At 37.6% G+C, this 144179-nt stretch overlaps 2 protein-coding genes and 1 non-coding gene across 5 annotated transcripts; all 3 read right to left on the bottom strand.

Moving 5' to 3' along the window:
- Nucleotides 1-34072: 34072 nt before the first annotated feature.
- On the bottom strand, nucleotides 34073-77672 carry Mtx2 (metaxin 2). 3 transcript variants are annotated; one of them, XM_048345193.1, is made up of 10 exons: nucleotides 77471-77672; nucleotides 61595-61642; nucleotides 60552-60598; nucleotides 50550-50622; nucleotides 46373-46449; nucleotides 45101-45193; nucleotides 44581-44619; nucleotides 43733-43858; nucleotides 42506-42582; nucleotides 34073-34506 (listed from the first exon to the last, which is right to left on the bottom strand). In XM_048345193.1, the coding sequence occupies exons 1-10, from the start codon at nucleotides 77508-77510 to the stop codon at nucleotides 34335-34337; spliced, it is 792 nt and encodes a 263-aa protein (XP_048201150.1). In that variant the 5' UTR covers nucleotides 77511-77672; the 3' UTR covers nucleotides 34073-34334. The 3 variants fall into 3 exon arrangements, with proteins under 3 accessions (XP_048201150.1, XP_048201151.1, XP_048201152.1); XM_048345194.1 differs by lacking the exon at nucleotides 77471-77672 and having other exon boundaries at nucleotides 60544-60598; XM_048345195.1 differs by lacking the exon at nucleotides 42506-42582 and having other exon boundaries at nucleotides 34363-34506.
- On the bottom strand, nucleotides 42279-42399 carry LOC125350930. The gene has a single exon (XR_007210839.1). It is a non-coding gene; the product is annotated as a small nucleolar RNA SNORA57 (small nucleolar RNA).
- A 59948-nt stretch (nucleotides 77673-137620) lies between the features above and the next one.
- On the bottom strand, nucleotides 137621-139703 carry Hoxd1 (homeobox D1). The gene is made up of 2 exons (XM_048344228.1): nucleotides 139055-139703; nucleotides 137621-138682 (listed from the first exon to the last, which is right to left on the bottom strand). The coding sequence occupies exons 1-2, from the start codon at nucleotides 139701-139703 to the stop codon at nucleotides 138348-138350; spliced, it is 984 nt and encodes a 327-aa protein (XP_048200185.1). The 3' UTR covers nucleotides 137621-138347.
- Nucleotides 139704-144179: the final 4476 nt, after the last annotated feature.

The following is a 144179-nucleotide window of genomic DNA, read 5'->3' on the forward strand; positions in this document are numbered from 1 at the left end:
CAACTGTAATATGCTTTTCGAAACAAAAAAAGAGATTGCTGTGTTGAGATTATTTAGACCTATGATTGAAAATTATCTCATAATGTACTCTTAATTAGGTTAAGTGTGCTTTAACATCCTAAATATTCTGTATTCTTCCTCTAAATCTGTTATTCACTGCTCTTTCCCAAGTGTTCATTCTTGTATCCAAAACAATGGACAGATGACCGCTAAGTACAAGATCCCCAATGTTCAGAGATTTCAAAAAAAAAATTCACTTCTCATGTTTTCCAGATGTTTAGCAGAATTCTTCAATGGTCTTTGTTTTATTTTTTTTTCCTGATAGTATTTCCCACGTGCTGTTCTGTCTCCAAACAGTGGCTCTCAGTGCATTTCAACTTGAACACATAAACATTTCGGTGGGACAGGAAACTGCACTTTATTCAAACAATAGATTAGGCATGAAATAGTGGTTTTAAGGTTGTTTTTGACATTTGAAAAGGGCTGAAGTATTTTTATACTTTTGCTGCCTGTGGTTTTGCAAGATAGCTAATAACTTTGAAAACATGATCCCAGCACATTATATACACTGAAACCCCTGTCCGATGCAAAGTGATATTTTTCTTTCTATTTTTCATTTCTGGATGCTGACTCCAGTCAACAATATAAACATTTTCTTTTATTGATTTTCTTATAAAATGTATCCTTGTTAGATTCATTGATGACTATCCATTACTGAGGCAGCTGATAGAATCTCATTGTGCTATTACCACTACACAGGAAATACTTTTTGCTGGATAAAAATAACTGCTCTTCAAAGGTATGATGAAACCAGGTTTGAGGGAGAATTCCAGAGAATGGCAGCCCCATTTGAAAACCAACCATCAAGAATTTCCACCACCAATCCATTCAGTGTTCTCTGCTGAGAAGATGAGCTTGATTCCCCTAGCTTGACCTCAGTTTACACATTAAAATGAGTTCTTTCATTTTAAACACTTAGAGCCTTAGATCTTCAAAGAATTCTGATTCTCTTATTATTGGCTTGTGTAGAACCCCTCCTAAATTCCTCCACATAATCTTTAGTGGCAGCCTGTACCTGATAACTTGTATTAATCTGGCCTAACAACTTAAGTCAAATAGTGACTTTGAATTTTGGCAGAGCTACAGGACTCAATTATTTTTCAATTTTATTAGAGAACCATAATCTCTTGTAATAGTACTGGGTCCTTTTTTACTGAGAAATACAGAGATGGTTTCGTTCATTTATAAGAGTGATAGGCTTCTGGGATCCTAAAGCGCCATGCTAATGAAAATAGCAAGGGACATCTTTTTTACAAGTTCATTGAAGGGACTTGTATTATTCCTAAAAAGCCCATCTATAAAAAAACAAAATGTAAGTACTGTCATTTAAAAATTGAATATGATAGTTTTAGTAGCTAATTTAGCTTATGCTTATATTTCATTTCAGCCAATACTGCTCCTAATGGGATAAACTCATAAAGATAGTTTGTAGTTTCTAAAAGTAAAATGAATGGCTGGAGGAGTGACTCAAATGTTGCAACATATATCTAGCAAGCACAAGGCCCTGAATTCAAACACTAGGAGGAAGGAAGGAGGAAGGGAGGGAGGGAGGGAGGGAGGGAGGAAGGAAGGAAGGAAGGAAGGAAGGAAGGAAGGAAGGAAGGAAGGAAGGAAGGAAGGAAGGAAGGAAGGAAGGAAGGAAAGAAGGAAGGAAGGAAGGAAGGAAGGAAGGAAGGAAGGAAGGAAGGAAGGAAGGAAGGAAAAAGTTTAATCACCAGTATTGCCAAAATAAATAAATCAAATGTTCTTTATAGTGGAAAATGGTTTTAAGAGCAATTTTAATTGCCTAAAATTAGAGTAATTGTTAATTTTGTAAAATAAAAGCATTCAGAGCCCCAGAAAGATTAGATAACAGCAAACGCAGAGGTAAAGCTGATTCTTCAAATTAGAATAGTTAAGAGCTAGCACTTTTTGCTTCATGAAAAATGACATACAATACTGCACTACTCCATAATTCAGTCTAATCTGAATTAGAGTACATATTAAATCAATGTAGTTTTATTTTCTTAAGCCACACATAACTCATACAGCTAGCAAGGCAGTGCTCACAAGAGATTATTTAGGGATCCAGTTAACAAATAGAGAAATAATTCATAATTAGCATGCCAATTACAGGACTGGCTGCTTCCCCAGACTTAAAGTAGCATGTACACTAAACTTTCCTCCTTGTGGATTGTTAATTTGTTTGGCAAACCCTTCTTCCACTCTAGAGGTAAAACTCCAGTTCTTATTAGAACTCTTCTAAGGTTTTACCTACACTTAGCTGGATTTTCAAATAATTACTACATTCCTGAATGCTACGTCTTATCAGCTTACAGTTGTATCGAGCCAGTTGTATCAGCAAGACTTCATCTCCAAACTTAGAAGTGTGTAGAAGGTATGTATAAGCTCAAGTTCAAGTGCATAAAAATAATTATTATCGTGATACCAAGCTGCGTATGGGTGTCTCATGCCTGTAATCCTAGCTAAGAACATGGTTCAAAGCCAGCCCAGGCAGGAAAGTCTGTGAGACTCTTATCTCCAATGAATTGCCAGAAATCCAGAAGTAGAGCTGTAGCTCAAGTGGTAAAACACTAGCTAGCCTTAAGCACAAAAGCTTGGGGACAGTGCCCAGGCCCCAAGTTCAAGATCCAACACACATGCACATGCGCACGCACACACACACACAGAATAATGTGATAATAACTTGAACCTAAAAGGAAAAAAATTAAAGAGAGAAATGTCCAGGCATAGAGGCCCTTTCTCCACGCATCGTTTTAAGGGTTTTCTAACTACCATAACATCTCCTTAGCCACTGTAAACAAAGCCATTCTTCCAGCCATTCTAAGAAATATGCACTTAGGGACTTATAAACAGCAGTTTTTAACTCATTAAATCATTTTTAAAATAGGCTATGAATGACAACTAAAAAGTGCTTAAGAAAATATTATTCATTCTACAAAAGAGTTACTGTGGCTCAGAATGCAAACTAGTCATTTGGGACTATTTTAAAACTACAAGCAGGAAGAGGCAGGGGTCACTGCCCTCCTCTCTCTTTGACTAAAACCCTTGCAGGCTTGGCTGATCCAGGCATAAGCCGTAAGCCGGGTTAGCCAGCCACTGGGGTGCTTGCCTGGACATGAGCAAGATTTTTTTTTTTACTTGAATGAGGCAGACAATCACAAAACTAAAAACAAATTTGCAGTAAAGAGCTCACTTTGTGATCCAGATTTTATTTTAAAACATTTATTCAAGCTTCTCTATGATTTCAAGCCCCACAGCCCAAAGGCATTAAACTGTATTGAAGCTTAATGGCCTGAAAAGTTTCTTTTTGAATTAAAGCACATCCAGTTACCAAAGTGATGGGGGAGGGGGCATCTGCAACTAATCTGAAAATTCCATTTCAGGTCCTGGAACTTTGAGGACATAAAAATAGTCAGCACAGTGCTTTTCAATCACATAGGGAAAAAGTACATTTCTTCAGTGCTTCAAAGTCCAGTTAAGGGACTTTTCCATTAGTGACGGATAACCTGCAGTACAGAGAGGTTTAGATGGGTGTTAAGAAAAAAAAACACAACTCCCATCAGCCTCTCCAGACCTGTTTTTCTCAACTGATTCAACCACTGTAGAGGCAAAGTCTAAAATGTTTCATTTTATAGAAAAAATGGGGCCTTCCCTTCCATACCAGTGGATCTCAACATAGGAATGTGTGATACACTTGAAAATTTAAAGGTACAAAAAATTAAAGTTGCTATGTACATCATTTTTAATTTTCTCTTTTACTTATGTAATGTACATGAGGACATTATCCATCCCTTAAATAAGTAAGTGTACTATGTTTGGAGTATTAAGTCATGGAATTTCAGAGACAATTTCTACAGACACTAACACTGAGGTTTAGCCTAGACTGACTGTGAGCTGGGGGATGGCTGCCGCTGAAGACTATTCTGCCTGTCAGTCCACAGGTATGGAGACTGCGCAGGTGCCGCCCTGTGGCCCAGAAACTGATGAGCAATAGCTCAACTCCTTTTCATTTTCTGCTCTTGCATCTTACTTTAGTTCTCTCATTAAAAGCCCAAAGCATACTATATATTAGCAATAGTGGGACTGTAGCAAAAGTACAAATGCCTAGAGCCTGTGCAAATATTAACTATCAACTTTCATTGTAAAATTGGTATAAATTTGTAAAAGGAAATGTAAAATTTTTGTGAAAGTACAAAATAGAGCAACTCTGGCCTGTTGCATTCCATTTGCTATATATTGATTATAGAGACATACATTATCTAATGTAGAGAGAAATAGAAATAATATCTGAGTGGGCAGGGTTCTTTTTGTTTGGAGGAGGTGTGTGTGTGTGTGTGTGTGTGTGCGCACGCACACACACCTGCCGGTCCCAGGGCTTAAACTCAGAGCCTGGACACTGTCCCTGTGCTTTCTTTGTTCAATGTGAGGACTCCACCACTTAAGGCATGGCTCCACTTGTGGCTTTTTGGTAGTCAATTGGACATGAGTTTCACAAACTTTCCTGCCCAGGCTGGCTTTGAACCACAGATCTCAGCCCCCTGGCTAGGATTATAGGCATGAATTTTAAGTGGGCATTTTTAATATCCACTATAAATCTACTGTTTTAATACCCATGCAAACAGGGTATCAAGCAAAATGTCTTCTTCTGTGGGAGGGGGTTCAGTGAAAGAAGCATGGTGTGCCCTCTGAGAAATACAGATGCTGTTTGTAAAAGAAAGAGTAGTGAGGGAAGGGGTGACATTATTCAAAAAGAAATGTACTCTTACTCAATAGAACAGTATTAAAATGTCCCCTATAATACATTTGCATAATTGAGTGAAGATGGGAATGTTATGTTATATTACGTTATGTTCCAAGGTACCAGCTGTAATAGAAGTATTTTGGAAATAAATATAAGTTAAAAAGAAAGAAATGGGGCTGGGAATATGGCCTAGTGGCAAGAATGCTTGCCTTGTATACTTGAAGCCCTGGGTTCGATTCCCCAGCACCACATATATAGAAAAGGCCAGAGGTGGTGCTGTGGCTCGAGTGGCAGAGTGCTAGCCTTGAGCGAAAAAAGAAGCCAGGGATAGTGCTCAGGCCCTGAGTTCAAGCCCCAGGACTGGCCAAAAAAAAAAAAAAAAAGAAAGAAATGTACTCTTTATATGACTTGTAAAACCATAACCCCTCTGTGCATCACCTTTAAAACAATGATAAATATTTTTAAAAGAAAGAGTAATAGCAACTACCATTTAAGGATTTGGAAAAGTTTTAAACTTATTTATTAGTGGTACCGTAGCTTGCACTCAGGACCTTGTGCTTGCTAGGCAGGCGATCTACTGCTGAGCTATACAATCCTTTGTTTAAAAAAAAAAACAGGTTATAGACTCAAACATTGCTCTTCTCTATCTCAGCATCCCAAGTATCTAGGATTACAGGAGTGAAGCAATGGTTTCTAGCTAAAAATCTTATTTTTAAACTTAACCTTTCAGAGCAAGGAAAAAAAATCTTCCACCACTACCCCTCACAAAAGAGGCAGATTCCTCAGTAATAAACTCCAGTAGCATATCTCTTATAGACCCTTGTCATATCTCTCTTTATCCATGAAACAAAATTATACATGATTCAAAAATCATATATGTGTTTGCATCAATATTTAGGATTAATTTAATAAGCATATTACACTATTTAATTAATTGGACCCTTGTGGCTTGAAACTGCCATAGATTGACTGTTTTACTTCCAAAATTACCTCACCAAAGCACTCCAAAACAATAAGCTAAACATAAAACAAATATAAGCTTTATCCTGATGACACCAGGAGTCATTCGAAACCCCCAGCTCTGACAAGTACAATGGAACACATAGGATAAATTGACTCCACTGAGTGGAAAAGTTGAAAAGCTGGGTGTGGCAGAGAGATATACTGAGAAGAAGCAATGCAGCGGAATCTAAAAGAAAAAATCCAGAAAACAGGAGAGTTTCAGAAATAGGGAACATCAGACAGCACAACAGTGGGGAATAAATACCAGGTGAACTCAGTAGAGGGCAGGGAAGAGATGGGCTTAATTGTCCATCTTCACACTAAACAAGAAGATGCTGTTCACCCACCTTCCTTCCACATACAAAACAATACATAAATATTGTTCACAAGAGACTCAAGCCCCTAAAGGGACAGCCTCAGAGAAAAGAAAACCAGATAGTTCTATTTGGCAATTTGCCAGTGAAAATGGCAGCTCATAATCTGGATTTTCTCCAGCAACTCTTATCAATTGGTAAACTTCCATATATACAGACCACATCACCATTCTAAATATATACCTCACTATTTCTCTCAGCAATTTTCCTTGTAAAAAATGTTCCCCAAGAGAATCATCAGACTAGTGGAAAAAATATATTCACAATGATGCCTACTGCAACGTGAGGGTTTTTTGTGGTTTTTTTGGTCAGTCATGGGGCTTGAACTCTGGGCCTGGGCACTGTCCCTCAGCTTTTCAGCTCAAGGCTAGCACTTTACCACTTGAGCCACAGAACCACTCCTGGTTTTCTGGTGGTGTATTGGAATAAGAGTCTCACAGACTTTACTGCCAGGTCTGGCTTTGAATCATGATCCTCAGATCTCAGCCTCCTGAGTTGCTAGGATTACAGGCATAAGCCACTGGCACACAGCACCAACATGACTTTTGATAGTGATAAATCAGAAATCTACATGTTTCTGGCAATAGATGATTGGTTAAATAAATAATGTAGCCACTAAAAAGGGTACCATATGTGTTGTACTAGTGACAGTTGGAAATGGCACATTTCAGACATGGTATGATATGAGTTCATATGTGTGTGTGTGTTTGTGTGTGTATGTGTTTATTCCATTAAAATATGGCCTTTTTTTTCTTTTTGGTGATATTAGGTGTTTGACCTTAGGGTCTTGCACTTGCTAGGCAGAAATAATACCTCTGAGCCATACCTCCAGCCCTGTTTTTCACTGGCTATTTTTAGGATGCGGTCCCATGCCCCTGCAGGATATGGGGTATACCTCAGCTGAGATCTGCCAACTTTCAGACTTCCTGTCTGTCTCTGGGATTATAGGCACTCCCACTGTGTCTAGCTTCCCTTTGTAGAGACAGTCACAACGACTGTTCTCCCTGGGCTGGCTTGGAACCTTCAGAGGAATAAATGAGAGGACTCCTCCTCATGAGTGAGTTTAACTTCCTTTTACTTTAAAAGTAGACTACTACGTAACTTGAGAGTAAGGATGGGAAGGGGGAACGTGGGGAAGGATGGAAGGGGTAGCATTGATCAAGAGCATTGTACGCAGAACCTGAATTATAGAATTGTAGTAAATAATATTTTTAAAGTAGATTAGTGTATCTTTCTAAACAGTTCATGTAACAAAGCAAAGATTCCTCTCACCCTTTCATCTCAGGTCTGCAGAGTCCTCTATGCCAGGATGAATGGGATCAAGTTAGACACTATTGGCCTGTATAAAATACAGGCTGTCTCCAACTTGCAAGAGCTCTTCTGAAGGAGTCACTTGGGCTTCTTGGGAGTAGTTTATTGGAGATAAGAATCTCACAAACCTTCCTGACTGAGCTGGCTTTGAACCGCGATCCTCAGATCTCAGCCTCCTGAGCAGCTAGGATTACAGGTGTGAGCCACCAGCGCCCAGCTAGTATCATGTTTTTATTCCCAGCCTAGCCCAGGAGAAATGGGTTAGACAATGACTCCACACTGGACTCTGGAAAATGGTCTCCTTGGTGGGATGGCCAGAGAGACAGAAAGGGAAATTATATGTAGGCCATTGTTGTGTTCAGAGCTTGCATGTTGGAAAGTGGGCTCACTGGTGCCTATTACTTTCTAAAGCTATACTGTATTAGTAAACAAATAAACAACAAAAAGAGGGCCAATTAGGACAGGGTATCATAAATCAAAAATTATCAGCCCATTTCTATGTACCTGAAGCCCAGTGGAGAAAAAAAAATTCACCCAGAATGCTATTTAATGGTACAGCAGATGGCACCTTTGCCCATATTCAGAAATTGCATGCAGCAAATATTTATTAAGTCTCTCCTTAGAGCAAGACACTGAGTGGGGGCTATGGTTACAGTAATTAAGAGAAGGAGAGCCCAAGGCCTGTGCATATCAGAGTACCTATTTGATATTTAAGAATTTAGAAATCAGATAAAACCATTTCAAAATGTTATCAAAACATATACAGAGTAGTATCCTTAAGCATACCATAAGCCATCCAACAAAAATGAAAGGGGACCGTAAAAATAAAGGAAAACCTGTTCATTTTATCTCAAGTTTTGGTGCTTGGTAAAAGCAGATGTGGTTATGAATATGGAGAGTTCCAGAAGTTCTGAGCAGGCTCTGAAGGGCCCCGACAAAGGGGTGCTTCAGAGCCTTAGAAAAGCTGCTGATGGGGTCCTTGCTACTGCTTTGAGACATGCTCGCTCGATAACCACCTTAACCTGTTAGTTAAGGCCAAATGCTCCAAAGACCAGATGTTCAAAGGCCCCAAATATAATAAGTATGTTGTACTAAGAAACTAAAATCTCTAAATGTTCCTAAAAGTATTTGTCCCATTATTGCTTATCTTCATCTCTTCCTCAGATATTTTTTTCCTAGAGTTTCTCTCTAGTTCTCAAGCATGGGTTGGTTTCTTTCATTCTAAAAATGACTCTCAGGCTGGCCGAGTGCAATGACTCACACTTATAATCCCAGCTACCAAAAACATATAGAGGGGGTTTAAAAAAAATCACAATTTCAGGCTAGCCTAGGCAAAGAAAGCTAGCAACACATCATCTCAACAAGTAAGTGTGGTGGTGTGCGCCTGTGGTCCCAATTGCATAGGAGGCATAGGTAGGTAGATCAGTGCCCAAGGCTAACTCTAGGTACAACATGTGAGATTCTATGTGAAAAATGACTAAAGCAAAAAGGGGTTGGTGGTGTGGCTCAAATGGTAGAACTCCCAATTAGCAAGCTTGAACTTCTGAATTCAAACATGAGCACCATAAATAAATTAATAAGTAAATAAATAAGGTTCCCAATGTCGTGGATACAAAACACATTTTAAAGCAGAGATATTTGGGTTCAACATGGTACCCTGCACTTCACAGATAACACCCACAGTCATCCCCCACACTCCTGAGTTCCCCTAGCCAGCAGGGATCTATTGCTGGATGGACCTAGTCCTGAAGCTCTTGGCATCACCAGGGCTGTGGGGTGGAAAAGATACTCGACCTGCAGTGGCATCTTTACCAGGGGCTGAGAAACACTGGCAGCTAGTTACCAAGCACACAGCTTTATTCTTGGTTTTCCAGAAGACTCAGCCCATCCACAGTATAGTCAAGATGGTTAGAGGGAAGGGTGGAGAACATCATTTCTCACTGAGGAGCCCCCTGACTCCATCAGCCTGTCCTAAGTATACTGCTCATGTTAGTGGATTGAACTCTCATTACAAACCTGTAAGATAGATACCAGGATTTCCACTGAAAGATGAAAGAGTAGAGATCAGACCGGTTGCAGAACTTCTCCAGCATCACATGGCTAAAAGTGATAGGTCAGGAATTTAACCCAAGGGGTCTTAAGACCTTCCTAATTATGACTCAAATTGATACTTTAAAGCTGGAGACAGAAAGCCTACTTTCTACCCTTCTAGTTCCCAAGGTCATTAATAAACTTCTTTTTTTTTCCTGTCAGAAGATATGAAGAATGTGGTTAAGAAAAGTTCTTGAGATGAACCAGAAGCTATCTTCATGGCCAAGGAGAAAGGGGACCGAGAGCAGGAGACTCTAGGAAGCATCTCTGGGAATGACATCTTCAGACGGAGAAGCTAGGACATCTGGCCAGGACAAGGCTGAGTTAGGATAATGCTGGCAGCCAACATGGGAGGAGGTGACCTCAAGTCTGGAGGCGGCTCTTAAGTAGGAAACCAGTCAGAAGTGCAGGGTAAAGACTGCCAGTCCGGGTAAGAGGCCACTCTGGTTATTCAGAGCCATTCAGAACAGAATGCAAGTGACTCTCCTCAGAGAAGCATGCAAACAGCATCGCAGACTTTGGCCTCTTTTCCTATTCCACTCAGCTAATACACACAAAAGGCAATCTAAGACAATAGTGTATAGCCACACGAAGTGCAGAGTATGAGATGGGTTTTCTCCTCTCCCTGGAGTGTTTCCATTTAACTGGATGGTGGGCTTGGTATTCATGAGAGGTACGCTCAGCCACCAGGGGGCTTTAGACCGTGGGCATCAGGACTTCTCAACTGAAGCAGAAATACATAATAAATAAGAAGGACTGGGTGCAGTGGTGGTCCATGCCTATAATCCTAGCTACTCACAATGTAGCAATCAGAAGGATCATGTTCAAAGAAAATGAGGACAAAACATTATCCAGACTCCATATTAACCAGCAAGTCAGACATGGTGGGTACCTGTGTGGCCGAAGCTAACAGCAGACATACCCCGAGCAAAAATTACAGAACCTATCTGGAAAAATAACCTAAAGCACACAGGGATAGAGGCACATCTCAATTGCAATGTGTAAGCCCATAAATTCAAATCCTAGTACTGCCATAAATAAATAAGCAAGCAAACAAATAAAAAGGAAAAGGTAGAAACACCAACCTTAGCAAGATAAAAGAAATTTACAAAAGGAAGGTCAGCCACGCTAAGAATAACTGTCCTGCAAAAAGGCCAAATATAACATCTCCTACTCCAGCCAACATCATCTGCCCTCTGACGTCTAGGTGATGGTCTGATATTTTTCTCTGTTTTATTCCCTGTAGGTTCTTCTAAGGTAGGCCATTCTTGGTGAAAGATATATGTGAGGCAAGTTTTATTTGACATCAGTTTGGAAACCCTCAAATTTGTGATGGTTATATTTAGGACAAAATATGGTTTTAGAAATAATGAGATGCCTCTATGTGATTCTGGCTAGATAGTGGCTAGTATTTTTATGAATATGCCTAAAAAGTTCAAGAAATAAGCAAGAACAATTGTGGTAATTTGTAGATTATTATAACGGGGTCAGTATTTTTTAATCCAGCAACACAGTGCATCTGTACCTCAGTTTCCCTCACGTGTATATGTTGCTATTGTTTGCATAAAGCAACTCCTCACCCCTCCCATCCCTAGGCTAGGAAGGGGGGTGTAATCATTTGGGTTTCCAAGAGTAGTGATGGATTTGCTCTAATCCGCCCTCACCTTTCTCCTGCTTCCACCCATGATGAATGGACACCATTACAAGATGGTGGCTAAGGTTAGGCAGGCAGCCTGGGGGGCTCACCCCACAGGGGAATCAAATGCTGAACCTTTTGTGTGATGCTTTAACCTACTGAACTAATCATCCACCAAAAAAATAGGTATGTTAATGTCTTGCCAAATTGAAGGGCTGTGAGAACATAAATATATATATATATATTATATACATAAATATATTATATATATTTATTTAGGGGGAGATATCAAAAACTTTGCTCTCATGGGGAAAAAAACCTGCTATTTAAATACTAGCATTATTATAAATCAGGAAGAGAGACAGTGGCAATAAATGCTGCATCTCTAAGTCAACAACTGGCTAGAGACTACATGTGTCTACAAAATGAGTTTCTGAAGATTATGCTTATTTTAGAAACATCAATACTAAAACAACAGAAACAGAGAGTGGTTTTCCCCTTAGTTTAAGCACTGCTTGGATATGCATTATATCCAGCCAAGCAATAACTGAACAAATTCCTCTCTTACATTTCCCCCAAGTTCAAGTATATGGCTCTGAGCACACCCCAAGCTTTATAAAACAGCCTAGCTGTAAGTATGCAATAATCGCTCATTTCCTGGCCATTAATTCAGACATCATGCAATCACTCAAAGACATCCATTTTCCTTTGCTGCTATTTTGGGGACTGCTGCCCTATTGTCATCTCTGCCTTAGACCCCTGACTTAGTCGTCTTTTAATTAGAGCCAGCGAGAAGGGCAGGCGGAGTCTGCCTGCTGCGGGTAATCCATCACCTAGCTCGCTTTGCTCTCTGGCCTCTTGGATGACTGTTTATAAACAGGACATCTTGGGTACCAAGATAGACGTTTAAAGGAAACAGAAGAACAAATGGTGACCATTTTGTAAGCTACTTCCCTGACATTATAAACTCTGGCCTAGGGCTATCTTTCTTGGCAATATTTAGGTTAAATGGCCAAATAAACTTTACTCATGATGATTTTTGGAAGATGTTTTATCTGAGCTTGTCCTCAAATAAACAGTTGCCATAATATAAGAGTTGCCTAAGATATTAATTGCTAAACTTACCATTAGCAATCAGACCTGTTTTTAATGTGTCTGCTCTTTAGCTAGATCTTTTCCACATTGTTCAACAATGTTATCCCCATTCTTGGAAAATGGGAAACGGAAAGTCACTCAATATTGGTAGGCTTCTTTTATTGTCATTAGAGAATGAACTAGAATATTGCTACTCAATATTATTAGTGAAATTGATTTATTCATGCTTAAATTTAAACCTCTTGTCCCAGTGAAGAGACATATAAGACCCAAAGTTTTATGAGCAATATTAGATTGTAATTTGAATCCACAGCTCTGTAACAAGCTGATGCCTGTGCTAGGCGGTGGGGTCACAGGCTCCAAACCCCTGCACCTCCGGCAACCATCTTGAGTTAGAGGCAAGGGCATTAAGGAAAGATTGACAGAGCTGGCAGGTGTTCTGCTGAAGATGCTCCCACTGGATCTAGGCCTCACCAGGCTCCTTTAGCTGACAGCTGTGCGACCATCGGCAGTTTACTTAAGCCATCTGCTGCTTGGTTCCATTACTATGGTGATGTGTATCTTTCCAGTTTTCCAGTTTTTTACAACTTTGTACGACAAAGTTGAAATAATGCTTTTGCATATTTATATCTTATTTTATAGACTTAAAAATGCATCAGAAACATCTTCCTGTAGTAATAGAGTCACAGCATACTATAATAGAATCCATAGCCACAAGTTCTATGTTGAAAATCCTCAGGAAAAAAAAACAACAAGCAAGTACAGACTTTTTTTCTTGTCATTAGTCTGTAAACAATACAGTAAAATAACTATTTACATATGACTCATGATGCATTATATATTAGAAGACTTAAAATGTGCTGGAGAATGTGTCTAGGCTATGTGAAAATACTACACTGTGTTAATGTGGGACTTGATCATCTATGATTTCAGTACCTGGGAGAGATTCTAGAACCAAGACTTTGGGAGATAACAATAGATGACTTGTACTGTGTTCATAACTATAAGAAAACATTGTATTGCTGTATGTCCAAAAGTTAATAAATATCCATATACTATATAGATGGATGGATATGTGCAGACATTGTATGTTTCCTCTTTTCATTATAACAAATTATGAACATTTTCCTGGTCTTACAAAAGCACTGGGTTGAAATATTCCTTTAAAGATTTTCAAATGGCCGAGTGCCAGTGACACACACCTTTAATCCTAGCTACTCAGGAGGCTGAGATCTGAGGATCATGGTTTGAAGCCTATGAGACTCTTATTTCCAATAAACCACCTAAGAGCCAGAAGTGGATCTGTAACTCAAGTAGTAGAGTGTTAGCCTTGAGTAAAAAAGCTCACTGACAGTGCCCAGGCCCCAAGTTCAAGCCCCTAAACCAGCACACACACGATTTTAAAGTGTCAGTAATAAAATTGTCTAAAATGCTATAGTTTAAAAGTCTTAATTCCCTAACATTTTTATCCTCCATGATCAAGTTTTATTCCCTTATTACAACAATGTAGATTTTACAAATACTGTTCAATAGGAATTAAATTCAATGCTGATCCATGGCTATTAATTGAGCTCCAAGCTTCACTGAATCTGAGCGCCAAATATGCAGTAGTGAACAAAATGGACAGGCTCATCCTTATGGAATTTGCCTTCTAACAGAAGAGATAGACAAAAGAGAACTGTACAAAATTGGAGAGCACATCTAAGATGAAGCATGCTTTAGAGATGTAAACAGCCTGAGAAGGAGCTAGAGAGTGTCTGCCAACATGGGAGAGGTGAATTTTTATAAGGTATTCAAGGAATAACTCACTGTAAAGATGATGAATGACAGAGATGGGAGGAAAAGAGGTAGAAAAATGATTGGTCCTGAGTGAGCAAATAAGACACCACTTAGAAGCTTGGTAGTCTGAAGTAGAGTAGGTGAGGGGAAGATGGCAGGCGATGTGCTTAGAGAGGTAGCAGGGGGCAGAGGACTAGGGTCTAACGGACTTTCATGAGGAGTTTGCATTAAATTGACATGCTTGTGAGGGTTTTATTTGGCTATTTGTTTGTTTGTTTGTTTGTTTGCGCTGGTACTGGGGCTTGAACTCAGCGATTCATGGTCTTGTTTGGCTTTTTGCTCAAGACTGACACTCTCCCATTTGAGCTACAACTCCACTTCCAGCATTTTACTGGTTAATTGGAGATAAGACTATTTCAGATTTGTCTACCCAGACTGGTTCCGTCTTAGTCCTCAGGTCCCAACTTCCTGAGTAGCTAGAATTACAGGTGTGAGCCACTAACACCTGCTAGACATGTGTTCTTTATGGATGTTTTCATACACATTCTGAAAGTATTTTTTCTTCCTAAGGTATGGCTCCTGAAATAAATATTTCAGGCAAGTGCCAATTCATAGTTTTCTATTCTTACCTCTCATTTCAATCTACCAAAAAATATATCTTCTTAATAACAGTTGCATCCAAATAGCCCCTAGTGAGGTGAAGAGCTCTGCTCTTAGAAGCCTGTTGTTTCACTCAGAAGAGAGATAAATGTGTAAAGTCTAAAATCCAAAGCAAATCAAAGTAAATATTTTCCTGGACTTCCAGGTTAGCATAGGATCATTTGGTGATTTTAAGTGTCTTACGAGAGAACTCAAGGAAAAGCTCCCTGATTACAGATGACCCAACATCTCCAAAATATGAAAGGCTGACAGAAACAAAACAGTAGAATGACCATATACCACACTGACTTGAAATAAAGTCAGGAAACGAGTGTCAGTCTTGAAGAACAGGTATGCAAAAGGTTCAGTGCAGCTCAGGATCTGCACTTACTGGTTTGTCTCTACAGACACAGCACCCACCACGTTCCTGCAATTAAGGAAGAAATGCCTAAATACTGGAGGGCACCAGAAAATGTAACAAATAAACATTATTTCATTCAGTAATATACAGAACACAGACCATGTTCTCAGCACTGAGCTTACTGTTGGAAATACAAAAGGGTAAGGCAGGAACGGAAGAAATCTGATGGGTTCTCTTCTCTGTATGACTGCATGGTACTATGTAGAAAAGAAACACATGCCCTCGATGAAAGGGCTCAGGTTAGCTGAGAAGAAGTAATGGGAATTAGCTAGATATGGATGAATTTGGTGTTCCAAAGGCAATTTATTTTCTTAAAATGCTGATAAGAGTCCATGGGGGTGTTTCAAGGCCATTCTGTATGGTCAGAACACAGATATGGAGAGACAAAAGTAGGAAAATGAGGCAGCCATTTGCTCTTTCCTTCTGGGAACCATGGAACATACCTGAGAATGGCCTGAAATTCTGATCCTCCAACTCAATATCCACTTATGCAAGGACTTTAGAGGAAAGGCAACTCAAATGACTTAGTTGGTGAAGTGGTCTTCTCAAAAAAGGCAAAAAAGGAAAACAAGTCAATGTCTATGAAATTCAGATAAGAAATGAACAGGCGTAGCCTTCCTCTTGAAACACCAGGGATTGAATTCTAGGTAAAATCCATCCGAACAGGATATTTAATATATTATCACTATCTGAAGTATAAATGTCTTCTAAACCTTCCAATCAAAGGATTTCCTGGGAGGGCTGTTAAAAACACAAAAAAATCTCCAGATTTCATTCCACTTGATCACCACCCTTTTTCACTCATCTACCTCACTCCTGATTCAGACACCCTGGGATTGCAACAAATAACCCAGATGATTCCTATGCCTTGGCAAATTGGTGAGCCATTATTCTAAAAGCATATGGCAGGAATTCCTAGGGTCAACCATATTCATTGCCAAACAGTATTCATTGCAAATGGGCCTTGTACATACCAATTGCAAGACCCATTTGCAATGACTATTGCAAACTGAGATAGCTCACATCCCTTGAAGACAGTTGCTGATAAAAAGCACATGTCCAAGGAGATAGGCTGTCCTTTGGTGACTGTGGCTAACCAGACCTCCCCAGCCTCACTAGCCACTAGAGACCAAAAATGTTCAAGAAACATTAATAGTTGACTGCCAGTTCTGCATGCCAAGAGCTCATGCAAAATTGCAGCCTCCTTCAAAATTGTCTCAGATTGTTTCCCCAGTTTTCGCTTCCAGAACAAGTTCATTCAAGATCTTTCTCTCAAGAATCATCATTGAGAGTCAGGTGTGATGAGTCAGGTGCATGCTTGTAACCCCATCCAGCACTCAGGAAACCAAGGCAGGAGGATGGAGAACTTGAGTTCAGCTGAGGCAACTTATTGGGACCCTGGCACAAAAGTTAAAGATAATACAGGTGGTAATGGGCAGAAAAGGTGGAGGAGATGGAGGAAATGGAAGAGGAGGAGGAGGGGAAGGAAGAAGAGGGAAAAGGAAGAAGAGGGAAGAGGGAGGAGGAGGAGGAGGAGGAGGAGGAGGAGGAGGAGGAGGAGGAGGAGGAGGAGGAGGAGGAGGAGGAGGAGGAGGAGGAGGAGGAGGAGGAGGAGGAGGAGGAGGAAAATTCACCACATAACTGTTCAAGGGAATTACCACATGATGTCAACAGCTCTTCTGCCCCAAGTTCTCCTACCCTCTCTCCAAATACCCTCCTCAATCCCCTATCCCTGCCTTTAGCTCTCATCCCTATAAACAGTCAGAGGAAAGGACTGAACTTGTACTACAACTCAGTCCTGTCTTGAAGTTTCTTAGGATTTTACTGTTACAAAGAACCACCCCCCACAATGATGTGGTTTTCACCTGCTTGTCAAATCATGGATTTTTCACATTCATGACTATCATTTTAGATAGTATTCCCCAAGCACATCAACCAGAGAATTTTTTTAAACCTGTCTAGAGTAGAAATTGCTTTGCTAAATTTCAGCTTGATGGCATTTGAAATACTTAAAGTCAGAATCAATAAAATTATGGGACTTCAGCATCTTAGGAACCACTAGGAGTTCCAGGAAGGAAAATGACTTTCCTGGGATTTGCATAAGTCCCCAGCATCTGGAAAACATATGCAGCTTAATGAAAATGGTTCATAGATGCTTCTATAGCACACTTGTATTTCAATAGTTCCTAATTAGTGGGTGTGTTCTAAGTAAGAGTTTATTTGACTAAAACAATTAAACACAACTTCTTTACAAAGCCCAATCCAAAACTCCAAAGGTTTAGGGTAAGGATAAGATTTTGAGTCTAATTGAATCCCTTGTTTTTTGTTCACCTCATTGTTAAACCCTTCAACAAAAGACAGAAGTAAAATCGCAAATCAATCAATGAATCAATCAATGACAGATGGTAATGTACTATACAGTGACATCCATTCTCTGAAATGTCTAAAAAGAGAAGTTCCCTTTCTGGATGATATAGAACGTCAAGAGAAAATTCTTCCATGGTGAAAAAGAAATCATATGTTAAACAAGTGCAACAATCGTAGAAATCATGTTTATAACTCCATAAAGCAACTTGGTCAAGACTAAAATCAGCTTCCCATAGCCAAGTGACTTAGAAAATTTTATGAGGTTCCTACAGAGAAAAGAAGTCATCACTCAACAGAGATGTTCCCATACAAACACACAGTGCCCTAACAATGGGTGTGTAGAGCTTCCATGATGGAAATTCTATCCAGATGTTTGCTCAGGAATGAGATGGGTTCACTCTGTGACTGTTTCCTCATATAATTAAGTGTTGTCCACTTGGAGATATAGATCCTCATTTGGCAAAAGGGATTGTTCTCTAGAGAAGACGCCAGCCCGATTCATAGATATCAAGCTCTTTTCATTATTCAACATTGTGTATTACAAGACCCTTTTCAAAATAAATTATGCACCAACGTATTTGTTCCTCTGGCATGTTTGTGGACTCTAGATACACATCAATGTTAGTTTCTTGTTTCTCCTTCAATCTACTGAATAATAGATCTTAGTGCTGAAATGCTTCTTTCAATTAAACTTGCACTAGATCTAAAGGTTTGGCTTGTCCGCTCATCACAATGGGACCAATATAGAAGAACAATACCGTTGCTGGTGGCCTGGGCTACCCAGACATAGGGGAGAATTCTTTATAACAAGTTTCAAATTGAATCTTTGTGGGAGTAGATTCAATTCCTATGAAGAAGACAGAATCAGACATCAAAATTCAATAAAAGGAACCTCCGAACATGAAAAATCAGTAGTTGTGAAATATTTAACAGAAGCCAAGTATTGAACTTGGACTCAGAGTTTTCTTCCTACTGTGACCTGTCAGAGGTAAAATGGAATATCTAGTCTCTTACTGAACAGATGACAGAAAGCAGCCGTGAGTCTAGCTTCATGTAGATTGGGGGCTCAGAGACGAAGATTCTGAGAGTATTTTCTGTTACATAATTATATTCTGAGGATATTTTATGTTACATAATTACCCTAAAGGTTTTAATGCTGAATAGATAAGACGTACCAATGCCTCACATCAGTTTTTTTCAGAGTGATGTCTATAAAAATAAACACATAAATTTGGACTTACTTTAGGTACACTTGTCTGCCAGCCTTTATCAGTATTTAAATATGAATATTGTAGAAAAAGAAAAACAAGAATAGTCTCTCCAAGGAGCTCAACAACTAATGTTGCCAGATACAACAGATAAAAACAAACAATTTTCAATCAGGCAGAAAGGATACAGGTTTTTGAGATTTGTTATACATGCAGCATGGTAACTCTACCTAATAACAACATCTGCTTCAAAACTGCAGAGTAGGGGGCTGGGGATATGGCCTAGTGGCAAGAGTGCTTGCCTCGTATACATGAGGCCCTGGGTTCGATTCCCCAGGACCATATATACAGACAACGGCCAGAAGTGGCGCTGTGGCTCAAGTGGCAGAGTGCTAGCTTTGAGCAAAAAGAAGCCAGGGACAGTGCTCAGGCCCTGAGTCCAAGCCCCAGGACTGGCAAAAAAAAACCCAAAAAAACTGCAGAGTAGGGGCTGGGAATATGGCCTAGTGGCAAGAGTGCTTGCCTCATACATGAAGCCGTGGGTTCAATTCCCCAGCACCATATATATAGAAAAAAGCCAGAAGTGGCACTTAAGTGGCAGAGTGCTAGCTTTGAGCAAAAGAAGCCAGGGACAGTGCTCAGGCCCTGAGTCCAAGGCCCAGGACTGGCAAAAAAAAAAAAAAAAGCAAAACCAAAAAACTGCAGAGTGATCTCATAAAAATTAAATATTTGAGGTTATAGGATATGTTAATTAGCTTGATGTAATCATTCTACTTTGCATATTATCAGATTATTTTTATCCCATCAATGTAATCATTATCACTCATCATTTTACAATAAAATTTTTGAAAGAAAAAACTATAGCAAAGAATGCATAACTGCAATGCACAATATCCTCAATTTAAGGCAGAAACATGATTACCATTATGGTTGTTCCTCTATACCTACCAGGTCCATTCTGCCTTACGTAATCAGTCAGGATCTGCAGGTTTCAGTGGGCAGGTAAATTATACCAAGTTTAGGTTCTTACCTGTGAACTCACATGTATATTCCTTTTGTAGTAATGAAGTGATAGGGTTATTAGGTTGTAAGATGGCCAACTAAATTTAAATTTCAGATAAAGAATGAATAGATTTTAATACAAGTATGTCCAAGGTATTACATGGCCTATACTTGTACCAAAAATTATTTATGTGAAGTTCTTATTTAACTGATTCTTATTGATGTCATTTCCAAATATTTCGGACATCTTTGAAAAGAAGGAAATTAGTTGGCCATCTCTCTCTATTTCCTGGGTATTTCCCACTGTGCATTATGAAAGCAGAATGTGTTTCTAAGAAAATCTCAAACTGAACTTCTTTCTTACACACATAAGTCTTAAAATGGCTTGAGCACAAGTTTCACCTGGTTTAGTTTTTGTCCATTGTGGGGCTTTAACTCAGCCTGGGTGCTGTCCTTGAGCTCTTTTGCTCAAGGCTAGTGTTCTACCACTTTGAGCCACAGTGTTGCTTCTGGTTTTCTAGTTGTTAATTGAAGATAAGAGTCTCACGGGGACTTTCCTTCCCCAGGCTGGCTTTGAACTTTGAGCCTCAGATCTCAGACTCATGAGTCGCTAGGATTACGGGCATGAGCCATCGGCACCAGCTTGAATTATTTCTTATGTTCATAGCCAGCAGTGCTGATGCCCAATAGGTGCCCACAATAATTCCAATGAAGTTTCTTTCGGAAAGAATTTACGTATCATGTAGAATACTAACAAGTGGCCTTGTTAAACTGCTGTTTAGCTTGGATTTCATCAGACCAAACATTTGAGGCACTTTTTTTTTTTTTACTCTCTAGAGTTGGAATCTAAGAAAACACCCTCTAGTACTGAACGGAGCTCTAGTGCTTGAAGATCTGCTGTTGTGCTGGACTTCTCTGCCCCTAGGGAAAGTCCAGTGCATCTGTAATAGAAGAACCACAAATATTCCCAAATCCATTCAAATCTCCAAGCCAACTCTCCCAACAAAGAAGACTTCCTGCCCTCTACTTTCACTGGATCTTGTTTCTAGCTCCATTCTACCAAAGATATAGACTCATTGTTTTCTTGCAACATTCTAATTCTAAAAAGATTGAGACATAAATGTAAGTTTCACCAACACGGTGCCGAGATCACAGCTGTGACTCCTGAATAGGTGTGTTGACACACTACAGAGAAAGGCAATATTGATGTCTTAGTAAGAGACAAGGTTGACCAAGGAGAGACTACTGTGTAATGTATACTTAACCAGCTCAGCTTATAAGGTAAATATTGATGTGCTCATTTTGCAAATGAGGAAATTGACCTTCCCAAGGTCACATGACTGCAAAGCAGTGGTGCTGATATTTAAACCCAGATGGAATTAATCCAAGGGCTGAGCTTTTACTGAGGAATCATGATTCTCACAGTACCACCCACTCCTCCCACTACACCAAGTGCAGATGACTTACAGCAGGCTATTGCTGCCAGTGGTTAGATATTCAGTGTATGTATCTGGCTAAGATTGGACCAGGAGAAGACCATCCTGTCCTTTTATGTGATGAGAAATGCCAATGTTGGGTCAAATCAACTCTCTCTAAAAACTGCAAAGGAGCACAAATCAGATTTCTATAAAAAGAAGGAAGATTATTATAATTTCCTTCACTGTAATTTTTGAATTTCTGTTCTCTACATTTCTCTTATTAGCTTGTTAAAATATCAAGGTGAGTGTCTCAATGAGGTTCCAAATCCCCAAACAACCTCTATCCCAACTACCCTCCATGCAACACCTGCTTCAGGAAATTAACCTTCAAAGTGCTCCTAAATGCAATTTTCTCTCTAGGTCTTTTCCTTCAGATAACTACTTCCTATTCATTTTCTTCTTACACCTACCATTAAATACTACTGAGTCAAGCACTGTAGAGGTTAGCATTAAAACAATATTTGACAATCCCATTCCATCAATAGAAATGTATAAGCCTGAAATCAGAAGAAGAAAGCCTGTGAACTATGAAGAAGCATGCACCCAACTAGAGCAGAGGGCAGGAATGGGGTTCTTCCCCTGGAAGGAAGACTTAGCAAGGAATAATAGAATGATGTGGAGGATCTGAAAGCAGGGAAAAGGCAGTGAAGGAAGATGAGGGCATAAATATTAATCAAAAAAACATAAGAACACTTGATAGTACTTGACGATACTGAGGTGATGAAGAACAAAGAACCAAAGGTGAATCAACTCAACTCTTCAGTTCAGTTCAATTCAATAAATATTTATTTTGCATCTGTGTGGGCCTGCCATGGTAGTCAAAGACCTCAAAGTCTACTTGCATAAATTACACATTAACTATAATGTGTGTTACAACTGAAATTAGCCTAAAAATTGTAAGAGAATATAATGGAGCTAAGCAGATGATAATATATTTGTGTCGGGAAAAGAGTGTAAGAACGGCAGTTTAGAAAGGATGTGTAAAATTTGAAGTTCTATGAAACATCCACTTACATAGAATATACTATCAGCATATAGGCAGAAACCTCCAAATAAGTGGATTGGTTAACCTGACTGGAAGGCAGTTTTGAAATCTATCTTTTATATTTGGTCTTATAAATATAGTATTTGATTTTCTTGACCTCTTCATCAAATTTAAATTTTTTAGTCATCTAAATTTTTCCCGATTGCTAAATAAAGAATATTCTAATTCAATACTATTATAAAGATTTTCTGAAATCATCTGAACTTGATGTCAAATACCTTGGTGTACCATTTAAGTAAGATAGATTAAAACAATTTATAGCAAATACTTGTCTCAGTGCACTTATCAGTATGGTTATAATATAACATGGTGATGATGACTACCTTCTATAAAAATAAATATTATTTCAGAGATAGAAATGTAATCAAACTTTGTTCTAAGGGCCATGTAATGAGAGGAGGCAGATGCAGCTCTTTCTGTTGACACAACTGAGTACAAGTAACTTTGCCAAATAAAACAAGTCATATTTCTCTTGAAATTCTTGTACTCAATTTCTGAATGCCCTATTTTTGAATTTATTATAGTTTTCTTGAAAACTCTGAGAAATGGAGCCAGTCTCTAAAGTCCATTTATCAATTGGTCAAAATATATGCATTAGAGCAATGACTCAGAAGCATTTACAGCATTTGCTATGTATGGTTAAACTGTAAAACACAGTTTTCAACATCAATTGGCATCAAACGCTCAATAAGTAAAGCCTGCCATATGGCATTAGGCTTACACGATAGAAGCAGGGACAGCACCGTCTGCTACTTAATCACCATTTACCATCATTTTCTTGGGTGGAGAAAGAAATCTAGTAACACCATATATAAAATTTAAAGGTGTCCACGAGATAGCATTGCAGATTTGTATACTCAGTTTTTAACTTTACTAGAAAACAACACATAGGAAATACCCTTATTATGGACCATTGTCAACCTTATACTTCTGTGGTTCTGCATAGTGAGAAAATTAACATTCTCAGAAATAACCACTACCTTTGGAAAATGAAGTGAAGTTGAATGATAGGCTGGAGGAAGATTTTCACTTAATAAATGCCTCACAGAGGTAGAGAATGGAAGGCTACCTGAAGATCCCCATCCCGAAGAATGTGTGCTTTTGTTTTATCTCAGCAATGTACATGATACAGTACATGACTAACCATAATCCAGTATGATTTGTGTTGGGGTGCTTCTCCAAAGAACAAATCTGTAAAATTACACCATGTGAAAGCTTAACACAGTGATATAAAATGGCAGTGGCATGGTTCATATCTTAAACTGACAGACTGATGGTGATTATTGCAAGGACAATGCCCTGCATATGTCAAACGATTTGCAAATAATTTATGTCACCTTCCCCTCCATTATTGTTTTTGCAGAGGACATAAACTGTGTCACCAATATTAAACTGTCTGCAAAAAAGAGCCGAGCTCAGCTTTCTCCTCCCTGAGAACGCAGAGCCATCTGCACCCAGACAAACATGCATATGGCCATCATTTGTCCAACATCTTACACAGTGTGAAGGTTTTTTACTTGAAATGCCAACCTGGGTGGCAGATGATGTATGTGTTTCCTCAGTCCTGTGATTACCAGGCCCGCGCCGCTGTGCAGCGCTCTCACCTCATCAGTTCCACAAGCCGCACTCCAAGGTGTGTGAAGCATTTGCAGCAATATGGCATCTGACACACAGGGAGGTGGAGGCAGTCCAATGTGAATATCTGACTCCAGATTTTGTTCCAATCAGGGTCAAAGTCTGACCTACCGAAATTAGTGTGGGGAGAGATTTAGGACTCCAAAACCAGCAATTTGAAAACTGGAATGGATGTATTTCGATAAAGGGGAAAGCAAAGGGCAGGCTTGCTTGTCCCTGCTTGACTGCTGTGCCAAATGCCTTAGAAATGACCTGCATTTGGTTCCTTTGGATGAGAATGTAGTGCAAGGCATATTTGTTATCACCAGTTGTAAACAGAAGAGGTTACAACTACAGCTAGCAGGTGTGATTCAAGTTAGGGGTTTGCTATTACTACAGACCGGGGAAGGGTCATCCTGCAATGTCCAATGGCAAAGCAACATTCCCAAATCAGTGTCATTTACAGAACATGTCACTAAGATGCCCTTATTTATGTTTGTGTTTGTGAGGTATGGGGGGACACAGATACACACAGAAGATAGGAATGAAACTATTGACACAGAATCTTTCCCTTCCTTCTTTACTTCTTTCCTCTTCCCTATCCTTCCTTCCCTTTCCCCCCTTTTTGGCAGTACTGATCACTGAACTCAGAATGTTGCATTTGCTAGGCAGGTACTCTACCACTTGAATCGTGCCCCTTCCCACCTTATTTTTTTTTTAATTTACTTTACTTACTTTTCAGATATGGTCTCATACTTATATCCAGAGCCATCACTGTACCATGATCCTCCCACTTATGCTTCCCACAGAGTTTCACTGAAATTTTTTCCCAGGCTGGCCTTGAACCTTGAGCTTACTGACCTCTGCCTCTCAAGTAGCTGTGATGACAGGTACTAACTACCACACCGGGCCAATGTTTTTCTTTCAGAGCTCATCAAAACCCAAACATTTGGTTCAGGTGGATTCAAGTATTTTTCTTCTCTTACTCTATAATCCTGTTTTCAACCGGAGGAGAGAGGGAGGAAGAAAACTACAACGTTTAAAGATTGTCCCAAAGGGATCTATTCAGACATCAAATGGCTTTTACAAAACCCACACATTTTGATGAGCAAACTATAAATTCATCAGAAACATATGGATATATTTTCTATAAAATTCACATAGACTCAAGCAGTATATCCATCCCTACCTCCCACTTTCAGTGGTAAGTGGAAGGACCAGTAGATGTGTGACATGTCTTCTCATCCTCTGCCATTTACCATTTCTGAACATAAAATAAAAATTTTCCAAACATAGACTTTGAAGATTTGACCCAAAGTATCTGATTTTGATTTTAAATTTTTTTAAAGTTCCTTTCAAAACAAAAATCTATGTATCCTAAAATGAAAACATATCCCATGTAAGATCCATTGAGTTTTTTTTTTTAATCAAAGCCATCATTGCCATCTTGGTAGACATTCAACAGGATTTCCAGAAATTAAAAACTTGCAATTAAAAAGACCATCGGTTAACAAAATTTCTATCAATATTGGCCACTTCTGATTACCTGTTATTCTTAGTTAGTAGCAAGATGGGAGAAAATGGAACATACATATGTTAACAATAAAATTAGAGAAAAGAAAAAAAGCCTGATGGATTCTGTGAATTTATATTTGGGGAGTTTTTAAGATGTGGCCAGCATCCCCATAGGAGTTCATTCTGACAAGTTCAATTTACATGTTGTAAAATGAGCATTGTAAAGGCTGGCAGAGCTGAATTATATCCAGTTCACCCCTCCTAGTTCCCAGACTTTATATTCTCTTTCAACCCCCGCCCCCCGCAAAAAAAATACAAAGGATATGGTAATTAAAGACCTCTCTAAAGTCACAGAAAGTTTGTTTGGAGATTTGCTAGAGTTTGAAAAAATGCTGTTTAAAAACTATCAGCTGGACACATCCAGTTGCTTGTCTAACTAAACATGTCCAAAGTTGGCCTCCCAACTCTCAGCCTCTCATGAATAGCCTTTCCTATTGACTAGATCTTCTGCCACTGACACCCAACATCTTGGATCTACTTCTTCATTCACATCATTCTATTAACTAAGTCTCACAAGCTTCCCTCATCAATTTTTTTTCTCAGATCTGCTCCTCTGTTTGCCATTTCTTGATAAACTTCTTAATCCAGGTATTACAGAAACTTAATACAGCTTTTCATTTTTTACTTCCTAATAAATCTTGCTCAATGACCAATCTAATCACATATTTTGCTCCAATAAAAATAACACTTTTGCTTTGCAGAATGCTTCATAATCTACAAAGCACTGTCATGTTGATTGGTTTGCTCTTCACACCAAGCCTGTGGGGTGGCCAGAACAGGAGTTAACCAATTTAATTAGTGAAGGAGCTCTAACTTGGAGAAGGAGTGAATTACCTGAGACCATATGTACATAGCTACCAATTGGAGCCAGGAATGCTGCTCAAATCTTTTGACTATAAGGCCAAACGTATTTCCATGCACCATTTACATCTATGCTAAGTATGTATTGCCTAAATATCCAAGTGAATTCAATGTCCTCAAGACCTCTTTTAAATCATTTGAAATTCATACTTCATTCTCAATGGTTATTTCACAAACATCATCTCACTTAACCACATTTACTTAACTAGACACTTTTTTATGAACTTAACCTACAAGTCTTCACCTATTCAAAGTTGTCTATTTTGCATTAATTGCTGTCTCTGCAGTAGCTCAGAATCCAGTCATGATGCACAGGTAACCAACGCCAATGTTTTTGTTTTGTTGTTTTAATTTTGTTTAGAGGGCTTTGGGGTTTTTGTTTGTTCATGTGTCATTTCTGGGTTTATTTCTACTGAATGATTTTTCTCCTCATGCTTCCTTGCACACCTGGTAACTTTTCTCTTGGATGCCTGATATGTGGTGATCCATATTCCATTGAAGAACCTTTTACATATCTCCTGAGTCCTTGCTCCTCAGAGATATCTTCTCTCTGATATTTGCTACCTGAATTCTCAACTCAGGGAGACTGCTGTCTTCTGCCTGAGCCTGCTCTTCCCTGGCTGCAGCCTAGGGTGTTCTCCTCGCAGATGAGGTGCCTTCATACAAGGAGCAGTGCTCTATACTGACTCTTGGTCCATGCCCTAAAGCATCCTCTCCTGTGTTTCATCTGCCTTCTAGTTAAGGCAGGATCAGCTAGTACTTGCCAGGAAATTTTCTGATAGATTTCTGAAAGGTAACAAATGAGCTTCCCTTATTTGGAATTTTCAAAAAACAAACAAAAAAACAGGAATGAAAACTGACATGTTAGAAAGAAACCCTTCTGAAAAATAAAATACATATTAAATATACTTATATATTACATATTGATATATTACATTGCATTGCATATTATTCTTATTATATAATATATGGTATATGTACTACACATAACATATAAGTTATAAATTTAATTGAAAGTAATTTACCTCTCCTAATTCAAAACAATCACTTCAATTTCTTAAAAGTCACAAAATTCATTATTTCAATAGCCAGAAATATTTCCTGATGTCCTGTTAGGATTCAGTTATTTCTCTAGCTCCATTCTAACAAAGAGAAGCAGAGAATAGTGTAACTGCAGAACCAGTCTGCACAGAGAGAATCAGAAAGAGAAAGGAATGGAACAAACAAAAAATTGGTCCAAGCAAGCTGCCACTTTTTTCTCACATGCCCCACTTTGTATTGGTAAGACCAGATAATGAGTAGCACTTTTTCTTTGTAACAATTCATTAATCAGAGAAATGATCCTTGCTAGTGTTTAGATGTTTTACTTAATTTGGTACCTCTGGCCCGCTGCCCCACTCGTGCCAAAATTATTATTTCTCACCCAGCAGGTGATAAATAACAACTTCAGTCGTGATTAATACCGTGAATCCTTCAACCTGACTAATGCAAAAAAGAAAAAAAAAACTTGAGAACTACAGAACAAGTGGGTGATAATTGTTGTAAAAACTGTTGAAGCTCTGCGCAGCTTGTAAGGAGAGATCCACAGGAAATGAGGCGTTCGCCAGCCGTCCAGCTGATCCCCCAGGCATCATTAAACCCATCGCAGTGACATTCGCCTTTTGAATACCAGTGCTAAGTTTTCTAGTTCTCAACACTTGAGTTTTAGAAATCTTTAGAAAAAAAGAAACACTAACTCAGTTTTGCATACATTTAAATGTTTATTAAATGGATGAATGAGTGGCTGAATAATAAAATGAGAAAGTAGAATTCTTGCCCAAGTCCTAGACACTGTAACATGGTGGTTTGAAAACTAATGGTAGTTTCTTCTTATTTCTCTAATAATACAACTGTGATGAACACATGTAGTTTTGCTAACACCTATAGAAAATTTAACATTCTCTGCTGGATAAAAGGAAATGGTTAGCAATGGCCACTAAATGCCATCGAAGTATCATCACTGAGTACTAGATAACAAAGTAAAAGACCTATGGTACTTAGGTAGGCAGACTGTATGGTCTGAAAAAGCTTGCCAGGGTATTCCTTCCCTCCTATTTGAGAAATTCCTTTGTATGGTAATATATATTTTAAGTCATAAGTAAGAGTCAAACTGTTTAGTGTAAATCTACTGAACAACTCATGGGGGGAAATGGAAAAGGGGAGGGGGGAGGGAAGAAGGAGGGAGGAGGTAACAAACAGTACAAGAAATGTATCCAATGCCTAACGTATGAAACTATAACCGCTCTGTATATCAGTTTGACAATAAAAAAAATTTTTTAAAAGTCAATGGATTCATAACAGTGGTCAACCAGTTGACTGTGGCCTACATACAGACAAGCAAATTGCTTTGACTTTTTAAATTTTAATTCATTTAGGTAGAGGCATGTATTCTTGTTTGACAATGCCCCTAATGGTCCTTATTTCTAGCACTTAGTCTGTCTCACTCTATTCATTATATGTCTGGGTTCTGAATTGAGTTTGTGATTTCTGGCTAGAGGGAGAGGCAGTGAAAAATAATTACAAAGAAAAAAAATGTGTGAAAGAAACGTATATAGGGATGTGTCACTAGTTATCTCCACAGATCTAGAATCACAGATTCAATCAATTTCCCCACTTAAAACTTTTTTAAGCTCTGCCCTTATGTAAAACAAAGACTGGCATGTTATCAAAATCACTTCAAAACTGTAGTGATATAAGTGAAATAGAACACAGAAAGCAGCCTGTATCTCAAGACAATTGTATTCATTCATTCTTCCATTTTGGCAGTACTGGATGCTCTATCCTTCAACCATGCCCCTAACCCTTTTGTTGTTTTGAGATAGGGTCTCACTTTTGTCCTAGCTAGTGTAGAATGCAATACTCCCATTTATGCTTCCAGCACAGTTGGGATGAGAGGCCCATGCCACAGTGCTCAGCTCTTTTTCAATTAGTTGAGATGGGATTTTGTGATTTTTTTTTTTTTTTGCCTAGGGGCTCAAACCTCATTCCTCCTTATCTCAGCCTCCCAAATGGGCAGGATTACATCTGCTGTCTGTAGATTATTTATTCAAAAGTCTCACATTAACAAATACTTTCATATGCCATCAACATATGTAATGGTTTTGAGATTCACAAAGTTATTGCATCTAATGGTAGCTTATCCTTGTTACTATTGTGCTAATCAAATGTATCCTAACTTATCTATTCACCTGTAGATGCTCCAATTCTGGACTCCTATGGGTTAAGATGCTGTGAATATTCAGGCATAAATCTTTTCTTCAAATGAAAAGGAATCTCTAGGTCAAGTACCCAGTAGTAGAATCTGTCATGTAGTACATATGTTTAAGAAGCTGTCAATTTTCAAAGTACTTGCATCAACTTAAGTTTTTCCACTTAGCAACGTATGAGAATTTCAATTGTTCTACATCCTTGCCAACACTCGGTATTTTCAAGCTTCTCAATCCTGTTTTCAATATTCCTAAATTTAAATGTTGGCCTAAAGAAATAGTAAGGGTGATGACAAACTGAAGAATGCATCTTTTTGTTTGTTTTTTCACCAGTCTTGGGGCTTGAACTCAGGGTCTGAGCATGGTCCCTGGCTTCTTTTTGATCAAGGCTAGCACTCTACCACTTGAGCCATAGCACCATTTACCACTAGGCCATATTCCCAGCCCAGAATGCATCCTTTACCTAAAGGTATTAACATAAGATCCAAAAATTAAAACAAGTTGCCTGCAAATTAATTTGTCTTACTAGGTAGTTGGTGAGATTTATATTCTCCTGATGAGTAACAGCTTGTTTTCATTAGCCATTGATATATTTTCTTTTGTGTGTCTATGTAAATCTTTTGTTCACTTGTTATCCTGGTTTATTTGTGGTTTTACTAAATTCTAAGAGTACTTTGTTCTTGGAGATATAAAACCTTCATTTTCATTCAACTAAGTTCTCCATTTATGGGTCTCTTCATTTTACTTTCAATGGAAGATAAGAGGTTTTGTTTGTGCTAGACCTAGAACTCAGGGCTTGGAAGCTGTCCCTGAGCTTTCCACTCAAGGCTACTGCTCTAACATTTGAGACACCGCTCCACTTCTTTTCTGTGATTAACTGGAGAAAGTGTCATTGGACATTTTCTACTGAGCCCAATCCTTGGATCTCAGCCTCCTGAGTAGCTTACAGGGGTGGGTGAGCTAACAACACCTAGCAAAGAAGGTAAGTTTTTCATTTTGTTTTTGGTCAACCATGGGGCTTGAACTCAGGGCCTGGACACTGTCCCTGAACTCTTTTGCTCAATGCTAACACTCTACTACTTTGAGCCACAGTGCCACTTCCAGTTTTTGAGTGGTTAACTGAAGATAAGAGTCTCATAGGGGCTTTGAACCATGATCCTCAGATCTCCGCCTCTGAGTAGCCAGGATTACAGGCATGCACCACCCAGCATCCAGCTAGAAGATAAGTTTTTAAGGATTGTTTTTGTCCAATTTCCTTTCCTACTTAAGTGCTTTGTATCCTATCTAAAATCTTTGCCTATTCCAAGTCCATGAAGACTTTTTCTTCTAGACACTTAGACTGTGCCACATTTTGAGTTAACTTTTGTGTATGGCTTAGGTAATAATTTATCATTTATTTCATAGTTATATCGATGTTCCATAACTATCACCCTAAATGACTATTTCCTCCCTTACCCTAAACGACCCTTTGAATTTTCTAGGACTTTACTGATTGTCTCTATTGTGTGTTTTCTATGTTATTTTGGGTCTCATTTGTGTCTATTGTATTTTTCAATTGTATTATTATTTACACTCCTCACTATTCTCTTCATAGTACTTGTTTACAATTTAATTGCTTTTTTTCTACATTCAAAACACGTAAGGCAGGTCTTTATTGTTGATTTCTTTTCTAACATGAGTACATAAACCTGTTGTTTTCCCACTAGTCACTCCTTTGGTGGGACCCCATAAATTTGAATATTTATTTCACTATTCCTAAATTCAAAATATATAGTTAAAAAAAAAACACTTTTTAACTTCTTTTGAGATCTCATCTTTCATTTGGGGCTACTTCTGGAGTGTGGTATTAAATTCTAAATACTTAAGAATTGATTCCATGACCTGAATTTCATCTATCTGTGGAGTTCCTTACACTCAACAAATTCTTATTCAAAGAACTTCCCTTGAAGTAGTGTTTGCTGATACATGGAGGAGTGTAAATGTGAAACTTGATTAGCCCTTGAAGATTCAAGCATGAATCTAGAGATAAAGAGTATGACACACAAATAGCCTGAACTCTCAGGCAATGCTTCCTGGGCTGGCCAGTGGAAAGGCTGCATGTGTCAATTTCCACAAGGGAATGGGTAGTAGAAGCCTAACTGGTTGTAAAGAATTTATAATATCATAGTCTAATCTCTAGTAATAAGTGATGCATAGACCTATATGACATGAAGTTTTTCCACCTCTTACAAATGATGGCATTGTATCCAAGCATAGTTCAGATTATTAACTAACTTTCCAGTCTATTTAAATAGTACTTCTTTATCATCAAAGGCTCCTAGGTAGAGTGATCTTTTCTAGTTAAAAGTCTATTTTTTAAAAACTCATTACCTTAATTTGACCATTAGCTTTGTTCTCTTTGAATTCCATGTGTAATACACTTCTTATGTTTTTCATAAAACTTTTATCTTTCAGTTTCTCTATTTGTTGTATGTTTTCCATAATATCCAAAGTACATAGTTTGTTCAAATAGAAAAGAATCATATTGTGTACAACTAAAAAGCTAAAAATAGAAATAGTCTCAACATTTCAATGATAGCTGCATAATTTAATTATCTCTCATTGTAAGAGTGAAATGTTACAATGATGAAAGTGTGTTGCAATGAACTTGGTAAGCTTAACATTTCTGACTTAAAGACTCCAGTATGAGTTGTCATGGTGTTTATGCTTGTAATTCTAGTTACTGGGAAGCAGCATTATATACAAACATGTATACAAAGACATTGCAAAAAATGTCATAAAAAGTGTAAAAAAAAACAGGTTGGACAATATTTTAACACATTACAAAATAAGTTCAGGGGACGCTAATAATAGTACTATTGGTTCACCCTTTGTCTTCTCCATTTCTGTGATTCCCCTCTTCTTCCCCAAATCAGATAAATTTACATATAAGACAAAGGGTACCGAAATCAAAAACAGTAACCACTGAGAATAAACCAGAAAGGGGAAAGAAAAAAGAAATAACTGTGAACAGTAAACACACAACCTCTTGTTTCCATATCTTGGAGTTCATTTTGATTAGCATAGCATCATGGATATGACTGAAAGTTTGTGTGGCATTTAGACTAGTAGAATTTAGCATATGGTTTTTTGGTGGTTTTTTTGTTTGTTTTTGCCAGTCCTGGAGCTTGGACTCAAGGCCTGAGCACTGTCCCTTGCTTCTTCTTTCTCAAGGCTAGCACTCCACCTCTTTATCCATAGCACCACCTCCAGCTTTTCCTGTTTATGTGGTGCTGAACTCAGGGCTTCATGCATGCTAGGCAAGCACTCTACCGCTAAACTACATTCCCAGCCCCTAGCATATGTTTTGTAAATTACAAATACATAATAAACAGGAAAAAGCAGAGTGAATAGACAAGTTAATGCAGACTGCTTGGGTTTAAAATCCAACTCTACCACTTAGTAACTCTAAGGGACAAGATATTATCTATCCTGTTCACATCTCCATTTCCTCATCCGTAAACTGGGAATACAAGGCATCAATGTATTTCTGTAAGGATTAAATGAATTTTTAAAAAATCCCTAGTACAGCTGGACACAGCTCAGCTTGTAATTCTGGCTACTCAGTAGGCTGAGATCTGAGGATCATGATTCATAGCCAGATCAGGGCAGGAAAAGTTCATGAGACTCTTCAGCCATCAAAATCTAGAAGTTTTTGTTTTTGTTTTGCTCAAGGCTCAAGCCCAGGGACAACAACTCAGACTTTGACTTCAAGCCCCAGGACCAGCAAAAAAATAAAAATTGCTAGTACATAAAAAGAGACTATGAAAGTATTACTCCAGACAGCTTAAAATTTTATGATTCATTATATCATTACGAGTTTTTATAACATAGGAAACATTAGAACATTTAAGAACCTACCATAAAATCCTTAGTGTTTACATATAAATTGCCATCAATACGTTTGTGAAAAGTATCCTTTCTTCCCCCAAAATGGGACTTATTAGATATCTCAAAAAAAAAAAGGGGGCTGGGGATATAGCCTAGCGGCAAGAGTGCCTGCCTCGGATACACGAGGCCCTAGGTTCGATTCCCCAGCACCACATATACAGAAAACGGCCAGAAGCGGCGCTGTGGCTCAAGTGGCAGAGTGCTAGCCTTGAGCAGGAAGAAGCCAGGGACAGTGCTCAGGCCCTGAGTCCAAGGCCCAGGACTGGCAAAAAAAAAAAAAAAAGGCACAAATAAGTAAGATCCTCCAATCTATCCCTTTCCTAAATGCAAATCACAGATGTTCTAAGAAAATTCTAGTCAATTTTACTTAGGAAGAAGGCTTACATATATAATCTGTGCCTCACAGAATCAGCTTACATTAATCCATATTTTCTAAGTGGGTATTTATTAAGAATACTTTTCTGATGATCAGTTTCACCCTATGTCTAGTAGAATAATCTCAGAGTAACACAAATTACTTGTGTTACAATTTTTCCATATATATAAACCTCAATGAGTGGCTCTCAGAAAGATCAAAAGAACATAAATGCAATAATCATACATTTAAATTTTATTTTTGTATGCTTATAAGGAAACAGAACCTTCGAGAGGACAATACATCAAATGAGACAATTGGAAATTAACAATGTACACACAAGAAAGAGTATAAAGAATGCATATAGGATACATGATTTGTTGTGAGGTTGCATAAGAACAGTGTTTTTGGCTTTAAAATTCTTATACCAATATCCATTACAACATTCAAGTAAAACATATTTCAAAGTTATTTTTTAAAGTAACTATATTAAACTGTAATTCTAAGACAACCTGCCTCGACCACGATCTTCAAAATAGTGCTGTTCAATTCTTCTACAAAAAGCAAGGAGGTTACAATAGTTTTTCACCTTCTCACAAAGTTCATCATTGGTCAGCCGAGTGGTGAGAATGGTATACAGATGGCCAAATACCAGGGCATCAAGTTCAGTAGGTCTAAAACAAAAGCAAAAATGAGAATAACATTAACAAGACCTGACTTAAATGTTCTTTTTTTTTTTTTTTTGGAATTGTAAAGACAGGGTTACAGTTACATAAGTAAGGTAATGAGTACATTCCTTTTTGAGCAGTGTTACCCCCTCCCTTTTCTTCTGCTTTCCCTCCCATCGAACTCTCCTCTTCCCCAAGTTATAAAGTTCATTGCCAACCTATTATCTTGTGAGTATTGTTATCGCATTGATTCACCCTTTGTCTTCTCCATTTCTGTGATTCCCCTCTTCTTCCCCAAATCAGATAAACTTACATATAAGACAAAGGGTACCGAAATCAAAAACAGTGACCACCGAGAATAAACCAGAAAGGGGAAAGAAAAAAGAAATAACTGTGAACAGTAAACACACAACCTCTTGTTTTCATATCTTGGAGTTCATTTTGATTAGCATAGCATCATTTTATATGTACACAGCATCATTTTATATGTACATAGCTATTGAGCTATTGTGATCCTTCTGATGGAAGCACAGAAATCCATTGTGTATATATACCACATTCTCTTGATCCATTCATCTACTGAGGGTTATCTATATTGATTCCATATCTTAACTATGGTAAATAATCCTTATATATCATATCACCCTGCACCAGAATCAATTCCAAATGGACCAAAGACCTCACTGTAAGATCAGGTACTCTGAAAATATTACAGGAAGAGATAGGGGAAACAGTAGGGCTCCTTGGCACAGGTAAAAATTTCCTAAATAAAGATCCAGAAACAAAACAAATTAAAGAAAGGCTGGATAAATGGGATTGCATTAAACTGCAGAGCTTCTGCATAGCAAAGGACATAGCTAGAAAGCCCACAGATTGGGAGAAGATTTTTACTAGCTATACAACAGATGAGGGCCTCATATCTAAAATATACTTAGAGCTCAAAAAATTAAACTTCTCAAAATCAAATCATCAAAGAAAAAACCACCCCATTAATAAGTGGGCTAAAAACTTAAAAACAAACTTTTCTGAAGAGGAAATAAGAATGGCCAATAGACACAAGAAGAAATGTTCAACATCTCTGGACATAAAAGAAATGCAAATCAAAACTATATTGAGAGATTTCGCCTCATCCCAGTTAGAATGACCATTATCAAGAAAACAAATAATAACAGATGCTGGTTGGGATATGGCCAAAAGGGAACACTACTATACCGTTGGTGGGAATGTAAACTTGTTCAACCACACTGGAAAGCAGTATAGAGGTTCCTCAAAAGACTAAACATAGAGCTCCCCTATGACCCAGCAATCCCATTCCTGGCATTTACCCAAATGACCACAAACAAGACCACACTAAAGTTACCAGCACAACTATGTTTGTTTGTTTCTTGTGCCAATCCTGGGGCTTGAACTCAGGTCCTGGTTGCTGTCCCTGAGCTTTTGTGCTCAAGGTCAGTACTCTACCACTTAAGCCACAACTCCATTTGGGCTTTTTTGGTATGTAAATGGAAATAAGAGTCTCATGGGCTTTCCTGTACAGACTGGATTCAAACTGTGATCCTCAGATATCAGCCTCCTGAATAACTAGGATTAAAGGTCTGGGCCACCTTCATCCATACGACTTTGGAAGTAACCTGTGGCTCAAGTGGTAGAGCACTAGCCTTGAGCTGAAGAGCTCAGGGACAGTGCCCAGGCTCAGAGTTCAAGCCACACAACTGACAGAAAAAAATAAAGATAAGAATGACTTTTCAAAATACTCCATCATTAATTAAAAAGAAAAAAATTGATAGAATAATCCTACCACAGCTTAAAAGAATGTATTCCTTTTTAACTTTGTTATATGAAGAAAATTGTAATTTGCTAGTTGCGACTTGCTTTTAGAAGTGTTTTAAATACGTTTTAAGTGTTTTAAATATGTTAAGAGATCATATTAATTTTATTATTGTAATCACCAAATAAATACAGGAAGGCTCCAATATGTCAGGAAACCATCAGATATAAAAACAAGAAAATGTAAACATAATTAGACAGTTTAATAGGTTTTATAAGTAAAATGCAATAAGTTCATTTATTTAAAAAAGAATTTTACTCTAGTACTGGGACAAAAAATATGCAATTTTCAATCATAATATAACCTCAATTTTAATTTTTAAAGCAACTTAGATTTCTAAAGATGATCCTAAAGATAGCTTCAACATAAAATTTTCTAGGAATTTTTTAATAACATACACCCCAGAACTGATTATCTGTAAACAGAGCATCATCAATCTATATAATATTACAACAAATACTAATGCCACTATTACTAAAAGAGAAAGCACTGTCTTAATTATGAATTTTTTTTGTGTGCTGGTACCAAGACTTGAATTCTGGGCCTCATGCTCTCATTTGGCTTGTTTTGCCCTGCCATTTGAGCTCGTTTTCAGCACATAATTATACATTTTACTATCAATCCTATAATGATAAATTTCTGAGAAAACAAGTGCTGGCCACTGCTACTTACTAGCTATGATCCATGTAGTATTCAGATCACCTACTATCTATTGTTGATTATGTGTCTTCTACCAAAATGTAGGTTCAGAGACACAACACAACACAACACAAACACAACACAACACAAACACAATGTAGGTTCAGAGACACAACACAACACAACACAAAACAACAACACAAAAACCTGATACGTCTTTCCTAATATTTTCCCAATACACAGAACAATGCCTGGCACAAAAACTGATAGGCTTCTTAAATTCTACATACCTCTTTCTCTCACATTTCTTATTCTTTAAAGTAAAGGCAACAATGCCTTGTTCAGTTCTTAGCACAGTAGTTAGGATCTGAAATAGTACTTTCTAAGTAAATGAAAGATAGAAGAAAGCATCCTGCCTATGTAGTATGGGAAATTTTATTTTTCTAGCATCAATTATTCACATTCTTTCAGCCTTCCCTCTTTGACACATTCATGAAGTATTAACTAAAGTAAACATATAGCCACTCATGTTGGAGCATGGCTGATCTCAACATTTGAGAAGCTGAGGCAGAGGGATCATGCGTTCAAGATCAGCTTGGGCTTCAAACAAAGTCCTTGTCTAAAATAAAATAAATTTAAAAAAATTTTTAAAGCTTGATGTGCAGTTTATGCCCATATTTAAGAAGATAGTCAATAGGATAGCTTAAAAAAAATCATGAGTGTCCTTGGATTCAATTGCACCATCATCTTTTTATCACGAACGAGGAAGCAATAACCAACAGATCTTTACAAAGGCGCAATGAAATTATGCAGAGTGGACAAATGTAGAGCTAAGGTACTTTGTGACAAGTAATATAAACACCAACTCTTTCACATCCCTAAATCTTGCTTTCTTTTTTGGCAGGAGGGCATAATGGGGTTTGATTTCTGCTAGGCAAGCACTCTACTGAGACCATGCTACTGGCACTTTTTGCTTTAGTCATTTTTCAGATAAGGCCTTGAGCTTTGGGCCTGGCCTTGATCACAATCCTCTTATCTATTCCTCCCACATAGCTAAGATTACAAATATAAATCATTATTCCTGGCTTCTTTGTTGAGATGCAGTTTTGCTAAATTTTTGCCCAAGTTGTCCTCAAACCACGACCCTTCCAATCTCTGCCTCTCTGTCTCCCAAGTAGTTGAAATTACAGATATGTACCACCACACACAGCCCACCTAGACATTTCTTAAAAGGTACCTTGTATCTTACCAGTTAAGGACTTACTTTCTTAATTCTTGTTTAGTGCAAACTACCATCACTTCTTGTATGAGAGTCTAAAAAGTGTGAATACCTTATGTAACCTCTGGGGTATAGCTATGCACACTCTATCAATAAATGAAGGCCCTGAATGAGTTCAAGTATAAATGTGTACTGAAATTAGAATGGTCCAGAAGAACCCTTGACGTGAAAACATACACCCACATAACTCCAAATGTGATGAATTACATATGCATAAGAGCATACAAAAATTAATTGGTGTTTTATAAAATAGTAACTTTCTGACAAGTTACTTTAGAAAAGCTATGAAAAAGTATCCTTTTTATAATGGGTTGAATCAAAACACAAGTTTAAAGCACATTTCTTATAATCCTTATAAATTTCAGCAATTCTTTATATTAACTGATTCTGACATACAAAAATGATCAATTCCCATAACCACTTCTTTCATAAATTCTTCTGGTGGTTACACAATTATATGCCTTTGCTGAAACTCATAGATTTATACTCACAAAAGTGCCAATTCTACTACAAATAAATTACTCCTCAATAAACTGATTTTTTAACTCAAACTGCCAAGCACCACTGGTAGTTCACTCCTATAGTCCTAACTACTCAAGAGGCTGAGATCTGAGGATTCCCGTTCGAAGCTAGACTGAGCTTTAGGAAAGTCTATGAGACTCTTATGTCCAATTAACCACTAAAAAGCTAGAAGGGGAGTTCAAGAGTTAGAGTGCTAGCCTTGAGCACAAAAGCTCAGGGTCAGCACCCAGGCCGAGTTCAAAGCCCAGAACTAGAAAACACACACACACACACACACACACACACACACACACACACACACTTCAAGCAACAAATTCAGAAAAACACCTGTAATTCACATGACCCAAAATTTCTACTGGGTAGAAACCAAAATTTTCATGTACTTCCCTGTTTTCTTTGTTATAGTACATAATGAAAAAATAGAACTTTCCATTGTCATGCTTAACAAATAGTTTATAGACTGTAGTTTGGTAAGGCAGAAATTCTCTTCCTAAGAGCTCTAAGATATTTCAAATATATTGCAACATTTATCTTTATTTGCAGACTTTTTATTAGGAAAACATTCCAGGATGATATATTTTTAAAGTTCTAAGAAATGTGTTGCCTTTTTATCTGAATTACCATTTTTTCAAATTTCTGTTGGTTATCTACAACTCTTTCATTTGAATATCAAAACAAAGTATTGCAAAATGTGAAAATTTTTCATAAAATTTTGATAGTACTTTTTTCTGCTTTGCTTACACATTATTTTATCTTTTTTCTCTCTAGTGCTCTTTATGTCATCTAGTTTCACAAAAATATAGTTTATCTAGGTGTTTCTTAATATATTATTAATCTGTCATCTATACATACTAGAAATAATCTACGTATCCTTTATATACTCCATATTTAATGTCACTCATTTGTAAATCAGGTTTCTTGCTTGTCCTCTTTTCCAAAGAAAAGATCTTTACTACGAGATTTCCCTTAAACATGCTTTCCCTTTCACTTGTCAAACAAAATCATTTGATTTCTTTCATGAGTCTTTTCTTCACATCTTTAGTTGGTCAAAATTAGATTCTAATTTGAAGGAATAAATGGAAAACTAACAGGACTTGCCTAAGTTCAGAATATGTGAGAGCAAGAACAAAATTTAAGGCCTTCATTTTGGAGTCTAACCCATATATCTTACTTTAAAATACCACTGTACTTACTGGTATTAGAACTAGGAAATTGAAAGGGAATACCAAAATTAAGAGACACAGGGTAAAAAAAGAGAAACAACTACAAAAGCAATACTTGCAAAACTGTTTGGTGTAAGTGAACTGAACACCTCAGGGGGGGAAAGGGTAAGGGGGAGGGGGGAGGGGGGTATGAGGAACAAGGTAACAAACAGTATAAGAAATGTATCCAATGCCTAACCTATGAAACTGTAACCTCTCTGTACATCAGTATTATAATAAAAAAAAAACACTGTACTTACTCACAAAGGAATGACTTCTTTCACAGATAAAGGAAAATTATTGAGAAATATTTTGCCATATCAAAATTTTAATATTTTAATATTTATTAAGTAATTAGGTCAAATAAATTTTAGTTAAAATTATTTTGTTCTTTACTCATAGTCATTCATTAGTGAAAAATGTTAATCTAAATATCACAAAGACTACTTCAAATAATTACATATTAATATCAATTAAATAGTTCCTCAAATACAAGCTCTTTACAACTATTCCAAATTTGAACTTCCTATATAAGCTTAAACACAATTGTACCCTCTATGAAGAAAAGTAATATCCTGCTATTTACTCTGAATCACATGACAAATGATCTCTAGTACTAACACTTTGACAATGAATTTAACTGAGAAGGAAAATAAATTAGATCTATTCCATGGCATCATCTAAAAAGAGCATACAAACAAAAACTATTCATTCATAAACTGGAATAATGCAATTCAAACTTCTGAGCTTGTGAACTAATAAGAATTCAATATCACAAAGAAAAATATCGTAATACTAACATTTGGATAGACTCATTTGTGTTAGGAACAAAATAACAGAAATAGGAACATTGTTGCAGAAACTTTACCTACTCAGAATTCATGGTTTGAACTCTGTCTCAGAGATTAGCAGGTCTGCCATTTTATATGTAGTATATTTAGAACAATATCATCTAAATATTTTCAAGCTGTCATCATAGTCACTGCTACTACAGATATTAATATCTTTATCAAAAGATATTTGGCATGACTATAGAAGATGAATGCTTATGAAGATATAAGAATAATATCAAATAAAGCCTTTTAAAAATTATCCATCTAAAAAGAAAGACACTTTGTACTAATGAATCAAGAAAAGGATAAACTTTCAAAGCAAATCATTGATAATAAAAAACTAATTTAGGCTCATTTTAATGGATCACGAGATAACTTTTGATATATTAAAATTATAGTTTTTAATAAAGGAAAGTTCATTCTATGAACTAGCAACTTTCAAACTGCAAAAAAGAAAAAATACTGTCAATGAAACATAAATTGCTCAATTTGCATATATATGCATACATTTAATCTATATTCTTTATATTAATTTCTGTGCTTTCATAACTTCCAAATACTTTCATAACTTCCAAAAGATAAGTTAATAATAAGACTTGTCCATCCATACTCTTATTGTTCAGTCTTACTGATATTCCTAGTCCCCAGAGTAATATCCCATAGCTGTGTTAGCAGTATCTTCCTGTATTTGTTGTACTTTAAAGTTTAGAATTTCAAAATTTTTCATTTTACACATAACATCTTGAAGTATCTCTATTAATATCTTTATCAGGTCTGTAGGCTAGAAAGGAGGAAGGTGGACCATGTCTTATTGGCTGCTTACTCTTTAAGAAGCACTATACCAAGCACTTGCCACAGATCTTATGCCACCCTCCTAACACCAGATCTCTTATCATGAAGACAGGCTTAGAAAGAGTGGGGGCACCTTCACAAGGTTGTTCTCCCACAGTTGAAAATGGATACTCAGAAAACTTGAGCACTAGTAACTAGAAGTGATGGGATTTAACCCAAGTTCTTTGTGCCCTATTAGTCATCTCCAAACAATGAACCAGAAAAAGAGATGATGCATTTGGTGACATGCTACATCAAGGTACACTTTAGGGAAGAGAAAAGAGAGGAGAGCAGCGAGTAAGGGGAAGAGCAAAAGTAAGTAGAGGGGAGGACTGACATGATCAAAACATGATGTATGCATGGATGAAAGCATTCTGAAATCCATTATTTTGTACAGTTAGTATGTATTAGTAACTGTATAAAAAGATTAAGTTTCCCTCTCCCCCCCCAAAAAAAAACCTTTATTATATAATAATGACTGGTTTACACAACTACACTTAAAAAAAAACTCAATGACGGGGATGATTAGTTTCCCAGAGCCTAGCAGAGTCAAGAGAGGCTAAATAAATGTTTAAAGTATAAATTTTTTAAATAAATCTTTCTTATACATCATTCTCTCGCCCACCTCCCTCCCTACCACCCATCCTGGTTCTTGAGGAGTGAATCTGTGGATGGGAAGCCACACCTGGAGGGCTAGGTCCCTTTCCATCTGCCTCTGTATCTAGTGGGGAAAAGGACGGAATGCCTGGTCCCCACCAAAAGAAGGGTTATAAACATTTCTTCAAAAAGCTAGTTTCTTTGTGAAAAAAGAACTTTGCAGTCTAATAATACAGAAAAGAAACAGAAAATGTATGATATTAAGATGTCTTACTGCTTGTTGAAGAAATATGGTTGTGTTCCCAGTCTTTGAGAAAGAGCTTGACAGCACTGGTCTACATCTTCTAAGACCTATTATTGGCAATGGACCCAGAAGAAAATATTTAAGTTAGGAAAACATTAAAAACTATCTAAAACTAATTTGCATTACAGCTTATAACAAAAATATAAAGCGGGTAACTTTCCACAATATATTTTTAAAGGCTACAGCTGTTATCAGTAATAATGCTTTCTATATAATAGGAAGAAAGTGAATTTTCTTTATATACATTTGCTACTGATTAGCAAGTTTTCTCTCAAAACTTCACAGACTGAAAGATGTTTTCTTGAATCAAATTTGTCAAATACAATTGAAGCTGCTTACCCACACAAGAGCATTTTAGTTTGTTTTCCTACTTTTATTCATTCCATGCTTATTCATTTACTAAACACATAAAGTTAAATGGCTTGCTAGAATTAGGGGTAGCCTTGGCAAAAAGAGATCAAACAGTTTGATGATGTTTTTAAACATAACCTTTTTTTAAAAAATTGTTACTTTAGTAAATTTAAGACCAAAAAAATTGGATAAGAACTATATTCAATGAGGATTTTTTAAGCATGATACTGAAAATCCATATTGATTGACACAAAAGATGTCCAGAATGTAATGCTCAATGGAGTATAAAATCAGATTATAGAGTGGTAGGCATAATACAATCCAACATTTAAGGTAAATATTACTAAGAGACACCCACAAGAATTTCTCCAAATTGTTAAGAGTGGCACTTTTTTTTGTTGGTGGTGGTGGTTGTAGGGCTTGAACTCAGGACCTAGGCACTGTCCCTGAGCTCTTTGGCTCAAGGCTTGCACTCTACCATTTTAGCCATAGCTTCACTTTCAGCTTTTTGGTGGTTAATTGGGAGGTGAGAGTCTCAAGGACTTTTCTGCTCAGGCTGACTTTGAACCATGATTCTCAGATCTCAGCCTCCTGAGCAGCTAGGACTACAGGCATGAGCAACCAACATCCAGATAAGTGGCACTTTTTAAATGGTGGACTAACAGACATTTTTACTTCTTTTTTGTAGCGTGTAATTTGTCTCACAATAAGTATGTTAGCTATTATAAAAGAAATAAAAACTACTTCATGAAAGACAAACTAAAAGCAAATGTTGGGTGTTTTTAAAAAGTTACATAGTTTATAGCATATAAGAATATCATTTTTAACATTTCAACTTCAACTAACCTGGTCCAGGGTCTTGTTGCCCCATCCAATAGCTTTCATCTTACGTTTCACTTCCCACTGCTTTTGGTAGGCCAAAATATGATTCAGAGGCCAAGGGTAAGGAGATCCATACCTACAACGAGTAATCTAAACAAAAAAGTTTCATAAAAAAAACAACATAGTTCTTCCTAGAAACAATGACTGTTTCTACTAACAGAATTCCTTTTATTAAAATTTTATTGTCAAAATGATGTACAGAGAGGTTACAGTTTCATATGTTAGGCCTTGGGTACATTTCTTGTACTGTTTGTTACCTCCTCCCTCATTCCCCTCTCCCCTCTCCCCCTTTCCCTCTCCCCCCAATTGGTTTACACCAAATGGTTTTGCAAGTATTGCTTTTGGAGTCATTTGTCTTTTTATCCTTTGTCTCTCGATTTTGATATTCCCTTTCACTTCCCTAGTTCTAATACCAGAATATACAGTATCCAGTATATTCAGATGAGGTACAGTGATAGCGCAAGTACAACCACAGGAAAGGATACAAAAGGATTCTTAAAAGAAATATATTTGCAGAGAAAATGTATACAGCAATCTGAAAATGAGCACTGCATGCAATGTAAAAAAATTAAAATTTTAAACCTTTCCCTTTAAAAATATATAAACTTTTATGTACTTTACAACGAGTTACATCAAGCAATGACACATAGCTTCCCTAAAATGTATGTGCAAGCAAAATTAAAGTAAGTGAAAAACTATATCACTAATGGTATAAACCACAATGTTTCATTTATGAGCAGGGACTTGCGATACTGAGCAAAAGTGTTTTCTCATTAAATTTTAATTAAGATAAATGCTGCAGAACTACTCACCGCCCCTACTGTAGCTTCATCACACCACTGAAGATACAACTGGGGACAAAAGAACAATCACTAAAACTTCAGAATACCAAAGGAAAGAAGGGTAGTTATTTCTTGCCACAGTAATTTCTTATAAACCAATTTTAGGTCACAGATATGAAGGGTGTTTCTTTTTAGATACTGTTCCTGTACAGAATTATCAAATTTAATGGTGGTACTTTATAAAACTATTTATCACATAATATATCTCTACTATGAAATTATTGTACAGGTATTTTTAAACTACACTTTGAAAGGCCAAAGTAAAACAACAAGTTGGTAAGAACCACCCCTTCTTACAAACAGAAAGTAAAAACATCAGGTAACTTATTCAAAGATAATTATCAAATCACTGTTAATATTCAAATCATCCCAGTCCTATAATCTGCTATTTTCCCATTTTTCAATAACTTTAACCCATAAGAAAGTTCTATGATACAGGAATATACAGATTATATAAAATTCTATTTCACTCTATTATTTTATATTGTACCTCTGCAGTCAAAAGCATATTGTTGACTAATTCCATATAAGCTTTCATTTCTGCTTTTTGGACTTCATCCAATCCATCACTAAGACAATGACCCTAAAGACAATTTAAAAAAATTAAAGAGCCTTATTTTAAACATAAAAAAAAATCCAGTTACCTTACTAACATGTAATGTCACATACAAGTGTCCAATGGATTAATTTCCAAAGTGACTCTAGGACAAAATTATCTTTTATAAAGGTATATTTAATATTCTATCACTATAAAATCCTAAGTAGTACTTATTTGTCATTATATAAATATATCTTCCATGACCAACTACTTCACAAAGAAAACAGAGCAATCAGTAAAACTTGTACTTTTAGGAAAAGAACCTTTTATAATAAAAGAAATGCCAGGAGACTGAGACATTTTGCTATTAAAGAAATCGAAGATTTTAAAAAGATGTCAGTACAGATACAGGGAGAAAAGGAACAAATGTCTAAATTCTCATACACTATTTAAGTAAGGGTGGAGACATAAACCAATATATCTGCTAAGTCAATCTATGAGTTATAAAAGGTATGCCCGAAGATATCTCAATATCAATCTTAGGAATTTATCCTAATGAGACACATACAAGGTTTACATATTTTAGCACTCATAATAGCAAATACATTGGCCACAACCACAATGTCTACCAATAAACACTTGAGTACATAAAACTATCTAACACAACAAAATACCACACAATTTTTAAAAATTATATAAATCTATATACTTACAAAGTTATTAATATGGGAGGATTTATAAACATTGATAATTTTAAAGGATAAGTTGTGAAATAAGACATAATAGTATTACCTTTATTTATATATGCAAAAAGTGAAAGTCTAGAAAGTACTCCCCAAAATGTTAGTGGGGGATGCTTCTTGAAAATTAAAACTAAACTAAATAAATGAAAAGTAGACTAATTCAAATAGGTAAACTTCCAAACATATCCTGTACCTCCCTTCTCAAAGGTCAATCAGATATTTTATAAGAATCTAAAAACTTTCATTTATAAACAAACATTAGAGATTTATCTACCGTTTTATAAAGTATCAAATTACTTCTTTGCCAATGATTTATATTATGAAAAACTTCTAAGTTACACTTTGGAAATATTTTACAGTAATATGCATCACCATTTTATAAAACATGGTTAAAATCAACAAAAATTGTAAGCCATGCTAAAAAATGATGAATGACTTATTTTAAAGGAATTGTAATCAAATCCATATCCTTTTTTATTACCTTAGCTTTAACAAATTGGACTATTGGACCAAGTTCTGATACTACCTGATTTCCCACATGAATAAAAGGTACTTTACCTGTAGGGGGAGAAAAAGAAATGTGAAAAAAAACTTTTATTAAATTAAAGTTTGTGCTAATAAAAGAAATAATAAGAAACCCAGGCATGTTTTCCCAATAAAGAAACTTTATAAAACTGCAAATTAAAAAAAATTACAGTCATGCAATTTTTTGAACACTTACTGTTAATCAATTTTAAAACAAGAGAATTGGGTGTGGTATAGCCATGACATAATTTGAGCACTTGGGAGGCTGAGGCAGGACAATTGTGAGTGCCTAGTGAGTTCTATTTAGGCTGGTCAGAGCGACATAGCAAGACCCTGTTTCAGAAAAAGGAAAAGGAAGAAGAGCTCTCCCTCAAATATCACAATATTCTCATTTCAGGGCTGGCAGTAAACAAATCACTATAGAGCAATGAGCACTAATTATCCAAATTATAAAAACCAAGTCAGGACACTACTTTATCAGCACTGATAAATTCACTGGGTTTTCTCTTCAGAGTGCAGGCCAATAAAATCAATCTATATTGAAAATCGTTTCTAAGAAACCTTTTATACTTTTCATTTCAGAATTCTGATATCCATTAAGGTCAACAATTCAAGTACATAATAGAACATTAATAAATGACGGACTCAAAATATCAGAAATTAAAATTATTGTTTTAATAGTTATAACAATAATCTTTTATTTATGTATGTATTGTCAGTTGTGGGGCTTGCACTCAAAGCCTGGGCACTTTTTGCTCAAGGCTAGCACTCTACCACTAGAAGCCACAGCACCACTTCTGTTTTTCTGATAATTGGAGATAAGAGTCTCATGTCCTGCCTGGGCTAGCTTGAAACTGCAATCCTCAGATCTGAATCTCTTGAGTTCAACTAGGATTACAGGCATGTGAGCCACTGGTGCCTGCCTAGTAATCTCTGAAGTTATGCCAGTACAACAGGAGGGGGAAGAACTAACAATGTAGCTGAATGAGAATGAATAGGATCTATGTAGTTAGTTCCATGTATGAAGATAAAACAATGAAACCTGTTGAAATTGTTTTAAGAATGGAAAATGGGATAAGGGAGAGGGAGTGAGATTAATAGGGATATATTGTTTGTATGTGTGGAAATGTCACAATGAAACATTCTTTGTACAACTAATGTATGCTAATAAAATGAACACAAACTATATTCCTAACACATGGAAGAAAAACAAAATAGTATGCTTATAAAAACTGGCTTCTTTAAAATATTACATTTTAAAAGTAGTACTTCATTTTAATAAATACTAATGCTGAATATAAGGTAAGGGAAAAAATAGTCTCCAAATAGCAAGCAGGTCTACTCCAAATATTAAAGAATGAAACCTACTGTCAGACCTAGTTCAAATAGAGTTCACGCTAACAGTAGGCTTCTTCCTGCTCCTTTTCAGAAGATTCACTTCTCTTTAGCTCAGGCATCCTAGGGGTAATGGATGAGGTACAATACACCAACAAAACCTTCATCTGCACCCAGAGGATAACATGAATTACAGAGGAAAGGCAGGTCTTTTAGAATACAACACTCAGTAAATGTATTCAGAATATATTCTTTCCCTTGCTGTTGCTTTCTAACTCTTGCAAAAAAAAAAAAAAGGCTTTCTGAACTAAGTAATCATTAGGTTATCTTGTTTTGTTTTTTAACTTACATAAAATATTTGTAACCATCATACTACTACAATCAGTACAAGTCATGTGAAATTAGAAAAAATAAAACTGATGCCTAGACTGAAATGCATTTGGAGTAAAACATTTTTAGAGCAAAGTACATTCCTCCTTTTCAATAATTAGTTTCATGTTCTTAGGGAAAAAATCATTTTGTTTCTTAAAAATATATCAAGCATTGGCTGGAGGCATGACTCAAGTAGTAGAATGAGGCAGTCCTAATTTTAAATCCTTGCATCACCAAAATAGTAAGATAAATATGTTAGACAGACAGATACATACATAGATAGAAACATAAATACACAGATATTGAGAATTGTAGAATCTAACATAGGGGAAACCAGATTGTTCAACAAGAAATGTACTCATTACCTTACTTATGTAACTGTAACCCCTTTGTACATCACCTTTACAAAATAAAATTAAATTAAAAAATAAATAGGGGCTGGGGATATAGCCTAGTGGCAAGAGTGCCTGCCTCGGATACACGAGGCCCTAGGTTCGATTCCCCAGCACCACATATACAGAAAACGGCCAGAAGCAGCGCTGTGGCTCAAGTGGCAGAGTTCTGCTAGCCTTGAGCGGGAAGAAGCCAGGGACAGTGCTCAGGCCCTGAGTCCAAGGCCCAGGACTGGCCAAAAAATAAATAAAGAAAGAAAGAAAGAAAGAAAGAAAGAAAGAAAGAAAGAAAGAAAGAAAGAAAGAAAGAAAGAAAGAAAGAAAGAAAGAAAGAAAGAAAGAAAGAAATGAATAAATAGGGAAACTGGACAAGTCAATTAAGCACTCATAAAATCTTACAAAGAAATATAAAAACCAATGCAACAAATGAGAAAGGAACATTTTTTCCTTTACTTAAGATGGTACTATTATTATATTCTTACTATTTGGGGTATCAAGCAAAAGCACAGTGGGGGTTATTCTTTGATATCAATTAAGTCATCAAAGAATTGGAATACTATTTTTACTTTAGGCAAAAGTCACATTTTAAACTTTTATTTAAAAACTAAAAACCTTCAGCCAAGCAAGTTTGTGGATTCTGAAAATGTTAGAAAGAACCTCAGATATTATCTAATCTGACTACCTCACATTACAGATGAAGTTACTGATGCTCAAGGGAAGAAAAGTAAAATATCCCAAAAGGAAATGGTCAATATGCCACAAAGACATGTAAAGATTAAAATTTACCTAATAGTTGGCCAGGTAGTCTTCTATTCCATGCTCTCTGCTTTAAGTCTATCACAGACAGACTGATAAATATCTCCCTGAAAACCTATATAACACTAAGTATATTAAATGTTATACTCAGCCATTTAAATCTACTAGCACATGGCATACACAAAGATGGTCTCAATCATAAAAAATATTAAAAATGGTGAAACTTTAACAAAAAGCTTCTTAAAAATTTAAAAAGCGAGAAACCAAAATCTTTCAATGATGATTTTAATTAAAACCTAATAAAACTTAATTGGAATACAATCTCTTTTCTCCTACCTGTATTATTAGAAAAGAAATGTGTTGGATAATAAATGAATTCATTAATATTAAAATTGTTTTCTGACGAGAAAAGTCCTATGTAAGTAGGACTGGGGAAATCTGAGATCATTTATATACCTAACATTTACTATCTGAAATAATCCCTCTAGACATACTAGACATAGTATGACAGTAACCATCTCTAAGTACACTTGAAGACACACTGCCTTCAAAATGAAGTATACAAGCTATTAAATAATAGGGAGGGGAGGAAGGAGAACAAGAAAAGAGAGCAGGGGGCTGGGGAGATAGCCTAGTGGCAAGAGTGCCTGCCTCGGATACACGAGGCCCTAGGTTCGATTCCCCAGCACCACATATACAGAAAAACGGCCAGAAGCGGCGCTGTGGCTCAAGTGGCGGAGTGCTAGCCTTGAGCGGGAAGAAGCCAGGGACAGTGCTCAGGCCCTGAGTCCAAGGCCCAGGACTGGCCAAAAAAAAAAAAAAAGAGAGCAGAAGAGGAGGTTAATCTGATTAAAATATAATACACACATGTGTGAAACACCACAGTGAAATCTCTGTAAAATTAATATATATTAAAAAAGTTCCTGACAAGAATTAAAACAGGATCTGTTAGGGACCAGGTACCATCAGGTGTAAGGAGTAGAACCAACAATAAAGGTACTTTAAAGACACATATGAAAATACAACAATGAAACCTGTTGAGATTGTTTTAAGAGAGGTAGAGGAAAAAAAAAACTAATAAAGGAGTTAGTTTGATCACAGTACACTGCATGCATATATAGAAATATCAGTTCATTTTTAATGTCTCAAAAACTTTATATAGCTTCATAAAATAATAATAAATTAAAGGTAAACAAGTACTTTCAATATGTAGGTAACAACCTGGAAAATCACTATGATTTTATCTAGAATATTAACCAAATAAAAAAGAACACTTACCAGATGGAGACATATATTCTGCATTTGCCCTACAAACCACTTTTATAGGCAGATTACACATCTGCAAAAAGGCCTGGAGGAAAGAGAAGTATAGTAAGCCTAGTGAACTTTTGCCTATTTGAAGAGAACTCTTTATTCATCTTTCCTGAACTTAAGTAGTCCATACACCAATACTGCATTTGAAAACAATGAACCAATTTTTAAAATCTGTTTTCCAAACAAAAATGTCATTTTTCTTTTAAAAAGTCAATATGACCTACTATTAGTAACTACATGAAACTTAAGAGCATTTATATATACTTATGAAAATAATAAATTATTCATGTTTATTAGTTTATGTAAGTAAGCAATACCATGGAATGCTTTAATTTTCTGTAGCAGATGACTAACAAATTTTATAAGACACTGATAAAAATCTTGATTTTTATATGCTACTAATTCCATTACTCTCTGCAGAATCAGTATCTTTTTCATCTTATAGTAAAACTCAAAATATTATTTTTGCTGCTTCAATGTCCTCTATGATAATATCCAAAAACCTTTTAACACATAATTTCTATTTACTTATTCACTTTTAAAGAGTTAAATCATTTATTTTCACTTAATTTATAGGTACAAAAATCTTAGAAGCAACATAAATGTCTAACAAGGGAACAAGGGGTAAATTATACTAGATTCCACAGAGTGCTACAGAATTTTAACACATATTTCTTAAGATTTTTTTTTTCAAGGACCGGAGTTTGAACTCAGGACTTCTAGCTTACTAGACTGCCAGGACACTGCTCAGTCATGCTTCCAGACCCATTTTTCACTGGATTTTAGAACAGAATCTCACTTCATGCCTGGTGTGCACATGAATTGTCTACTCTAAGTTGCCCCTCATTGCTGAGATCACAGATGCACATCACTACATCCTACTTCCTTTTATAGAGAAAGAGTCTCTTGGTCTTAGATTCTGCCCAGATGGAGATCCTCTCAATCTCAACCTCCCATAGTTGATGATGACAGGCATGCAACACTACACTCAGTTATGGATTGACAAGGGGTCTCTGGAATTCTTCTGGCTGAGCTGACTTCTAGCCATGATACTCTACATTACAGCCTCCCAAGTAACTAAAATTACAGGTATGAGCTACAGATGCCCAGTATTTTTGAAAGATAGTTAATAATCTACTTTCAGTCCAAACAGACAGAGCTATCTTCAGATGGAAGACTAGGTTTTCTTCCTAAGACAAAGCTTCTATTCATTTCACAATTTTGAAACATTTTATATGTAAATTCACTAGAGACTTTTCCCTAACATGCAATCCATTTTCAGGCACAAAATGAAAATGATTATGAATTTTAATTCACATCCTGCTTCACCAGAACACAAAGGAAATGTGTGATGACAACTGAAGAATTATTTTCCACCATACTGAAGAGACTATTTTAAAATTTAAAACCATGAACAAACACATCCTACAAATTCATTTTTTATAGCAAGCAGCTTCAGACCCTATAATTGAAATAATGTATCTAAGGTTACAAATAAAAAGTGTTAGATATCATTCTTGAAGTGACATATTAAATTCCTAATCCAGTTACAGTAATAGTCTATTTGTAGTTTAACATAAATTAAGACCTTAATTATATTTGTGACTATTTTAAACAAAATAACAAATTCCTTTGTACCTGAGAGTGTAATTTACAGCAAAGCCAGGTTCATTTTCCAAACCAATCTATTTCACACTGCAAAGGTACAGTGGTATAATGGTATAATGCAATTCTGGATGTAGAATGTTTTCACTAGAAGCACAGAAGAGGTCTGAAGATAAATGAATACGCTATTCATTCAAGGGTAATTTCATCTTAGAACTATATGAAGGATGTTTCACTCACACAGGATAGTGTATGGTCTCAAATTTAGGCATATTTTCAGGTCAAATATAATGCTGCTCGATCGATTATGTTGATAGTGTATATCTAATCATGAAAAATTCTAGTCCTTTTCTATTTAAAAAACAGACTGCCTTTTTTTTTTCATTTTACCACTATGTCTTTATTGATCTGCTTAACGGCAACAAAATTTAAAATCCTGCTTGTTATTTCCTTCCTATACTATATATATATCTATATATATACACATATATATACACACACACATACAATTGATATTCTAACATGTAATGTCTCAGAACAAAAGAAGTGTGAACTTTGACAAAGTCAAGCAAATCTTTATATTAGCAAACTATTACCATGCATAACTATTTCATATTTCGGTAATTATGAAAAATGGCAAATCAGCCACCTAATTCTACTATGAATATGCTTCATTTCTACAGATCCTACAAGAATTTATTTTATTAATATTAGCATTAATACTAGTTCCTCAACACATGTAATTTAAATTCAGTTACTTTGTAAGTATAGTATTTTTATACTTACATATATTGTACTTGTGTTTTCTATAAAGCATGCCAGGTGTTATAAGTATAAACCACCATCATGCTCCAGTACTTCAGGTACAAAAACAATAATGTAATATTAAATAAAGGCCTGTATCTTTACACTTTATGAAATGTTAAGGATGTTTTTTAAATACTTTCCATTAAACATTATTCTATTGAAATATATACACTGATACCATCTTACCAGGTTTAAATTGGCACTATACACAATCAGCTTAAATTGCATTATGCAATAAAATGTACACAACCAAAAACTCAATCATTCCCTCTAAAATTCTTCATATAAGCTGTCTTCCTGTGGCTACCTCAATAACACAAGTTGATAACTGCTACATATTATACTGCCAGTTTTCTTCAATTCAACAACACATGCGGCCACAAAGGAAAGAGAAAAATGTTCTTTCTTCCTCTACTCATCCTCAAACATGATTATTAGGATATTATCATTTAACCACTAATTAATATGTCCACCTAAATAGCATCATTTGTTCAACTGAAAAAGCAAGAATCTTCAAGCAAATGGGGCCCCATTTATTTGCTTGATACACAATTCAACGTTTCATTGAATTATGTACCTTTTTAATGATAGGCTATATTCAACAGAAAGAAAATATTTTTTCTGAAAGATAAAGTATTTACTTGCAAAGAACAAGAGAAAATATAAACAATAAATGAAACACTGAATTTGAGCTCAAATGTTATTCTTATTTGAAGTAAAAGATTACTTTTTCATGCAGCATTCTAATTGTGATTACCAGTTTTTGACACTCTAAAATCTAAACATATTCACATTTTTATACTATCTACATTATGCCATCCAAACAGATAAACTGCTAGGTATGGTAGCATAAGTCTATAGCCCCAACCAACACTCAGGAGGTTGAACAGGAGAACCATACGTTTGAAGCCAGCAACATAGGCTAAGCTGGGCTACAGACTGAGACCTGTCTCAAAACAAAAATTTTCTTTTTCAACTGGCTTCATATACATTAAATTAAGTTCTAAAACTTATTAAGAAACAATATTTTATTTATATTATACATTCACAAAATAGGTATATAAATCTTTGAAGTCAAAACAGGTACTAATTCTTTGTTCAGCATCATCTTGTTTTTTTAAAAAGAATTTCTCATTTATTACCAAATAAGCTTCAAAATAAAACTATCCCATTTCAAAGTTCCAAATGCTAAGATATAGTTATCCTTCATATCCTAGTATAAACTATAAGTCATATAATATACCTTGCTAGAAAATGTCACAAATAAGTGGGATTAAACATTCACTGTTGAGTGTAAGTTCACAGATCTGTAAACCTAAACTAGAATGATATACAGCAATAGTTCTTGCATTTGGACTATCAACTCAAACTCCCTAGGTGTATATTCTGACACTGCTGAGTACTTATTATGTAACTCTGGAGCAAATGCTTAATCCCTTTACCATATATGAAGAAAAGAGATTAGTAGGACCTATCTCACAAGGTTGCCTCACAGTATCTGATACCTACCTCATATAGCACTAAGCTCATACAGTGGCTGTAAGAATTAGAGTTCATATGAACTAGGTAAGTACTCAGTACAATGGTAAATACACGTGGTATTCCACCATTCTTGTCATTTTTTTTGTTTACCATTACAAGTTGTAGGTTCTGTGCCTTTGAATACAGCATACTTTGAGCTTTAGTTTCCACATACTTAAAAGGAAAGTTAACAACAGTACTGTGCATTATGTTTATGATCAAGATTGAGTGCATATTTTACCAAAAATAAGTTCTCAGTAGAGTTTGTTGTAAAATAAAAGCATTAAATGTTAAAGTTTAAAACAAATGTTTTCAGTATTATTAAAGTAACATTTTGTTTGAATTTAAAAATTCAATATTAAGCAGTAACTTTATTTTTGCCTTTTTAAAACTGGTAGAGCATCAGCCTAGCAAGTACAAGACCCTAAATTCAAATCCTAATACCTAAAAAAGTAAAAATAAGTAAATAAATAGAACTGGTTTATTAACCTCATACTATATGAGCACTTTTCTATGAAATAAGCAAAACTCCTCTGCTAACAAGAATTTACAAACTGGGTCAAAATACAGCATTCAGCTAGGAGCTATAAATAGTACAACCAGAAGAAACAAAGAACATGAAAAGATTCACAACAGTGTACCACAAACATGTAAATTTAGGAATTAGGGGTATCCTTATTAACTTTAGGGAACACATCAGGATTCAGGGTGTACAATGAAACTCATCAGGATGGTCAAGGTGAATGAGGTCAGAGCTAACTACCACAGACTATGACTGAACTGTCTTTCCCTCAGCTTTCTGTGAGCAAGAAGTGTCCACCCTGTTCTGTCATCCTTGCCTGAGGCTTTCCAAGCCTATATATGCATCAGGTCCCAACAACAGGGCAGGATAAGCTGCCTAACACAGAACGCTTCACAAATTTGTGTTACCTTCACAAAGCAGTCATGCTAATCTTCTCCATACTGTTGCAATTTTAGTATATGTGCTGTCAAAGCCAACGTAACACTTTTTTTAAGGTATAATATGAAAAAACACTTACAAAAATATTAATGCTTAAATACAAGTATGTTCCTAAAAAGATCTTCCATATATGAAAGATATTTTAGACTTGATCAGGACTGCAATTTCCCAATCCCCTTGTTTTGTTTTGTTTTTTTTGGCCAGTCCTGGGGCTTGGACTCTGGGCCTGAGCACTGTCCCTGGCTTGTTTTTGCTCAAGGCTAGCACTCTGCCACTTGAGCCACAGCACCACTTCTGGCCATTTTCTGTATATGTGGTGCTGGGGAATCAAACCCAGGACCTCATGTATATGAGGCAGGCACTCTTGCCACTAGGCCATATCCCCAGCCGCCCCCCCCCCATCCCCTTGTTGAAATTATGTGCATTTCTGTCAAAGAAACAAGAGAGATAATGACCAACATTCATTTTATATTTATACTATATGAGGTATTTTTAAATGCTTTACACATTCAATCCCCATAACACAAGAGGCCATCTATTATACCTTTACTTTATAGATGTGGGACCAACTGCATGGTTCAATTGTAGAATCTAGTATAAAAAACGAGACAGGGGACTAGGAATGTAGTATAGTGACAGAGTAGTTGCCTAGCATGCATGAAGCCCTGAGTTCAAATCCTCATAAAGAGAAAAAGCTGGAAGTGGCTCTGTGGCTCAAGTGGAAGAGTGCTAGCCTTGAGCAAAAGAAAAGATGCTCAAGGAAGTGGCCAGCCCTGAGTTCAAGCCCCATAACTGGCCAAAAAAAAAAAAAAAAAAAGACAAAGAAACAAGATAGGCCAGGTGTCAGTTGCTCATGTCTGCAATCCTAGCAACTCAAAAAGATAAATCCTGGAGATTGTGCTTTGAAGCTATGTCAAGGAAAAAAGCCATCTGGAGACTCTATCTCTAATTAAAAATCAAAAAGAATGAACTGGAGACATGACTCAAGTGACAAAGTGTCAGCTATAAACAAAAAAACTGAGTGAAAACACAAAGCCTTGAGTTCAAGCCCAGACATTGGGGGAGGAGGGGAGCATGTTCTAAATACAGAATATAATTCCTGAAGAAAATAATATGGGATATTATAGAGAATATACTTCTTGAAGAAAATTTTAAACATTTTTGCAAAAAGCTTGTAGGTTTCATATGTATTTGTTCATAATATACATCTAATCCTGCACCATCTAATACAAGATCCACTAGCAACATTTACCTATTGAGTAGTTAAAAATGTGGTGAAGTGGCACTGTGGCTCAAAGTGGTAGAACACTAGCCTTGAGCAAAAAGACTTCAAGCTTCATAACCAAACCACCCCCCACAAAAAAACAGGGCTAGCATAAATTGAAATATGCTGTTAGTATATGATCAGATTCTGAACTTAACATTAAAAATGTAAAATAATGAATTTTATATTTGTTACATAAATGAATATTGTGATGCATTGGGTTAAATAAAATATATTATTAAAATTCATTTCACCTGTTTATTTCCACTAAAACTTTTAATTAAATATGTACCTAACATTGAATTACCTATTGAGCAACTGGCTTTTTTTCAATATTCTAGGGAGTAAGAGAAGATGGTAACCATTATCATAAATACTTTTTACTAGTCAATATAAGCTTAACTCCTTCAAAGCAGCATTACAAAATGAAAATTTCTGTTTTGTATGCATGTGTATGCATTATAACACACAAACATAAAACACAAACTTCATGGAAACCAAATGAATATGCCATACTAGTATTTTACTATATTCTGTTCACAAGGTTGCATTTTTAACAAGAAAAAAATTCAGGTTAAAACCAATACTTAGAAATATAGAAAGAAAACCTAAGGGGAACTAGGCACTGAAAAGGGGAAAAATGTTTTCTTTTACGCTGAAATATGTTTTAATCTAACTACTTAGGCTCGTGGGTATAATAAATACCAAGTCTATATGGTAAGTAAAACTTAACATTTCTTGATGCTTAACTGGTAATTAAAAGATCTGATGGCTGCTATTCTCTAGAAAATATCCACTTCATGAATACCTTTGCCCAATTTTATGCATCAAACTTGAAGCCTTTAACTGATTCCTCTAAACGGATGCTAGCTCGCTATATAGAAGATTATTACTCCATAAAGTTTACATCAGATATGTGGAAAAGTCACATTTATAGTCATGGCTACTATCAGCTGTCATGCCAAAGAATATTGAAGAAAAACTACGCCTTTTTAATATATGCTAGTTAATTTATCATCTAAGTGACATATGTAGGAGAAAAAATTGAAATCGTTAAGCAAAATTCTATTATTTTAAAATATTCTTTTCCCTGGTTTTATTTTTAGTTGCAACTAAGACTTGAGAAACTGTTGTGAGAAATAACATAACTAAGATGTCTTTTTTCCTCCCTTGTCCAAAATACTTGATGTAAAATTTTTAATTGCTAATATACTCATATCTTTGCAATGGAAATGGCTTAAAACATCATCTATTCCAGATTTTTTTTTTCCAGGTTTCTTAACCTTGCCACTACCATTTGCACTTGGGACTGGATAATTCACTATTCTAGAAGATTATTCTGTGCATTATGGGATATTTAGCAGTATCCTAGGTGTCTACCCAACAGATAGAATTTTCCCAGCAATTCTGACAACCAAAAATATCTAAGCACTGCCACATCTTCAGGAAATAAAATTCCTTCCATCTGAGAACCAAGAATATATTCCTACCCAAAATACTTTCCTATTTTGTTTGATTAGTTTCTAAACTGCTATTTAGTTCTGATCAGAAAAGAGGTTTGTAGGCCTGCTGAAACCATATGCAGAACACTCTGGGTACATTTTTATTTCTGGTGTGCAATGAAATATTTTCTAGAACAATGTTCTACAACTTTTGTCAAATCCTAAGAAGTTATTCCCAAAGCAGCAATTTAAAAAGAATTGAGAATCAAGAACTAAGGTTTCAAGTACAGTATTAGTAATGCCCTGAAGCTGTCTTTCAAAGATACAATATTGACAAATACTGCAACAGGGTCTTCAGAGGAAATATGCACTTTGTAACTATCCAACCTGAACAACGAATATAAAAAATTTAAGTAAACTGGGCACCAGTGGCTCACTTCTATAATCCTAGCTACTCAGGAGGCTAAGATTTGAGGATCATGGTTCAAAAGCAGCCAGGGCAACAAAGCCTTTGAAATTCTAATCTCCAATTTACTACCAAAAAAAGCTAGAAGTGGAACTGTGGCTCGAGTGGTAAAGTGCTAGCCTTGAGCAAAAAAGCTCAAGGACGGCACCCAGATCCTGAGTTCAAGCCCCAACACAGGCACCAAATAAATACATACATATATACATATATAAATTATATTTCTCCTCATATACATATTAATATAGTGATATAACCTCCAGAAAAAGAAAATATTGTTTTAAAACACAGCAAGTAATGTATTTGTGCTGTTGTCGATCAGGCAAGATGACTTTCCAAAATCACTGATACAACAAACATTTACCCAAGTACATTCTATATGTTAGGCAACTACCTTATTAGTATTTGAAAGCTCAAATTACATCTCTCTCACCAAATACAGGGGGGGATTAATTAAGGCAGTATAAAGGCAGTATCTATTGCACACAATTCAACATTTCTGCTCATAAAAGTTAACTTAATATGAAAATATGATTGAATATTACAAAAAACCCATAATTTATATCCTAGGTAAAATATATATAACAAAGCTAAAAGAAATGTAAAGATATTTCTAGTCACACTAATAAATTACTATCCAAGCTCATTTCTTTCATACTAATAAATGTTCATTTCTTTCTCTTTTCTTTTTCACCCTGCCTTAAAAACAAAGATAGACTGAATGTTGTAGTATCACTATCATACTGAATGGCAGTACCAGACAGTTATTAAGCCTAGAAAACACAAAATTGAATAAAAAAATACAAGATAGCTTAAAATTAAGTATTTAGGAGTATGCCTACAGCACAACAAAACCTCAGTAATTTCCGTCCTTCCCTTTCTTTTTGTCCTGAAGGAACTCTCAGTCTCATCTCCAATAAATGTCACATGTTTTCGATTTCTCTTTGAATTATCATTCAGGTAATGAACAATAAAAATCTTTGTTAATTAAACCACATGCACTAAGTAAACAGCAGCTAAACATGTAAAATGTTTGTATAACTATACTTCTATAATACACATAAACATTTACTTTATAAAGTAAGTAAACAATTCCTCAAGTATCCTAGAGTGCCTGTTGAAGTTTATAGAGCCAATAATCTTTCTTGGATTATACAACTGTGATATACAACTTGAAGAGCTATTTCATTCAGTAGGTGGTTTGGGAATAAAAAGACATGTAAAATTACTATACAAGGAGTAACTAGAAAAGAACATGTCTACTTCAAGATTATCAAATAGGACTAAGGCTAAAATAGATAATAATAAGCAGAATGACTGTTTAAAAATATGTAGTAAATACATTTTTAAAAATAAAGAATAATGGGGGCTGGGGATATAGCATAGTGGCAAGAGTGCCTCCCTCGGATACCCGAGGCCCTAGGTTCGATTCCCCAGCACCACATATACAGAAAACAGCCAGAAGCGGCGCTGTGGCTCAAGTGGCAGAGTGCTAGCCTTGAGTGGGAAGAAGCCAGGGACAGTGCTCAGGCCCTGAGTCCAAGCCCCAGGACTGGCCAAAAAAATAAATAAATAAAAAAATAAAGAATAATGAAACCTTTACCCCAAATAATACCAGCATGTCTAACCAAAACAAAAGAGCTAAGACACAGAATGTGCCTAACACTTACAAGTGGTTTCATTTAAAGAATGAATAAAAAGATCGTCATACAATGACAATAACTAAATGAATAATGTTCATATTAAAACTGCAGTTCACAGAGAAGAAATGTTATACTGAAAATGCTAAGCAACCCAGAAAAATACTAACATATAGTATCTGAGTATTTGACTTTCTAAAAAAATGCATCTCAAAATGATACAACCTAGATGGTTAAAAAAATTACATAACTTACATATTTACCTGCACAGCAAGAGAAGCTGCATGGTCAGAAAGCAAAATTTGTTCCCCTGTGAAAATTCAATGAAAGATCTGAGTAGAAGTGCAACAGTTAAACAAGCAAAATACATTGTTATTTTAAAAAGTTATTCCTATTTTTATAAGAAAAGATATAGTAATACCCTAACGTAATCTGCAGTTCTACATCTACAGTCACCGAGAGTTCAACATCTACATAGTACAATAATTTTGAAAAACTTATCATGGAAATAATAATAAAATAGAGTATTTTCTCTATTTGACCACCTATTTCATTTTATCAGTAATCTGAATTAAAATTTCTCATTTAAAAGCAAATTCAATTTTAAGTTTTCAAGAAACATTCCCCTTCTTTTCATTAAAATTAAATAAAATAGTATCTGCTCAAATCTCTCTAGTTAAAAGTAAAAGCATTCACAATCATATAAAACCAGCCTGCAGTTAATATTGCACAGTGTGTCTAGGTCTGTCACACAAAAGAAAGATGACAAGTTTGCTGCAATAAAAATTCCATGCTTAGAAGACTAGGGCTGCTGCCTATTAGTCTTCATTACTTTGCAGTCTTCTGACAACTGTAGCAGGCTGCTGAGCCCCAAATGGGGTCCATAATGTGATCTGATGATATATGAAGAGCTGCTAAAGGGAGCCTGAACTATCCTAGCCTATACATTTTAACAGTTCCTTTTTACTGAGAGCCCACTTTACCACAGGACTTCAAAAATCTGCTGTCTCAGCTATTGGTGCAGTAAATCTGCCAACTGCTACTGCAACCACATCATTTTACACCGCCTACAGCAGCCAATATAATGAGTCAATAATAAACTAAGGACCTTATAAGCCATGAATAGTTGGTTTACACTGGCAGACACAAGTTTAGGCAAAACCTCCTAGACAAATTATACAAGGGAAGCCCTTTTTTATGTTTTGAGTTCTCTTTGCAGTAAATTATATTAGCCACTGTTTCTAGGTTTTGTGACAATAAATATATTTTGATACAAAGTCATTTTTAATTATGAACAAGAACCTACCTTTCAGTTGCTGATATAATGTAGCATTTTCTGGCCAAGGTTCTGTTGCTGCAGAAACAAGTTAATGACATTTAGGCACCTATCAATAGCCAACCAATTAATAAATTAGTAATAATACATTCTCCTAGAGCTTTAATGACAACCTCTATAAGTAAGTTAGACTGTTTTTAAATGCATATTTCTTTTACTGTTAGGTGATAAATTGTGTTTTTTTATGCAGAGGAGGGAGACTTCTTGCCCAATCAAAAATGAGAATTAGGGCTGGGGATATAGCCTAGTGGCAAGAGTGCCTGCCTCGGATACCCGAGGCCCTAGGTTCGATTCCCCAGCACCACATATACAGAAAACGGCCAGAAGCGGCACTGTGGCTCAAGTGGCAGAGTGCTAGCCTTGAGCGGGAAGAAGCCAGGGACAGTGCTCAGGCCCTGAGTCCAAGGCCCAGGACTGGCCAAAAAAAAAAAAAAAAAATGAGAATTAAAAAAAAATAAACTCATCTAACTTTCGTTAAATACACCAACATCCAATGTTGTTCATACATACAAAAGGTTACTGATGTTTGATTCACAACCCCAAAATAGTGAAAATATTGTATTTAAACTTACAGTAAAGAAAATTTTCAAATACTCATAATCAAAATACATCTGTATCAGGCTATCTTTCCTTTTAAGCTCATTATTAGTTAAAAATATAGAAGAATCCTAATTATCTAGCACATTTAATTGCTTTGACTCTATTCCTAGATATAAATTTTTAAAAAGAAAAGCATTAAACACTTACAATGTGTAATAAAACCAGTAAAGCTAAATTTCAGACCTTGACCCTTAATCTCTCACCTAGAGAAGAATCTACCTACAAAGAGAATAGCACCAATCTACCAATGTTTAAGAAAAGCATTAGATTTGAATTATCTAATCAACTAATCTTACAAGCAATGATGCCACTGAGAGAATATACAAACTATCAGGATGTCATTCATGGAATTCTCTGCAAAAGCCATAAAATAACAGAATCTTCAATGCTAATATAGCAATTACGTTTGCTCTCAACAAAAAAGCAAATTAAGTATGTCGTGATAATAATTTAGTATTTTTCTTATTGTCTTTATCTTAATCCAGTCTCTAACATAGCAACAAATCCTTTTCAATACATAATTATGGCTGGTTTTTAAAATGTATACATGTGAAGCATTTTGTTCTTATGACATCATTTAAGAAGAGGAACCTCTTATTTTGCTTTCCTTATGCTTGACAATGAATGAAAACACAGTATAGTGTTACTAAAAATTGGCAGTATTTTTTTGCAGCTTAGTTTGGGCTAGAGAAAATGAAGCTCAAACTAAATGATAATACCAGGAGATCATCAAGCAAATAGTGGTCCACACATACTGATCCCACAATGTTACACATGCACACCAAGGCTACTGGATTTAAAGACACACACCAAAAAGGCAATGAGACTAAATAACATTTTACTGTAAACATTTTAACAAAGTAAAATCTCAGTATGAGCCCAATTAACCTATGTAACAGTTTTTAAAACAAAAGTCAAGGAAAAAAACTAAGGTGACATCAGCAAATTACTCAAAGTAATTTTTTAGCATAAATTGTATGGTCAGCATACCTATCACTGCTTACATCTCTACTAGAAACAATACAATGAGGTTCTTTCACTACAAAATTCTAAATAATCAAAAATTCGATTTTATATATATTAATTTTATTAAAGCAGCAACACCTACAAATAAAATTTACAACATTTTCAGATAACAATTACAACTAATTTTCTTGAAGGAATAGATGTATCCTGTTTGTCTATGTAAGCCGAATTATACTGCACCCACTACAGTACACCCACTGTATTCATTCCATAAACATTCTGTCTAATCAAAGTTTTACTAAACATAATATTATCTATATTAAGATAATTAAACATTATAGTAACTAACTTTTGTTAGATAACTTTTGTGTATACAATGGAATAACATAATATATGTTGAATGTAATTCATGTACATGTTAAAAGCTATTCTACTATGTTGTAAGATGAATTTTCATATGATCAGCAATTCACTTATTTTTGTTAAAGTTAACTCACAGGGCTGAAGGTAAAGCTTGGTGGTGAGAGCCACCTACCTAGCATATATCAAGCTCAGAAATCAAACCCTAGTACCATCAAAAATAATAAAATAAAGAAAATTATTTTAAAAGAGTGCATTCATCACCTCTACCATAAAGTTCTCCAGATCTAATCCAAGAGACATACTTGAACATAATAGAGCTTTTACAGCATACTACTTGGCTATAAATAAAACTATAGACATTGTTTCCAAATACCAAAAGCTCTGTTATTAAGAACCTACAACTTAGATGGAAGGCTGTTTTGTTTAATCCAAGATATAAATTATGTTTCAACTCACTGGCCAATTTTCTTCTAAGAAGGCTAAGTCTTTCATCCATTAATTAATTGGGTTGATGTTTCTTTGAAGGTTTATTTTTCAGGCCATAAAAGAAATGCAAATGAAAACAAGATTGAGATTACATCTCACCCCAGTTAGAATGGCTATTACCAAGAAAACTAACAATAACAAAATCTGGTGGGGATGTGGCCAAAAGGAATTCTATTACACTGTTAGCTTGTTCAGCCACTCTGGAAAGCAGTATGGAGATGAAACATAAAGCTTCCCTATAACCCAGCAATTGCACTTCTGGGCATTTATCCAACTGACCACAAACCAGGCCACACTAAAGCCACCAGCACAACCATGTTCACTGCAGCATTGTTTACCATAGCCAATGACAAGTCTACCTGGTAGAAGAGCCCCATTCCCCACCTCCTCTTCCTGAAGGACAACAAGTAGCCTTACCATAAATCACCTGCCCCAAACCAGTAATCACCTGTAACTGTAACTGTAAACCAGTAATCACCTGACTGTCCATCAGCAAAAGGACCCCAGGCTCTGAGGTCACTTTTGAATCTGCTGTTGCCATACCTCCTCCTTGCTTTTCCCTACATAATTTCTCTCTACATTAGTTCTCTCTCTGAACACATACAGTTAGTGCAGGCTGGCAGTTTGGTTCTCCTAATAAACTCTCTTCCATCTGAACCACATGGTAGTCTCCTTTCATCAATCCTTACAACCAAGATATGCAATCAACTGGTTGCCCCTCAGTAAACGAATGGAATGATACTGTACCATTCGTAAGGAAATGGACAGAATTTTTAAAACTTCTATTAAATGAAGTAAACCAGACCCAAAGAAACAGGTTGCATGGTTTTCCTTATTTGTGTTAGCCAGATGTGCCTGTAAATCTACAAGTAAACACACTGGATGATACAAACAAAAAAACACAGGGACATGATCAATTATACAGGTATCTAGGCATTCACACACAGTGAGACCAAACGATGACAGTCTTAGGAGAGGAATACAAAGGCTCCATACCTATATGCATCTGACCATATTCCAGGAATGGAAACAAGAGGTTTTTCTTTCCTCTGTTGCTGTTTTTATTTTCTTCTCCTTTTGTCTTGTTTGTCTTAGGGAGGGGAAATAGGGACATAAAAATTGTGGGACAGGGGCTGGGAATATGGCCTAGTGGCAAGAGTGCTTGCCTCATATACATGAAGCCCTAGGTTCAATTCCCCAGCACCACATATATAGAAAACGGCCAGAAGTGGCACTGTGGCTCAAGTGGTAGAGTGCTAGCCTTGAGAAAAAAAAAAAAAAGCCAGGGACAGTGCTCAGGCCCTGAGTTCAAGGCCCAGGACTGGCAAAAAAAAACAACAAAAAACTGTGGGACAAAGGATGAACAAATGAATCAGTGTACTCACTGGACAGTATGTTGAAAATTAACTATATAACTTGTGGGTGGGGATGAGGGAAAAACTGGGAGTGGGGGAAGGGGTGATACTGTTCAAAAAGAAACGTACTCTTTATCTGACTTATTTAACTGCAACCCTTCTATACATCACTTTTACAATAACAATTAAAAATGCATTAAAAAGAGAAAAGTTGAAAATAAATAATCAGAAAGCCACCCTACCAAAACATCTTTTTTTATTTCAAAAAAAAGGCAAGTAAGCCAGGTGGCTCACAGCCGTAATCCAAGCTACTAAGGAAGCTGAGATCTGAGGATCATAGTTCAAAGTCAGTCCCAACAGAAAAGTCAGTGAGACTCTTATCTCCAATTCATCACCAGAAAATCAGAAGTGAAGCTGTGGCTCAAAGTGATAGAGTGCTAGCCATAAGCAAAAAAAAAAAAAAAAAAAAAAAAAAAAAAAAAAACTGAAGGACAGTGCTCAGTCCCTGGGTTTAAGCTCCATGAGGGACAAAAATAAAATAGAAGGTTAAACTCCCAAGTTGGGTTGCATGGCAATAGATCTATAAATCAACCATTCTGGTGTCAAAACCAGCTTCATAAGTAAATTCATGAATCTGTAACATTATCATCAATACCTAACAAAATATAAAGCCTACTTCTTAGTTTGGATAATATGAATTGTCTTTTATTGTATTTTATTAATGAAAGTGAAGCCCAAAATAACCATTTCTTCACTCGTCTTTTTCCCAGAGTCAGGTAAGTCAATACCACCCCAGGTCCTCACTCCTTGTTTCTAATCATGTGTATAAGAGAGAGGTTGAATATTTTAAACCAGTGTGTAGACAATAAACATTTAAAAGAACTGTAGCATTTAAAACTCTTTGGAACAGTAATGTTTTCATCTTTAACTAATATTTTCATTTGATCTGAAATAGGACATAATCTATTTCAATAATAAGTAAATTTTCATGACTCACCCTATCATTCTTGAGTTTCTACCACCAAAACCACTCACTGATTTTTTTTTTTTTTTTGGCCAGTCCTGGGCCTTGGACTCAGGGCCTGAGCACTGTCCCTGGCTTCTTCCCGCTCAAGGCTAGCACTCTGCCACTTGAGCCACAGCGCCGCTTCTGGCCGTTTTCTGTATATGTGGTGCTGGGGAATCGAACCTAGGGCCTCGTGTATCCGAGGCAGGCACTCTTGCCACTAGGCTATATCCCCAGCCCCCACTCACTGATTTTAAGTGTTGATTCAAACACGTTTGAGAGATGAGGCAGCAAAAAGTAGGACTGAAAGTTTCTGAAAAGGAGGTTGGTAAGAAATGGAAGTTGTGGGAAAACGATGCCTAATACTGTCACAGTTCAAATTACTTGTACTATAAGCACAACAAAATAACTTTTAACCTTGAGACATTAAGAATTATGTGCAGCTCTTGGAATATAGATCCAAATCCTCAACATGGCCTATCAGTGCTATGTGGCTTTCTACTTTATCTCACACATCTTCCCACACTTTCCCTATCTACTCCCCAGTGGCCTTCATCCAGTTTCTAAATGTTTCTTTCCCCAATCTTTCTTGCTCCAAGACTCTTCTGTGCTATTTCCTCTCTCTAGAACAATTTTTCCTTCCTTTTGTGTTATCACATTTCACCCCCCAAATCAGTAACTCAAGTAGAGAAAAACATTCCTGAAAAAGAAACTATTTCTTTCATAACAAAGCAGTTGAGTATCTTATATCTTAATTCCTGGATACTTAGTGACAAATATTAATTTGTCCTTTAAAATTATCATTACTATTTTAATGGAATTCACTAGCATAAGAATTAAATTTTATCATACTATAAATAAATATTTTCCAGCAGGGCACTGGTGACTCACGCCTCTAATCCTAACTACTCAGGAGGCTGAGATCTGAGGATTACAGTTCAAAGCCACCATGAGCAGAAAAGACCCCAGACCCTTATCTCAAATTAACTACCAAATAGCTAGATGTAGAGCTGTGGCTCAAGTGGTAGAGCACTATCCTTGAACAAAGAAAGTGGAGGGGTAGCACCCAGGCCCTGAGTTCAAGCACCAGGACCAGCACAAAAAAATAATAAAATAAATGAATGATGCCGAATATAACATTAGAAATACACACATAAAGCAGCACTCACAAACCAAAACATACATATTTGCTTCTCATTATTTTAATTGTATTTACCTGCTTATTTTTAAGGTATACCAAGATAACATATACCTAGAAATCTGTGTGGGTGAGTGGAGAGAGAGGGAGAGGGGGAAAGAGAGAGGGGGGAGGGAGAGGGAGAGAAATACTGCTAGCTAATAAAGTCACATATGTATATCATAAAGTTTCTTAAAGGCAATCTTCACTGTCAAGTTAAGCAATAAGTCATTCTGGTGGCAGATGATCCCCATCCATCCCATTCAATTCATAGTATTTCACATTATGAAAGTGTTATGACCTAATAAACAAGTCTAGATTCCAAAATTCATTTCTTGATGACCTAATGTAAGAGGACAAGAGAAGGGCCATAAAGAGGTGCCCTTTGTTGCTGGCTTCTTTTCTTAAGTTCTGCATTCTTAATGTACAACAAGCTTCCTCTGGCATACGAATGTAGGTGAAGACACATAATTTGTAGAATAATAGGCACTAATATTACATGGTGCTTCAGTTCTGTCATTTTTCCAATCCATCAAATTGATTAATGCTATAATAACTCTATGAAAACCTATCATTTGTACATTAATGAAGTCAACTCAGTTTATCCTTAGGCAACTAGATTCCAAAAGCTCATAGATGTTATCTCTTTAGCCTAGCAAAACTATTTAGACAGTATAATGTAAAAGGGAAAAAAATTAACATGTATATCTTATGTCCAAATTTGGATGGCCTTCTGCCAAAGGTGTATATGCAAATACTACTAAAGTAGCAAAATGCTCAAAGAGCACTTGGCAGGGGCTGGGGATATGGCCTAGTGGCAAGAGTGCTTGCCTCGTATACATGAGGCCCTGGGTTCGATTCCCCAGCACCACATATACAGAAAATGGCCAGAAGTGGCGCTGTGGCTCAAGTGGCAGAGTGCTAGCTAGCCTTGAGCAAGAAGCCAGGGACAGTGCTCAGGCCCTGAGTCCAAGCCCAGGACTGGCCAAAAAAAAAAAAAAAAAAAAAAAAGAGCACTTGGCAGTTCTTAAACAGGAACAAGTTATTACAAGACATATGGGGAAAAAGGAAATAAATTTGCTAATTTAATGTAGATACTATACTGATAATCTCAATGATAATATACATGAAAGTCATCTATTTTTACACAATTACAATATTAAGGTTTCATTTAAAATAGATTTTAAATAAGACTAGGTTTAAAATATAATATTGGACTTTTCTATAAGAAAAACCAATATTATACAATATGACATCAGAATTCCTCTATAAATATAAGAACAAGGGTAGAAAATCCTCAGAGACTCCTTCAAACATATTAAAGCCATTTAACTGAACAACAGATTATTAAATGTCCAACATGTTCCTGTGACTATAATAAAAAGGATAAATTGTTTACATGTCTAGAAGAACTACAATGAATCTCACTTAATAAAACTAAAAATGTTAATAAATATAATTATTAAAGATAAATATGCCACATAAATTGTACCACAGAGTAACTTCGCTGAATGAATTGAGGGGTAAAGAAAAGAAGTGAGAACAGTGGGTGCCAATTATTTACAACACTGTAAGTAAATGCAGGTGGGCTGGGGAAAAATTTAGATCTTGAAGTCAGATGTACATGGGTTTTCCTCCTAAGTCTGTAACTTACTGTCTGAGTAACCTTGGCAAGGTTACTTAACGTTTTTTGCCTCAACTATCTTATTAGAAAAAGTGGTAAATATTAGGTATCTTATAAAGTTGTTATAAGAATAAAATTAGATAAATGCTATAAATCTTCTATATGAATATTAATATAAACACCAGATCGGAAGTATGTATAAAGCCTATAGAAATATTCTTGAAGAAATAACTAAGTCTGCCTGGGGAAGATAGGAAGTTATAAAGGAGATGAAATCTAAATCTAGTCCCAACAAGATTTGGAAGAAAGGCAGATAGAAGGTGAGGAGCAGGGAGAGGAACGGAAATGTTTAGCAAACACCTCACCCTACTAATTCAGTCTTAGGAATGGAAGATAATATGTTTTAGCAAAGGCTTCCTGAATTTGCCATTTCCTACAGATTTCTATAAGATAATCTACTCTTTATTGAAATTACCCATGTATCCTACACAAGGATCTAAGTTTACCAAAGGCAAGAATTGTGTTATTCATGCTTGTACCTCCAGCACCAGGCAGAGGACATAACACAAATTAAATATCCAGTAAGTATATTCTGTAAAAATGCAAGCACAACTTTTACTAAAAGTTGAAAGATATCTGACATCAAAAACTTGCTGTAAAATGTACCCAAGGCTTAACATATGAAACTGTAACCTCTCTGTACATCACTTTGATAATAAATAGAAAAAAAAACTTGCTGTAACTCTGAAAATAAAACCAATGAACTAAATTAAAGAAGGATGACATCTTAACAACTAAATTCAACAGCAAAAACTCAAAACTTCACTTTTTCTCCAAACTGTTTAAAGGCTCCAAACCAAAGGAAGTTCAAGATGAGCCTCAACTACAGTGAGTTCTAGGCCAGCTTCTCTCAAAAACAGACAAAAAGAAGTTCTTAGAGATAAAAATATATAATCAGCACAAAAAAATTGCTAAGCACAATGGAATACATTTTATGGTTTCTATTTTGCTTAACACAGCTATAGTCAATGGGGATTATCATAACAAAATAGTTGTTTTTAATGAAAAGAACTGTTCTTATCACTAACCAATCAAGTTTCATTTTTATTACTGAGGTAAAAAATTCAAAACCATGATTCATTTAGAGCATACAAAGCAAGAACAGTATTCAAGAATAGAAAGATCATTTACAAAGCAATAAAAAATTCAAGCATGCATTTCTCTTACTGGCAAGGCAAATTCTTTTCTTCTACATAGAAATGAATATAGTTAAATTGGCTGAATATTGTAACTTCTGTCTTTGAACAAAAAAATGGAAAGCTTGAAGTTTCGGTAATTCATCTGTCTCTATTTAATATCTTCAGTCCATATGAAAACTGCTTAAGACATCTTTTAATGTTTGAAAAATGTTGAGTTTGATGATGTTTTCTTTCAATTTTTACTTAAGCTAACACTAATAACTCAAAAGTCCAAAACTTTTCAAACTGCAAAATTTTTCACAGAAAAAGCACAGACAAACTTTATAGGACACTCATCACCAAAATCTTTTTATGTTGTTCAAAGTGGGGTTAAAGGTCCATATCTAAGAGGCACTGGATTTGATCTCCAGCAACACCAAAAATAATAATAGTAATAATAATTAGAGCATGAGATCATAATAAACCTTACAAGAAAATTAAAACTCGTGTGTGTGTGTGTGTGTGTGTGTGTGTGTGTGTGTGTGTGTGTGTGTGTGTCTTTTGCTGGAGAGCAAACCAAGAGCCTCACACTCTACCACTGAACTATATTCCCAACAACAGTTTTGATTGAACTTACTTTCCAGACACTTACATATAGGTCCCATGGAGTCCTGTAAAACTACTTTCCTAGCTCATATTAGAGATTAACACTACTGCTAAAATGAAGTTACTAATAGATTAGAGTATCCAAATACTTACATGAAATAAACAGAATATCCCAAAATACTATTTATTAACATGTATAGTTTAAGGAGTTTCTACATAAAGACTAGAACAGGAGCTAGGAATATAGCTCAGTGGCAGAGTGCCTAACGTGGCTCAAGACCTTGAGTTTCACTCCCAGCACCAAAAATAAAATTAAATAGAAGAGATACTGCACAGATATCAAAAAATTACTAAATTAGAAGTATGCTAAACTTAACTAACATGTTTAAAGTAGAGCAAAGGATTAAAGTACAAATTCAGAAAAGACAGTATAGGAGTATTTAGGGCATTTTCTGCTATCCTGAATGGTAATGAGATACCAAATTTTGAAAACATCTTCAAAAGACCTTTACTTTAAAGTGAATGGTTCGAGCAATAAAAGTATTTATTAAATATTTTATATAACTTTACATATATTATATACAGATAAACAATATATATTATTCCCCTTTAATGAATGTGGAAATAAAGACCAGAAAGCTCTACCCAAGAAGTTAGTATCTCAGTTCTTATTTCAAAGACCATGTTCATTAATCTTTATTCTCATCAATTTCCTGATCTAAGAAAATAAGAATAACATCTATCCAACAAAATCAAATTATTGTTAGCAATTATGTAAATAAATCATTTAGCCCACTAGCTCAAAAATGGAAGCTTATTTTTATTATCAGTAACCAGATACAGCAAAGTCTAACAGGCCTCTACTACAAGTTTCCATTTTTGTGCGTGTGTGGTTTCTGGTCCTGGGGCTTGAACTCAGGACCCAGATGCTACCCTGAGATTTTTGCTCAAGGCTAGTACTCTATCACTTGAGCCACAGCTCTACTCCCAGCTTTTTTGGTAATTAATTGAAGATAAAAGTCTAACAGACTTTGTTGCTTAGGCTGGCTTTGAACTGCAATCCTCAGATCTCAGCCTCTTCAGTCAGTAGTTAGGATAACCGCCATAAGGCACAAGTGCCTGGCAACAAGTTTCAACTTTATAATGAAGATAAACATGATTATAATGAGACATAAGGATGAAAGGAAAGTTGCCTAGGGTAGATCAGTGGAAGAGGGAAAAAAAGGAAGAAATACCAAGGGGTGAAGAAAATATGAGTGTGTGTAACATTTATGCTAACTTAAAAACTATGTATGTGTGTATAAGAAGATAGCATAATGAAACCCCCTTTAAAAAAAATAAAATTTGGGGCTGGGGATATGGCCTAGTGGCAAGAGTGCTTGCCTTGTATACATGAGGCCCTGGGTTTGATTCCCCAGCACCACATATACAGAAAATGGCCAGAAGTGGCGCTGTGGCTCAAGTGGCAGAGTGCTAGCCTTGAGCAAGAAGAAGCCAGGGACAGTGCTCAGGCCCTGAGTCCAAGCCCCAGGACTGGCAAAAAAAATTAAAAAATAAATAAAATTTGGCGGGTGCTAGTGGCTCCTACCTGTAATTCTAGCTATTCAGGAAGCTGAGATCTGAGGATCACAGTTCAAAGCCAGCCCAGGCAAAAAAAGTCCATGAGACTCTTCTCTCCAATTAACGACCAGAAAACAAGAAGTGGCACTGTGGCTCAAAGTGATAGAGCCAAAGAGCCAAAGAGCTCCGGGACAATGTCCAAGCCTCGAGTTCAAGCCCCATGACTGACAAAAAAAAAAGTAAAATAAACAAGAAATAAATAAAATAAAATAGGTATAAGTAGCCAAAGTATGGCTAGAACCTATTTGATCTGCAAGAGTAGGGTAAGAGTCAGCTCAGATGTCCAAAACAGAAAAAAAAATTGTGGTAAATATGACCAAAGTACACATATAAAGATGGGAAATAAACCCCTTAGAATAATTTGCTTTTTGAAGTTAAATTACAGTAATACTGATATTGAATTAACTTTTTTTGCCTCTATTTAGGGTGGACTACACAGACAGGGATGTTTTACAACAGGTTTCAGGAAGAAAGAAAGAATACAACCATTTTTTAATACTGATGGCCCATGCCTGTAATTGTAGCTACTGAGGAAGAGAGGTCTAGAAGATTGAAGTTCCAAGAAGGTAGGGCAGAGAAGCCCAGGAGACCTCGCCCCAACCAGGAAAAAGCAAGTCTGAAAGTAGTTCAAGAGGTAAAGTGCCAACTACCAAGCGAGAGGCCCTAAACTCAATCCTCAGTACTGCCAAAAAAAATTTTTAAAGACCTAAATCCTCATTAAGATTAGACACTCCGGGCTGGGAATATGGCCTAGTGGCAAGAGTGCTTGCCTCGTATACATGAGGCCCTGGGTTCGATTCCTCAGCACCACATATACAGAAAACGGCCAGAAGTGGCGCTGTGGCTCAAGTGGCAGAGTGCTAGCCTTGAGCAAAAAAGAAGCCAGGGACAATGCTCAGGCCCTGAGTTCACGGCCTAGGACTGGCCAAAAAAAAAAAAAGATTAAACACTCCAATCGGCACCTGATACTGAAATTGCTCTTTCTTCCTCCTGCATCTCCCAGTCCTGATTTCCTATCTTGTGCACTTTGAACTTGTTTTGCCATCCTCCCTCATAACAGCTGAGCTAATGTAGAGAGAGAGATACTACTGCTTCCATTTGAACTGACAGATAACCACAAGAAATACAAAGGCATAATTAGTTTCTTTGCCACAATTAAATACAATATAAACATTCAAAAACAACAACCTCATTACAGACATGAAAAGAGATCCCAATGTTATATTACAAATAGGTTATAAAATGTGCACATTATATATCACCTAAAAATGTAAACACATTTTTAATTTAGGAAAAGGGAATGCTATGGCTTTATTCACCAACATTTTAAGTATTCCAGAAGAGGATTTTAAAGTTTTAATCAAGGTGGTATAATTTTAAATGATGTTTACTTTATTCCTTACATTTCTCTGTATTATTTTCATTTCATAGGGTGACTTTACATCACCAACAGCAGCATTATTATTAGAAAAAAGCACTCTAAACTTTTTCTCGTTTAACAGGAAAAAAATATATTAGATTGAGTTACATATTCAGATGGCACCCAGAGTCTTAACAAAGAAACAGATGCTGTCTCAGTAAAATGAACACTTCAGGCAAAGGGCAATATGTGCCAAGGGTGGACATTAAAAAGGGTTTAGAACAACTAGAGTTCAAGGAAAGACCAGAAATGGGCTAGAGTTAGTTACGAAAGGTCTATATGCCATTCGGTGCTCTACAAATGCTGAGGATAACATTTCAAATGCTGAGGATAGCAGTTCAAAGCCAGCCCAGGCAAGAAAGTCGATGAAATTCTTCAATTTACCACCGAAGTGGATGTGTGGATTAATCCAGCCTTGAGCAAAAAAATTATGAGCCAGCATCCTGAGTTCAAACCCCAGTACTGGCATAAATAAATAATTAAATAGTAAAATAAAACTAAAAAATAGGGCACTAATCACTCATGCCTATAATCCTAGCTAATCAGGAGGCTAAGATCTAAGGATCCAAGGAAACCATTAATGTTACCAGTAAAAGAATATTATGAATATCCAGGCACTGGTAGCTCACAACTGTAATCCTAGCTACTCAGAAGGCTGATAGTAGGATCACCATTTGAAGCCAGCCTAGACATGAAATTACACAAGACTTCTATCTCCAATTAAGCACCAAAAGATCTGGAAGTGAAGCTATGGCTCAAGTGGTAGGTATAGTGTTAGTGTTAGCCTTGAGTAAAAAAGCTCAGGGCCAATGCCCAGGCCCTGAATTCGAGCCCCAGGATAGGCACAAAAAAAAAAAAAAAAAGCTGGAAGAAGAGCTGTGGCTCAAGTGGTAGCACTAGCCCTGAGCACCCAGGCCCTAGGTTCTGAATTCAAGCACCAGGACTGGCACAAAAAGTAATAATAAATAATTTTAATTAAAAAAATTATAATCAGGGCTGGGGATATAGCCTAGTGGCAAGAGTGCCTGCCTCGGATACACGAGGCCCTAGGTTCGATTCCCCAGCACCACATATACAGAAAACGGCCAGAAGCGGCGCTGTGGCTCAAGTGGCAGAGTGCTAGCCTTGAGCAGGAAGAAGCCAGGGACAGTGCTCAGGCCCTGAGTCCAAGGCCCAGGACTGGCCAAAAAAAAAAAAAAAAAAAAAATTATAATCATTACAAAACTACAAATGAAAAATATGCCCACTATAGTAATTCAAATAATTCAGAAATATATTTCCTCCACCCACCACCAATACTCTTATCCTTATTACCCTACCCCAAAACACCTAGGGAAAAAGTTATATATTCTGCTCTAATTTTTTCTTAGCTTAAATACATATATTCATGTCTATGTAGAATTTAATAAATTCATAAAAGACATATACATATATCATTATATAACTTTTAGCTTAATATAATCCCAGCTTTCAAGTCACAATATTTAGCAAGTACATCTCATTTCTAGTATCTGTAAAAATTGGGTATGCTATAGTTTTTGGGGTTTGTTTTTTTTGGCCAGCATAAGTATTTGAACTTTGGGCCTAGTGCTTGTGCAGCTTCTTGTTAAACATGTTCTGCCCCCTAAGCCCTGTGTGTGTGTCTGTCTGTCTGTCCATCCTGGGGCTTGAACTCTGGGCCTGAGCACTGTCTCTGAGCTCCTTTGCTCAGCACTCTATCACTTGAACCACAGCTCTACTTCCAGCTTTTTGGTGGATAACTTAAGTGTCTCACAGACTTTCCTATCCAGGCTTGCTTCAAACCATGATCCTTAGATTTCAGCCTCTTGAATAGATAAGATTATAGGCATAAGCCACAAGTGCCTGACCCTCCAACCAAGCTTTTTACACAAGTTAATTTCAAGATGGAGTCTCACAAACCTTTCTGTCCAGGCTAGATTTAAACTGAGCTTAGATCTCAACCTCCTGAATAGGTAGAATTACAAAGGTGAACCACTGGTATCTGGCTTACTATTACTTTTATAAATTTAATTTTTTTAATTGACAAGTTTTTTCACCTATATATACATTATAGAAAGATTAAATCAAGTTACTTAACATCTCTATCTCCTTACCAACTTACCACCTTTTGTAATGAGAACATTAAAAATCTATTCTTTCAGCAATTTTGAAATATATATTATTAACTGTGGTAACCATGCAGGATAATATACCACTAAAACTTGATTTTCTGATCTAAACCAGATTTCGTGCCTTTGCTCATCATCTCTCCTTTCCCCAAGCCTCTGGCAACCACCTTTTTACTCCCTATTTCTGCTCGACTGATTTTCCTACTTTCTTTAGGTTCCACATACAAATGATTGCATACAAGTACCTAATTCTCTGCCTAGCTAATTTCACTTAACAATGTCCTGTTCTATTCACATTGTCATGACAAAATTACCTTCTTTTTAAGGTAGTATAGTATCCATATTACACATATGCCAACCATCAATTTCATCTGTTGATGGACACTAAAATTGCTTCCATGTCTTGACTATTATAGATACAAAAACAGGTTCGACAAACTATAAAATTTCCTGTTTCAAGTGTGTCTATTCTGGTGACAATTTCACTACTCTTCTCATATTGGGGGGGGAAAAAAACTAGAAAATTAAGATTAACTCCATTAACCTAAACCAGAAATACCTGTGCCTCACTTCCCCCTATTCTCAATATTTAATTTTTTCATAAATGAAAACAAGAAAAAAATTATAGATTCCACATCGGTCAGACATAGTCTGTTTTTCGAATCAAAGATAACTTCTTTAATGTCCAGCTATATTTACAGACATGTCAATGAATCTTAAGAGATTTAGCATAAGGCAGGGCGAACTGTGACGACTGAGATGGCCGCTCAAGAATAACAGGTTACGATGGTAACTGGTAACTAGGGGAACAGGTAAGGCTCAAGAACAACAGGTAACGAGTGTTATTCACCTTACGAGTGACATTCATCTTAAACTTTAGGTCCCACGAAGGAGATTGCCCACACTCCTAGCCTGAGGCACGGGAACGTGAGACCTCTTAGCCACGCCCCCCACGTGGACCCAGCTCCGAGGTGTCCGGCACGTGGACCCAGCTCCAGGGGTCCGGCCTGTGGCCACGCCCCCACCTCAGCCCAGCTGGGAGCCTTCCCCTCACGGACCTCACAGCCGAGTGAGGGCCGCACAAAGTACCGCGGAGAAGGCAAACGCCACTCCCCAACGAGGTGTCCTTGGCCCAGCCTGTCCTCCTCAGTCTGCTCATCCGTAGAGAGAGGGCTGGAACTCGCCGCCTCTGTCCCAGGGCTTGGGTTCAGCATCCAACGCCACTAGGTGGGAGGAACGCACACGTCTTGAACCCCACACCGCTCTCCGCCGCGGCCCTGCGCCGCCTCGCCCCCGTCCTCGGCCGCGAGCGTTACCTGCGATCTGGGAGACTAAAGCTTCCGCGACGAGAGACATGTCGGCCAGGGAGCCCCGCGCCCGGGTGCCGGCTCTCAGCAGCCCTCGGCGCCCCCCTGCACAACCTCCACGGCTCCGGGCAGGGCACACGTCTAGCCGAAACCACTTGGGCAGCAGCCGTGGCTAGGGCCCCAAGGTTACCGCCAGGCCCCGCCGGGAACTTCCGGCGTAGTGACAGCCGCGCGCCGCGCTTCCGCCCGCCCCCACGCCATCCTACTTCCGGGCTCCCTAGCAAACCTGTGCCCGGCCGGGTGCGGAACCCAGCGGGCTAAAGGGCCGGGTGGGCCGCCGGTCCCACTAGTCTCCCACATAGAAGGCTTGGATGGCATTACTGTAAGCAATAGTTTTGGATACATGATGCAACTTCGGGGCCTGCTTGAACACCAGGCACTCTAAAAATATTTATGGTAAGTATTCTGTTTTATCGCGTCTTTTCATCAAGCCATCAACACGTTGATACTGTTGTCATTTCTGGGTAAGGGCCCAAGCTTCGCTCAGGGACTCCCCTGAGGTACCTAAGCCCAAGTGAATTACCTCTATTCCACTAAGCTGCCTGGTTGGTTGGTCCATGGATAGATATTAGTGTTATTTCTTTATTCAAGCGTGCTTGTCAGGAAGGAGGCCTGACCTGAACGTTTGTCCTCCCAAACACCCAAAATGAAGTTCCGAATGGAGAAAAACATACATTAGTTTTCACATGCTTCTCACCTAATACAAGTGAAGAGGAAGGAAGAGGAGCAAACACTAAGCCCCCTAAGAAAATATTTTCCTCTTAATCACATCGGAAATTATATGCATAAAAACTGAAGACAAATTCATTTGCATTACAGAATAATATACTGTTATGCCAAGTCGCGAAACCACCACCAAGAAGACTACCGAGACTATGGCATTCTGAAATGTAATAACAAGGCAAGACTTTATTCAAGCAGGGCCGCAGCCCGGGCCTTGTCCTACCCACCGACACAGCGAAGGTTAGGAGCCAGCCTCGAGCTGCGATTACACAGAGCTTATAAAGGCAAAAGACAAAGTTACAGCAATCAGGTGTTTAAGCAAGCAAGATTACAGGTACAAATCTGACTGGCCCAGGGTTCGAGGCATTCTAGGGGCGGTTAGAGTTAAGCATTCCCAGGCCGTTAGAGTTCTTGACCCGCTGGGCCCTAATAAGCTTGCCCTGGGTTTGCTCATAGTTTAAACAGACAACAAAACGGGGGCTGCCTGAAAATGGGGTTCACCCTAACTCTTCATTCCCCCCTTCAATACAAGCATAAACTCTGGGACAGTCTTCAAAGATCCTCTGATTAGCCAAAGCCCTCTTTTCATGAAAAAACAGGTTCAGAGACATGAAGTGACTGATTCAACACAGCAAGTGAAGGTTCTGTATGTAGCACTGTGGTAGAGTGTCTGCCTCTAGCATAGTTGAGGGCCTAGGTTCCATCCTCAGTGCTGGGGGGAGGGAGGGCGGGGAGAATTAAATAACTTACTAAATTTATGCAAAAAGAGCCTGGTGTTCTAAGACATATTGTCCATAGCCAAAAACACTCTCTCTCCATTATATCCATAGAGCTCTGAGCCTCTATTCCATCACTCATAATCCTGTCTCCATACTATATTCATTTCAAAAAGCCAACATACAATATACATTACCACAATCTAGGTAGCTTAAAACAACAGATACTTATTTTCACAGTTCTGGAAGCTACAAGTCTGAAATCAAGGTATTAGACCTTTGCTTTCCCTTAAGGATCTGAGGAATAATTCTTTCCTGAGTCCATAGTGGCTCATAGACACATCAATCTTGTTGCATCATCACGTAGCATTATCCTTTTTGTTTCTATATATTTAAATCTCCTTCTTATGAAGGCACTGGTCATTGGATGAGAGCTACCCTAAGAGAGTATATGACCTTGACTTAGTTTCACCTGCATAAATCTGCATATTTCCAGGTGAGGTTGCATTGACAAATACCAGAAGTTTGGATGTAAACATAGGTTTGGGGAGAATACTGTCTATCCATTACACTTGATAATAAGCTTAATTTTGCTAGTACTGGAATCTGAACGCTGGGCCTTGCACTTGCTCAGCTGGAGCTTTACCACTGGAGTCAAGCCTCCAGCCCAGTTTTTACTGGTTATTTTGAAGAAGTGTTGAAGACTTTTCTGCCCAGGATGACTTGGAATTGTGATCCTCTGGATCTCAACTTCTTGAATATTTAGGATTACAGTGGTGAGCTACCAGCATCCAGTTGATGATAAGCTTTTTAAAGTTAAGTTGTGTTTTTGTATGCTCCTAAGCAACTACAGAGCTTATTATATCAAATTTAAATTTGCCCACTAATTTACATGGATGTAAATACAAAAGGGTCAAAAGTCAGCATCTTCTTTCTGGCTTAACTACAGGGTTAACAAAGAACTGTGGATAGCAGAAATACAAGGGAAATAATAGGTGGTTTTTATTTATGTTGAGGGAAGTAATACCCATAGCAAAGAGGATGTGATGCTTCATTTCCTCCTCTTCCTGTTGGTAATATTGTTTCAGGTATTTTGATGTAAGTGAAAAGTTTGGGGCCCTGTTTGTTCACTGCAAAGTGGTGTGCCCGGCTTCGAGTTCTATTAGCAATTTTAGTTTGTCATTTTTATAAAGTTCAAACTAGCTTTTGACAGATTTGGTACTCCAAAGACGAGCTCGTGTGGAAACTTATCCTTAGCACCAAAAATTGGACTAGAGAAACCAAGATCAAACAAGTTCAAGGAGGGGAGATGAGCTCCAAAGAAGAAGACAATACTAAAATCCAACATGACTGAGACAAAAATATACTGTGTCCTCACAATATTGGTTAAGCGTCTGTATCTTGATGAATAGAATGTGTATGAACGGGGAGACCCAACCTACAATACCGGATGGGACTACATCCACCATCAAGTGCCTTAGTCTGTCAGGGATGTTAGCACAAGATACTTTAGACAAGTAGCTTATAAAAAAAAAAATCTCACTTTGGAAATCTGGTAAATCCAGATGAAGGCATCAGCAGATTTAATGTCTGGTGAATGGTGTCTTCTTCAGGTCCTCAGAAGGATAAAAGGTGCAAACAAGCTCCCTCAGGCCTCTTCCTAAGGGCATGAGTCCTACAGTTGAAGGTAGAGTCCTTTGACCTACTTACCTCCAAGAGGCCCCACCTCTTAGTGCTATCATATTGGTGATAATGCTTTAACATAAGGATTTGGAGAAGATACCAACATTCAGACCACAGCCTCAAACTTTTAAGGGGGGGAAAAAAGATCTGCTGGGGGCTCTGTGTATACACAACTCTTTCTTTACTACAGCTAGGGAAACCAGAATCCTCAGCACCATATGGATTTACTTTTTTTCTGTGACTGACGGGGTTTTTTGTTGTTTTTTTTTTGCTTCCCACACAGGCAAATTTAGGCTGGAAAGAATGTATAATGTGGGAGGTCTTTATTACTCAAAATTAAATCCAATAAAATGCAGATGTCCTGACGGTGCCCACAAACAAGCTGTCTTTGTAATAAAGAGCCAACTGGAGAAAATATATTTATGCATCTGTATTAGGATAACTGGCAGATTTAAAACTGAAGATCTGTTTAAGATCACCACAATTACCGGAAATATAGGAAAACAAGCCACTGGAATTTTTAAGAATGAGATTATAAAACAAAAGTGCTACGGAATCTATATGCTACTAAAAGAATAATCACATAATTACTTAAAATATTAATGTATGATATTAACAATTTCTTTGCCCTAATAAAATCACTTTTCTTGCCAAACTGTTCTGACAGAGGATATTTTCATTTCCCTAATTTAGATTATATGCCACACACTAAATAGGAAAATGCACATCTATTGTTATAATTATGGACTTACTTATCATTAAAGCAGTAAGGCATTTAATCTACATTTCATTTTTCTTTGACAATATTCATATTAATGTAAATATTTTATTTTTCAAAAGGCATTTGCAAAAGTAGAATTTCTTCAGAATTACATATTATATTACTATTTGTTTAACTGAATTTGTAAATTCAGACCTTGTTCAGTTATTCTCTCCTCTATCACTATAAGTAAATATGGTAAACTCACTTAATCCAAATAGAGTTCATTCAATTAGAAGCACTAAGGAAACCATGTTATGCTCACAAAGCTTTCTGTTCCTCTATTAACATTCTTTACTTTGAAAAAAACAATGGGGAAGAGCCAGGAGAGCCACTGGTGGCTCCTGAGATCTACGGTTCTAGGTTCAAAGCCAGCCTGGGAAGAAATGCTCATGAGACTCTCATTTCCAATTAACCACCAAAAAAGCCAGCAGTAGATATGTGGCTTAAGTGATAGAGCACGAACCTTGAGCAAAAAAGTTAAGGGACAGCATCCAGGTCTTGAGTTCAAGCCCCAATACCAGCACACACACAGAGAGAGAGAGAGAGAGAGAGAGAGAGAGAGAGAGAGAATAGTAACCCCTTTGTACAACTACTTAAAGATAATAAAAGTATAATTTAAAAAATAATAACACTGGAAATATAGACACCTATAATCCAGCTGCTAGGTTGGCAGAGGTACATAGATCTCAGTTCAAAGCCAGCCCAGGCACTATAAGAGATCTTTTATGAAAAACAAACTAAAAGCAGAAAGACTGGGAGTACGGTTCAAAAGAGTAATACCTAATAAGCACCAGGCCCTTGGGTCAATCCTCAGTACCCGCTCCCCTACACACATACACACCAAAGGACAGAAAACAAAAGAAACCACAGTCAGCTGGGCACTGGTGGTTCACAATTGTAATACTTGCTACTCAGGAGGCTGAGATCTGAGGATCAAAGTTAGAAGCCAGCTGGGGCAGGGCAGGACAGTCTGTGATACTCTCATCTCCAATTAATCACAGAAAAGGCCAGAAGTGTCTCTGTGACTCAACTGGTAGAGTGCTAGCCTTGAGCTAAAAGGAGCTCAGAGACAGCACCTAGGCTCAAGAGTTCAAGCCCCAGGACCATCAGAACAAAGAAGAAATCACAGTCAACCAGGACTATTAAATTCTTACCTTTTTTTCACTTCCTCATCTTGTATTTTAAGCTAGCATACCCTTTTGAACCATAGAATATGAACATATTTTGAGAAATATGTACATTATTGATAGTGGTGGATCTAGAGTCTTCAAATATTAACACTTTACAAAGGAGGTTAAATGCTAAATTACTGTGATCTTCCAAACTAGGCTTCGTGTTGCTCATTTTCATAGTTTATTATTGAGAACTGAATCTTTTTACTTTGTCTACAACTGCAGTTCATTGGTGGTGATCTTATCTATAGTCACGGGAACTGTATTAGGGCTATTTTGGTGGCCAATTACAAAAAACACAGTTAAACTTAACTAACAAATTTAAGTTTGTTTCCTCAAATGTAAGATATGGAGACCATTCACAGAACTGAATGAAGCCCTCTAGGAACCAGGAAGGTAATATTTGAGCTGTCTGTCTTCACATCTGGTCTCTGTTTGGCTCTAGTCTTTCTATGTGAAGACACATTTCTCCTAGGTGTCAGGAAAAACAACTGCCAGCAACACCAACTTGACATTCTCCCAACTTGTCAAGCTCAAGGGTAAAGAGGGTTCCTCCTTCCAATTTCCACATATTAATCCTAGGAGAAAATTGCAATTGTTCTTGTTTCAAGGACAGTGGTTCTCTAGATCCAATACTTTGTCCAATGACAAAAAAATGATCTGGGTGATTGACCAGACCAAGGAATACTGAAGCCTGATACCAGAGAGAAATTGAGAGATAATCACTGGGCAGCCAAAACCCTGATGTCATTATGTACTAAAGCAGGAAGAATGAGAAGAGTGCTATGCTGTAGCCGCCACTTAAAAAAAAAAAAAAACAAGTCATTTAAACTCTTTAATATTTTTCATAAAGGAAATCATAAGATGTAATGATGCCTTAATTATAGTCCCTATAATGGGGTGGGATTCAGATAATTGTGTTAAAGGAGTGCAAATGAGATGCCTCCAATAGAATTATTACTTTCACTTATACATAATAAGCTACCTCAAGATTAAATCACTATAGCAGCCAACTTACAGTTTTTTATTTAAAAAAAAAAAAAGCCCTGCATGGAGTTTTTCTTTCTTTGGTGTTTATGTTATCTTTGCCTTCCAGACCTACAGACTTTTTTTTTTTTTTTTTTTTTGGCCAGTCCTGGGCCTTGGACTCAGGGCCTGAGCACTGTCCCTGGCTTCTTCCCACTCAAGGCTAGCACTCTGCCACTTGAGCCACAGCGCCGCTTCTGGCTGTTTTCTGTATATGTGGTGCTGGGGAATCGAAACTAGGGCCTTGTGTATCCGAGGGAGGCACTCTTGCCACTAGGCTATATCCCCAGCCCCATTACAGACTTTTTTTTAAGTGACTGAATATTCTCTTCACTGTTGAACTCAGTTGTTCACATGAACTTTAAATGTTCCCTTTGTTTTGTAATTCTAAGTGTTAATATCACCCTCTGCCTCATTTTTTTAGAGTTGTATCTATAATACAAGTAGTGCGGTAAGGCTTCTACTCCAGTGGGAAGCAAAAAAGTGAATTTTGGATTCCTTGATATATATTGAGATAGAAGTATTAAAAATTCAAATAAGAGGGGCTGGGGATATGGCCTAGTGGCAGGAGTGCCTGCCTCATATACATGAGGCCCTGGGTTCGATTCCCCAGCACCACATATACAGAAAACGGCCAGAAGTGGTGCTGTGGCTCAAGTGGCAGAGTGCTAGCCTTGAGCAAAAAAGAAGCCAGGGACAGTGCTCAGGCCCTGAGTCCAAGCCCCAGGACTGGCCAAAAAAAAAAAAAAATTCAAATAAGAGGGCCTTTCCCTAGCTTAGAAAAGTATAAGAGAACTCACATTCTCAGCACAACACATCCAGTTTTCTCCAGAGGTTTTATATCTAGATCCCCGAACAACTGAGAAAAGAGAGACAGTTTGTAAACTATGAAAACATTGTAGGAGGTACTTTAAGAATATGAAATAAATATTCTTTTTCTGAACATACCTTTGTTCACTAAATTTAGTATCCATTGATGCTTCTTGCCTGCAGCTAAGATTTGCTTTGGTGCTGGCCTTAATGGTGATTTTAAATTTTCACCATTCCTTCTACATTTATTAGAATTCCACTATCGAGAAAGAACTGTGTTTTCCCCTTTTTATTCAATTGTTTACTTACTGGGGCTGGGGATATGGCCTAGTGGCAAGAGTGCTTGCCTCAATTGTTTACTTACATCAGTATGGATTTATGGATATTTATTTTATTCTGTAATAAGAAAAAAATTATCATTGCTTTTTCTTTCCTCACGGATTCCAGATTTGCATATGGGCAGGTCTTTCAAGATTGTTTCTGTAATTTTTCAAATGTCTCTATCATTTTTTAAAGCATTTCTTTATTATCTGTGCTAGATGCTCCAGTTCATTTGTATTTGGTCTGCCCCAGTCACAGAATCCTCCATTGCCCAAAGGTTCCTACTTTGTTTTAGAATGATATTTTTTAAATCTAGATCTGTTTACTAGGTTTGCCTGATGATACCGAGTTGCTGCTTCTGGGTGTTCTCAGCAGTCAAAGACAGGAAATATATGATTATATAAACACATATATATGCACTAATTTTTAAAAAACTATATTTATGTAAGGGAAGAGGATATAAAACTATAGACTGGGCTAGAGACATGGCTTAGTGGCATAGCCCATGCCTAGTATGTACAAGGCTCTAGATTTGGTTCCCAGCACTGCAGAAAAAAGGGGAGGATAGTTTATGCTGATATCCTTAATTTTAATTTAGTACCATAAAGTTCATTCTAGCCCTCTCCTTTATTTACAATTTCTTTTCTGACAGTAAAAAACCTGGCTCTCATTATCTTCAATCTATTTTCTATTTGATTAATCATGGTATGCACATAAAATAGTTTAAAAATTGCAAACCATTTTCCCCTGAGAAACAAATTTACAAACTGTAATATTTCTGTGAAGGTTTTTTTCCTTACAGTTTATAGTCTTAATACTATTTTCAAGGTTTATACTTTCTTTCCCAGTCACTTCAATGTTGTGTTATTCAATTAGCATACAAGTTTATCAATTTTGATATTCTACTGGGGTTCAGCCATATCCCAGGTGCTATATAAACATATATAAATGTATAGTTCCATATATATATATATATATATATATGGAAGGGAAGGGGTATAGGAGGTCACTACCAAGGTACAATCTACACAGAGAAGTACTCCTCCTCTCTCCTTGCTGTACACATTCTCTTCACCCATTCCCACTTGCTGTAGCAACTAGGCTGGTGATTTCTATTTTTTTTCCTTCCTTTATTTGGCCCATATTATGTAGATAAATGTTTACTTTTTAAAAATCACCTCGTCACACGAAGTATTTTACCTTCTTCAACCTATTTTGTCTCATAATTTTTGTTTTCCAATGTAATACGTGCAATGTTATCATTGCATGTTTGCCTTTCTACATGAACTTTGTATCAACTTATATAACTCCATTTTTAAAAGCTTCTTGATATTTTTATTGGAATTGCATTAAATCCATAAATGGATTTAAGGATAATTGGCATCTTTATAATGTTGACTCATCCTATGCAAGAATAAGAGGGTGTCTTTCATCTGCCCAAGCTTACTTCTCAGCCTTACAGGAATGCTTTAAAATTTTCACATCTAGGTTTTGCAGTTTTTACTATGTTTATTTCTGAGTATTTGTCTTTTTTATTGCTATTAAAAGGGAGTTTTCTCTAACATTATGGACTGTAAGTGGTTTTTGTTTGTACATATGCACACTATTTTTAGCATTTTATATTATATCTTAAATGTTAAGGAATTTGCTGACTAAATAGTGGTGATCCTATATGACCAGAAGAGTCATTAAGATATGGGAGTGTGACACAAGTAGTGGAGTACCTGCCTTGTAAATGCAGGGCTTACATTCCAGAACTGCCAAGTGAATGAATGAATGAATGAATGAATGAACGAACAAATAAATGGGATGAAGGAGTACTAAAAGTAATACGCCTAGCACCATGGTTTCTCCTAATCTAGTATCTAATTATTTATGTAGCTCCACACTGCTAAACTTAAGGACATATTCTCTCAATGTCTCTGAAAATGAGAACAATACCACATGACACAGTTCTAGTAAGAATGAATGCAATGAGTGAAAGCTTCAGATATCAAATGTGAGTTCCAGTTTCAGACAAGAAAAATAATTTAAAAGAACAAACCTTTTTGGGATTGGTATCAGACAAAAAAAGGAATAAAAAAATGAAGCCCTTGCTTACTGTTTATAAAAATGCATGTTTCCCTCTACAACCAAAATCCTATCGAAAGTAACCAGTCTTCAGGAAAGTCAGAAAAGAGTGTACTTTGCAGAGATAGAATTTGAGATGCCATCATTCTGGAGCATCCTGGGGCATTTTTAGGATGCAGGGCTACAGCTAGGAGAGATATGAGGGAGTGATTTTTTTAAGTCCATTTACAAGTGATGGTTGAAACCAAGAAATAGAATGTCATCTAATAAAAAAAATCTCAACCTGAGACTTGAACCTTGAAGAAAAAATAGGCTTAAGACACCCTTGAAAATCTGACATTAATAATATCAGTATTACCTGAATATTTCACCTTAATTCACAATATCCTTTTAGACACTCTGACTCAGAGTGCTGAGGACTCTCAACTACGAGTCTTAGCCTTGCTGGTGTCCAATGCACTATTCTTTTTCAACAAGCTACCCAGAAAGAGGTCCCCAAAATCTGTTTTAACCATGTTAAAGACTTACTTGCTCTTATGTTTTTAATTTCTTCTTTTACATCTGTAATTGTGTGAATATTTTGTAATAGCTAATCAATATATCTACTAAAGTTCTTGGGAGCCTAGTCACATGGTTTGATGAATCTGTTAAGTCTCCTTCATTGTTTGCTTGTGTATTTTGCAAACTTGTATTTGTACTCTGCAAATCTTACTCTTGGGCTTAGAAACTCTAAGAGGATGCTATTTCAATTCCATGTTGGCAGCGGTGAAAATCAAGTGTCCTTGTTTCCCCCTCTGTGTTGATGGGCACCTATGAGAAAGGGTACTAATTCATCCCTCGCTCCTGTCTTTTTGTATAGAGTAATAACAAGATGAACACACTCTCCCTAATGGCCATAATATCACCTGCTACTACACCATGTAGGTTTTGACTCCCTCTTCATTTTTAGTGCATGGAGCTGTTCTATTTTGCCCTGGACTTCCAATTTATATTATTTTATAAGGGGAAACTTTTCCATGTTATATAATCCATAAATTCTCCTGGAAATGGGTGTCAGTATATTTGGGGAAGAGGGGAGTTTACTTGGAGCCACACTTACTAGGCAGGAGCTTACCACTTGTACCATTCACATAGCCCTTTTTGATCTGGTTATTTGGGGGAGAGGGGAGGGTCTCACTTTTTTGCTTGGAACTGACCTCAAGCTTTATCTTCCTACATATGCGGTCCTTGTATAGTTACAAATATAACACAAGCTCCCATGTCCAGTTTGTCTGTCATAACTTCTTGACTGATTGGCCTCAAAGCTCCATGCTCAGATCTTCATCTCCTGAGAGGCTGGGATATAGATGTGTACCACTATATCCAGACCATTATGTATCTTTTTAATTACAAAAAGCTCAACTAATTTTGTAAGATAGTTCCATATGAATTAGTATGCTTTTAATAAATAAAAAGTACCTTCAAGAAAAGTAATACAGGAGCTTAATCATAAATATTTCAGAGGATGACCCAGATAATCATTATATTTATTATAAATTATAAGGCCTAGTTATGATGTCTGCTCTGTAAAATGATAAAGTATCAATCATTTTCTATTATCTTTTCCATTTCTCTTTATACATCAAGTACCACTTTGGTTTGGACCACATTACCTCATGTCAGGATTTATGAGATAGACCTTTAATTGATTGCCACTCTCTCCCAAATCTACATGCCATAGATGACCACCAAGTTCAACTTGCTGAAACATTGCTCTTGTGGCAACATGTTCTCTGAATATTTGATACTTCTCTATACAAGCTAGACATTTACTCACTATCTGTTAATCAGCCTTCTGTTGTCATGACAAAGTACCTGAGGAAAATCAACAGACAAGGAGGAAAGGTTTCTTTGGTTCATAGTTTCAGAGATTTTGGTCCAGTGTTGTTTTGGGCTGTGGTAAGGCAGAGAAATTGTAATAGGAAAAAAGAAAGCTGCTTGGCTCTTGGAAGTCAGGAAGCAAAATAGAAGAAGGAGTAGGGTCCCACTATCCCAGTTCAGGACATGCCTAGATGACTTCACTTCCTTCCAGCAGGCCCTGTCTCCTAAAAGTCTCCCCACCTATCAGTAGTTCCATATCCTATCATCCAAGCCTTCAGATCATGGGCTTCTGAGAGACATTTCAAATGCAAACTATACTGCTATCCCTCTGTGTTCCTTTTTAAGTCTTGCCTTTGTTCACAATGTTCTTCTCATCTAGGACACCTTTCTTCCCGTTCTCTGTCTTTCTAACTCCTACCCATTTATTTTCCCCATCATTGGTCTTGAACTCAGGACCAGAGCTCTGTCCTTGAGCTCTTTTTGCTCAAGGCTAGTGCTTTACCACTTTGAGCCACAGCTCCACTTCTGGTTTTTGAGTCTTTAATGGGAGATAAGAGTCTCATGGGGACTTTTCTGCCCTGGCTGGCTTCAGTGATCTTCAGACCTCAGCCTCTTGAGCAGCAAAGATTACAGGCTTCAAGCACTGGCACTTGGCTGCTACCCTTTCTTTAAAATCTGCATAAATTATCCATCATAAAAAGTTCTATCACCTACCCAACTGCAAGTATTCATGCCCTCTTCCATATACCATTCATGTCTACCATCTGAAAAATTCATTTAGCATTTATTATATGGAATACAGTGAATCCCCTCAATGCAAGTAGGTTGTATTCTAAAAGTATCTTTGTAAACCAGCCACATAAAACACAAAATATGGCTGGGGATATAGCCTAGTGGCAAGAGTGCCTGCCTCGGATACACGAGGCCCTAGGTTCGATTCCCCAGCACCACATATACAGAAAACGGCCAGAAGCGGTGCTGTGGCTCAAGTGGTGGAGTGCTAGCCTTGAGCGGGAAGAAGCCAGGGACAGTGCTCAGGCCCTGAGTCCAAGGCCCAGGACTGGCCAAAATAAATAAATAAATAAATAAATAAATAAATAAATAAATAAATAAATAAATAAATAAATAAATAAATAGAACACAAAATATAATTCCCTTCAGAAGTCAGATTATAATCGCTGGTTAAATTTTAATATTAGCTGCAAACACCTGCCCAGCCTTAATGAAATTGAGCCAAAATACTTATAGTGCTAGCTTTAGAATATTCAGATCACTGCTTATGCTACCTAAAATGATAGCATAATTCAGTAAATATATACTGAACAATAAATGAGTATTGGGCACTTTGGTAGATCCTCTAGAAACACAGTAAAGAAGAGAAACTTCCCTTTGCTTCATGACAGTCCTTTACCCCTCCTACTTCCTGTTCACCATCCTCCTTGGTGCTTGTCAGAGGGCCCAAGGTGTCTAGCCTCATTAGTGAGTTGAGGAGAGTAGTTAACATTCACCAAAGTAGAAATGGCCAGAGCAAGGATGGTTTGGTTTGGGACTTGTGTTAGATTGTTGTTATTTCAGAGAAAGGTGTGTGTGTGTGTGTGAGAGAGAGAGAGAGAGAGAGAGAGAGAGAGAGAGAGAGTTTTTATGGAAGTAGAGTGGAATTTTTGCTGCTTTTTTATATTTGTTGGTGGAGGGTAGAGAGAAATGATGTAATGGGAAAAAGAAAATGTATTATGTGTTCCATTTGGAAATTTTTGAAGTGTCTGGGCTGCTAGAGGTAGAGAATTGTTGTATTTTTAATTAATTAATTAATTAATATTGTCCTTTTAGAGCTTGCGGGGTAAGTGACCTGTAACAGAGCTAGGAAGTTAAGGGTGACTAATGTGCTAAGGTAACTTTTCTCATCATGAGTATGGATAAAATCAGTTTTTAAAGTATGAGTTGCTGAAAGGTATACTTTTTAAGATTCTCAGTTGACTACATGGTCCTGTGTTTTATTTTTGTCCTGTTCTGTTCTGTTCTGTTTTTTCCTTGAAGTCATTTCCTAACAGCAACTACTTTGTTGCCTCCAGGCAAGAACCTTTCCAATTCAGCTTTATGCCCATAAAGAGTTGCATATTATATGGATTCAATAAATATTTGCCAATTGTTCTACTGTGTCAGTGTTACATTCTGAGACACATCAATAATTTCCCTAGGGCTAATAAAAGTAATTGTAAACAGTTGGATAGTCTGATGTACCACAGGCTGGCTAAATATAGCAGTAATAGCTACCACATTCACTAAAATAACAGCTAAGCTGCTGTACACAATTTGGGATTAAAGGCTCATTAAATAATAATACTTTTTTCCCACTCAAACTTCTCTTCTCATTATCCAAGACAGGGATTGAGTATTCCAGCTCTCCTATCTCTATTGACTCCATTTATCCCATCTGTTAAGACTTCATCCCTTCTTCTACCTCCCTCACCTCTATCTGTGAAAGCCTAGTCAAACATCTTGGCCCTAAGTCATTACTTCCACCAGTTTCATTACTTTATTTACTTAATTTTGCTTAACTCATCTTCTCAGTCAGGTTGAAGAGGAATATTAAACATTTTTGTATCTCCTTTGCTGCTACAATATGATACAATAATAGATATCTCATAACTTCTCATTGATGAACATTAGAGGATAGTTACAAAATAACTCATAGGGTCAGAGACTGTGAGTCATGAAATCAGAGACCAAAGAACACTGGGAATGCAGCAATCTTAGCTAACCTTAGACATTATATGTTTGTCCTCCCTGTTAAGATGCTGAACATAGTTAGCTTCCATAGCATCCTGCCAGGTGTCTGGCAATGAGAATGATCACTGCCAAAATTAAAATGCTTTTTAATATTTCAGAAGTAGTATCCCAGTTTTCAAAATGCCATTTAAAAGAGTTGTCTTTCTTGTTCCTTCCCTTCCCCCACCTCTTTACATATATATATGAATTTTACTTTTTAGAAAATTTATTCAGCCTTGCTATTGTTATATCTCTAGGGACCACATTTACATTTTGAAAAAAATATTATGTTGTACAAATGCTCATACCCTATTCAACCAACATATCATAGATACTATATAATAACATCTGGGAATATTAAACTTTGCCTTTACTTGCAACCCGATTGGCATCTTTAATTTATAGTGCAGATGTTTTATGCTGATGTGTTTTACAAATATTTGAAGTATTCTCAAGACAATATTCTGAGGTTTCTGCAGTGGTCCACTTTAGTCTTTTGAAGATCTCTGTACAATAGGATACATACAAAGATTTTCCAAAACATGCTTCAATAAGAAAAGAAGAAAAGTTCAAGTTGGCAGTATGTTGAGCTTCCCTGAGTCGTCTGTACCTAATTCCTTTATGGCAGTATTGTTTTGGCAGTCAGTAGGCTTTAAGAGACCAGTCTGATTAAACTTTTCCTCTTCCTAGTCAGCTTTGTAAATTCTAAATCATTTTAATGGCTTATATTTATGAAACATTCCTATTTCTAAAGATATGTAATTTTAATTTGCTCTCTGAGCACATAATATCTCAACTGTGCATTTCTAGAGGGTAATGTCCATGATGATAGTTATAGCCTATGTGTGCAAAATGCTGCTGTAGACTGTGTGTCAGGAGGAGCCCTTCCACAGGGTACACACTGAGCATTGTTCTTCCATCCAAAACCTCCACTACTTCTGTTGGAGCTTACTCCTCTGTCTGCCAGAGGCCCCTGTACTGGAGCACAATCTGTCTTTTGTTCAAAGGAAGTGCCTCAGCCATCTGTTGCTGATATTTGTCAGTGGTCCACTTCTGTGCCATGGAGAAGTGCTCAAAACATGGGCTTCAGAACATTTTTGTTTTTGTTTTGTTTTTTTGCCAGTCCTGGGGCTTGAACTCAAGGTCTAAGCACTGTCTCTGGCTTCTTTGTGCTCAAGGCTAGCACTCTACCACTTGAGCCACAGCACCACTTCCAGCTTTTTCTATATATGTGGTGCTGAGGAATCAAACCCAGGGCTTCATGAATAAGAGGCGAGCACTTTACCACTAGGCCATATCCGCAGTCCTTCAGGACATTTTTAAAGCAGAGTTTACATTAAATGTCACTGATGGGTCAAATGAGATAAGGACTGAGAAATGGACATTGATAAGATTTGAAAATTTGGATGCTATTGGTGATCTTAGAAGAAGCACTTTCAATATAATGATAAGAGTGCAGGGCTGGGGATATAGCCTAGTGGCAAGAGTGCCTGCCTCGGATACACGAGGCCCTAGGTTCGATTCCCCAGCACCACATATACAGAAAACGGCCAGAAGCGGCGCTGTGGCTCAAGTGGCAGAGTGCTAGCCTTGAGTGGGAAGAAGCCAGGGATAGTGCTCAGGCCCTGAGTCCAAGGCCCAGGACTGGCAAAAAAAAAAAAAAAAAAGAGTGCAAAATTTGCTTAAGGTGGAACCAAGAGACAGTTAGGGTAAAACTTTGAAGATGGCCAGCATAAACAGCTTTACAGGAGAAGGACAATTAATAACCAAAAAACTGTACATACTTTATTACTAAGGATGTAATTATGTAAGCCCTTCAGGTTCGGGCTATCAGCTACCTCACCCTTAAGTAAGGAGTACCTAACATGTGCTTCTGAGGAGAAAGTTACATATGGCCTGTCTTGTGCTTTGCCGCTAGTTCCAGGAAAGCCACAATCTGAATTTAAACTGTTTAATCTACAAATTAATCATATGCTTCTTGTAGTACCCCACAATATCTTATTAATGTTAAGTAAATTTATAATTTTAAGCAGGTTGCAGATTATGACACTAAATAAAATATGTAGTGTTACCTTGGATCAAGGAAAACACATAACTAAAGATATAAAGGTATAGAAAGAGTTTGTATACTTTAAGAGACAATACTGTTAATTATTGAAGAAATAAGTGACTTGGCAAGGCTTCTTTGAATATGGAGAAATAGTCCATGTCTCATGTCAGCATTTTCCAGAGTGATGCAGATCTACTTATGCCCAACTTTCCCATGCCTTGTAACTTTTTACTCTCCACCTATGTCAATGGCTAGCTTGGTATCCTACAGGCTACGAAAATTTTAAATAGTAACTTCTCCATGTTTTCCCTGAAATCCCTGTCTTCCTCCATTTCCCACAAAAAAGGGAGAAAAGAAAAAAATAACTTAGGTTAGACTGTATGTGAATCCACTTGAACTGGTAAAAACAAAGATGAGAAGAACAGTGCACCAAGAGAAAAATTAGAGGACATAAGGAATTATCATCGGGACTGAACTGACAAGCCCAAGAACAAAGCGTTGAAGACCTTCTGTTACATCAGTAAGTCTATAAAACTGTGTAAGTACATGGACTATAAAATGTTCATAATAAACATTATCTATCATTAATTGTCAAGCAATTCAGGCAGTACTAGTAATGTTCAGACCTATAAGAAAGGAAGGACTGGGATCAATCACTAACCATAAGCATCTGAAGGCATAGAGAATATGGAATGTGTCATAGCAAAAGACAGTTATAAATACCAGCTATGATCACATGACTAAGCAATTCATTTTGGTTTTTTGTCCTATTAATTTATTCTATAACATAAAATGTATAACTAATAGTTAAATTTATACAACAGTTTAAACCATAAAACATCAAAGAATAAACATTTAAAAAAAAAAACCTTATCCTCTTACATAAGAAACAAAGTGAACTGTCAAAGCTTCAGAAAGGTCAACTCTATCATATATTGTGTCTATTGAATGTTCATGCTGAAAGGTAATTGGAAGTCCAATGAAGAATTTGCTTTGCTAAGAAAGAATAATCTCACAATGAGTCAGATATTATAAAATATAGAAGGCTCTAGGACCTCTATGATTGTCACAAGATCATTTCGTGGTTTGCCCCCAAGGGATGATTGACAAGGAGCACACAAGATGTCCCGGGGAGGCCACCCCACCGAAGACCACTGTTGGTCAGATGAGACCAGAAACATCACATAGCCAAGATCCGCAAAACTGCTTGGCTAACCCACACATCAGCTTCCAGAAAGAAAACACTTCACAGAGTGGAAGCATGGGGAAATTAGGGAGACCAGGGAGGAGGCTGTTGCAAAATGCTAAATGCCTCCTAAGACATTTGTCAGTGTTATCACATAAAAAGCAGGACAGTAGGCCTGGTGTGCCACGTGGGAAATGGTTTCCCCCCCAAAATAGAGCTTGCTTTGGTTAAGTATCCATAGCTAACTACTGATTTAAATGCCACAGGTTAGCAATCAGCAAAATCCAGACTGAAAAACTGTGTAATAAAGCTTGTGTGTGTCATGTCTTAGACTCAGTTCTCTGCAGAAAAAGGAGTGAGGAGGAAAGAAAACAAAGTAGGAAGGAAAGGAAAAAGGGGGGAAGGAAGGGGAGAAGTGAAGGAATCTCCACAAGACAATTTTTTTAAAAGGAAGAAGTCTACAGACTTTAAAAAAATAATCTTTAAAAAATAATTTATAGTCGATAGAAAAGTCAGGTGTCAAAAACACATGTATTAAATGGACAAGGGAGCTAAGGAGAGACTTCTCAGAAGAAGAGGTAAGAAAGGCAAATACATGAGGCAAATTCATCATCCCTGGTCATAGAGGAAATGCAAATCGAAACAATGCTGAGATTCCATCTCATCCCAGTTAGATTGGCCAACATTGTGAATTCAAACAACAACTATTGGTGGGGATGTGGGAAAAAGGAACTCTACTGCACTGTTGGTGGGAATGTAAGCCAGTATAACCACTCTGGACAGCAGTCTAGAGGCTCCTCAAAAAGCTGAACATAGATCTTCCCTACGACCCAGCCATACCACTTCTGGGCATCCATCCTGCACATCACAAGCCAGAATATGATAAGGACACCTACACATCAATGTTCGTTGCCACTATTCACAATAGCCAAGATATGGAAACATATTCCCCACAATAGATGAGTGGATCAAAAAAAATGTGGTATCTACCTCACTCCAGTTAGAATGACCTATACTCTGAACTCAGGCAACAACAAATGCTGGAGGGGATGTGAGGAAAGAGGAACCCTTCTCCACTGTGGGAGTGCAAATTAGTACAACCACTTTGGAGAACAGTATGGCGGTTCCTCAAAAAGCTCAGCATAGACAAACCCTATGACTCAGCCATACCACTCCTAGGTATCTATCCTGAACAACAGGTCTCAGGATATCATAAAGACATCTGCACATCCATGTTTATCACTGCACAATTCACAATAGCCAAAATATGGAAACAATCCAGATGCTCCACTACAGATGAATAGATACAAAAATTATGGTACCTATACACAATGGAATACTATATAGCGATTAGAAATGATAAAATATTGGTATTCTCAGTGAAATGGTGAGAACTTGAACAAATAATGTTGAGCAAGACAAGCCTAGAACACAGAGAATAAAGGGGCATGGTCTCTTTGATACATGACTGTTGGGGGGGGGGGCGGGCAGTAGAGACCAGTTCTGCAAAACAATAAACTTCTTTTCAAATGGTATTTCCACAGGTTGGCAGCGACCTTACATTATATATCTAAAGCCAACCAGCTACTATACATAACAAGGGCTAGAATAGACCTATCAGTGGATCACAATAGCTCAACAGCTATGTACACGTGATCATATAAGACGAGGATAAGCAAAAATAACTCCAAGAGAAGGACACAGAAGGATTCTTTTGTTGATGTTGCATTTAAAGTTCTAGGTGAATTTCCTTTGGTGTACCCTACATGGTTACTGTATATGATTTTGGTACACTGGATATTGTATATATGCCTACCTGATCTAGGGAAGGGAAAGAAAAATGAGGGTGTAAGATATCACAAGAAATGTGCTCACTGCCTTATTAGATAAGTGTATCCTTTTTGCACAACACCTTGTCAACAAAATTTAATTAATAAAATAATTTTAATATGATATCTATTCACAATGAAATTTTATACAACCATTCAAAAGAATAAAATAATGTCACCTGCAGAGAAATGGATGGAACTAGAGCAAATCATATTAAGTGAGGTAAGCCAAGCTCAGAAAGACAAATGGTGCATGTTCTCTCTGATATGCTGAAATTAGATCTAAAAGACACTAGAATGTGATAAATTATGCAAGATTCTAGATATTTACACACAGTGAGGCCAAAAGACTATACTCTCAGGAGAGAAACAAAAAGGTACAATGTCTATGTGCTTCTTCATATTTATATAAAGTAATATATACCCAAATTAACTCCAAGATGGAAATAAGAGATCATGTTTTTATTTTAATTTTTTGATGATTCTATCTTCTTTATGAATGGAGTTCTCAAATGTATATCTAGAAGGAAAAGGGGTGAAAAAATACAGCAGTGGAGCTCACTGGACACAAAAGAAAGTGAACTGTACAACTCATGAGTGGAGACAGGAGGGAGGGACTAGGAGAGAGTGAGGGAACAGAAGACACTGTACAAAAGGCAATGTACTCATTACCTGACTCATGCAATTGTAATCCCTCTGTACAACACCTTTATAATAATAAAATAAACTAATTATTTAAAAATTTAAAGGTTAGGAATGTGGCTTAGTGTTAGAGTGCTTGCCTAGCATGCATGAAGCCCTGGGTTCAATTCCTCAGTAGTACATAAACAGAAAATGCCAGAAGTGGTTCTATGACACAAGTGGTAGAGTGTTAGCCTTGAGCAAAACAAGATCAGTGACAGCGCCCAGGCCCTGAGTTCAAGCCCCACTGGAAAACAAAAAATATTTTAACATATTTGTGAGGCAAGAAGCTGAATAATGATTATATATTATAATAAAAATTATTGGATTTTTAAATGAGGTGATAAAAAGTAGACATAAATTGATAACTACTTGAAACTGACATTCTATTTTGTATATGTTTGAATTCTCTATCTTATGTATCTTTATTTAAAACAAAAAATATATCTTTTTCTTCTTTTATTGCTACCATGTTTCCCTAATCAAGATGGGGTCAGCTCTGCTCCCCCCAACATTTGCTACCATATTTCTCTTATCAAGATGGAGTCAGCTCTACTCCCCCCAACAAGAGAATTACTATGTAGGAAAGATGTTTGTCACCTCAACCAACTTCATTTGATTACTGTCTTTTGTTGTTCCCACTTTCTAGTAAATGATACTTAGTACTTTAAGCTCTGAAATTCAATTTGTTAGGCCATCCCCAGGAGTTTGAATTATGAAAGATTGTCTTCCTTTAAGCATATACACCTAAGATAGCCATTTGCTAATTAACTGTGTCTATTTGCTAATAATGTATTATGTTTGTGTAGTTTATCAACACTTTCTTGTCCTATCTGAAAAATATATGTAGGAAATCGAATCAAATAGGATAATTATTTGGTGATCTTAGAATTATCATAGTGCAGGGTACTGGTTGCTCATGCTTGTAAACCTAGCTGCTTATGAGACTCAGAACTGAGGATAACAGTTCAAAACCACCCAGAAAGGAAAGTCTATGAGACTCTCATTTCCAATTAACCACCATAAAATGGGAAATGGAGCTGTAACTCAAAGTGGTATAGCACTAGCCTTGAGTAAAAAGAGCTCAGGGACAGCGCCCAAGCCCTAGCTCAAGCTCAATGACTGACAAAAAAAAAAAAAAAAATAGCAGAGAGTGAGTCATTTGGATGGCTTTAATGGCTAATATCATTCAGTTATGATTAATACCAGGAATCTTACTACACTGGGTTATTTAGACCCATTGGGCTGGGGACACACACTCTGAGGTCTTATTTACCAACCCAAATATAACCAGATAGATACATCCTTTCTTTCAGGCAGGAGAGAAAAGTTTATTCCTGAACTGTGGGACTTAGGCCAAGATGATGCACTGCTGGAGAGAAGGAACAAAAAATATTTCAAGAGTATGGTGAAATGTAGTTTGTACATAACACATGACAGAAAAAGATGTGTAAATTGTACTCTTCCTATGATTAACAATAAAACCACTCATTTTTACAGGCTATTCTCCTGTAAACACCCCCCTCCCTTCCACTGATATCATTAATGAAGAGACTGCTGGGCTAGTGAGTGGCCTGAGCAAACTTAAGAATGAAGCAACCTAAAGGAGTAACTAAAGTGGTGAAACATCTGCCTATCAAGAGTAACGCCCCAAGTTTAGATACACACACACACACACACACACACAATAAAGTTTCTTTTGACTAAGTATATTGGTAATCCCTAGGTATACCTGTAATCTCAACAACTCAGAAGGTGAAGATCAAAGGATCACAATTTAAGGTCGCCATAAGCAAAAATTCAGTGAATAATAGAGTATTATGCATTTCAAAATTATCAAAATTGTTAGTATATAGTCACTGAATGATTTCTGTTTTTAGTGAGCTTAAAATCAAGTCATATTTATGGAAAAATAATCCAAAGAATGCAGACAATGTGAGGGAAGTAAAAATTCTCTTGGAATCTGATCTCACTTCCTAGAGGTGTGGAATCCCTCTAAACACATATTTTCAGAATTGCTCAACACATAATGGTACGTGCATCCAAAATTTATCTTAAGGGATATTTGATTAAGCACAAGAGTGATCTAACTTTTGGCTAACTTTATCAGATACAATTATTAGTGAATATATAATACATCTTTATTTTACAGCAATGCTTTCATTTACAAGAAGGCATATGGCTTAATCATAGCCCTTTGGTCATATGATTTTCCATATCATTCTACTATAGTTCCTTATATTATATTGATCATTTGAAAATATAGCTGAATTTTTCACCCTTATAAAAAGATACATTGAAGCAAAGCAAATTAATGGCTTATTTATCATTGTTTCTCTAAACCTTTCAAATTGAAATTGCTTAGATGAATTTTCCTTTGGGGTTATTATGGTACTATCTCACATCACCAAACTAATACAAAATTTTAGGACATGAAAAAAGCCCACAATATTGGTTTCTTATATCACCTGCCTGAGTTAGGCACAGAAATATTTATGCTATAAACATACACAACAAATTTTTCAAAACATATTAAAATTGTGACAGGTTTTTAATATCACCTCTCTGTCATTTTTAACCTTTATTTTCTAAACAACTGTAAGGCTTGTAGCAATAAACAAAAAATATTTTACTCTCTAAAAAATCGAATCCACTAATTCTACACACAATGTAATTACCACACTCCTTTACAATTGCTCTCAATTGAATATTGACTAGATGTTCTATTGACCCCCCCCACCCGTTAACTCTTTTACAATACTTCAAGACTCATTTAAGACTTGAGTTTGCCATTACTATCTGATTGCTGTTGTTTGGTTTGATGAGAAAAGGTCTTTCTGATAGTTCAGGCTGGCCTGGAATTCACTGTACAGCCCAAGATGGTCTCAAATTCATGAGACCTCAGCCTCCGAAGTTCTGGGATTACAGGCATGTACCATCACACCTAACTTTATAACGTTCTTTTTCTATATACTGCTGTGATATATGCTTGTTTTGCTTGTGTTCTTTCTGTGATTATTGATTTGTTTTCATCTTAAAGAAGAGGAAGAAAAGGCGATTCTTCAAGTGGGGCTGGCTTCCTGGGCACATGACCTTCAGATTCACACAGGGCTCCGGTGTTTGGAACAGCCCCATATTCAGGATACTGATTCTTCAGTCACCATCTTGGAATTCCTAATAATTTTATCTTTGACAGGGGTTTTGTTTGTGAAATCCAAAGAGACAATGGTACAGGTGTATGAGTAGAAACACAGTATGTGTGCCCATTGGTCCTTGAATTATACCACATTTGTGTAGTGTTCCTCATTCTATATGAGTACAGCATTTCAATAGACCACATAGTGGAGATAAGCAAAACTCAAGACAGATCCCAGGTAATTATTTTATGCCTTCCACAGATTGTTGGTAGAATGTGTACACATCACAAAGTAAAATTAAAAAAAATATTTGTTAATGTTGTTTTTAAAACAGCTTTTCCAACATGCTCATTAAAAAAAAACACAAATGCATGTACCAGCTACAAAATACAAAATGTGTAATTTCAGTAATTCTTCACGAGTTAAATATCATCATTATTTACATGCAAAGTTGACATCTCACAATACAAAAGTTAAAAATCACATTTTTAATTTTTCTTAGAGCAACATTTTAAAAACCCACCCTTAAAAGTCACTAGAGAGTCTGTAGGGGGAAAAGTCTTTGTATTTTAGTAACTTTAGTGGTTATTTTCCCCTGAGCGCTAAGCAAAGATCCCATGTTTTTGTTTTATGCTGGTGCTCACACCTTCCCTAACCAGATCTGGCTATGTGCTCTGACTGTTCAAGAATTCCTCCTTCAGGAAGTTGCTGTCTTTCTGTCTCACATACTGAAATCATCATCTCCCCCTTGCAACTGAGATTCAGCTGGAAAAAGAACATCTTTATTTTGGCAAATGAGCAGAACCAGCAAACAGAAGAGTAAAAGGAATAATCATGTGTTCTGTGATTCAGAGTGGTAAAACACTTAGACTCCAATGGATTTGGTTTTCTTTGCTTCATTGTGGTTTACAGCTGTGGACATTTTACACCAAGGAGCACTTGTCAAGTACAGTCAATATTTTTCCTTTATCACTTCTTTACAAAAGCACAAGACGTCTCAGGGCTTACTGTGAACTGTCTTTTCTGTTGGAGGCAGTAGAATTGGCCCAAGACTAACAAAAAGCTGTTATTAATTTTTATTGGGTGCTTTTCTATCATTGTCTCTGATGAACTCTCTTCAAATTACTTCAACAGTACAAGTAATGTATCCAATGCTTAACGTATGAAACTGTAACCTCTCTGTACATCAGTTTGATAATAAAAATTTGAAAAAAAAGCATTTTTAGAACCAGCCTTACAGGAACCACTGTGCTGAGCACTTCAGACACCATGCAATGGGAAGAGCCCTCACCTTCAAGGAGGCCAGGTCTAATGGTCCTCCAGAGGAATGAGAAAGGCCAAAATGTGAATGCAAGTGATCTGGTGATCCATGGGAGACGTTCTTCTGTGTTTTGTTCACACAGATTAGCAAGCTCTATTTTTTCATGGTATATAAATCACTCCCTAATGGCGAGTTAAGCATATTAAGTTAACTTAGAGCACCACGGGGTAAATATATTATTGAAATTGACTCATTTGGGGAGGAAAAATGATCCTCTGGGGGAGAAGGGGGAATTTATTCTTTTGAGTTGAAATCTCAGTCTCCCTGATTGGTGGAGCCAAGTACAGTAACACTAGTTAGGAGAATCTGACCAAAATAAATCTCTCCAGTTCCCCAATCTGTGATTCTGAGGAAGTCCACTGACAGCAATCACAGCCATTTCTCACACAGTGACAGGCTGCTGTTAAACTTGCACAGCCCATTCTTCCCCAAATCTCAGAGGCCCTTTCTTCCCATATTCACTCATGTCTTCATTCTCAGCACCCACCTAAAGAGAAACAACATTGTTCTTAAGAGCTGTGATTTTGATTCTGCTATTAAAAAATTCTAAAATTTAAAACACACACACACACACACACACACACACACACACACACACACACACACCCCACAATGCCAGTTCAGAGGTTTAAACTCAGGACTTGGGCCTTGTCCCTGAGCCTTTTGGTTCAAGACTAGCACTCTATCACTTAAGCCACAGCTCCACTCCCAGCTTTTTGGTGGTTAATTGACTGTAGGAGTCTCATAGACTTCCCTGCCTGAGCTGACTTTGAACTGTGATCCTCAGATCTTAGCCTCCTGAGTAGCTAGGATTTCAGGCATGAGCCACTGGCACCACCTTAAAAACGTGTATGTTTAATTATATGTAATATTGGAAGACAGAAGTTTTGAGGGACTTGGTTTCATGAACTTCCTGTGCATAGTTGAACCCCAGTAGTTCCCAGTCTTGTCATATTTGTCTATTCAACATCTATCCTTTACTTTTTCTTTGCAATAGCATGCACTTTTAGCTGGGTACATAGCTAGTTATTAGTTGACATTTCCTAGCTTCCCTATAAGCTAAATAAATTACATGAATAAGCTTTAGCTAATGTAATCTAAATCAAAAAATGTAAGTATCTTCTTTCATATTGCCTGAAATACAAATGTGACAGTTGGAATTTCAGCATCCATTTTAGACCAGGACATGGAACACCAGAAGTTATAAAAATAAGAATACAGGAGAGTCTTACTCCCCAGTCACTCAAGGACTGCTGCCTCTAGACTTTTACATGAAAGAGAAATTAAACTCCATCTTGGTAAAGCCAGTAGTATTTTGTATGTCTGTTACTTGTAGCCAGACCTAACTCTAACTGGTCAGTATCAATTCTTGCCTAGGGGAATCCAGCCTTAATACTTCCACTTTTTTCTCTACCTTCAACCTATTGCTCTTTCTGCCAGAGTGTCCTGAAGTGTCCTGAAGCATTTACTTATAAAACATAAAAACTAGCCAGGTGGCTCGTGCATGTAATCCTAGCTACTCAAGAGGCTGAGATCTGAGGATCACAAAAGCCAGCCCAGGCAGGAGAGGCTGTGAAACTCTTATTTCCAATTAACCACCAGAAAACCAGAAGTGGCACTGTGGCTCAAAGTAGCAGAGCACAAACTTTGAGCAAAAAAGCCCAGGCTCTAAGTTCAAGCCGTATGACCACCACCAACAACAACAAAAACAGCTGTAAATAACAACTGTAAATAAAACAGATATAAATAAAGATCACTTACAATTTTTCTTTTTTCTTTTTCTTTTTTTTCTTTTTTTTTTTTTTTTTTTTTTTTGGCTAGTCCTGAGGCTTGAACTCAGGGCCTGGGCACTGTCCTTGAACAATTTTTGTTCAAGGCTAGCCCTCTACCACTTGAGCCACAGTACCACTTCTGGCTATTCTGAATATGTGGTGCTGCTTAATCAAACCCGGGGCTTCGTGCACACTAGGCAAGCACTCTACCAATAGGCCAAACTCCTGGCCACCCCACTTACAAGTTTTCTATCAATGCACAACCACTCATAGCTGACATCAGACCTCCAAACTTAATCTGGTAGAGCTGATTGAAACATCTCACTTTTGACTGGAAAAGGAATAGTCCAGCTTTCTTACAGAGGCACCACTGTTGGAAAACCTCCATTCATCATCATTGTCCTTTACCATCAGCACATGCCAAACCCAGAGTGGAGTAGGGGAAATCACATCCTTCTTTCAATCGCATCCTTCTTTGACAAGATATCTCCTCTTTCTTACCCAGAAGTTTTGGTATCAGAATCCTAGCAGATAGTAGACTGAACCTGCCAAGTGCAATAATCTGAGGGGAGAAGGGCAAGAGGATTGTTTGCAAAGGTATGAGCAGGATGCAGGGAGTCAATAAGGGACAGGATTTGTAGTGCCCTCTGAGCGTTCCCACTCTGCAGTACACACAAGAGTATAGAGAAGTTTCTGGAACCTAAAGTTAAAGGGGCTATATGCAGAGGGCATAATCAAGCTGTTAAATCCCTCCTCTTTCAATCTCCTTCACCAATACCACCAGGAAGCTACAGAATAGGGGGCCTTTTGATGTGGTCTCTACAGGTGAAATTCCAGAGCAGAGAGCAAGGTAGAAGATGGCAGGAATGGGTGACAGGAACAAATGGAAGGTCTCTCGTGCAGCTGTGCTTTTTCCATCTCCAAGAGTCTGTGTCTGTTGGAGAAACCTCTCATTTCCAGTGAAAAAGTGCAGCTAGAGTCAGGCTTTGCTCAGACTAATACAGTGAGCTATAATACAATAGTGGAATCTTGGACCATTTCTGTTTACTTCTGGCTTTGTGGTGCTGAGAAAAGGTTTTTGCCTGTAGGTTCGTTTGACTACTTTTCACTTTCTACCAAGGACTTTGTTAAGATATTTGTACCCCTTGATTGTGTATCTGCCTCCTTTCTTAATTTTTCCTACAATCACTTCCCTTAACAGCTTAAAAGTAAAGAGTTTCTCCAGTTCTCTTCTTGATTCTTACTGTGCTTCACCTGATTCTAAAATCTTGAGATGTACTGTGAACACTATTGTGGTTTAATTCTGTCTTTTATGCCTATTACTCAGCTCTATAAAAGGCTACTCCTTCCAGGTTGAGATCAGCCACCCAAGTGACATCCTTCACAATTCTATTGTAACTTAATCAAAACATTAAAATTTCACAAATATTGTTCAAAACCTCCTTGCAGCTCAATATATAGAGACAATAAGATGCCCGAAATCACATCATTCAAAGAACAATCTATGTTGTAGAATTATGGTTATGACTTTGATCATGATTGTTATGGTTTGGATGCTAAATGTCCTTAAAGGCCTATATGGTAAACACTTGATCACCAGCCTGTGGCACTGTCATGACCCTTTAAGAGGGAGAGCCTAGTGGAAGAAAATTAAATCCTCAAAAGCATGTTCTTCAAAAGAAGTTCAGGAATAGTGCACCTGAGTCCAAGCACCAGGACCAGCACAATAAAAAAAAAGAACATGCTCTCTTAGAAGGGCTGTGGGACTATGGGACTCTCTCTCTCTCTCTCTCTCACACACACACATTCTCTCTCTCTTACACACATACATTCCCTCTCTCTCTCCTTTCTCCTCTCTCCTCTCTCTCCATGGTGTTCTTTTACCATTTATCTCAGGCATGTTGACATAGTGGCAGAAAGCTGATTAACATAGTGATGATGATGAATCATAGTTGTTTATATGTTGTTAAATAATCAGTATTTACCATGTGTGGGGCACCACTTTACACATGTAAATACTAAATGCTGAAGGCTTAGTCACAAGTCCTTGGTGCTTTGGGAGCTGTTGGACACTTTCAAAAGGGCATTGGGAGCTGTTAGACCCTTACAAAGGCAGGACTAGTGAAAAGAAATTAGTTACCATGGACATACTCTTGGAAGGGATATGGGACCATTAGGTGTTGTTAGGTGCCATTATTAGCCCCTGCTTGGTAAAAGAGGAATATGAACTAGATATAGCTTATCTGAGACACTATAATAGTACTGAAATTCAAGGGTTCTAAAGGCACATCATTCAAATTATCTGATAAAATAATCACATTGTGAAAGTTTTTCCTAGTTCAAAAGAAAGGCAGTATCATTATGAAGTTAGATAGTGTTGATGGTTATATAACAATATCAATATATTCAATGCCATTAAAATGTATATTTAGGGGCTGGGAATATGGCCTAGTGGCAAGAGTGCTTGCCTTGTATACATAAGGCCCTGGGTTTGATTCCTCAGCACCACATATACAGAAAATGGCCAGAAGTGGCGCTGTGGCTCAAGTGGCAGAGTGCTAGCCTTGAGCAGGAAGAAGCCAGGGACAGTGCTCAGGCCCTGAGTCCAAGGCCCAGGACTGGCCAAAAAAAAAAAAAAAAAAAACCATTAAAATGTATACTTAAAGATGGTCAAAATGGTGAATCTTGGGGCTGGGGATATGGCCTAGTGGCAAGAGTGCTAGCCTCGTATACATGAGGCCCTGGGTTCAATTCCCCAGCACCATATATACAGAAAACGGCCTGGTGGCGCTGTGGCTCAAGTGGCAGAGTGCTAGCCTTGAGCAAAAAGAAGCCAGGGACAGTGCTCAGTGCTCAGGCCCTGAGTTCAAGCCCCAGGACTGGCAAAAAAAAAAAAAAAATTGTGAATCTTGTGCTATGTGGATTTTACTATATTAAGAAAACTTAGAGCTGGGAGCTGGTGGTTCATGTCCATAATCCTACCTACTCAGGAGGCTGAGATCTGAGGATCAAAGTTCAAAGCCAGCCTGGTCAGGAAAGTTCCCATGAGACTCTTATCTCCAATTAACCACTCAAAAAAAAAAAAAAAAAAAAAAGGAAGTGGAGCTGTAGCTCAAAGTGTTAGAGCACTAGCCCTGAGAAAAAGAGCTTGTGGACAACACCCAGGTCCTGAGTTCAAGGCCCACAAACAATAACAAAAAATTGGATGCAAAATTTTACTCACATTATGCTAATTTTCAGTGTAAATATATGTATGAATATTTGTGCAGACTGAAATAAAACATGAAAACTAAGGCAAGGGCAGTGATTTTGGGGTGATTTTTCTTCCTTCTCTTTTCTGAGCTCTTTTATACCATTTCATAGTTCTATTGGTTGGGTGTTGTTAGGAAACAAATTACCTCAAAACTTGGAGGCTTTAGACAACAAGAATTTCTTGTCTCCCAGTTCTCTGCTTAGAACCTGGACACAGTTGCCAGATGTCTTGGCCTCAAGACTGTGGTCAGCTCATGACTGGACTGAAAGAACACGCACTTCCAGGCTCACTCTGATGAAAGCTAACAGGATCAAGTTCCTCTGCAGTTGTCATATTGGGGGCCAGGGGTCCCCCCTGGCTATCCTCCAGAAGCCTACCTCCATCCCTTGTCACGTGGCCTCTCAATAGCACAGCTCAAAGCATGACACCTGGTTTACATCAGAGCAAACATGAGAGAGCAATCGAGAGCAGGCATGAGAAAAGCCAGAGCCTTTCTGCAACCTAAATCTGTGAACCAGAACTTTATTGTTTTTGCCTTATTTTGTTGGATGGAAGCAAGTTCCTAGGTCTCACTCATACTCAAGAACGCAGGGATCATTTAAAAATCTCAAAATAGAACACTTAATGGGAGCTCTTTTTCATTTTTTTTAAATCACCCACCAGAGTCTAAACTCAGCCCTATGATTCGTTATTCTGCTTGTTGGGTTTTTTTGTTGTTTTGTTTTGTTTTGGGAGTTCTTTAGAGGGGGTGCCATATATCATTTTAAATCAGAGCCTCATGCTTGCCAGGCAAACACTCTACCACTTAAAACACATACTCATCCCTATTTAAGCTTTAGTTATTTTCCAGATAAGGTCTTCCATTTTTGTCTAAGACAGACCTCAGACTGAGATCCTCTTACCTGCAACCTTATAACCTCCCAGGTATATGAATGATACATGACATCGTTCTTACTGCTTTTAGCCCAGGCTAGCTTAGAAGTGTGATCAAATTTATCTCTGACTCCTGAATAACTGGTATTACAGGCATGAACTACCAGCTCAGTCACATTAATCTTTCAGAGTAAGATTTAGTAACTTCTCTCAACACAAGTATCAGCAGGAGTCAATCAAAATGATTTAAGTGTAATGAGAAGTTTGTTTCTAGCATGTGGAAAGACCCTGTGAGGTTGTTTCCGAAAGGGATGGAGAGGAGGTAGAGATTCAAGGACCACAGAATAGGCTACTATTGGTACCTAAGAACTGAATGATGACAGCTGAGCACCGGAGTGGGAGCCAGTGGTTCATACTTCCTAGCTTCTCAGGAGGCTGAGAGCTGAGAATCCTGGGTGAAGCCAGCCAGGGCAGGAAAGTCCATGAGACCTATATTTCCAAGAAACTACTCAGAAAAAGCCAGCAGTAGTACTGTGGCTCAAGTGGTAGAGCTTTAGCCTTAAGCAAAAGAAGCTCAGAGACAGAGCCCAGGCCCAGACTTCAACCCCTAGGACCAGAAAGGAGGAATGGAGGGGAAGAATTGAATGATTGCCTCCCTTACCTCTAAAAGTTGAAGATTTTATTGTTATTTTACTTCTTTAAAATTACTTCATTAATTTTAGTAGTTTACAAAAGGGTTTCAATTCAACATATCAATTTATATGAGATTTCGATACTATTGTCCTTGATCAACACATCTTTGAATCTTTTGACTTGAGAAAGGCCCTTAATATTTTAAAGGATCAGAGGGAAAATAAAAAGATAATAGAGAAAAACAACCAAGTCCAAGCTGTTAGTTTCTCATAGCCATGTAGAACTTTAACAGCTGCACCCAATTTGCAAAATTATAACATATACCTTCCCCTTGGGAGGCACTGACTATCCCCTGGCAGATCAAAAACATCAGGAAGACAGAGGGAGGAGGAAGAAGAAACAAAGGTGACATCCCTCTCCATTTGATCAGAAAGAAAATAAGGATGCCTGGGTTGTGGATGATGGCATCTAATAATACCCGAGCTCTCAGTAAAAGCCACTGTCTGTAAGATTGCCCACCCTGAGTTTTCCAGGACCAAGCTTACCCTCTTCATATTTGCAGTATGAATTTAAGAGAGAAGAAACTCATGCAGCTACCTTCGGCCTCAATCAGATTAGAATAATAGTTCTTAAGCTATTCTCTTCCAACACCTACCATAAACTAATCACTTGGCCCCAGTCTACTGCTTGAAAGAGGATGAGTCCCCTCCCTCAGTACCACCAGCTGCCACCGTGACTGTCACAAATCTAGGGGCTCGCCTCCAGTAGACAAGGCTCACATGGAAGCAGTTGCTTCCAATCTTCAAACCAAATGACAAATCTCTCCAACTGAGAACCATTTTCATTGTACTCTCCTGAGAAAGAACATTTCACATACTTTTTCTTGTGCTGTATTTTCCTTTAATGAGAATTAAAGAATTTGATGGCAAATTAACTGATTTTAAAATAATGAGATTTTTTTCTGGATTATTCAGTAATTGCAGGAGTCTTTAAATGTAAAAGCAAAAAGAGGCAAAAAGTGTTAGTGTCTGGGTAGCACAATAAAATAAAGACTCACCAAGATGTTGCTGGCCTTGGAAATGAAAGGGGACAGCATCCAGGAGAGGCAATGCCTGTAGAAGAGAAGTTCTCTCCAGAGCCTCTAGAGAGGAATGTCTCTTACATTTTAGCCCCGTGAGACCCAAGTCAGAATTCTCAACTCCAGATTCATAAGTCCATGTGCCTGTATTCTTAAACTGCTGATTCTGTGGTCATTTGATGGGACAATGACACAAAATGAACAATAGACCCTTGGTATTTATGAATACATGGTTCTGAGAAGACTTCTTTGAGGAAAAACTGTGAGATCTCAGGATGTATAGAATTAAGTGCTAACTGGAAATGCATGACTCATTTCTTTCCATAATATTTCTCGACTCCCACTAAAGACTGCTCTCTGCATCTTCCAACAAATCTAAATTTTTTCACTTTACCACTTCGATTAATGTTATCAAACTTTTACCTTGCTCTTGGGCACTTTTTGCTTTTGAGGAGGCAAATTTTCACAAAATGAAGGGCAAGGACTCAGCACCTCCCACAATTTAAGCACAACTGATAATAACATAATAATAAGAATCTCTGGATCAATGGAGCTGTGTAATGCATTATAAGAACCTACATGTTGTGTTTTTTAATTTTTTGTATAATTATGATTTTTTAAACCATTCCTATATTAAATCTCTGAATAAGATGGATTCACTGGACAAGCCACAAGCCAAACAAATGGTTAAAATATAGATTATTTTTCCTCAGACTATTTAGACTGGAAGAGGTTACTCAGAAATAGGTACCAGGATTGGGTTAAGCTGGCCTGGGCATAGGAACACTGCAAAGCAGCCCTAGCCTACCCCCGCCATCATAGAAAAAGGTCACAGAAACAGCAGTCTTACATTTCTCACTGACTTTTTTACAAGGAATCATGATAGTAACTTTCATCCACTATAGAAATTGATTTCAGTTAGTGGAGAAATTGGAAAATGTAAGATTGTTTATTTTGATCGAAATGAATAGAAAAATAAACATTTCACTTCTGGATGCTCTGAGAACAGAAAGCCTGTTCCATTTTCTTTAAGTCCAAGAATTCAGGGACATTTTGGACAATGTTAAGAAAAAGCAGAGCAGTATGATGAAGTGGTAAGTGTGAAGATGGACTCCTTAAGCCTTGAAAATTCCAAGGGATTTCCTCCCCTTTCCCAACCCCCACCAGAGCCCATGAGATAGAAGATGAACCTGACAGATGAACTTGGATGCTAAGAGGCATGTTCCCTCCATGATGCACTTGCTGAGCTTCCATTAACACTTAGGGGAATTATGTGCAAGTATCAGTGGGAGAATATATCCCTAATACTCTAGTTTTAATTTTTTTTCAATTAACAATTATGTTTAGTCAATCCCCAGCAGGATTTGCTGGTGAGATTGCTGGGGCTTTCTAATGCGCATTCCTTTTCAGTTAGCCAAGCTAATGCTGATGGGCTGTTTTATACTTGATGATGCACTGTTAGATATATCCAACGTCTACCTAAATGCATTTGTGAAGTAAATCTTGTCTGGGAAGGTTTTCTCATTCAATTTAGGGATTAGAAATTATATTGACCTGAGAAGCAAGACTTACTATATTTAGCCTGGGACAAGGGCCAAAAATGCATAGCCAGTTCAGGGGATAAGGGAGCTCTGACATTTTATTACTTCCGTGTCTTATAAAATATCAGTGTTGGTATTACGCTGTAGCACTTTTAAGATACAATGCCCAGGTTTTGTATTATTTATTTATTTTTGTTTAGAGTCTGGTTTTGAGTGCTTGCACAGTGGAGAGGAAAGGACTAGAAGAAAGAAGAACCAGCCTTTAGCAAGGACCAGGTGAATGTTATTCCCATTCTGTATGAGAAAAAAAAAAGAGAGGGGCTTGTTGATAACTGGACCCATATTCCCCCTATGCACTTGTGTAATTTTGCTGTTAATCCTATCTTGACAAGAGAACAAAAGACTTAGATTTCATTTGAAAGGAAAAAGTAAAGTAGGGAGACCATTATAATAATGGGATGGGTTCCAAACCTCTCAAGAAAAGTCGACTGGCTTCTGACTCAACTTTGCCTCCTATTTTAGACTATCCTCCTCTCTTCTCTTCCTAAGAAAAGCAGTGATTAAATTAAACATTAAAATTCTAGGAGAAAGGAAGTCTCCAGGAGGAAGAAAGCCTGCAGGAAGACAGATTGTCATTTATCTCTGTACCTCCTGGTACAATGCCTGACCCAGAGTAGGTGCTTGTCACTCACTGGCTCATGAAAAGAACAAATGAATTAATAAACCAAAGAGCCAATACGTTTTCTATTTATAACATGTATTGGAAATGGTGTTTTACTTTTTTGTGGACCTGTTTTACTTTCAAATAAAGTATTTTGTTATAACTTCAAGTCCCTTTATCCAACTATGTTAAATATTCAAAGTTTTTAACCTGATAAAAAGGCATGAACATGGAACTCTTTTTCTCTCTCACCACACACACACACACACACACACACACACACACACTGATTACTACATTTTTAGTTCACTATTCCTTCAAGGGGTAGGCACTCTGAGCTCCCACATAACATCCTTCATGTTGTAGCTTGAATATAGCATTATTCACAGGCTCCTGTGTTGAAGCCTTGTTTTCCCCACTGTGCCACTGTGTTGGATGGTACTGGAAACTTTAAGAAGGCCTTTCTTGGAGGAAGTACTTCTTTGGAGGAAGACTTTGGGGACTGTATCTTGCTTCGGCTCCTTCCTGGGTCACTCTAGTTCCTGTGAACCTTGAGGTAAAGGACTTTACTGACCATATGCTTCCTGCTGTGATGTTCAGCCTTCACCTCAAGCCCACAACAATAGAGCTGGTTCCTCATGATTCTCTCCTCTGAAACAGTAAGCCAAAATAAATCTTACCTCCTTCTAAATTGCTTATCTCAGGTATTTGTCACAGTGATGAAAAACTGACACACTCAGAAAAGGTCTTTGTAAGACCTATTAATTAATTTTTTTCTGGAGATTGAACCCAGAGCTTTACAGATACTACACAAACGTTCTGCCACTGAACTAAACCTTAATACCAAATTCTATTAATTTAAAATAAAATGGTAGGCTGGGAATATGGCCTAGTGGCAAGAGTGCTTGCCTTGTATACATGAAGCCCTGGGTTCGATTCCCCAACACCATATATATAGAAAACGGCCAGAAGTGGCGCTGTGGCTCAAGTGGCAGAGCGCTAGCCTTGAGCAAAAAGAAGTCAGGGACAGTGCTCAGGCCCTGAGTCCAAGGCCCAAAACTGGCAAATAACTAACTAACTAACTAAATAAATAAATAAATAAATAGAAATAAATAAATAAATAAATAAATAGAATGAGCCATAGGTCTCTAAAATAGACATTCTCTTGGAAAGATTTCTAATCTTCCAACTGTAATAGAAAACAATTTGGGCAGATATGGATGATGTTTCCTTAAAAGGAATTTAAATTTAAAAATCAGTAGTTCATATTTAAAGTCTGCCTTCATTTGAAACAGTTGTTGTAACTATCTCTACATACTTTAGGGGTCAATGAAGATTTTTCTTTATGTTGTTGGGTCACTTTTTTGTTGTTGTTGCTGTTTGGGAGTTGAGGTGTGTGTGTGTGTGTGTGTGTGTGTGTGTGTGTGTGTGTGTGTGTGTGTGCTGACGCTGGGGTTCAGCTTGAACACAGGGCCGGGGTGCTGTCTCTGAGCTTTTTTGTGCAAGGCTAGTGTTTTACCACTTGAGCCACAGCTCTACTTCCCCATTTTGGGTGGGTAATTGGAGGTAAGAGTCCAACAGCCTGGCCTTCCCTTTCCTGCTGGCTTGGAACCATAATTCTCAGTAGCCTCCCTCCAAAGTAACTGGATTATAGGCAAGAGCCACTGGTGCCCAGCAGCAAAGACTTTCCTAAAATAATTTATAGTAATGTGTTGAGAATTTTTCTCAAAATGTACATTTCTGTTTCCCACATGTTTTCTTTAGTAGAAACTAAAATATCCTAAATATCATTCTAACAAAACCCAAACAATTTTAAATTTATTTCCAGGTGGGAAAAAAATCATTTAAAAACAGTAATGAAATATAAGTATTATTTTAATAAGAAGATCATTCCTACAATATTATTTTGCAGTTGCTTTTTGTTTTTTGTTTTCTTTTTAAGACAGTCTTGCTCTGTAACCCAACACCAAATCCTTTTGTTTCAGCTTTCCAAGTTTTGGAATTACAGGAATTACAGGAACCATGCCTGCTTCCTAGAATATATTATTTGTATTAACTGTGGGATATCTTTTATTTTTCCCAGTACCAATTCTTACATTCAGGGCCTCACACTTGCTTAGTTTGCTTGTTCAGCTGGCTCGCAACCATTTGAGCCACCACTTCAGTCACACTTCCTGCTGGTTATTTTGGAGATAAAGTCTCACATACATTTTTGGCCCAGGCTGGGTTTGAACCATAATCTTCCAGAAGTTAGTCTTCTGAGTATCAAGGATTACAGACAGTAATGAGATATCTACTGTATACAGCAGTACTTTACATCCTTGAGATAGAAATTTCTTTTTCATGATACTGTCTTTGTGGATGTACTGGTATAATGAAAATGTCAATACACTTAGGTCATACATGAGGTGTATTTGGATTGATTATGTGCTCTAATAGCCTGAAATCTAAATGAAGAGGTTTTTTAATAAGAAGGTAATAGGACTATAGAGATATTGTATAGCATAGAAATACATGAGGCGATGTGTTGTAATGTGAGTAAGACAAATTGATCATCTTATTGGAGAAACACTTATCTTGAGATGAAAAATTGCCACACTGTTGTTTGACATTTGGATTTCCAATGCCTTGACCAGAGGAACCTTAGTCAAACACTCTAGAGACAGGAGCAGTTCAAGGGAGCAGTTGCTTGCCAAAGGTCACCAATAGAATAAATAGGGGGTTTTCTGCAAAATCTTAAGAACGTTATTTGATGCTGCTTAAGTCCCAGTGAGAACAAAATAAAATGATAACCAAAAGGCATTCTTTTATTAAAAATAACACCAGTCAATATTACAGCCAACATGACAGGGTAAAACAAAATTTTCTTTATTTAAAAAAAAACTTGACGCAGCACAATTTGTCATTGCTAAAACATGGAACCAACCCAGATGTCCCTCAGGTGATGAGTGAATCAAGAAAATGTGGTACATATACACAATGGAAATCTGTGCCTCTATCAGAAAGAATGATACTGCCCCACTCACAAGGAAATGGAAGGACTTGGAAAAAATCATACTAAGTGAAGTGACCCAGACCCAAAGAAACATAAACCCTATGGTTTCCCTCATAGGGAATAATTAGTACATATCTAGGATAGACACAGCAGAAGAGCACAACAGCTCAATAGCTATGCCCATATGAACACATAAGATAATGCTAAGTGAAATGAACTACATGTTATGGATTAAGTGGTTTGTCATTGCTGTAGTTAATTTCAACATGCCATGTGAAACTGTACCTTTTGTTCTCTCTTATTCCCTTCCTATGGTTTTATTCCCGCTATTACTGTAACTGATCTTAGTACCCCGGATAATGTATAGACTTGTATTGGAACTAAGGAAGGGAAAGAGAATACCAAAAATGAGAGATAAAGGATAAAAAGACAAACCATTGCAAAAGTAATACTTATAAAAGCCAATTTGTGTAAACCAATTGTGCAAGTGGGGGCGGGAACTGGGGAGGGGGAGATGAAGGAAAAATGAGGGAGGAGGTAACAAGTTGGATAAGGAATGTGCTTGCCTTACATATGAAACTGTAACCCCTCTGTACTTCACTTTGACAATAAAGAAGAAAAAAAACTTGAATAACATACCATCTATATTCTGCCTATCTATGAATCTTGAATAACATACCACCTATATTCTATCTATCTATGAAGCCCATCAAAATTTAAATACTCAATTATTTTAGAGAAAACAAAAAAGCACCCAATTTAAATCACTAGTTCAGTAGCTTGGAAATCTTTAAATAAGTGGAATTCTCAAGGTAAGTTTAGAATTTGTTTTAAATTTTCCATTTTTAGAGAGGGAGAGAGAGTGGTTGAACACCAGGGACTCACATCTGTAATCCTAGCTACTCAGGAGGCTGAGATCTGAGGATTGGGTTCAAAGCCAGCCTGGGCAGGAAAGTCCATGAGACTTTTTGAAATTTATTTATTTATTTATTTATTTATTATCAAAGTAATGTACAGAGGGGTTATAGTTTCACACCTAAGGTAGTGATACATTTCTTATCAAACTGGTAACCTTCGTCTTCATTTTTCTCCCACCTTCCCCCCTCCCCAATATCTCCCTTACCCTGCTCCCCTCTGGGTTGTGCAGTTAGTTTACAGCATATTGTCTTGCAAGTATTGCTGTTGCATTGGTTCACCTTTTACCCTTTGTCTCTCTCCATTTTGATGTTCCCCTTCCCTTCCTTAGTTCTGATAAACATACATACAATACCCAGGGTAACAAAATCAGTTACAGGGACATCAGGGGAAGAACCATGGGGAAGAAGGACAAAAGAAAAAGGCATAATTTCACATGGTACATTAAAAATACCAGCAACAAAGAATAACGACTTATTTCCAAACCTTGGAGTTCATTTCACTTAGCATCATCTTATATGTTCATAAGTACATAGCTATTGAGCTATTGTGGTCTTCTGCTAGGCCTATCTTAGACATGTACTATTTATTACCAATGAGGAAAACCACATAATAGCCTGTATTTCTTTGGGTCTGGCTCACTTCACTTAGTATGATTTTTTCCAAGTCTTTCCATTTCCTTATGAATAGGGCAATGTCATTCTTTCTGATAGAAGCATCGAATTACATTGTGTATATGTACCACATTTTCTTGATCCATTCATCCACTGAGGGGCCCTCGATGTAAAAACAGATACCCTGAAAACATTGCAGGAGGGGATAGGAGAAACACTTGGGCTCCTTGGCACAGTCGAAACTTTCTTAATAAAGGCTCAGAAACACAGAAAATAAAAGAAAGGTTGAACAGATGGGATTGCATAAAACTTCAGCAAAAGATATAGCTAGCAAGATAAATAGAAAGCCCACAGACTGGGAGAATATCTTTATCTGCCATACGACAGACAAAGGCCTCACATCTAAAGAATACTTAGAACTCAAAAAATTAAGTTTCCCCTAAACAAATCCTCAAAGAAACAACTTTCCCCTTAATAAATGGACTAAAGACCTAAAAAGAGACTTCTCTGAAGAGGAAATGAGAATGGCTAAGAGGTACATGAAGAAGTGCTCAACATCACTGGCCATAAAAGAAATGCAAATCAAAACAACATTGAAATTCTGCCTCACCACAGTAAGAGTGTTAATTATCGAGAAAACTAATAACATCAGGTGCTGGCAGGGATGTAGCCAAAAGGGAACCCTATTACACTGTTAGTGGGAGTGTAAACTTGTTCAACCACTGGGAAAGCAGTGTGGACATTCCTCAAAAGGCTAAACACTGAGCTCCTCTATGACCCAGCAACCCTGCTTTTGGACATTTACCCAAAGGATTACAAGCAAGACCACACTAAAGCTACCAGCACAACTATGTTCAGCGCAGCACAATTTACCATCGATAAAATATGGAACCAACCCATGAGACTCTTATCTCCAATTAACCACCAGAAAACTAGGAGTGACATTGTGGCTCCAAGTGGTAGAGCACTAACTAGCCTTGAGCTGCAGAGCTCAGGGACAGCACCCAGGCCCAGAGTTTAAGCCCCACAACCAACCCTCCCCCCACCCTACCCCCTCCCCCCACCCCACCCCCTCCCCCCACCCTACCCCCGCCCCCCAAAAACCAGAGAGAAACTTGTCGTGAAAGCATTTTTAACAGAGATTGAATGGGCTCCTCTTCTCCACCATAAAATTAAGATTTTGAAGAGGGTTGGTAAGTGTTTTTAGTCTTCCCATGAACCTTTCCTAATTTAAGCACTTCTTATCCCCTGAAGTTGCACACAGTAAGAACTTAATTTTTTTAACTGTTTGGGATTTTAATATCACATTAGTAAATACCACATGCCTGAATTATTTAACAGCTGTTGTTAACAGCATTGAGAAGTGCGGATGAACACTTGGCAGTCTGAAACTTGGACTTTTCATTCTAAAACAAGGAAAAAGATCCAAAAACTCCCCATTTTAATCAGTCAACTGCTCCCTAGAAAAGGATGGGAAATCTAGGACTATACTAGAAGATATCTCTAAAAAATGCAGTAGAGTTTGGGTAGAGACAAGGTTGACATACTAAATTACTGTGAGATTCAGATTCTCAGTAGTGTTTTACTTATGGCACTTAAGCCATCTCTTAACCACTTGAATTACAAAGATAAAGCTCAATAGCAACATGTTACCTGATCTTCTCAATCAAGAATCCATGATTTTAAATGTCAAGAGTAAAATGCCATCAATCTCTGATCCAGATAGTTACCAATTCTATGAATTCAGTAAAATTAACTTATTGCCAACATTGTTTTTTATAAGGCTTTCAGCAGAATCATGTTATTTGCATTCAAAGTTAGCACAAAGCCCATTGGCTCTCATGAACTGCACATGGGATGTAACTGTAGGAGCCTCTGCCATGCCAGAAACCCACCAGAATCTGGAAAGCCAACTTCTTTTGGAGCTGGAAACTTACTTGAAGCTAAAGTGTCATGAAGTGTCAAGTTCAATTAGATTTGCAGAAAGATGGTAGCCTCTAATATTTTGTCTGATTTTGAGGATAGGATATAATCTGACTAACTTATTCAAGTAGACTAGGGGTATAGTTCAGTGGTAGGGTATTGCTTGGATATTTCAGGCCTTGGATTGATCCCTAGCACTGAGAACTGGAACAACAACAAAAAAAAAAGAAATAAAATATTAAAAACACCCAACAACTGTTAGCTCATGTAAATGAAGAAGTCCATGCAAATAATTCTAAAGCTCTGTCTCTTTTTTCTTGTCCACTGCTTCTTGAAGTTTGCAATACACTACTTAATGGTTAACTTCTTCAAAATGGACATTTTGCTGTGAAGGAAAATGTGTTTAAAAGCCTGATGTAGTGGTATATGCCTCTAATCCCAGACTTACGAAAGTAAGACAGGAGAATTGTGAATTTGAGGTTCAGCCTGAGCTACATAGTGAGACTGTTTCTCAAAATTAAATAAACAAATAATTAAGTAAGCAAATACATTTCAGATTCAGATTATGTCACAATAGAATCAGATGAACATTGTAAAGCTGTCATTTCCCAGATGTGTAATCTTGGGAAAAAAAACCTTTATTTTCTCTTGATCTACTTTTTTCATCAGTAAGATATAGTTAACATCATTTATCATGCTAGACATATTTTAAGAATTATGTGATATATTTTAAGTAGCTAGAATAGCATAACCATATAAGACTTATTATATTTTTAACTAAAACACAAATTCTTTCATTAAAAACTTGTAAATGGATATGCTTTTCCTTTGTCAGGAATGTCTTTAATGTCAAATTATCTTTTTCACCATTTGAAAAACAGAAATGAGCTTGTTTAAAATGTGCTATCAAGGACTGGCTTAAAATACTTAAATAAATATAACATTGTTTCTATTTTTATTTAACTTTATGTTATTTAAATCCATACAATTACATATTCTGTTATCATATTTGTTTTGTGTACTCAATATTGTCATAGAATGATGTATGATAATTATTTCTTTCCACTATTGGAAATGTAATTTGTTTCCTATTCCTCAATATCATCATCAATAATATTGGATGAGAGGGAGAAACTGTGCACAAGAATTTTTTAATTGGTTAATTGTTTATTTCTTAGCACATAATTCCAGAAATGAAATTCCTGGACCAAAGAATATGAACACATTTTTAAGGATTTTAATCTTTTTTTGTTGGTTTTAAATGCAAAGAAAGAAAACGCTAGCCTAGTGCCAGCAGCTCACACTTGTAAATCCTTGCAACTTAGAGGCTAAGATCTGAGGGTAGAGGTTCAAGGCCAGCCTTGACAGGAAAGTCCATAAGACTTTTCTCTCCAATTATTAATTTAAAAGCCAGACATTGAGCTGTGACTTAAAATGGTAGAGCACTAGCCTTGAACACAAAAGCTTATGGACAGCACCCAGACCCTGAGTCCAAGCCTCATGATTGGCACAAAAGAAAGAAAGAGACAGAGACAGAGACAGAGAGGGAAGGAAGGAAGGAATGAACAAACGAATGAATGAATGGACTGACGGATGAACTACTGTGAGGTCTAGTAACCATAACCCTGAATTGGAGGATTTGGAATACGAGAAAAAAATATTTCAGGAAGAAAAGAAAAACTAAAAAAAATAACAGAAATAGGTGAGCATTAACTATGTATAAAAACATTAGGTGGCCTGGCACCATGGCTCACAACTGTAATCATAGATACTCATAAGGCAGAGACTGGGAAAATCTGGGTTCTAGGCCAGCTAAGCAAAAATATCTGGATACCCCTTTTCAACTATATCTAGGTGCACATTCCTGTTATCCCACTACAAAGGAGGCTGAAATAGGGAGAAATGTGTTTCTAGGCCAGCCCAGAGGAAAAACTTGGAGACCTAATCTCAGTAGAAAAATAAAGTGGGAAATCATGTTGGAAACGCTGAAGAGATTCTTATTAAAGAGGATCTTGAGTGTGGCAGAGAAGAAGTCAAGTTTGTTGTAATAAACCTAGACCCCAGGGCAGTAACACGATTAAGAGGGGCAGGAGGAGGTGGTGGGGAGAAATCCATGAAGAACCACTGGCAACAGAATTGACTTTGATGTCAACATTGAGTGGTAAGAAATGATTCTAATCAAAAGGATGGTATCCAAGAAGAGAGAGATGAAAAACAAATTAGACACTTGAGAGAAAAATAAATTAACATACTAAGAAAAATGTTAGTGTAAGAGAATTAAAAAAAAAACTATTTCCCAACAGTTCCCAGATGACTGACTAGAAATGAGAAGTAGGTGTCACTGGAGTGACAGCAGTTAGGCAACCAGTTTACTGTTTTGGTGAAGTGGACAGGAGATGATGAATCAAATTAGGTGTCAGATATCCAAATAGAAAGGCCAAGTATAGTTTGGAAGCCCCTGCATTCTTCAGAATTCAAAACATAGAGTTCATGTTGAAATATAGGACATCTGAAACAAGACAGCATGTGACTGTGGAGTTTCTGAGATAGTCTTATCAGCCTATAGCTTCCTAGGACCAATGTGAGTATCCGAATTTTATCTGAAATCAGGCTACCTTGCAATAGTCTGAATATTTGTATCCACCCAAAATTCATATTTTGAGCCCAGACTCTGGTGGCTCATGCCAGTGAGGCTGATCTGAGGACTGTGATTTGAAACCAGCCCAGGCAGGAAAGTCAAGAAGACTCTTATCGCCAATTAACCACCAGAAAACCAAAAGTAGAGCTGTGGCTCAAAGTGGTAGAGCAAAAAAGCTCAGCAACAGTGCCCAGATCCCTAGTCCAAGCCCCACAACCTATCAAAAAAAATCATATATTAAAATCCTTGTGTGATAGTGAAAGAGATGGGGCTTTGGGGAGGTGATTGAGTCATCAGAGTTCTGCCTCTTTAAATGAGATTAGTGTTCATAACAAAAGAGACTCAGGGGAGTTTGTTTTCCCCTTCCACTGTGGGAGGACACAACTAAAAAGTGGCATCTCTGAGGAAAAAGGCCCTCACCAGACAACCACACCTGCTGGCAACTTGATCCTGGACCTCCCAGATTCTAGAACTGTATGGAATAATTTTATTGTGCTTAAGAGCTACTCAGTTTATGCCATTTTTATTATTGTAGTCTAATGGACTCAGGTAATCAAAAAAGTGATAGCAGCAACAACAAAATTACCCCCACACTTGTGAAGTATCAGGATAAAAAAGGAATGAAATTTAGAAATATTTCTGGTAGATGAAAAATTATCAAGGCTATCACAGCCCCAACCCAACTCATTTTATTTGGGGATCAATGACATATTCTTAGTGAATGATTCATTTTGTTTCTTGTTTCCTTCTTTCTTTCTTTCGTTTTTCTATCTTTCTTTCTTTCTTTCTTTCTTTCTTTCTTTCCTTCCTTCCTTCCTTCCTTCCTTCCTTTTTTCCTACTTTCCTTCTTTCTTTCTATTTTATTTTAAAGGTAGATGTGGGCCAGGCTTGGTGAGTCATGCCTGTAAACCTAGCTACTCAGGAAGCTGAGATCTGAGGATCACAATTTGAGGCCAGACCTGGCAGGAAAATCTGTGAGACTTTTATCTCCAATCTGCTACCAGAACACTGTAATTAGCTTGTGGTTCCAAGTGGTAGAATTCTATCCCTGAGCAAAAAAGCTTAGCAACAGCACCAAGGCCCTGAGTTCAAGCCCCACAATCAACAACAACAAACAGTACCTCTGTCAAGACACCTTTAAAATATATCCATGAGAAACTGAAACTCAGAAAATCTTTTCTGAAAAACAATATGAAGAGCTTTCAATGTACTATACAATAATGAAAATTTCACAGACCTCATACCTGCAAAAGCATGCAGATGGGCTCCAACGTCCAACAGATTTCACAATTTTGGATTCATCTTATAACTACAGAAAATTCCATAAGAAAAATCTAATAATCCCCTGGGTCATCTGAACCACCGAACACATACCTTGTATTCTAAATATAATCCTTTTGCATTTTTCCTTAGAGGAATACTAATGACATGTGTGGACCATATGTTGCAGTCTAATATCTCCCCAATCAGTAAGGAATTTTCTCAAATTTTTCATAGAATCCCTGAGGAACCAGAAATAGACAAGAGCATTCAGTTTGAAGTAACCCTCTTAAAGTGAATTGAGTATAGTCATATCTGTAATGGTACCAAGATTCACTAGAAAATTAGAGGTGTCTTAAATGTTACTGAGCTTGTATGTTCTATCCATTCTTAGTGATCATTTTTAAATTTACAAGGCAAGTAGTCCATTAAAATATTTACAGTTCAAGTACTACAAATGGTTTGAGTAAGTCACCTCAAAAAAAATGTTCATACCATCTTAGAAATGAGTCAGGAAGGCAGCAGAATAACTCATGGCCTGAAGAGCCCTTGGCATAATCTACCTGCTAAGCATTTTCAATCTGCAGAGGAGGAAGCTCTGAAAGTTGCTATTGGTGAATCACCCCAAAGGCCCTATAGCAGAAAGAAACCAGGTGCATTTACATATGTCCATCTACCAAAATTTCTGAGTCCCAGGTTCTGAGCTATAGCTCTTCAAGGCTTTAGCATGCAGAAAATATTCTGGCTCAGAGTTTCCTGCTTTCTCAAGGCCTTCAGAGCTGAACTGGAGAGGAAAGGAGAGTGGGAACATGTGGAGGCACTCTTGCCCATTGCCAGAGGTTGTTTTGATTATTTTACATTGATAGAAGTTCTTAGATTTTTTTCTTTTCTGCAACTCTAGTAAATATGTTCATTGCAATTAAATAAGACTTTGCAGCCCATTACCCTGTAATGGATATAGCCTTTGGGTATTTTTGAAAACTAAAATTAAAAGAAAAATGAGCAAATAAATGTGTTGATTAATGTATCTATGAAGATCTTATCTTACACTATCTTTTAAATAGACTAATGAACATTTAAGGCAAAATAATAAGATGAAAATAAATATACTATATATTTGTAATGGTAACCTACTTTTCAAGACAACCACCAGTAAATTGATATTGCTTAACCCATTTCAAAGATGAAGACAGTAAGACATGAAGATAACTTGCTTTTACACTCTGTAAGCTGATTAGAGCACCAGCAAGTGCTATATAGTCCAGCCAAGTAAAGTGACCACTAGGAAATCTGTCGAATTTCAAAGTTGTGTGCCCAATTTACTTAAAAGAGTACTTATGTCATTTGTATATTTTAGGTAAGGATGTGCTTCTGAGCTCTGTAGCTTCCTTGAAAGGCTCCTTCTTTCTGATTCATGCTGCCTTTCTGGCCCTCAGTTAGGGCAAGAAAATGTTGATCAAGCTCATTTTCAAGTCTTCATGCTTCTCCACCAGGGCCACTTCAAGGTGTTCCTCTAGACTCTACCTATTTCCTTGCCTCTCCAATTTGTAGCGAATAACAAATTATAGCAAAGGAGAGTGTGGTAGCCAGTCTCCAAAATGGTGCATAATGGCACCTTCTACCTTGGTTTCTTGGATTGCACATTTTGGAGAAAGCCAGATAGGATATCAAAGCAGCCCATAGAGTGGCCACCTGGACAGATTTGACCTGTCAGTCATGTAGGTGAACCACCTTGGGGGTAAATCTTCTAGGTGGATTTTAGCTGACACATTACTACAGTCCAGCTTCTACCTGACCATATTGAAATGAGAGATCCTGAGTAAGAAACACCCAGCCAAGCCTCTCCAACACTCATTGCCACAGAAAATGTGAAAGTTTAATAAATAATTATTGTTGCTTCAAGCCACTATGTTTGGGATGATTTGTTGCATGGTGATGAATAACTAATGCAGGAGGTAATCAGCTCTGGAGGAATATTTATACTATCCAGGCCCTGGATAGTGATAATGGTTGCACAGTAGTGTGAATGTTCATAATATTTATATTAACCAGTGTCTTTTACTAAAAACAAAATGGTGGAATGACAAGTTGAGTGTGGGTATATAGGAAGGAATCCCACTGGCAGTCTGTCCCTTACTCCCCAGGCAATCTTTGAATATTTTTATGTCTTTTTCATTTAATCCTAACAATAATTCAATGAGGTGGATATTATTTTACTCACTTCCTCATAAATAAACTGAAACAAAGAAGAGATTAAACGACCTACCCAAGGCCAAACAATAATCTGAAACATGGCTATCTGGACTCATATTCCATAAGAAAACTAGAAAAATTTCTCTCCAGCCCAGTTAGGATTCTAAGCTGTGAAGCAATCTTCTTCTTTCCCTGCCTCCTGACTCTCAAGCACCATCCACCCTTAGAAAGTTGTCTTGGGTCCATATAACAGGGCACTACTCTGCTCATAGCAACCCAAAGTACACAGGAGGTTTGCGAGACAGTTACAAGCTGTTTTCATTCTTCCTTCATCAAACTGTCATATACCAGAAGTTTCTGTTTCCACTGTGCTATAGCACTGACTAGAGTGTATTAAAATGGTTTTAAATGTGTTATTTGGGAAGTGCACATCAACCTCCTGTTACCATTCTTGACTCTGTAGAAAAGAATAGAGCCTAAAGAGAGGAAATGATGGGTATAACCATTTGAATGTATGATACATTTGAGAAAGACTTGAAAATGAAGTGATTCTGGGTGTTAGAAGGTCACTTGAGCAGTGCAAGCGTACACAACAGGTGATCTAATAAGCCTTGCTTAAACACACACACACACACACACACACACACACACACATCATTCATTCTACACACAGAAGAAGTTTAACTTCAGCCAGTCAAAAGTTTACAGCTAGAAAATCCAGAAGTTTTTATTTAAGCACACACATAATTTGGTATTATTTTTCAAATTACAATTTTATTTTAAAGAACTTGTAATGGAGATGAGACACAGCCAAATCATTCCTATTTGAAGACATTATACTAAATAAAATAAGCCAAGAACAAATCCTATATGTAAGAATAAATGTTATACGTAAGAACGAACGTTATGGGGCTGGGAATATGGCCTAGTGGCAAGAGTGCTTGCCTCGTATACATGAGGCCCTGGGTTCGATTCCTCAGCACCACATATACAGAAAACGGCCAGAAGTGGCGCTGTGGCTCAAGTGGCAGAGTGCTAGCCTTGAGCAAAAAAAAGCCAGGGACAGTGCTCAGGCCCTGAGTTCACGGCCTAGGACTGGCCAAAAAAAAAAAAAAAAAAAAAGAACGAACGTTATATGCTTCTTCTTATGTGAGAGCTCCCAGAGTAGTCAGATTCATAGAGTCAGAAATAGAATGGTGTTCCCCAGGGTGGGGAGAGATAAAGGGGAGTTATTGCTCAGTGGATACAGAATTCAGTCTCAGATAAAGAAAAAGTCCTGGCACTGGTGATGATGATTGCGCAGTAGTGTGGATGTTCATAATGCCACTAAATTGTATAATTTTTTAAATTTTATTTTATTGCCAAGTTGATATACAGAGGGGTTACAATTATATATGCAAGGTAGTAAGTACATTTCTTGTCAAACTTGTTACCTCCTCCTTCATTTTTCTCCCCCTTCCCTCCGCCCCAATCCCCCCCTAGCTAAGTTGTACAGTTAATTTCCAACATATTGTTTTGTGAGTATCGCTGTTGCATTGGTTAGCCCTTAGTCCTTTGTCTCACCAATTTGATGTTCCTCTTCCCTTCCCTAATTCAAATAAACATATATACAATACCCAGGGTACCAAAATCAAATACAGTGACAACAGAGGCTAAACCATAGGGAAGTAAAACAAAAGAAAAATGAAATAATTTCACATAGTACATTAAAAATAACAACAATGACATACTTCTTGTTTCCATATCTTAGAATTCATTTAGCTTAGCATCAACTTATATTATCGTGTGTACGTAGCTATTGAGCAACTGTGATTCTCTGCTAGGACTATCCAATGGTTAAAATGATTTCTTTTATGCCTATTTCTCATGCCTATGTATGTGTGTGTGTATGTGTGTGTGTGTATGTATGTATGAGTGTGTGTGCGTGCATGCACATTCTGGGTCTTAGGCACTGTTGTTGGAGTTTCTTTTGCTCAAATCTACCATTCTACTACTTGAACCACAGCTCTTCTTCCAGTTTCTTTTTTTAAGTAGTTTATTAGAGATAAGAGTTTCACATACTTTCTTACTTGGGATGGCTTTGAACCATGATTCTCAGATCTCAGCTTTCTGAGTAGCTAGGATTACAGCTGTGAGCCACCAGCACCCAGCTATATATATTCTGTTCCTGGGACTCCAGAGTCTGTATTTTGTTTTAACCTTCCTCCATCGTATCAGTCACTGCTCCTTGCTACTTTTCCTCCAAAGTGTTTTATGTTTTTCTGCCCGCATCTGAAGCCTTCATCTCTCATCAAAACTATTGAAATGAATCCCTAAATGGCCTCTCTGACTTCTTCCTCTTGCCCTCTAATCCATCTTACTCTGCCTTCTGTGTCATTCCAGTGTTTAACACTAGGATGTCAGTGTCTCACTTGTGCCTCTAGAAGAAGCTTAAAACACGATAAAAAGAAAAAATGCCTTTCTTCTCATTCAGAGAGAATGCAATGTATTTAGAAGTTGACACCGCATTTTACGTGTGCATTATTTCATTTCTTTGAATGGTGAATACAGCATAACATGCAGAAGAGTGAATTCGTTTTGTACAATTATAGAAAGAATCATTAGCTACCACTTGTATAATAAGGCCAAGCTCTTGCATGGCTTTATTTTGGAAATTAAAGCTGGCTTACTCCAACCACTAGCAGGAAGATATGGATAGGCCTAAGAAAGCAGTGTCACAAATATCCCAAAATAAAGAAGAGATACAGGCAAACATCCTTCCTAAAATGATAAAGCCAGATATGAGATGCAGCATCTTACATCAGGTCAAGATTCTGGCACATGGACAGTACTTTAAGGAAAAAGGTATTCGTAATTGTGATATAGGAAGTTAACATAATACTAAATGCTGAAAAAAGAAATAGCTGAGAATTCAGTTAGGAAGGTAATATATGAAAACTCCTGGGGCTGGGAATATGTGAAGCACAGAAAGATTGGAAATGGAGTTTAAATTAATTAAATGAAACAATGCCAGGAGTAACTGATTTGGGGATCTTTGTCATTTTAGTCCAAAATCTAGCTTTCAGCTGAGAAAGAAGGTTCTAGGGCACCAAAAAAGATGAAGAGAAAAATCTAACTCCACTTCCCCAATACTAGAGTGTGTAAAGTAACTAATGCTGAGTTACCAGTGGAAGCTGTGAGATTGTCTTCTCCACAGATCTTCTGATAAACTTTGAAGCTTTCTGCATTCAGTGAGCTGACAAATTTGTTAAAACAATGAGATGCTAGCCAAACTATCACTCCATTTTGTGCTGTGTACACACAGCCCTACGCATGTGAACCTCTCACAGAGCACTTAGTACTTATTTTTGGATTTGTCTGATTCCTCTTGCTACTGAGTATATAAGTTCCTTGAGGACAGTGTCTTTACAATGGGTTCTGAGTGTCACAACATCAGACCCACTAAAGCTATTTTTGAGGCTGAGGCAGGACTCAAGTGGCACCTGCCTAGCAAATGCAAGATCCTGAGTTCAGATGTTAGTACTGCTAAAAAGGACCAGAAAAGCTGTGTTTCAACAGGGAAGAATTCTCCACTTTGCCTCTTTCCAGGAAGGTGAGGGAATTAGGTTCGGAAAAGACTCTGTTGCCACCAGCAACAACACCCAGAAAGGGACTCCGGAATAGGCCCAGAATGGGTATCACCACCATCTTTTACCCACTGAGGAAATGAGGGGCCTTTAGAGGAAGAGGGAGCAAAGCCTGGGCAACCCAAAACAGTAGCAGCCATTCAGTAGATGCCACATAAGATTTAAATAATTTCAGCCAAATGAAAACACTTCATACAGTTAGAAATCTATTTTTTTTCAAGTCTCCTCACACTTGCTTAGGGAAAGAAACCCGCTTTCAAACAAGAGTAAAGACCAGCATTTCTTTTTCAATCTTAGTTATCAAATCCTTACTTATATCAAGACATAACTCACAGACAACTATTGAATTTCACAAGTCTGCACTACAGAAAGGAAAAATTATTCTGGTGTTCTTTAATGCAAGGTTTAATTTTTTAGAAAAAGATATATTCTGTGAATTTAGGGTTTCACCTATAATTCCAGTACTCAGAGGACAAAGGCAGGGAGATTGTGAGCTCGACATAGTACAGCTGGGGATACACAGTGACTCTCTGGGTATATAGGTCAGCCGGTGGAACATTTGCCTCACATGCCCCATGCCCTGTGTTCCATTCCCAGTACCACAAAAAGAAACAAAAAACATATATTCTTACAAAAAGTTTATCTGCATCTTTACAAGCTTGAATTTACATCAAAAGTTGTATTCCTTTAGTTTTGATTTATAAGTATAGAAGGATGATTATCAGAAATATAATTTTTTTATTTCTTGGTTTCTCCACTTTACTTAAGTTGAAGGCATGCTTTTCTTGTTCCTTTCCTCGCCATGATTTCTGCTTTTATCAGCACAGTTTAGAACTTGTTTTGAATTGGTGAAATGAAAGTTGAATATATATGGCCCCCAAATGCTGGATTTCCTGAGGAAGGAATGAATGATAGACTTTATTTATCATTTATTTGACTCATGAGTAGACCCATGTATATTACAGACATTTTTTATTTAATTATTCAAGAATTGGCACATGAGATGCATTATCTAATTCCTCTGGGGTTTGCCACTGGCAAAAAATAAATGCAGAAGCATAGCCACCAAATGCATTTTTCTCTTTTTCTTATATTTGAAAGTAAGAGCTTTATAAGGTCTATGTTAAGTGTTACATTATGTTTTAAATTCTAAGCAATATGGAAAAGCACAAAGAAAAAATATTTTAAAACCTACTATATAGTAACATTTAGCGAACAGATACAAGGATTGACAGAGAATACTTAGTAACAGAAGTAATTTATATCACCAAGTGCATACTTATACATGCTATCCTTAAGAAAATATTCAACTTAATACTTATTTAAAAAAATAAATGTATTGAAAGAGAAACAAATGAAAAACAATGATCCCTTCTTCACTAAGAAATCCTCCTATGATTGAGGCAGGGGAAGGAAGATATTTTAAAGTTTCCCATTTTTTTTTAAGGAAGCTAAGCTTAAGGAAGCCTTAAACTAACTGTGTATTATCCACATTACAACAGATAAATATTTCTTATGATGAACATTAAAAGGGGCAGAATAGGAAGATCTGAAAGCTTTATTCTTTATTTACATTTTCCTGCAGCTATCTTTGTCAGTGACCCACATTGAGTTAGAGACAGGTATAAATCAATATCTCCATTTATCTTTGTTCATTTAGAACAAGGTTCATTGCATTCAATCATGTTGTAAAATATGTAAGTTGAAATTGTTTAGGTGCTAGGTGCTGGTGGTTCACACCTGTAATCCTAGCTACTCAGGAGGCTGAGATCTGAGGATCACAGTTCAAAGGCAGCCAGGCAGGAAAGTCAAATTAACCATCAGAAAACAAGTAGAGCTGTGGCTCAAAATAGTATAGTACTAGCCTTGAGCAGCCCCCAATTCCTGAGTTCAAGCCCCATGACCAACAAACAAAAATTGTTTAGGTTTAGGGAACCAACTAAACTTTTGACATTATATTATAAAATATTTTTAAATGAAGGGCCAACCCAAAAATTATAAAGCTTCCATAAAAGTAGACTTTTGACAATTCTCAGGTAACTTTTCTATTTTACAAATTCCAAGATATCTTAGAGATACAAATGCAACTGCTGAAATTTACCAAGGAATCACATGCTGCTCAAAAAAAACAAAAACAAAACAGATTGATTATTCTGGTGTGTCTGTGCTTTTATTTACAGGCAAAACAGAAGAAGAAATTGGACTTATGTCAACTTAAGCAGTTTTTTTCAGGTCAACTTAAGATTTTTAGAGATAATAATACATACCATTGTCTGAATTAGACATATTTATAAGTTATTAGCATATACTAACTGTACAAAATAATGGGCTTCATAATGATGTTTTCACACATGTATGTAGTACATTTTTTATTATATTCACTTCCTTCCCACTCTGCAGTTTTAATTTATCCTTTGAAGCTTATTTTCATTGATTTGTTTGTTTAAATTTAAGGTAAGCTTTTTGTAAACCTACAGTAAAAAAAATTACAGTTCACAATCCCCCACTGTCTAAGTAAATAAAAGGAGAAAATTCTTCTTTTTTGCAGCAACAGTCAAGAATGCCTGACTGTTCATATTATACCTTTGATATCCACAGAATGTAGTGATTGAGTCTATTTTTGAAGATGATGAATTCAACCCTAGGGAGTGCCACAATGTAGGAAAGTCATGTAAATCATCACTGCATTCTAATTTATGACACCTGACCTCCCAAAATACCATGTATGTAAATTCACATGTCTTTTGGAAAGGAGAGAATTTGTTTTAAGTGTGATGGATTTATCTTTTCTGTAGTGCCTAGAATGGCCCAGTACACTAGAAGCAATCCGTAATGGTCTGACAATCCTTCATCCTTTATTTCTCTCAGGCTTCTTCCAAGATCTTCATTTCTTAATTCTGTGAGTACTTATATATCCCACTCCAGGGTCATGCTAGTCAGCTTTGCTATTGTAACAAAGTATTTGAGTGAACAGACTCAACTAGGCCTACTTTTTTTTTTCTTTTTGTCAGTCATGAGGCTTGAATGTATGGCCTGGGCACTGTCCCTGAGCTTTTCACTCAAGTGCTCTACCACTTCCAGCCATATCACCACTTTCGGTTTTCTGGTTGTTAATTGGAGATAAGTCTCAATGACTTTCTTGCCTGGGCTGGCTTTGAACCTCAATCCTCAGATCTCAGCTTCCTGAGTAGCTAGGATTATAAGTATGAGCCATCTGTGCCTAGCAAGGCCCTACCTCATAAAGGTTCCACTACTTTCCAATGGCACCACAGGCCCACTGGTGACCAAAAGTTTAACACTTAGGCCTTTTGGAAGATACTTACCAGCCACACTAAGTATAATTGCTTTCTCATTTGTTCCATATTGTATACCACCAATAATTTGCCAAATTTATACACAACCATAGATCTTCTTCCTTCTGGCCTTCTTCCTTAAATTCTTGTTACTTTCCCAATTTCTCCAATCCTACTTGTTCAACGTCTATGTGTGGCACTAGAAAACTCAATAAACACTTTTTGTACCATGTTTAAAAACATTTTTCAAGGAAAAGAAAAATGAAGGAGGGTGTAACAAATATGACAAGAAATGTACTCACTACCTTATTATTTAATTATACCCTCTCTGCACATCATCTTATCAATAAAATTTAATAATAATAAAAAAAACATTTTTCAGGCTGGAGATATAAGTCACAGGTAGAACATTGCCCAGCATGCACAAAACCTTGGGTTTGATCCCCAGCACCACAAAGTTCAAACAACTTTCCCACAGTTCTATCTTTCCATCTTGCCTACCTATAGTACTCATAACTCATTTTGTCTAAAGCAATCAGAGGTATTATCTCTGTTCATACTCACATATCATTGAAATATTTGAAGAAGATTACACTAGGGGTGTTTCCCCTCATTTTCTAAGGTAGAAATATAAACCTAAACAATATCAATTCATCTCTTTCAGGATTTGTGTCCAAGCCTATCTGTTTCCAAGGTTCACTTTTATAAGCATTACATTTAATTTTTCCAGACATTTCTTGAAACTTCACATTGGACTCACCTCATTTGATGTCAACAATTTCTCCCAAACGTTCTGTCCTCATAAAGTACTACAGAAAGTAACAAATGCAATGTAGTAAACCTGCAAATAACAATCAAATTATATTCTGTAAAGAAAAAAGAAATGTTTCAATAGCATTCATAATTCTAGTTAGTTTACAACATATTCATTTTAAAAATGAAGCATATGAAGGGAAATATATAACTCTTCACCTTTCAGCCTCAGCCTCCTATTTGTGTTTTATGCTGTGGTCAAGAATCACATATGGAGCTGGCATAATCCCAGCACTGGGGAGGCTAAAACAAGAAGATCAAAAATTTGAGACCACCCTGGGAAGATCTTGTCTTATAGAACAGAACAACAACAACAACCAAATTATACTCAGTGAAGTGAGCCAGACCCAAAGAAACATGGACTCTATGGTCTCCCTTATTAGCAATAATTAGCACAGGTTTATGCAAGTCACAGCAGAGGATCACAAGAGCCCAATAGCTATACCCTTATGATCACATAAGATGATGCTAAGTGAAATGAACTCCATGTTATGGAAACGATTGTTATATCACAGTTGTAACTACTTTCAATGTCCCGTGTGTATCTGCAACTTCTACTGTTGATGATGCTCTTGTATCACCTTCCTGTGGTTGTATCTACACTATCTTTGTAATCTTATCTGAGTATATTGGAAACTGTCTATACTGGTATTAGAACTAGGAAATTGAGAGGGAATACCAGAATCGAGAGACACAGGGTAAAAAAAGACAAACAACTACAAAAGCAATACTTGCAAAACTGTTTGGTGTAAGTGAACTGAACAACTCATGGCAGGGGCGGAGGGAAAGCGGGAGGGGGGAGGGGGAATGAGGGAGAGGTAACAAACAGTACAAGAAATGTATCCAGTGCCTAATGTATGAAACTGTAACCTCTCTGTACATCAGTTTGATAATAAAAATTTGAAAAAAAAAAAAACAACAACCAATACTTATATAGGTTCTAGTGTAAATAATAAAGAATATTTAGCAAGTAAGTCCTTGTAGTTTTCTGTGCCTGGTAGAAGACACTTGAAGCACTGCAAGCTTTTGAGCTAGTAAACCAAGTTCTAGTTTCAGCAAATAGCACAGGACCATTATTGTATATAAGAAATCCACAAGAGATTAAATGGAGAGAGAACTGATGAGAAGAGATGTGAAAGGGAGAAAGCGAAGAAAAACTCATGGAGGGGGGGATGTTTTTGTTTTGTTTCTTTTTTATACAAAGTTTCATTGTGTGTAGCCTAAACTAGCATTGAACTAAATCTGTAGCACAGACTGGTCTTAAACTCCCAATTCTCTTTTGAAGGAGATACTCAATACTGAACAGGTAATGCAAACCATAAATACTCAGAGTTTATATGATCCAGAAAGGCTTCTCAGAGATGGTAGGATCACAACTGTATCATGAAGAATGATTCTGGATTGTCAGTGGGACGGTGGGAATAGTTAAAAGAGAGAAGAATGGTGAGAAAAGATTCCAAAACAAAAAAGCATAAGTTTCCTTGGGAAGAAAATGAACAGATCCCAATAACTGAAGTGAAGGTTTTGAGTCAGGCAATGTTGGGAGATTTGGGTAGTAGGGGAAAGATGGAGGCCTACAAATGCTGAGGGCCTTGAAAGGCAAGCTGAAAACTTTAGAGTTTCTTGCATTTGGTAGTGGACAATTGAAGTGGAACAATACAAGGAAAGCAAGGCTTTCTTTGTTGACTGAGACAAAGACCAGGGACAGGGAGATCAATAATCCAGGAAAGGTATTGAGAAGTGAGACATGATAGAATATGAGCCAATGGAGAAAGACTTTCTGAAGGCAAAGGAGGCAAGACTTAGTAGCTAATTGAAAGGAGGAGAGAGTGGATCATCTGTGTCTCTTTTCTTCATTCATCTATTTGGGAATGAGAACATTCACTTTGGAATCTTATATGTTCCCCACCCCCCAGAACCAGGGTTTAAACTTAGGGCCTCATGCTTGCTCACTAGCATTGTACCACAGAGCCTCCAGTTTGGCCTTTTTGCTGATTATTTTGGAGATGGAATCTCACAGGCTTAATGGCCTAGGCTGCTCTTGAACTGAGATCCTCTGGACCTCAGTCTCCAGAGTAGTTTGGCTTTCAAACACAAATCACTGGCATCTGGCAAAAATATTGGATGAAAAGAAAATGTTCACAAATTTCTCTATTCTGAGAGTTTTTCTTTTGAAGAGCCTAGTTTATCTGTTCAAGAAGAGGTGGTAGCCTTGGCAGGACTGTCATGATTGGTGAAGCTTTTTATTCAAGTAAAGAACAATGGAACATGACCAAGTTTACACATGCACAGGTTTTAAAATCAGATAAATTTTTAAAGCCTTATTTGTTACTTTAGTAACAGCTTCTTGTTGATATTAACCTTACAAAACTACAATATTGTTAAACAACTTTTCTAATAACATGCAGTATAGTAAAAGATTGTGATGGAATAGTAAAGTGATGTGGATATTTAATGCTCATCCAGAACAGTCCCCTTTATTTTACAGAAGAACCAGAAAGAGAGAAGTTATTTTTCCATTTTTAGCTGTAAAACACAACTAATCAGTGCTAAAATCTTCATATCCTCCCTTGAAGTAATATTCATATGGCCAGGTCCTTTACCTCAACTTCGGTGATTCCATCCCTCTAAGAAACACTTAGAAACCAGTAGCATACTTGCATTGTTTCTATCTAAATGTTTCTCTTCTGTTTGTACCTCTGAAAAGGAAATACAACAAGGGCTGGAAGTGTGGCTCAAGTGGTAGAGCAGTTGCCTAGCAAGTATGAGGCCTAGAGTTCACCCCTTACTATCTCTCCCTATTGTCCCCTTCTCCTCCCTCCAAAAGAAAACACAATGGAACTCCCATTCTGAGCAATGTCACCAGTGGCCCAAAAGAGCATAGTGGAACAGAGATGTTGAAAAATAGAACAGAGCACCAATCTGCCCTTGTCCTCATTATTTACTGTTTGATGCATTTGAAGAACATGAACTATCTCTGGCTCTGGGATAAATAAAATACAAATTAAATAAATAAATAACAAGTATGACTTAAATAATTACAAATAAGATGTTGGGTAGAACTATTTTGCACGTTTGTTGTATTTTCATGTCTTGGAAAAATGATAGGGGTACAAAGCTATGAAATCTTGATATCCATTCAGACGGAGATTTATCATTATTTGTGAGGTATGTCCACCATGGTTTTACTTTAAAACCACAAATAAAGTTTTAACAATGGGCATTTTTCTTGTTGAGAGGTCTGTGGTTAGACTAAACATCTTTCTGAACCTGATTAGATCCTGAGGTTTTCAAATTCAATATTCAGCAAATATCGAGCATTTCTTTGGCCATAAAAAATAATTAAGAACTTGAGAGTTAATGGAATTTTCTGAGGCTGATTCCTTTTTTCTTGAAACATGACAATCAGATATAACTTCTTTAGTGTTGGGCCTCACTATTTTTGAGTGTGAGACACAATAATTTTTTTGAAAATTGAGGTGACATTTCCTTAGGTTTTTACATCAAGGCCCTCATTTGCTTGTATTTAGGTTACAGAAATGTTGTGTTATTAAATGCTTTCTTTTTCATTACTCTCAATTATTTTCAATTCAGCAAAGTAGACACATAGTCATTATGTGAAAACAAAGGAACATTGAATTGTTAATTATACAACAGCCAGAACTGTCTACTGTGTATTCATTCTCGTAACAGATCGCTGGAGAGTGGATAAACAAATTCAGTTTGAAATCTTGTAAAATAGAAATAGGATTGTTTTAGCAGCTTAACAGTTTACATAGTAAGCTCACACTGCATAGAGATCTGACACAAAATGACACAAAGTTCTAAGTAAGGGGAAAGGAAATGTTCTATAAGTGATCCACACGGTACAATGTATTAAAGTAAAATCTAATTTTACTGTATAAACGCAATACCACTGTAATCCTACAGACTACATTTCCTTCCTTAGATCTGAATTCTCTTCCAGTGATAGGATTAGAATGGAGGATGTAGAAAATGTTGGATTGTTTCTGTAGTATTTTCACTGCTGGAGGAGGCCTCCAGAGGTCACATAGTTCTTTCTGATCTCCAGCCAGGACTCTTCCTAATACTGAATATAGCTGTACAGTGATCTGCATTAAGAAAGCTTTTAAAGATCCCTGGGGTTGGTCAAAAAATAGCTAATATTGGCCTGATTCATAGAACAGCATTATATGAATGTCAAGATAGCCACCTTCATCAAAGAAGACATCCATCAGGGCTGTTAAGTGCTAGTATTAGCTTCAAAAGGAAAGCTTTACAGGTAGATTAAGAAAATGACCAAGTGTGTTGGTATGTAGTAGTAGTAGTTGTTGTTGTTGTTTAGATATACATTTTAAAGCTTATCAAAAAGGAAACTGTCATGTGAAAGATCACTGTAGGAGAAGACAGAGGTTACTCAAAAGGAACAAATCACACATCTTTTCAAATGGCTGCAGGGTTTTGCTTTACACAAGATCCCATTAGCATCACATTATTGAAGGACCCATCATAAAACATAAGATAGTATTGACAGATCTACTTTATAAAGTGATACCTTTTCCTTCTAATCAGCTGAGATTGTTAGAATTTGTGTTTTTATTTCTTCAACTCCATTAAATCGTACAAAACACAGGGATTTACCAGTAGTTGAAATTTCTAAAATAACTAGTCTCACTGCTGCTTTACAGGAAAAGTGATCCTTTGCTGTTGTTTAGACTTTTAACTAGAAATCTAACTAAAATGAGAGCTGAGATTTGTATCTATTTTATTTGGGTCTTCAAGCTGGTCTGTTGAACTATGGAAAGAACTTAAAGATATAAGGACAAAGTGAGGAAAACTGTTGATAAATATCTGAAGAATCCACTTGATGTGTGTTTATATTGTACTTCTCCCCTTATATCTACAAGGTTTCAAAGAAGCCAAGTCAACTATGAATACCGTCAGGGATGGGAACTGGGGAGCTCAGTGGAAATAAGATTGGAAGTTTTTGTGTGACTTTTCTCTTCTAAATCACATACTCTTACCATCTTTTAAATTCTGTATTTACACCTCTCAAGAAATTCATTTGAAAACATTTCATTTCTAAAAACAAAGCCACCCTCAACCAGATGTTCAGACTAGCTACTGGGAGCAGTGAATTCTAACTACTGACCCTCTTGGCCTCTCCTGGCCTCCTTTGTAATTCTTGATTTTGAAAATGGGAATACAGCCACTGAGAACTTTTTTTTTTTTTTTTTTTTTTTTGCCAGTCCTGGGCCTTGGACTCAGGGCCTGAGCACTGTCCCTGGCTTCTTCCCGCTCAAGGCTAGCACTCTGCCACTTGAGCCACAGCACCGCTTCTGGCCGTTTTCTGTATATGTGGTGCTGGGGAATCGAACCTAGGGCCTCGTGTATCCGAGGCAGGCACTCTTGCCACTAGGCCATATCCCCAGCCCCACACTGAGAACTTTTGACATGCACCTCCCTGCCTTTCTCGGAGAATCCTAACCAAGAAACAGTCTCCGGTTACCTTTCCTCTTCCTTTTTCTGAAGACAGAATACAAAAGGACTCAGAGTTCTTTTGCAGTATCATTCTGGATTTACAGCAGTGCCACAGAAGGTTAATGCATAGTCTACACATAAAACTAGAACACTCAAAGAAAGAAATGTTTTCTTCCTCTACCTGGATATTTTTCAGGGTAACTTTTCCCTTAAGTGACTAATACAATCATCTCTAGCTTTCTGTGTGTCTAGGACATCAGTGTAACCACATTCCCATAGTAGAGTCAAGAAATTCCAAGTAGGAGAAACTGAACCAACTTTTTTTTAAAGAATAGGATGAAAAGACTGTAAGGAAAAACAAAGTATAATAAGTATATTCTGTAATTTTTATTATAAAAAAGAATTTAAACTCTTGACATGCTATGTCTGACATTGAGTGTCATTTGAGTTGACTGCAAGTAAATATTTCAAAAATATACATATTGTATATATTTACATTCAAGTTTGAGTAAGTGATGTCAAAGTGTAGTTCAGGTTTTAATCTTTACCCACTCAGTAGATTTGTTCAACTACCAAATAAACAGAGATTGCATCTTCATTCAGGCACACGGAGAGGTAGAAACTGCTTTTCTAAGGAAAAACAAAACTGGAGTGCAAATGTACAGCTAGATCATCATTGAAGCAGCTTAGCTACATCAAGGAGACCCTAACTAGCTTTGGTCATTTCAAAAAGCTGAATATATGTAGCCTGTTCCTTAAATTAATAAACCCAGAAGGACTTGGGCAGGTGCTCTTTTCATCACATTCCAGGGTGGACAGAACTGAACTAAATGGCTTGCCACTCTGCACCCAAGAATTGCATATGACTTAAGCTAGGCAACATATTGTAGAGCTAGGCCGGCAACTGGGCACCTTTTGCTTGATAAGACACAAATAATACTGAAACAAGTGGCTTAAGAGATAGCAAACATATTTGTACACACACAGCCTGGAACTCAGAAAACAACTAAGATTTTTCCTTTCCAAAGTAAAATCCCTATGGATTTCTGCCTAGGCCCACCTTCATCTCAAACAGTTCCTAAATCTGTATAGAGTGTGGGGTCGCCTGTGATTTCTGCAGGCCAAAGTTCCTCTGTCTCGAAGGCGGACCTCAGGAAGGTTCTTGGGCCTGAGAAGGGCTTCCCAGGTTCCTGCCAGACTTGGCAGGGCTTGTTCCTGAGAGGGGAAGTTGGAGGGAGGCCACAGCGGTGGCTGTGGCCAGAAGACCTTCGCGTTCCCTTTTCTTCTGTTTCATCCTGCGATTTTGGAACCAGATTTTGACTTGAGTGTCATTTAGCTGCAAGCAGTTGGCTATCTCCATGCGCCGGGCTCGAGTTAAGTATTTATTGAAATGAAACTCTTTCTCTAGTTCTGTCAGTTGCTTGGTGCTGAAATTCGTACGGATAGCGCTGGAGGGGCTGGAGGCTCCACACTCGACGAGTTTGCCTGTAATGCAAGAATAAGGCATCAGCCAGGGAGACCAAGATATGGAGACAGATGTGCCAACAGTGGGACCAGTGAGTAAGAACCAAAGTCACAACGCAGCCCTCCCGGGTTTCTATGGTCATCGTCGAACCAAAAGAACAGCTCCACGGAGAGTTTGTTCCTCTAATTTCCCCCAGAACCTGACTTTTTTTTCCCCAGCCTGGTCTTGGAAGATGCTTCATGGAACTGACCTGTCTTAATAAGGCCTCGCTTCCCTGCCTGTAACCCAAACCTCCGTCTAGAGCGACCGCGGCCACTCGCTCCCAGCGCAGTCCCGCCGAGCGGGCTACTTCTCCAGCCCTGGGTGCCTCTACCCCACGCCCCAGTACTTACTTTTCTTCGGGGCGTTCCTCTTCACTTTCATCCATTCGAACGTGCTGAAGGCGGTGGGGAGGCCGGGCGTGGGAGACACGGACTTGGGATAGGCGCCGGGGGCCGGCGATGCAGTCTGGAAGGCTCCGGGGTGGCCATCGGCTGGCTCTTTGAGACACGCCGGAAAGGAGCCCGGCTCGCCGAAGGCTGCGTAGTCCACCTGGCCACTCAGCAGGAAGGAGCCGCCGCTGGAGAAGACCGCCGAGGTGGCATAGTGGACGTGCGCCCCTCCGTCGTCGGTGGGTCTCCCGAGCGCTCCCGGAAAGTCATACACCGGCCCAGACCCCAGGAAACCATAGTCCGCGCCGCCCGCCGCCGCGGCAGGTGCGGCGCCCCGATCGTAGGCCCCTTCCAGGGTGCACGACGCGTACCGGGGCGCGGCCGGGGGCGGTGCGGAGGGCTGCGAAGGGGCGGGTGGGGAGGAAGGCGCGGGGCGGGCGGCGGTGAGGGGCAGGCAGCTGACGAAGGCGCCGTCGCCGCTGCCCAGGGGGAAGGCAGGTTGGAGGGCCACGGGTCGGGCGTCGGCGCGGCAGAACTTGGGTGCGAAGCTGAGCACTTCGCCTCCGACTCGGCCGCCGCCGCACGACACATACTCCAGGTAGGAACTCATTGCTCCAGCCACTGTCCCGAGGGCGCAGGCCAGGGCTGGGGTCTGGAGCCCCACCGGGGCTGGGCCAAACCGTCACCGTCCGCACCGCTCGGCCTTTCCTCGCTACCCCAGCTGCCCTCACCGAGCCACGGCGAGCCAAGCCGGAGGTAAATAGTGGCCTAATATACCGGCGGGGAGGGCCACGTGGCTTTGTCCAGCCAATCGGCGTCTTCACCGCACTTCCTGAGTGCGGACTTCTTGGCTCCTCTGCCCAGGAGCCAACTTAGCCAAATCTGCCAGGGAGCCGATGCCCAAGGCCCCACCCCCAACCGGCCGTCGGGAGAATGCGGGACGCCAGCTCCTGCGTCAGGTATTAGCGAGTGCGGGGAGAAAAGCAGATTAAGAGACAAGGAATGGAGGGAGCGAGCTTGCTCCTGTGCATCCCGGGGTGTGGATTGTAAGCGCCACGGTCTGCAAAGGGTGGAAGGAGATGGATTTGTGGGCGCACGGTTTGTGGGCGCTGCTCCTAGCCCTTCTCCTAGCAAGGAAACTCAGCTTTTTTCTTTTGGAATCCTAGGTGCTTTCTGTTTTCTAGGCACTGCCCCTAAACTTGGAGCAGATGTTTGAATTTTCTCCTTTTCCCGACCTCCCCACAACTTCACTTGGTGACTACGTTTTCCTTTCAAGTGACCTAGCAGCATTCCCTTTAGCTTCCTCTGCTCCTTCCAATGGCTGGCAGCGTGATGCGGGCGGCTGCGGTTGTGCCAAGTTTGGAGTTGAACAGAAAATAAAGTTTGGCGCTTGTAGGGAAGTCTGGTGGATGTTCCCCTTCCGAGTAGGTGGCTAGCATAAAGAATCCACACTAGGGTGAAATGCTTTACTTGAGACTCTTGGCTCCAGAGCACAAAGCTTTCCCAGGGCCCCTGTCAGATCTCTGAGGCTTGGACGGGCTGGTACCTTGAAGCAATTAAAGCTTCTGTTCCATCAGATAAGTGCTGCGTTGTCTCTAGCGAGTGAAATCTGAGGGCTCACAATGTTAATGGGCTCACGTCTTTCCCTTGATAATATGGTTTTGTTTACTGAGTGTAGAGAGACGGGAAATAAAAGTGCAATTGGCACAGGAAACGAAGAGTAGAAGGGTTACAAAGACATGCTTTGCATTGACAAACTTTCCAACTTCCTTGACCATTTCTTTTAACGTTTTCCTCTTTCCGACTGAAGGACAATAGCAAGCTAAAGAAATTGAAGTTATTTACACACAACTGTAATGAAAGAGGGTGGTTTCTTAAAACCTGTGTGAATGAAGAGGCTGAAGAGTCTAGTCTTAGTCTATTCAAGTACCTTGAAAACTTGGTATATTACAGCAGTCTAACTTATGGTAAGCAAGGTTTTATTATTGTTTTACTGAGCCACTTGTCATGAAAGAGCGATTGGGCCCTTGCTTAACTTCCACTGTGAGGCAGTCTCTAGAATAGGGGGCCATCACAGTCCCAGCAGCCAGTTCCCCACAGGGGTGTGGACTTGAGAATAAACAAAGCCACACCAAAATTGTAGAGTGGCGGTGAGGTTGAAGGGCCTCCAAGCTAAAGGGGTAGAGGAGGAATGCTTTGGAGAGACCACAAACCTCCAGCTGTCTGGAATTTCTACACCGCTGGAGTTCTTGAAACTAAGTGGGAAGTAGAATTTACTGCTGACCATAGCCCTTCAACCTTGAACCAGGCACCCTATTTCTCTGAATAAACATTTAGACATTTAGTTTTCACTGACAATAGATGTATTAAAAGAGAATTACTTATTTTTTTCATAGCTGTGTTAAAAATGGGGGTCAGAAATGAGGGTTTCAGCAGTTGGTTCACTACTGTTCAATCTGTTCCCTGATAATCACATATAAACAGCTACATCCTGTTCATCCTTCTCTTCACTCCAGTTGATATCTGAGTCCTTGGCACATCTCATGCCTCCAGACTCAGAATCACCATCTCTCTTCCTGACTTGGTTCTTTTCTGTTGGTTGTGCTATACCACTGAGCTAAATCCCCAGCCCTACTGCAAGAGAATCTTCATCCATAATCATTTGAAGGAGAGACTGGGAGATATTATTAAGAGAAATGTATAGAAATATGGAGTCGAGAATACTTTGGGTCACCTTGAAGTTTGTCTGAAATGTTCACGGGGCATGAGAGCAATGTCTTAGTTTTATTACTTGTGTAAGCCAGGGATTCCCAAGGGATACTTGCCTGCTACAAGTACTGTCCTTAGGGATCCTGTGAGTTCTCTGTGGGAGGTGACAGGTTGTGTTTGATGTAGGAATGCTTTGAAATCTCTCCAATCCTGCTCATCACAGCAACTGCCTCTACTTAGTGCCACCCTTGTGCATTATCATTCTCTCCCTTTTCTGTCAGCAAGTTTCTTTTCTCCAGAGAAATATGCTAGAGGACAGCAGTCCAGTCTTCTGTATGTTTAAAGTCAGCAACCTCCTTCCACAAGTCCCGCTGTGCTTTGGAGAGCACAGTCTTGGCTCCATAAGCCTGCAGCAGAAAAAGTGTTTTGCCTGTTGGAGTAAATAAGGGATGGGAGGGTATCTCATGTCCAAGTAAGGGGAAATGAAACTCTGCTGCAGTTCTCTGTAGCCTCTTCAGTCTTCTGAAGATAAAGGTGAGGATAAATGGATGCTGAGGACAGGAATTCTAACCCTCTTAGAAATCTGATGGCATAGCCCTCACTGAGGAAAGCAGTGCAGAGTTCTGTGCCCTTCCTTGGGTGGATGAGACTTTCCTAGTAGGCATTCAATTAAAAAATAGGAGGGAGCAGAGAAAAGGATGGCCACAGCATCATTCTCTACCATGACTAATGGTGGCTTAAGGATATCCTTATATTATTGACTCCCCAAACCACTTTGTATAAAATCACCATAGAAGCTTGTTTAAAAGTGCAGGTTCCTTGGCCCAATCCCAAAGATTTTAATCTAATAGGTCTGACTCAGGAGTCTTTATTTTTAAGAAGTCTCTTGGGTGATCTTACAGCAAGGTTCTTCAGACCCACACTTTAAATTTCTCTGCTCTGGGATTAGTGTGGGAGGGAATATGGTGGGGGGTGAAATGAGAGGTCATATGGAGCTGGTGCTTGAGTATAACTGGAAAGTATACCAAAGTCTGTTGAGTGGTAGAGCCAAGAGGTCAATGTCAAGATCAAACCTGAGTTCAAATGGACTAAGGTTCTAAAATAGAATACCCTAAAGATGTGGTCATTAGACATTTCCCTTTTTTGCTAGCCAATTGGTGCTCTGCTGAGTTTATTTCCATTTCTTGACACCTCCCCAGCTTAGCTTTGGTAATGCCAGAGAGAAAGTGAGATAGGTCTCTTCAGAAAAAATTTTAAAGTAGAAAGAGGGGAGGAGTGGGAATGGGATCTTCAGCTCTCATTTCCTCCTATCTCTCATTCAGCTCTCATTTTCTCCTATTTCTCACAAGTTATCTGAAAAGTGTATTTGAGTCCCATAGGTCTAGAGAGAATGAAAGGTCTCTTGATCTGTAACTATGGCTAAAAAAATGGCCTTTCATAGCCTGAAATAGCAAAGTTAGAATGCATCTTAGAAATAAACTGCATTCAATTTTTAAGGAGGAAATAATTATACTCTGAAGTTAAAAGGCAATGCCTTCCTGCCAAAAATGATGGAGCTTTGACTCTCTACTGTGCATTGCCTTTCCTCAGTCTTCAAGAAGAAAAGAAGCCAGTCACTTCTCCCCAGGGTTCTGTGCAGTCTTGTTTCTAAGCAAAGAAGAGTATGGCTCAAGGGAGAGCTCTTGTTTTCTGGGGGACTGTACTCAGTGGGGCTAACCAAGAAGCCTGCTCCTCTTCCTGTGGCATTTGTTGACTAAATCTCATACCCTAGTATTGAGTAGTCCCACCTCAAGGCTCCTATGTCCTGGGTAGAGGTGCAAGATTCCCTCACATGCCACCGAGGTTGACCATCAAAGCCCTGAAGGGACAGAACAAGAGGTCCTTGAAGATTGATTTCACTGCCTAGAGTACAAAAGGCCTACCTAGGGCATTTCGACTTGCACTAATCATTTTTAATTTGGTCTCTTTGTTTTATAAGTAGGTAATAAATTTACATTGGCCTTGTTCAAGATTCAAAAGGGTATTCAGTGAAATAAATGTCTGTCTCCCACCTTTGTACACAATCATATACTTTGCCTTCACATAGACAACCACTTTGAATAGTTTTGTGTGTAAGTTTACAGAGATGTTTTATATCTGAATAAGTCATATCTGCACATCATTTGTAACACAAATGGTAGCATCTTAGACAGACTCCATGATACCACACTGTTTGTGTTGTACCTTGGAGATGATCCCATAGAAATACACACAGAACTCCTTTACAACTCCATCCTATTCTACTAGTAGTAGAGTTACAGAATATACCTACTAAAGCTTACTTAGCTAGTTCCTATAGACAGACATATTACTTATTTTCAATCTCCAGCTATTATAA

The sequence above is a fragment of the Perognathus longimembris genome, chromosome 4 (genome assembly GCF_023159225.1).
Source record: "Perognathus longimembris pacificus isolate PPM17 chromosome 4, ASM2315922v1, whole genome shotgun sequence".
Classification (NCBI taxonomy): domain Eukaryota; kingdom Metazoa; phylum Chordata; class Mammalia; order Rodentia; family Heteromyidae; genus Perognathus; species Perognathus longimembris.

Coding starts and splice junctions, on each gene's coding strand:
- Hoxd1 (XM_048344228.1), bottom strand. CDS start 139,703: ATGAGTTCCTACCTGGAGTATGTGTCGTGCGGCGGCGGCCGAGTCGGA. Junction 138,683..139,054: donor GAGGAACGCCCCGAAGAAAA/GTAAGTACTGGG, acceptor CTTGCATTACAG/GCAAACTCGTCGAGTGTGGA.
- Mtx2 (XM_048345193.1), bottom strand. CDS start 77,510: ATGTCTCTCGTCGCGGAAGCTTTAGTCTCCCAGATCGCAG. Junction 46,450..50,549: donor AGAATATATGTCTCCATCTG/GTAAGTGTTCTT, acceptor CTCCCCCTACAG/GTAAAGTACCTTTTATTCAT. Junction 34,507..42,505: donor CCATATTTCTTCAACAAGCA/GTAAGACATCTT, acceptor CTTTTGTTTTAG/ACCTACTGAACTTGATGCCC.